This window comes from Lupinus angustifolius, chromosome LG06 (assembly GCF_001865875.1).
Source record: "Lupinus angustifolius cultivar Tanjil chromosome LG06, LupAngTanjil_v1.0, whole genome shotgun sequence".
Lineage (NCBI taxonomy): Eukaryota > Viridiplantae > Streptophyta > Magnoliopsida > Fabales > Fabaceae > Lupinus > Lupinus angustifolius.
Window position 1 is genome coordinate 7562846 of NC_032014.1, and position 144089 is coordinate 7706934.

Sequence of the window (144089 nt, forward strand, 5' to 3'; positions counted from 1 at the left end):
AAGGCTAGAAACTGTGAGGCTAGTCATAGCCTTAGCAAGTTGGAAAGGATGGGATCTATGGCAACTTGATGTCAAGTCTGCCTTTCTAAATGGACCATTAGAAGAGGAAGTCTACATTACTCAACCTCCTGGTTTTGAACTCAAAGAAAACAGAAACTCAAACAAAGTATTCAAACTCAAGAAAGCTCTATATGGTTTGAAACAATCACCTAGAGCTTGGAACAAAAGGATTGATGCCTTCCTAACTAAGATTGACTTCATCAAGTGCTCTGTTGAGTATGGTGTCTACATAAAGACATGTGATGATAATGATATGATAATCATATGCCTTTATGTAGATGATTTGCTCATCACTGGAAGCAACAAAGCTGAGATTGCAGCAGTAAAGAAAAGTCTAAGCAATGAGTTTGAAATGTCTGATCTTGGCAGACTAGCATACTTCTTAGGCATCGAATTTGTGCAACACATGAATGGCATTTTCATGCACTAGAAGAAGTACATATTGGAAGTTCTAGAGAGATTCAATCTTCTCAAATGTAATCCTGCAGATACACCAGTAGAGGCAAATCTAAAGCTGGGTGTTTGTGATGAAGAAGCAAAGGTTGATTGCACAATGTTCAGGCAATTGGTTGGGTGTTTGAGGTTTTTGTGTCACAGCAGGCCTGAAATCTCTTTTGGTGTAGGATTGGTAAGTGGTATCTTTATGCACCAGAAGAAGTACATACTGGAAGTGCTTGAGAGGTTCAATCTCCTTAAATGCAACTCTGCAGACACACCAGTTGAGGCAAACCTGAAGCTTGGAGCTTGTGATGAAGAAGCTAAGGTTGATGGCACGATTTTCAGGCAATTGGTTGGGTGTTTAAGGTTTTTGTGCCACAGCAGGCCTGAAATCTCTTTTGGTGTAGGATTGGTAAGCAGATACATGAGCTCACCTAGGCACTCTCATCTAATTGCAGCAAAGAGAATTCTCAGATACTTGAAGGGAACTCTTGATCATGGTGTTCTGTTCCCTTACAAGAAATCTGAGACAATGCAGAAAGCTATGCATCTAGAGGCTTACACAGATTCTGACTGGTGTGGGGATCAAGTGGATCGAAGGAGCACAATGGCTATATCTTCTTCTTAGGTAAAGCACCTATCTCTTGGTCATCTAAGAAGCAAGATGTAGTGGCACTATCAACATGTGAAGCAGAGTACATAGCAGCCTGCAGTGGAGCCTGTCAAGGTGTGTGGATTCAAGCATTGATGAAGGAATTAAGCCTGAGTAATGGTGAGGCAGTGGAGTTAAAAGTAGATAACCAATCTGCTATTAACCTTGCCAAAAATCCAGTGTTTCATGGCAGGTCTAAACACATTGAAACAAAATTTCACTATCTAAGAGATCAAGTTGCAAAAGGTAAAATCAAGCTACAACATTGTGCCACAGATTTGCAGATAGCTGATGTTCTAACCAAGCCACTCAAGACTGCACGGTTCAGAACATTAAGAGACAAGATGAATGTGAAGGCTTGGTGATAAAGAATTCAAGCCTTATGAAGTAGAAATTTAAAAGCTTGATTGTTGTGATTTTATGTAGTTGTAAAGGATGATTCATTCTTTCTTTGTTTCTGTTTTTGTTAACTTTTGGATTAAGGGAGGATGTTAAAATCATTGTAATTCAAAAGTTAGGTAATGTAGTTATAGAAGTTTCCATATTAGGAAAGTCAGTTAGTTGGTTAGTTGGACAGCTTGCTATATATAGTAAGTTTGGCATTTTGATTCATTTCAACTCAATATACAAGAAGCATATTCATTGTCATTCATTCTCTTCTTCTTTCTTCTTAATTCTTCCCCAACAGAAATCTCACTTACCACTAAATATTAATTTATCTATAAAAATATTCAGCAGCTCATATTTTTTATTGAAGAACATGGAGGATTAAGGGGAGAAAGGGCGAGGAAGAAAATAATTTTTGCATGATGAAACTATTGAGGAAGAAGAGTGGAGAAAAAACTCTTCATTTTGGTTGCTACGTTGAACAATTTCATTTCAATCACCAATTTTGCATGTGGGAACAATTTCTACAGTGAAACTAAGGATTAAATCATGTATTCACTCAACATCTTTTATTCATTTAACAAATCATATATGCACATTAGCTAATATAGCCAGAGCTCAAGTAACAAATTGACTAACATGGGTGATATAGTATACTTTTTGGGAATTTAAGTGGTAATAATTTAAATTTTTTAAGATTAAATGGTAAACACAAAAATATTGATGGACAAAAATGAATATTTGTGCAAAAAAAACTATGTAGGGTATGGTCATAATACATCATTATTTCAAAGTAACAGTGCACACTATTTATACTTAACAAATAATAAAATTGTTTTTTTATATATAAGTTTGTAAGAATTAGTTTACTTGGTACAGCCGTCGGATATATAGTGTTACACCTTAAATCTCCGAGCCGCATATTGTCTCATATACTCTCTTCCCATAAAAAACCTTGCTTATGAAAATTGTTATAAATAATGACACAATGATTTTTTTTATATGTGTTAATTTATTAAGTAGTGATTTTATACATTACTTATTTACTTTAACATTTAGAAAACTAACAAGAACACGTTCATTCCGTTTGTTTTAGATACAAATAGTTTGTATTTTTTTAATACAAAACCCATGCTTCTTCTATTCCATAAAGAACTATGCATCTTTACATCGTTATAGTTCGCAAACATTATTTATAAGGTGTAAAATCAAATATAGTCTTTTGTTTTTTTTATCTAATTATAAAGAGATTATGATTTTAAGATGTCGGTAATCAAAATTCAACCATCATTAATTAGTATTGTCAAGAATGTATAGGTGTGTAGTGTGTGAAGTATTTGCTAAAAAAAGATAATAATATACTATAATTAAAATATAAAATTAAAAACAGTGGTAGGTTGCATTACAATTCATAAGATTCCAAACCCAACTGTATTCTTTTGTTTCCTTACTCTTTCTCTTAATCATTCTCTCTCATTATCTTCTCAATTTTCAATCTCTCCGAGATTCTCGCTCCCCACTATTAACATTCTCTGTCCAATTAAATACTCAACTGAGAAAAAATATGGGATGTATGTGTATCAATTTTGTTGGTTGTTATTATACTATTTACTACTCATATTTTTATTATTAATTCTTCTAAAAAATATAATATAAATGAATAATTGATAATATAATGAATGTGTATAATTTTTATATTATGTATAGATATTATATTCTCTTTTTTTAACATTAAATACTTAAGTTAAAACTAATGCTAAAAAATATTGTATTTATTCCTTAAATATCGATATTTATGGTTATGAATAAATATTAAAATATAGTTAAATCATGCAAAAAGTTTGGAATGTTCAGACTAAAATACTTTTATATTATTTCACATTATTAACCACAACTATAATTTTATATTATTGCCAAACATGTTTTAAGAATATATAGGTAGTTGAACATACCTAATTTTTATATCTCAACTTTACCTTTATTACTTTTTTCTGATAAGCAAAATGTATTAAATCAAGCACAATGAATGTTAACCCAATATAAGAGAAGATCAATAAGCAATCTTTTTAGAGTATAAAGAAATACAATACTTAAGATCTATACACAAATTTGAGAATATTAATGATGTTGAACCAATTTTTGAGAGGAACCAAGTCCAAGACCTAGCTTGAATTAAATCTCAATGCATATAGTTGACATCCTTTTAGGAAAAGATTATATCATTTTTCATAACCCAAATAGACCATACCACTGTAAACCATGTCATCCTCCAAAGCTTTCCCCCTTCTACCAATGTCATCATGCAAGTTCAAAAAATCAAAAATTGTAGTAAGAATTGTATCAATAACTTGAAGCCAAAAATAGACACCTTTCCAAAACAGCAAAAGCAAACTCACAACTAAGGAAAAGATGCTCATAAGATTCATCATGAGTTTTACAAATGACACAGTTTATCTCCTCATCAGCAAAAAAATTTTTAGGTAATTGAACATGTATAATTTCATTTAGTTACATTTATATACTTAAATGATGGTAATTGAAAGACAATATAATCAATTTTGTAACACAATGAAAATAATTTTGTAATAATTCGATGCAAAAAGTGGTTCAAGAGGTTGTATGTTTTACTTTAGGTTATTCTTTTAATGAAGAACATATTATATTATGTCCTTTAAACACTAAAACAATTTAATATCTTTATACTTTATTCTCCATATATGAAGATTACTTCATGTTCCTCTTTGATCCAATTTTTTTCATATAAGGAAGTTCACACTTTTAATTAAAGGCTTATTCTTTCTTAGAAGACACTTCCTTTATAAAAAATTATATCATACATAGACGCTATACTCAATCTCAAATTATATAAAAAATTATAATATCATGTGTAATTAAACATTCAAACAAAATTACAATATTATGTATACTTAATACAAAAAAAATTATTATATTATTATCTAAAATGAAATATATAAAAATGAAATATTCAATATATAAAATAAAAATGTTAGTTGACAAACAAAATGTCTATTGTACACACTAGAATATTATACATCAAATGATTCAAACTTACATAAAAAAATTATTCGTGATAGTGTACTAAAATTCAAAATATGAAATACATTGAACCCCAGATTAACATTATGATCTATTCAATTAATGAGACATTAAAGAGTAAATTAATGATGATAAATACGATATGATAAATAAGGAAACGATTAGAAAAATGTTTAATTGATCATTGAGTTTCTAAAATATGAGTGAAAAATAATAAAATATAAATATTTAAGGATAGGAGGGAATAGTAAATTAAATAATTTCCATTTCAAATGAAATTTCATATATTATCATTACTATCATTTAGTTATTAATAGTTAACTTTTTCTAACATTAGCTCCATCTTTTTATTATCTATACTATTTATAAAGCCAAAATATAATGTAAGTCTATAACTATTATCATGATGTATTTTCTACTTTAATATTTTGCTTTTAACATTTTTAATTTATATAAAAAAAATCACATAATCATAGGTAATTATTACAAAAAATTAATTGCAAATTGAAACTATCACTCTCATTTTAAATTGGACATTTTAATACAAAAAATATAATTTAAAATATATCCAATAAAAATTTATAATATAAAAATTGACATTATAATTACTAGTGTGTACAGGCACTTCGTGCCTGCCGACGAATATTGTGTGATACTACATATTCAATTTTTATATATTTCATTTTTTTGAATTAAAATGTATTTGTTGTGTTCGGTGCACTTTATATTATATTTTTTGTGTTTATGATAATGCTTAATTTAATGTGAGATATGTGGTTAATTAATGTATTGGTGGTGGTTGCTTAGGTTTATATAGTTTTTTTTGTAAAAATTAAATAATGTGAAGGGCAAAATAGGAAATGAAAATTACACCATGAGGGAAGTTATTTCAAGTTTTGACTTTATATATAGTATAGAAGTATAGATACAAAATGATTATAAAAATATTTAGTTGTATAAAATAAAAATCTAAGTCAAGAGATATGAAGTATATGTTGATACACTAGTGTTGAATAAAGTACATTGTTATTTGTTAAAGAACAAAATTCACTTTGACCATAATAAGTCTAGAAAATGATTATAACATGTTTAGTAACACTATTAATAAGGTTTTATGTTTTTTTATTAATTAAATGTATTTATTCACATTATAAATAATAAACTAATTTTTTTTATGTGTAATTATCACTATAATTAAGTGGAATTCTCAAGAATCAAATAGTGACTTTTAACTTTATAACTATCTAAAAATTAAACAATATCTTATATCATTCAATAACCCTATTGTTAGTAATAAGCTTTTAACATAATTAATAAAGTGCTTGGTGTTCTTTTAATAAATGGTTTAAGTTCAATGTCACCAACTTATAAGTAAATAATATTATTTTATAACTTACTAAAAGTGTTTTAAGTTTATAAATTAGGGATTAATATCATTTATACACATTAGATAAACTAATTTTGATAATTTCATTCCATCAAATAATTTATAATAAATTTTCAGTATGTATATTTATATAATCATTATATTATCAATCATTTATTTATAATACATTTTCGAGTAGTGAATAATAATTATAAAAAAAAATAGTGAATAATATAATTTTTGTGTATAAATGTCTTATTTTATACTTGTTTCTCATTAATTAATAAAACTCAATCATTTGAAAAGCCCGTGAACGTGAAAGCAAAAATCTTAGAGCACTATTGCCACGTGTCACCATTCAATAAGTCTCATCACACACTTTATTAGACTCTCTCAGACTTTCCCACAACTCTCCCCAACACTTATCATTACCATTTCCATTACTAACCGCAAAACATGGCCGGCGAAGTCCCCGCCGGTAACCACTCGCCGGAGGAGATTCTTTCTCTCATTCACGACATAGCCGGAATGTGCTCCGGCGATTCATCCACTGCCGACGCCATTGCCGCCGATGTCATGTTCAGGAAAGACTGCACCGATCTGGTTCGCCGGATCTCACTCCTCACCTACTTGTTCGAGGAGATTAAAGAATTGCCGAAGGTTGTTGATTCTGCTGCTACTTCTTCTACTACTACTGGTGATTCTGATTCGTGGTCCTCTGATCTGGTTCTTGCTCTTCACTCTGCCAAACGCTTGCTTTCAATAGCTAAGAACTTTCGTTCCAATTGCTCTTCTGTGAGTATCTCTCGATCTAACATTTTTCTTGTTTTAGAATTCCAGCTTCAACTTTGTTAAAAGATGCGTTTGATGTTTATAATTGGGTTTCTCTATAATTTAGATCTGTAGTTTGTGAACTCCTATCTGAAATTGCTAAATTTTGATTTTGTTATTTTCATTATTTATTTTGGTAATTACGTTGCGGCGTTCAACAATTAGTGTTGATTTGTCTCATTATAAAATTCCAATTTTGCCATTAGATGTTCTTATTTATCTGTCATTACAGAGAAAACACCCAGATTGAAGCAACATAATAAGTGCGTTCATATGTATTAAATTACCGTGTTTTTAATTAACATACCCTTATTTCATTGTTTATCTCTCTAATTTAACATATCCTAATTGATGGTAAAAGTGAAAAATAGTAATTAAAATTTTAACTTCCATGTTGGAAAATAAATTGTTTAAAATAGTAATAAAAGTGGGTCGCGGCAATTAAAACCTCGCTTCCATATGTAACTCCAATTTGGACATGCCAAGATTTAATTTTGGGATAATGTTTTAGCTATTACTCGATTCGGAGGGGTTGCACTTTCAGGTTAAATCGTGTTTTTTAGCAACTAAAATTTTGTGCAGATGGGTATGATATGTGCAATCAAAATTACGAATATGATATCATGTTTTGTTTGGGGAATCAACATGTTCCATACATAGGTTACTCATGGCCTGCACATGTTCAATATATTGTTTCCTTGACGAAAGTTGTTCCTCTTTTTGGCATTTTCTATATTGTTCTTTGAATTATTTACTTCATTCAAGAAATATTCTTCAAATTGAGATTATTTAGACTTCATTAATTATTTAACTTGGAATCTTACCCATGCTAAATTTCTGTGGGCATGTATATCTTAAGACTGTAAGAGGATGTCTATATACATCTCTGAACTTTGATATATCTTGATTTAAGGATGGAGCTGCCAAGACCATTACCTATCAATTTCAGTGTGTGACATGGAAATTGGAAAAAGTATTAAGCAACTTACCGTATGGCAATTTGGATATCTCAGAGGAAGTCAGAGAACAGGTAGAACTTGGATAAATCTTAATTTTTTAGTTGTTTTTACATACAACTTCCTTGAGTGAACTTACTAATAGTATCTGCTTTTCTAGGTGGACTTGGTTAGAACACAATTGAGACGAGCCACAGATAAATATGGGTTTATGATTTCAAAAATGCCATTTCATGAATTATCCCAGCCCATGGATCAAGAGTTTGCTCAGGTTCTTGGCAAATCTGTGAACGGATTGCATAAACAGCACAGCTGTCCTGAAAAACTATCAGAATTGAACAGAATTCCTAAAAACATTGGTGGGAAAGGCTGCAGTACATTTCGGGCATTTTCTCTCTTGGAAAGATCAAGGAGCATCCCTGTTTGCACTGATGTTTCTTCATCAAATGTTACTGATCCTGAAAGTCAAGAAAAATCTGAGAGTAAAAGTCAATCCGGAGTTAAAAAACCAGAAGCAATTGTGATCCCTGAAGATTTTCTTTGCCCAATATCACTGGAACTAATGAGAGATCCTGTTATTGTGGCCACCGGGCAGGTATATTCATTTCCAATGTTGCATAAAACACAAGGCACTCCTGTGAATTTTTAGCTCACTCATATTACATGTTCTTTTTAATTCTGCAGACATATGAGAGATCTTACATACAGAGGTGGATAGATTGTGGAAATACAACGTGTCCAAAAACTCAGCAGAAGCTCCAACATTTGACCCTTACTCCAAATTATGTGTTAAGGAGCCTTATTAGTCAGTGGTGTATAGAGAACAACATTGAGCAGCCAACAGGACTAACGAATGGCAAAATGAAAAAGAGCGATGGATCGTTCAGAGATGTTACAGGTGACATAGAAGCAATCGAAGCTTTGGTCCGGAAGCTCTCGAGCCGGTCAATTGAGGAGCGTAGAGCAGCTGTTACTGAAATTCGATCACTGTCCAAACGAAGCACAGACAACAGGATACTAATTGCTGAAGCTGGAGCAATTCCGGTTCTAGTCAACCTTTTAACATCAGAAGATGTATTGACACAAGACAATGCAGTTACTTCCATCCTCAACCTTTCTATATATGAAAGTAACAAGGGACTTATAATGCTCGCTGGTGCCATTCCATCCATTGTCCAAGTCCTGAGAGCAGGAACCATGGAAGCGAGGGAAAATGCAGCTGCAACCCTCTTTAGCTTGTCACTTGCAGATGAGAACAAGATAATAATTGGTGCCTCAGGAGCTATTCCCGCATTGGTAGAATTGCTCCAAAATGGGAGCCCTAGAGGGAAGAAAGATGCAGCAACAGCATTGTTCAATTTATGCATTTATCAAGGTAACAAGGGCAGGGCCATAAGAGCAGGGATTATCACAGCATTGTTGAAGATGCTTACAGATTCAAGCCAATCAATGGTTGATGAAGCCCTTACAATAATGTCAGTTCTTGCAAGCCACCAAGAGGCAAAGGTTGCTATAGTAAAAGCCAGCATAATACCAGTTTTAATAGATCTTTTGAGGACAGGATTGCCTCGCAACAAAGAGAATGCAGTTGCCATTTTACTTGCCTTGTGCAAGAGGGACACCGACAATCTTGCTTGTTTAAGTAGGCTTGGTGCTGTCATACCTCTTTCTGACCTTGCTAGGAGTGGTACAGAGAGGGCCAAACGCAAGGCTACTTCATTATTGGAGCATCTTCATAAGTTACAGCAGATTTGAAGGGTGTTGTGGTGCAAAGCACTTTTAAGTTCAATATCTTTCTCTCTGATTCTTTGACATAATTTTCCACACCTTGTTTGGCAAACTGATCATAGAAGGGTGAAATAAGAAAGTCTGCCTCATTGGTTCAGTGTATTTTTTCCTTCTTTTCTTGGTTTGTTCTTTTTTTAACCCCTGTATGAGCGTGTAAAGTAATCAATTCATATATTGTTTTCCCTACGAAATTCTTACAGAAGTTTCTGTTTTCCTCTTCAATTTGTTTGCTCTGTTGAAAAGGTTGTCTGCATGATGAGCTTCTGGCTTTTCTGCCCCCTTACCAAAGAAATCACCATTTACAAAGAAACTAAGCAACAAAAGCAAACTGCAGTGTTGGTCTGTCAATATGTAATATATTTATCCAGTATCAACATCAATCTTTATTTATGCTCCAAATCAAATAATGAAAGTGGAATATGTGAAGAAAAAGACAAGGAAATCGATATGAACCAAGCAATTAGGTTTTTTGTTTTTTGGGTAATTAGGGAATATGCACAGTTCATTTGCTAAGGGTTGGGTTTTATTTACAAATGCCTAAGAGTACTTGGTGCGTAATTCACAACAATGAAGTTGTTGTTCCATGCTTGTGGCGGTTTAGTGTCTCATTGACTTTCACATAAGGAATATGTATAGTTCAAGTGGATATATAACTATGTTGTACAACTCCATTGGGAAATAATTCTTATTTTAAATTTCTGATAACATGGTTTCTCAATGATTGTTAATTTATATTTAACAAAATGATAGGAGATTTCCGTTTATTTCCCAATTCTCCCAACACAACTACTTGGAGCTTATCAAGTGCAGCACCCCAATTTGACTAACAAAAAAAAAACATATAGAACATATCCAAACACGTTAAGTCTTTCTCACAAAAAGGTATTGGGTATACTTATTGGTCACGTACTTGTGCGTTGGTAGAATAGTTGATTATGTGCAGGAGCAAGCAAAGATGGAATTTATAACATTCAAACTTGGAAGAAGAAGCACTACTGTACCAGACACTAGTTGATGATTAACCTGAGTTATAATCTTCGTTCATGTCTTCATTATATTTTCATTTGAGAGACTCAATTGTCAAGTCCAGGATACTCTCCAGGCTCATTTACAACGTTGCACCATTCACAACATGCCAACAACCTCTTCCCATTATATACAAATTCTCCTCACTCTTGAACCAATTCTCTAACACCCTTATCCATCTCAGCTCCATCCACGCTCAGATCATCAGGAACTGGGTTTTCGACGATCACTTTCTGGCTACAAAACTTGTCAAAGCTTATTCTGATTTGGGTTTTCTCACTGTTGCACGCCATGTGTTTGATCGGTGTTCTCACCCGGAAACTATTCTTTGTAATGCCATGATGGCTGGTTATGTAAGAAACCGGCATTATGCTGAAGTTCTCCATTTGTTCAAAATGATGAGGTCTTGTGATATGGAAATCAGTGGTTACACATGTAATTTTGCTCTCAAGGCTTGCACCGGTTTGTTGGATAACGAGATTGGCATGGAAATTGTTAGGATAGCTGTTGAGAATGGGTTCCATTTGCATCCGTATGTCGGAAGTTCGGTGATTAATTTTTTGGTGAAATCTGGTAATCTTGATGATGCGAGAGTGGTTTTTAATCGGATGCCTGAAAGAGATGTTGTCTGCTGGAATTCAATCATTGGGGGTTATGTGCATGAGGGCCACTTTAAGGAGGCAATTAAAATGTTCCTTGAGATGATTGGTTGTGGGATAAGGCCGAGTCATGTGACGATGGCAAGCATACTCAAAGCTTGTGGAGAAAGTGGACTCACAAAACTTGGAAGATGTATACATGGTTGTATCCTTGCATTAGACATGGGCGATGATGTATTTGTGCTCACTTCGTTAGTCGATATGTATAGTAATTTGGGTGACACTGGCAGTGCTACTTTGGTTTTCAATAGCATGTCTACTAGAAATTTAGTTTCATGGAATGCTATGATTTCAGGATATGTTCAAAATGGTATGATACCTGAATCTTTAGCTCTTTTTAATAGACTAGTCCAAAGTGGCATTGGGTTTGATTCAGGAACCTTGGTGAGCCTTATTCAGGGCTGTTCTCAAACATCTAACTTCAAAAATGGAAAAATCCTCCATGCTTGTGTCATTAGAAAAGGACTTGAATCTAATCTAGTTTTGTCCACTACAGTAGTTGACATGTATTTTAAATGTGGTGCCGCAAATCAGGCAAGTACTGCTTTCAGAAGGATGGAAAAAAGGAATGTAATAACGTGGACTTCTATGCTAGTCGGTTTATCGCAAAATGGCTATGCAGTGGATGCCCTAATGTTATTTTGTCAGATGCAAGAAGAAAATGTGGCTGCCAATAGTGTCACTCTTGTTAGTTTAGTGCATTGCTGTGCCAACCTAGGATCTCTCAAGAAAGGAAAGAGTGTCCATGCTCATTTGATCCGGCATTGTTATGCATATGATGTGGTTAATATGTCAGCTTTGATTGATATGTATGCCAAGTGTGGAAAAATTCACTTTGCTGAGAAGTTGTTTAATAATGGATTCTCTTTAAAAGATGTTATACTCTGTAACTCTATGATAATGGGTTATGGAATGCATGGTCATGGGCATCATGCTATTGGTGTCTATGATAGAATGATGGAGGAGGGGCTCAAGCCAAATCAAATTACATTTGTTTCTTTACTAACAGCTTGCAGTCACTCGGGCCTTGTTGAAAAGGGTAAGAGTTTGTTCTTAAGTATGGAAAAAGATCATAACATTAAGCCTAGTGACAAACACTATGCTTGTCTCGTCGATCTTCTGAGTCGAGCAGGGCATCTCGAGGAAGCAAATGCATTGGTGAAACAAATGCCCTTTGAACCCAGCAGTAGCGTGCTTGAAGCATTGCTAAGTGGTTGCAGAACCCATAAGAATATTAACATGGGGATAGAAATTGCAGATAAATTACTTTCTTTAGATTACTTGAACAGTGGAATTTATATCATGTTATCAAATATTTACGCCGAAGCAAGGCGATGGGATTCAGTGAATTACGTCCGAGGCCTCATGAGGATACGGGGTCTGAAGAAAACACCTGCTTATAGTTTAATTGAAGTAGGCAACCAAGTATACACATTTTTTGCTGGTGATGATTCACATCCTAAATGGGATGATATTAATCAATTATTAGAAAATATGAGGCTTGAGGTGGAGGCTTGTGGTTATGTTCCTGATACTAGTTGCATTCTTCGCAACGTAAATGAGCCAATGAAGGTTAAGTTGCTATGGGGACATAGCGAGAGATTAGCTATTGCATTTGGTCTTTTAAGCACACCATATGGTAGTTCGATTAAGATCACTAAAAATCTTCGTGTCTGTGTTGATTGTCACACTGTTACAAAATACATATCAAAGATAGTTAAGAGGGAAATTATTGTCAGGGATGCTAATCGTTTCCATCATTTTGTTAATGGGGAATGCTCCTGTAATGATTACTGGTAATAAGGGCATGCTTAGAAGCCATGTACAAGTGGTAATATCTACCTTGATGAGGAGATTGATTGATGTAGTTAATGTAACATTGGTAATTTGGTACACAGCTCTATGATCTGATAGAATTGTTGCAGGCTTACTAAAAGAGAAATGTTCTTATTTTATCATCAAACTTAACCTGTCACTATTAATGTTTGTGTTGATTATTGGATCCTATTTACCTATAATCAATCAGGAATATTTGCCACAGATTTGTACAACTGCACACAGTTTTATTTCTTTATTATTTTTAGGATCAATTGTATATTCTTTTCTTTTTTTTAGCTCTTTGTCTGAGGAGAATATCTCTCCTAACTTTCTGGGATAGATAAGTGAACTTTTACTGACCCAATTTTTCATATATATACCTTATTGTAATTGATTCAATATAGTGAAATAAAATCGCAGTTTGTTGTTGTTGTTTGTGGTGTGACATTTCAACTTTGGGAAAATCTGTCATTATTTTGTTCTAAAATGTTGGAATAACTTTTAAAAATTCCAGTACTTTGGTGGTTGTGTAGAGTAAGAAGAGATTTGGTGAACTTTGCAATCGTCTCCATAAATCTTGACCTGAGCACATTATCAGTAGGTAGGTTAGACTAACTCGCAAAACATTTGTTGATCTACGTACATACAAAGAAAGCAAATGTTGATCTAATAATAATTTTAAAAGAAAATGGAAATGAAAATGCATTGGTGCTCATGAAATTAGAAGGGTGTTACTCATTCAACGTTGTGAACGCACAATTCCTGCACTTCCAAGATTGAGTAACTTTTCTTCTAAATTAAATTTGGGACATTAAATTTGGAGCGGAAGTGATCATTGTGCAATGTTGACCATAAACATGTGATTGGTTAAATGACATATAATAAATAGAATAAAAGAAATATGGGAATTTGTTAACGATGTTCGACCAATTATGTCTATGTCCATGTGAGTGTTTCTATTTGATGCTTATATATGGTGCATATTATAACAAGGACATGAGTCCAATATATAACATTGATATTCAACTATATTCTAATGTTATGCAATGTAGGACTTCATATAATAACATATTTCAAACATCCCAACCATCTTCACCTTGGTTGGAATAGACAAATATTTTGTTCCTTAGGAAATTTACACAGGAATCTTCACCTTAGCTAATATATGATTCTACCTTGCTCAATACTTAATTCTCTTTAACTGCCCCTACAACATAGACCTTCTGAATATCATTGACGATGTTACCAAGAGCTTAGGTCTTCAAACTTGTAGTCCAGCTTCCTGTGTCGCCATATAATGGAACACGCTGCCTAGTCACCTATTGCTAGGAAGTCTTTCGATATATTGGAACCTCTACACAGAAAAGTTCATTAACAATTATCCTCTTCAATACTCACTCAAACTGAACCTTGGAGCTTCTTTGGAAAGCGTCAACCGCTACCACCATTGTCTATTCCGACAATTATAGTTCAAAAGAACTCTCATACTCCATCATAAGGAGTATACCACAACACACACCTTGCGTCAATGCTAACCAATGCATGTGTCACATCCTTGCATCCATGTCACACTCTGCATCTTTATTAATGCATGTGTTACACCTTGCATCAAAGTCAATGTCTATGTTACATCCTACGTCAAAGTCAGTCATCGCACATATGCTTTTGTGAATCTGCTAACAATTAATATATTCACTATGATGTCACAGACAAGCCATAGGATATTCCACTTCCCATCTCAAATGAGATCATTCTCTCCATATATGGAGAGAAACATTGCTAACACTTGTCTCAAGGTCAAACTCAACCCCTGAGTCTCTATCTCCACCTTGATCCTAATCCACTACATCAACCTTCTAAATTTCTGGATCAACATATATCGCCCCACCACAATTTCGTCATGTTTTCTTCTCCTTCAACTCATATACTTTATCCTTGTGCAGTACATTTGACACACCTTGTCTATAGCCATCACCATCTTTAACCATTATCTGACGCCTAGGTTAAGAGAGTCATCTACTAATTGGTGACTCTGGTACTAATTGTTGGTGCAACAGAAGTGATTGTTGCGCAACGTTGGTCACAAGCAATCAAATAAAGGACATATAATAAATAGAAGAGAAGAAATAATATAATTTGTTATCGGGGTTCGGCTGATTGTGCCTACGTTCCCGGGAGCGCCAGATATTATTAGAGAATAATGATTATAAATCTAGCACACTAATGAGCCCAAGTACCTATGATGTATTTCTATTTGGTGTACATTATAACAAAGTACTATCAAGGGTATTTCTCAGCTTTTTTGGTAAAGAACTAAACCTTTTTGAGTTCGTGATTGTCCATCTTAACAAGTGTTGCTCCCAAAAATTCAATATCCAACACGACCGGAGAAAGTCTTGTCTTGTCGGTACTTGGGACATTATTTGATGTGTCGTTGCTTTTCATTTATTTTTGAAGTGTAGATAAGAGAGTGAGATATTAAAATACACACGAAGTCAATATTCAAAACTTGAGTAAAGTTCTTTAAAATAAATAATGCTAGTTAGCACGAAAAGCAACTCCCAGATCGGTATAATTAGTTTCTATTGATTGGTTGAATTTAAGTTATTTTGACTTGAACTCTCCTTGATTTCCCCTCCATGTCTCTATTTCATTGGTCACCCCATTAACAGCATTGAAGTATGTTTTATCTCAGATAATTATGTCTTAACTAAAAATATTCATGAATAAGTTTAATTTTTCCCATATGTAAAACTCGAATGAATAGGTCTTCATTTAAGATAAAGTAGAGATATATACTAATCATGAACCAAAAGAATTAATATTGATTTTGTTTTTTTTGGATGGTACAAAAATTTAGTTTTATTAAATTAAATATAATGTTAGTTAAGTTTAGAAAAAAATTATAAGAATAAATACATAATTTGTTTTTGCATCCCATCTTTACGAAGATTTTGATAGAAGAATCTCTGACAGAACACTACAATTCGAAGGAGTTATGTTACAAGAATTCAATCTGAATTGGACTTGGATGCTTAGCAATCGATACATAGAGGGTGGTTGCCCAAGTTTCTCTACATGATATCCTACACCTAACGTTTATGATATCTAAATTCAATTGTGCCTGGGACACATAATAGTTAATCTCTAAAAAAGTTATTGTAAGTAAAGGAAATGTTAAATGAATTTTAAATATATTGTGACATAAAATGATCAAGATAATATGCAAATATTTGTTGTGTTTGAATCAGTTCACATTAAAGAACTTTAATTTTCTTCCATCTTCTTGAAAATCGATAAATAAAAAACTACTCCATCCCTATGTAATTATAAGTCACATATACCTATTACACATATGAAGAAATTTTGATAAAAGTAATTGTTACTCTAAAATTATGTAAACATTGCAAAATGACTTCTCTATTCGTTATTATGGAGTAAGTGAAAGGTATTCCAACATGGAAACCAAATTACATAGAATGTATTTATTAGAGGAATAATTAGTACGATTTATTATATGGATTATATATATCTAAAACAACTTATATTCATGGACAAAAAAAATCTAAAATGTGATTTATAAATAGAAACAAATGGAATAGTTACAAGTTATTTTTTGTTTCTACTTTGTTTAATAACCCTTTATTTCCATTTTAATTCTACTGATAGGTGTTTCACATATCTATTTCACTTTTCAATCAGAATTTTATTTTAGCCTGATTAAGTTTAGAATAGAAAGATTGTACAAAAAACATTTCTTTTAGTTTTTTGAATTTAACATTAAAAAATGACTTTTAACCTAACAAAGCTAACGAAAAGCAACATATATGACAAATTTAAAACTAAAAATAATTTAAAGTCAAATTAAAAGTACTTTTTGAAACAAATAAAAATTATAATGAGATTAACTTAAAAAAACGAGTAATTTTGTCTAAATTTAAAATAATAGAAATTAGTCAATTTACACCATTCAACATTTCACTTTAGTAACGGATATGAATAAAGATATAAGAAAACAATTTAATATGCTTTTACTCCTGTCGTCATGTTGAACAACAATGACGGTCAACCTGATAACAAGGTAACATGTCACAATTTGAAGGGCTTCTGGATGCATGGATTTGATCACCCACATTAATGGTTCTACCTACGTAAAATGAATATTTTACCATTGGTCTAATTAAATTTCATAAGGACAATTCCTTCCAATTTGATGTGCCAACTATTAATGTGGACATGGATTTTGGCCTTTACTTTTCAAATCTAAAATCCTTAGCATTAAATTTGGAGGAAAAAATGTATATACCGATAGTATAAGAGTTTTGTATGTTTTCATTATATTACTCCTCTTTGATTTTCCATCATCATTGACCATAAATTAAAAGTAATACAAATAATTGGTGGATGATACACTAGCTGTATATAAATATTTATCTTATAATGCATTGATATTATACTCTTAAATTTTTGTTGGGCAGCTTCAATTATTCATTTGACAAATGTACGTAACCGTAATAAAAAAGAATTTGTATTCCTAACTTAAAGGAACTTGAATATCAATTACTTGTATTTAACAACATTTCATTTGAACAGCAATCAATTTTCAATTATACTGTCGCCATTGATGATGAAATTAAGTGGTTGTTCCACATATCAGAACAACCCAAAGTCAAAATATATCTCACAATCACATGCAACATTTGCCATGCCTTTGAAATTCATGTATTATCGAGAGACCACGCCGCGAATACCGATAGTCAGGTCTTTGAAGATATCATAAATGCACAACAACTTATTAAAAAGATTAGAGAGACTTACTCGTACATTTTTTTTGAGTTTTAGTTGAATTACATAAATTACCCCTACATTTTTAAAACTTGTACGAATCACTTCTAGTTACATAGGTATATTATGCTGACTATATTGTAATAGATATAAGTGTAATTTTTTAAACAAAAATAGTGACGAGTGTAATTAAATCACACAAAATATGGTATATTGTGCAGACAAGTCCAAATAGTATAAATTTAATGTATTTTTGTTATTTTTTATTCGTTACAAACTGTATCAATAAGTCTATGGAGGTGTTTAAATTACTCTCATACTATATTATAACTAACGAAAATAAAGAATAAACATCGACTCTTATATTATTTGAATTTGTCTTCACAATATATCGTATTTTGTTTGACTTAATTACACTCATCATCATTTTTTATTTAAGAAATTGCACTTATATATCTTACAATGGTAGATAGTGTAATGTATATATAATTAGTGGTGGCTTATATAGGTTTTAAAAAGATCTACATGGTTTGCATAATATCAACTCATGAGATATCAGTGTAATTTACTCAAAAATTGTAGTTAGGACTTAGGACTTACAAGTTCAATACAAAAATTAGTCTATCGATACTAATTTGATGATAATAATTTCTCTTTTAATAACTTTATTATTTGATAATATACCTTAATCTAATTTATAGATTATTTTTATGACACAATTCTCAAAGAAAACTTGTTAGAACTAAGTATATAATCAAAGTTCAACCCAAAATATCAATCTATTAAACTGAAGTTTAAGTAACATATAATATTGAATTTGTCACGTTACTTTAATCATTTAAAATTTTGTCCTCTATTGAGGAATTTCACTAAACACGGTTGTTATAAAAATTAAATTCAGCAGACATGATCACGAGTAAAATAGACACACAGAGTCTTTGATTAAATGTATTTTTATCTCTTGAAAGGGAAAGGATAATAACTATAACGTTTTCTGTTATGGTGCTTCCTTAAAAAAATTGTCTTTTGTTTTTAATAGTTGCCTTCTTTTTTGACCAAGTACCCCAAAAATCTTCAACTATAAAACCATGTATTAGTCTTGCACCCCCACCATTTCACATGTGAGCTTTAGCCCTTTGGTGCTTTGTGAAGAATACCCAAAATAAAAGGTTGTTTCTTCATTTTCTCAACCTTGAAGGGCTATTATTATTATCATTTTGTATATACCCTTTAGTGCCTCAAACTAAAAACTAAAACCAAAGACAAATTATTTCTAGTTACTTGAGATACTATAGTATAATGGGTAATACCTTAGGTGCAAAGAAAACCACAAAGGTGATGCAAATAGATGGCAAAACATTCAAGCTTAAAACACCAGTGAAAGCTGGTGATATCCTTAAGGATCATCCAGGTCTTGTTTTGTTAGAATCTGAAGCAGTTAAGCATTATGGAACTAGAGCAAAGCCTTTAGAAGCACATAAAGAATTGGAGCCAAAAAGGCTTTATTTTCTTGTGGAGCTTCCAAAAGAGACAAACCCAAGGAGGGTTCGTTCTGGCATTAACATGAGTGCCAAAGATAGGCTTGAGAGCCTAATGTTGACTAGGAGGTCTGCTTCTGATCTTTCTAACATGAAACAGAGAAACATTGGTGGTGTCGGCGGCGGCGGCAATGATGATGGGCAAGGTAGTAAGGAGAATGATGGTGGGGTGAGGTTGAAAATGAGGCTTCCAAAGGCAGAGGTTGAGAAGTTAATTCAAGAATGCAAAGATGAGGATGAGGTAGCAGAGAGGATTATGAGTTTGTATATTGCTAATAGAGGCAGAGAAAGTGGGAGCACTTATATATCTTACAATGGTAGATAGTGTAATGTATATATAATTAGTGGTGGCTTATATAGGTTTTAAAAAGATCTACATGGTTTGCATAATATCAACTCATGAGATATCAGTGTAATTTACTCAAAAATTGTAGTTAGGACTTAGGACTTACAAGTTCAATACAAAAATTAGTCTATCGATACTAATTTGATGATAATAATTTCTCTTTTAATAACTTTATTATTTGATAATATACCTTAATCTAATTTATAGATTATTTTTATGACACAATTCTCAAAGAAAACTTGTTAGAACTAAGTATATAATCAAAGTTCAACCCAAAATATCAATCTATTAAACTGAAGTTTAAGTAACATATAATATTGAATTTGTCACGTTACTTTAATCATTTAAAATTTTGTCCTCTATTGAGGAATTTCACTAAACACGGTTGTTATAAAAATTAAATTCAGCAGACATGATCACGAGTAAAATAGACACACAGAGTCTTTGATTAAATGTATTTTTATCTCTTGAAAGGGAAAGGATAATAACTATAACGTTTTCTGTTATGGTGCTTCCTTAAAAAAATTGTCTTTTGTTTTTAATAGTTGCCTTCTTTTTTGACCAAGTACCCCAAAAATCTTCAACTATAAAACCATGTATTAGTCTTGCACCCCCACCATTTCACATGTGAGCTTTAGCCCTTTGGTGCTTTGTGAAGAATACCCAAAATAAAAGGTTGTTTCTTCATTTTCTCAACCTTGAAGGGCTATTATTATTATCATTTTGTATATACCCTTTAGTGCCTCAAACTAAAAACTAAAACCAAAGACAAATTATTTCTAGTTACTTGAGATACTATAGTATAATGGGTAATACCTTAGGTGCAAAGAAAACCACAAAGGTGATGCAAATAGATGGCAAAACATTCAAGCTTAAAACACCAGTGAAAGCTGGTGATATCCTTAAGGATCATCCAGGTCTTGTTTTGTTAGAATCTGAAGCAGTTAAGCATTATGGAACTAGAGCAAAGCCTTTAGAAGCACATAAAGAATTGGAGCCAAAAAGGCTTTATTTTCTTGTGGAGCTTCCAAAAGAGACAAACCCAAGGAGGGTTCGTTCTGGCATTAACATGAGTGCCAAAGATAGGCTTGAGAGCCTAATGTTGACTAGGAGGTCTGCTTCTGATCTTTCTAACATGAAACAGAGAAACATTGGTGGTGTCGGCGGCGGCGGCAATGATGATGGGCAAGGTAGTAAGGAGAATGATGGTGGGGTGAGGTTGAAAATGAGGCTTCCAAAGGCAGAGGTTGAGAAGTTAATTCAAGAATGCAAAGATGAGGATGAGGTAGCAGAGAGGATTATGAGTTTGTATATTGCTAATAGAGGCAGAGAAAGTGGGAGTGAAATTGAAGAAATTGGAGAAAAGAACACTGTGTTGGACCAACAAATGCATTCTAAGGGTAGCAGAGACAGGGTTGAGAATAGTCCAAAGCCACGTGAGGTATGTTTTCTAATCTTTGCTGATTAAATTGTACTATAAAGTGTAATGTGTATGAATTAAGATCAAATTTAGATGTTAATTAATTCATTTATTGAATATAATGATCCCAACCATATATCATATTCAACCTCAAATACCTTTTTTATACACCATCATTATATATCATAACACTATTTGTTGGCACTGATTTTTTTGTTTGGATTCAAAATACTTGCAGAAGAGGGTAAGTTTTATGCCAATCAGCAATGGAGGGATTCAAGTAGCTGTTGCTTCATGATCCCTTTTATATCACCATGGGAAGGAGCATTTTATGCTTAGTTAAATAAAAATCATGCTATTTATATACTATACATAGGATCACAAAGGTTACAATTATTTCAATTGTGTTTGTATGTTAATTTCATAGAATAGAAGAACCTTAAGTAAAATTAATTACTCTTTCGGTATACACACCTGTTGAGAGTTGTGACTAATTGTAAACCTATGTGTTGTTTATAAATAGCGTGATTACTAAAATGATATGTACATATATGGCCAGTGCAGATCTATATCCTCATTGATGTAATATAGAGCAGGCACGTTATGAAATATGAATAAGGGTTTATTTTCCAATGTTCTCTTGTGCTTCACCAAGATAATTATTTGCAATACCCTAATGCTTTTGGTTGCATTTCAATACTAATTGAATTTGACATGTAGTGAGAAAGCAAACCTGATACTAAAAAAACAAAAAAGAAACTCAATTTTACAAATATGTACCCAAACACATCCTAAAACAGGAAAACCTCATGCAAAAGGTTTCATTATCATGACTATAAATGTAAAGCAAAGTTAAACCAAAAAAACATATAGTGAATGAAGGTTGACACACTTAATAAAGATGTTCAACTCATAATTCATAAGGGTTTCAAATCCACTACTAATCGTGACAACTTTATTTAGTTATAAGCCCCGATAAATTGAATCTTCAACACTTAACTTGTCTAAATTAGGTGATAAAAATAATTAAAAAACTAAAGCATATAGAAATCCAAGCACGTTGGTCTACTTGTAAATTATCCACGTATCAGTTATCTAAAGTTAACCTTAAGAAATTTTCTACAAAATTAAAATTTCTTGTAGATACACAGTATTTTATGGCTAAGTGTGACTCACACATCCCATGTTTTTTCTTTATTATCTTTATTTATGTAATCATTTATATTGATTTTTCATGAGTAATGACTGCACCAAAACTAAGGTTTGGTACGCTTTATGTAGAAAAGAGGAAGAAGAATGTTGTCTATCACAGAAATTAATCAAGTGAAAGGAAATGATGAATTAGTCAATATTAACTGAAAAAAATAATCAACTGATAATAAACCCAAATCAACAGCAATATCAATGATATTTTTTCATTTGATTCCTAGTTAGTTCCTTTTTCTTCTAGAGTTCTTCATAAAGTTAAATTGGGTAATGGCTGCGGCTACATGGAAGAGTTGGTCTCATTCTTGCAGTAGACCCGACCTCAGGTCAACATTATCCTAATTGTCACAGTATTAATGTAATAAAAGTTGATTCTTCATCCAAAATATAAGTTGAATTATTTTCAAGTGAGATTTTTAAAAATTCTATTCTCATCTTTAAAGAACCAGAAGTTCAAAATTGAGTGATTCTTAACAATATGAAAGTGTGCACTTCCTTTAAATTAGTTAGTCAGTCAAACATCTCTATTTATTAAATTGCACATATTTATATATAAATACTATGATTTTATGTTTAGCCCCTTCATTTAAATTTTGTTTATTTTTATTGCTCATATTATAAATAGCCATGCAATTTGAAGTATTCATTTAGTTATAAAATAGTACATTATTATTGTTTCTATGACTATATATTGGGCTTTTGATCTGTGTTTTTATTGGTATTGACTTATTTCTTATTTCCTCCTCCAACAAAAAGATCACAAAAGGGTAGTCTAAATTCTAAAATGCACGCCTCATGTGCAAGTCAATTCTAGTAAGCTCTCAAAACGTGGCCAACATCTGCATATGTAGAAAAGTTGAAGACATCTGATGTAGTAAATATTTCCTCTCACTTTTCCATCCAAGCACGTGCAATATTATTAACTCATTCATTATAATATTCTCATCTGTATAAACATTAAAAAAAGTACAAAAAATACCAAATATAACCAATAATACCATCAATTTCTTCAGATTATTGTGAAGTGAACACACTTCAGTCAGTGTGTTAAGAATGCAATGATATGATACACTTCGCTTCAGGATGATGACCAGTGATCAGGTAAAGTGAGAAAGTAAGTAGTCATAGCCTTCCTAAACCTTTTCTTATATTGTTTAGGAGCAACAATAGTTGGTGCTGCTTTCTTCAGACCACCAAGTATCCCAGAGGCTTTTTTTACCCATGTTTCCAAATGTTTGTCCCATGTATACTGTCTCACGAAATCTATGATCCCTACAACCAGTTCCTTTCGGTCATCGTCCACCCCAACCAGCAATGAATAATCCATAACTTTAACAGACTGCATCAAAATGGAACATACTAGTGTCAGTAACATCAACCAATATGGGATGTTAAAACATGTGACAGATCTGGCCTTACAACAATAGGTAAAAGTATTGTTTATGTAGAAACTAGTGAAACTATATGTATATGGTATGAGAACTTATCCCTTGCCCCAAAATAAGTTATAAAGATCAGCGCATGTGTAATGGTTTGAGGCAAATATGTCAAGAAGTCATTTGCAAATATTTAAGAAAAAGTCATTTATGTAATGTAAGACAGAACTTTTATAATGGGAAGAAACATAACATATAAGTTCTATTTTACTATTGGTGCATTTTATTAATAGACAAAAACAGGATAATTTTAAGAAATCAGAGCCTAATACACACCAAGTGTGTTGGACACCTTATGAATGGGAGGGGAAGCATACACAAAATTAGCATGAATAGTACTTGGACAACAAGACTGTCACTGTTCACACCAATAAATAAATAAATAAAGTGCATACCAAATTTTATGTGGAAACCCCCCTTTGTGAATGAGGAAGGAAAAACCATAGGACAATCTCCAAAAATAATCCACTACATCAAAGGATAATTGCAATATTCTATCTACACTCTTTTATAAGACTACATATAGCTTATCCCAGTGAGACCCTCTCCTACTACAATAGTAGTATTATAGAGCACTAAAGAGTATACACATACTACACTCTAGGAATTTCCCACAACTCTCTATTTCTCTCATTGCAGGAAGCATTTAAATGCTTTGTTCTATGTTTTTTTGCCAATGCATTGGGTTCTATTTATAGACACTCATGCATTTATTGCACCACCAGCCAACTTCCATTTTCAAAGTTGCAAGTCAATCCACCAAAAGTTTTGCCTATAGTTGTTAAAATAAAAGTATGGGGTAGGAAAAAGTCTTCCTACAAGTATTGAAATAGAAGCCATGTCCTGACAGACACGTAGTTAAAAACCGAAACATTTTGGTTTCACTGAAAGGGATGGAAGTAAGGAACCAAACACAAAAGTACCACACCACTCTAATAATACCTTCTTCCTTTCTATTCCATTCTATTATGTTCTATTTTGTGCGCGTGTCAAATGCTACCTTGGGCATGAAATACCAATAAGAACCCCAATCCTAAATAACACAACTAAGAAAATGCAACATATAAACTTCAACCTTTACGTGATTTGAAATAAAAGTTAAAGATTACCGCCAAAAAGAATGTGTCATTCCACACAGCTCTCTCAAGTCTTCGCTTAGCCCTAATCCCAAGATATATGGGTTTTGTTCTCAAGGTTTCTAACAGATTCATGTCAAGCATTACTTTGTTTGCCCCAGATGTATCTGAATTGTACCTAGATCTTTCTGAGCCCTTTAGATCATATACCCTGGATATCTTTCGATTGAAAAAGAGATTCTCCATTACCATCAGATCTATTTTTGTTTCCTTGCCACCTTTAGGGTACATTACAATGACCTGCATCCAAACAAGATTATATTATAAACCATAAATTTTAACATTTATCAAATCAAGCATTGATAGAACTTGTGACCTAAGGCCAGATAATGAGTTCTCACCTGATAAATACCAAGAATTTTGGCAAGACATGTTGGGCATCCAGAGTTCATAGAATTCATCAGGTATTTGAAATACTGAGGCGCAAACTCTTCAAAGGAATCCAATTCTGTCTTCGTCACTTGCTTAATAATAAATCTTTCGTCCAATGACTTCGCAAAATACACATTACTTTTCCCTCATTGTGCAGTCCATCTCCGGCCACGGCTCAAGGATCGCACAAAATCAATATCATTAGGGCATCACTTCCTTCTAAACAATTCAAACTGCTTTGCAAAATAGCAAGTGACATAAAATTTCACTTTACCTCCGGCACCCAAAGAATCATCGCCAAAAGAAACTTGCAAGTGTAAATATTGTTTTGAGTCCTTGAGAAGTGAACCAATAGAATATGCAGCAGCTTCAGACCCATAATTACCATAATTGATATAATCCAAGTCCAGAGAGGCCCACGCAGAAAAGCTGGAAGTAGCTGAATCTTCTCTGTTTCTATCTCGAGCATCCCAATTCCCATAATGTACATCTGACTTATCAGAAACCCCATCTTCATATTCTTTGGAACTAAGGGCATGGGATATTATGCTAGAATAATCATTGTCATAAACAGCAATAACTCTATCACTATTATGAGTTTCAGGAATCAGCAACCGAGCACCGTCAGCTATGAGAGACATGGAGGAAATGAATGAGGGCTTTGAGCTCAGTATCAACTTTAACTTCTGTGTCTCCCATGGCAACATTTGAATGTTGGTTTCCACTACATTTGAGACAGGATCTTTAATCACATTCCTATAATCTCCGGTAGCATGAAAAGATCTAACTTGCAACAAATGTGATGAAGGGGCCCAGACTTTCCCCATTCTCTTCTGAACTCTTAATGCTGAATCAAAAGACTGAACTCTAACTGGCTGCTTCAACCTTCTAAAGGGCGGGTTATCATTTTGATTCAAACGCAAAACAGATCCAACTAGGACACTATTGGGTTGATATGTATGAAGTGGCTCAACCTTCGATAGGTGATGATCAGTTCCAATCCATGCAGAATCTATTTTCTCAGGAAGATTGGATTCGTCTGGTGGAAAACATGGGGATAATGTTTTGTTGCCAACAAATTCACCATGAAGATCATACGATGAAAAGGCATCCGAAACACATGGTTCAAGCGTGTCATCCTGCTCTCCAAGCATATGACTTTCATCAGACTCACACAATTTCAAAGGCTGGGGATTGTTTTGCTCAAGCCCACTGTCTGAACTCCTATCCTTGTGAAATGAGTCAACTCTTAATTCTTTAACCTCTGCACACAATTTACTTACTGTTTTAACCTTGGAAGTTAGACTTCTTTTAATAAGAGAGTCCAATGAGTTTAGCCGGTGATCCCAAACATGTGAACCAATTAGAAGGGAACGTCTCAAGCAATTTAGTTCCAGAATGTCCAAAACCACCTTCCCTGGTTGTGGAGTCTCTGGGGCTGATTGTAGCAAACTCTATGCATACACATGCACAAAAAAGGGAAAACAGAGTAATTAGAGATAAGTACATACTTCACAAAAATGTTGGAATAAGTACACACATGACACTTGCACTCTACAAAGTTCTATGCACATGTTTCCGGATATATATGATACATGTACATGGATACCCAAAAAAACTAGTTTGCTCACATGATAATCAGTCCTTTCTCTTTGAAGCATATCTTTCAGCTCCAGTACGTGGTTAAGAATGTCGAAGGTATCTGACAACTCATTCCCAGTACTAGGAGATGCGATCTTTGTTTCCAAGCGTTCAAGCACATCTGATATCTCCACATACAAGATTTCCACTCTACTAAAACGCTATACAGAAGAGGAAAAGAAAAAATATGAAGTTAAATTTTGACAGTCAATACTTGATATTGTTCAGCACCAACTTTTGAAATGGTAAAGCACTCAAGCAAATATTAAAAATAGTAATTCAATATCACCTCTCCTGCCTCTTTTCTGATCCACTCCTCTTGGATGTGACCAAATTCCAGCACAGATGGGGGTAGATGGACAGAAAGAACATCAACAGGAGAATATCGGAAGAAAGCAACCATTCTCCCAAACCTGTTACAACATCTTGTGTATCAACTTTCAAGTATCAATAACCAACAAAATTTTCATATATAAACAGAACCGATTAGTGTAATCCTTTATCTGGATGATTTACCCATAGAAACGGAGGCAGTCCCTCTGCAAAGAATGTCCACAGCTTGTAACTCGATTAGCAGTTGAATGGTTTGAAAAGCGAAGTTCCAAGAACTTCCCAAAGGACAATCCCCAGGCAGCATCTGACATAATGACTCTCGGAGTTTCTGGTGGAACTCCATCCACATGAGGACACCTTAAACACCGGTGCCACATCCAAATCTTTCCATCTCTTTCCCCTGGTAACTTCACAGAGGGGAGGCGCTGAACATTGATTGTAAGATTCCCTTGCCGGTGCATAAAACAAAGGACATGACCCTCTACTGGCTCTTTACAAGACTGACAGTAAGATGTCTGGAAAAAAGTAAAAAACTCATCAATTATCCACTTAAACTTCAGAATTAATAGGTATCAGTGAAACACGATAAACTAAACCTCACTTACTCCACCAAACAGATCATCACAAAGATATCTCCCAAGTGGCTTATCAAAAGAACCATAAAACTTAATGCGCATTAGCCTAGTGCGTTCACATATGGCTCCTTTTGACACACAATGACTTGAAAAGTACACCAATATGCTCTGATGGGCATCAGTGGCAGAAAAGTATTCACCAGAGAACCCATCCTCGTTCATCTTGTCTTTCATTCGCTCAGCAACTTCATAACCCCTCTCCTCTTGCACCACGGCTTCTTGCAACTCTGGTTGCAAAAGGTTTCTCACATTAGATATAGTGCCCCCCTCTGGTTCTACATCCAAATCAGAACTTAAAATATTATAGTGTGAATCAGAGAGTACATTCTCAACCCTACAAGTAGAACCAATCCTAGAGGGGCTCTCTGAAGAACGTGACCCCACAGAATTATAGTTATAAATGTTATGTCTAGCACTAACGCTATTTGAATCTATATCTGAATAATTGTCACAATATGTACGGGATGGACTGATAAAGTGCTTCCCAGAATCTCCTATCTCTTCACCACTCCTGCATTTATATACAGCACATCAATAATCAATAATACATGTAGAAAGAATTATTAAAGAGGAAGGGGGAAGGAATTAGATTGATCATGCAAGTCATTTGAGTTTCGAATAATTAAAAAAAAACAGATCATTTGTTCACCTAATCTTGAGAAACATACATTTGAAATCAAAAGGCTAACAAAACTTTACCCTTTCTTTAAACTTTGATGCAAGTGCAATAACCGGTGATACACAGCACACCATTTTTATGCAAATAGCCATAATTAATAATATGCCACAATCAATATTTAATATATTTTTAAATGAAGTTCCAAAAACATATAAAAAGAAACCTAGTAACCTGCAATGAAGATTGAATTATTATGATTACCTGAAGGTAGATGGATGAGTAGATACCGAAGATGGGTGAGTACCGTATGAGGTCATACTCCTATTGATCAGGGAATGAGGATAACACCCACAATCTTGGTATTGTAAATAGCTTTCGAAGTGAATTCCCTGACTTGACTCATTATTCAAAGGAGAATAACACCCACACTAAAGCATGGTGAAGGTGGCTCGGGACTTTGTCTTGGACTCTCTTGTGGAGAAGCTGAAGGGTGCACTTTTTCACTACTCTTCCTATTAGCACCATCTGAACAGGACTTGCAAGAACCAATTGTTTCCTTGATTCCAATGGTGTTATCAGACTCAACATTCGGAACAAGATCACAACGTCTTATACACTCTCCACAAAGCCAACGGCCGCAACTTTTGCAATTGTATTTGTGCTGAGTCGTAACTCACTCAAGTTCTTATTGCACTCACAACTTCTGTGAGTCATCAACACTTTAGCACTCATTTATAATGAAATTAGAAGTTATAAAATATGAAATAAACGTTTAGTAGTATAAGTATATATAAATATGAAAATATAACTTATACAATAAAATTAGAAGTTATAAAATATGAAATAGGAAAATCCAAAATAATTTCATGAAAGTTAGGTTAAGTTTTTCCTTTATTAAATAGTATAGATATGCAACTTATAGTTAATATATTTGAGGTGGTTATATAAGATTATATAATTTTTTAAAATTAAATATTTAAATGGCAAAATAGGAATATATAAATTATGTCATGGTAGTGGTTATGCCATATTTTGGCTTTATATATAGTATAGATTAAACTATTTGTATTAAATAAAGCTAGAGAAAACATATCTTGTTGCTTCATTTGTGTAAAGTTGCTTCATTTTTTTAATTTAATGCGATTATGAGTTTTTTAAAATAATATATTTTCTTTTGATGAAAATATATTTGATTATCACTTTGACTTACATTTTAAATTCACATATCACTGTCATACAAAATAAAAAATATATTAATTTGACCCTAAAATATATTAATTTGACCCTAAAATGGACTAATTTGACTCACATTTAAATTTTTGGAACTATTTTGGGTTTTAAATTTTTGAGTGACCAAATTGATAAGGTTGAAAAACATGAGACTGAAACAAATATTTGCTCTCAATTCTAAATAACATTAATTAACAACTAAAGATGTTAAAAAATATACATTTATTTAACGTGTCACTTTTCATACTTTTAAATACTTAAACTCGTCAATTATGGAATCAGTTGTAAAAATTTCAGTTATTTACTTTTTCAATATAAATCAATTTGTTTTCAGTAAAAAAAATTCATTTTAGTGAATGGTTGAATCAGTTATGTGTGTTGTCCAAAATTAATAAATTAGATTTTAATTTAAATACTCAAATAAAATAAATATATTAAAAAAAGTTGGCCAAAAAAATGTTACTTTATAAAAAAAATTCAAGGGGGCAGTTGCTCCCACCTATCCCTGAAAAGATCCGCCTCTGATATCAAACAACTAAAAAATCATCACATTTTCTAGCCATTTTCTTCTCTCAAGTTTTCCTTACTCAACTTTTTTTCCCTTCACTTTTCTTCTCTAAACTAAACACAATGTAAAGGTCTTAAGATAGAGCCGTAATGAAACTGAAAAGGGAAATGAACAACTGAAAAGAAAGAAAGAAAGAAAAGAATCAGGAATTAGGCCAAATACTGGATTAATTACCCTGATGAAGTCATAAGTAGACTGGATGGGATAACACTATCTTTTAATCATCACATAGACAAGTTTATCAATTTAGCTACTCATAAATATTGTCATAACTACTTCTGAAACAAACATCATCTAAGTAGAACTTAAAACCCAGTTCAAATTACCACAAAACTTAGTACAGTTCAATTCTTTCACCCCTCTTATCCAATTGTAAAATTAATGTTATGAAACAAAAATCAATTTCCCATTCAATAGAAGATTGTAAGCATGCATATCTTTTGTATATATCACAAATTATTTTTTCGTATACCACAAAAAATACACTTGTTGTCCTTTCAAAAAAATGCATGTGTATAATGTAAGTGTTGGCTTGCTGGAAAGCAAAAATATAAGATATTTGACCTAAGTTTTGTCTTTTAAATAACTGCTTTTCTTTCGCTTTTAAGCTCTAACATAAAATTGAGCTGGGCCTAGGTATTAGGTCAGTCATTGTTGGATTGGGACTGGTTCTGGCCAGTGGATATGTAATTTGTGAATTTTGTGACAATGCCATAATACAATTGACCGAAAAAAATACATATGTAATTTGTCTATGTGCACTTAAACAAAATTATGAATGTGTTAAAAATACAGATATAGACTTGCCTACAATTTATTTTTTGTAAAAGAACATTTACGCAAAAAAAACACAATGTAAGCAAGAGTACGAGTTAGATTTTGGTACTTAAACTTAGTATATTTTGGGGTCAAAATCTAAAATGATGTTAATGGTTACAACCTTTAAAGTTAGCTTTTTATCCTAAGGGTGCTTTTTAGGTTCAAGAGTGTGTACTTATGTCTATTGATTATTTAAATCAACAACAATTGTCTATATGTAACATAATATTATAATAATGGTAAATTACACCAATACCCCCTAAGTTTTAGTGAAATTACATAAATTACTCTCAATTTTTTAAAACTTACACAAATCACCCCTAACTATATATATATATACATTACACTAAACATCCCTATAAGAAAGATATGTGTAATTTCTCAAACAAAAATGTGACAAGTGTAATTAAGTCAAATAAAATATGATATACTGTAAAGATAAATCTAAATAGTATAAGTGTTAATGTATATTCATTATTTTTTATTCGTTACAAACTGCATCAATAATTCTAATAATGTGTTTAAATTAATATTGTAACTAACCAAAATAATGAATAGATATCAACTCTTATACTATTTGGATTTGTCTTTACAATATATCATATTTTGTTTGACTTAGTTACACTCATCACCATTTTTTGTTTAAGAAATTAAATTTATATCTCTTACAAGGTAATCAGTATAATGTATATGTATAATTAGAGATGATTTGTGTATGTTTTAAGAAGTTGTGATAACTTATGTAATTTTACTAAAACTCAGTGAATATCAGTGTAATTCACTCTATAATAATTTATCAATTCATCATCATACAAGATTTCACTTTAGGTCATTCAGTAAAGGATTGGGGAATTACGTAGTGAGTTGTATTTTGGAGGGTAGACAAAGATTTCTGTTCCAATTTTATATCACAATCCAATGTGAAAATGTTACTGAATTAAAAAGAAAATTTTAAAAATATAAATTAACATCTTTATATTACTTGATTGATCCGAGACATGCTTATTTTAGGATAGAAAATTCGGCTAGGGTCACAAATATTTTTATTTTATATAACTAACTTTATCTAGATGTAACAAATATTTTATTATTTTTATTCCTTTTTAAAACTTATTGTATTATTAATTATTATTATTCCATAGGTATAAGTTTGTTCAATAGTTTAAAGAAAATATATTTTACATTCTCGTGATTTTTTGAAACCTCTTTTGCTAAAAATTTATTATAAAAATATTTATATAATTAAATTATTTAATATACAATATGTTTATTTTATCATAATGTTTGAAGTTATTAGATTTGTGTCCACGTGTCATATAAAATATTTTTTACATGATTTTATCTACTAAAAAAATGAGAGAACTCATCTCACTAAAGTGTCCAATTCACCAATAAAAAATCATTATTGATTGGTTAAATATCTATTCTCAGATCTGACACAAGCACTTCCAAAATACAAATGTACACAACCATCAAAAATGGAAATATCTCCTGCTGCAATTTATTGAAGAACATTCCAGATTAAGCATGTGGCAATTCACCATCCAATCCAATAACAAAGATTCTTTGGTTTCAGATATTTTCGCCTTTTCAAAAGCTTCTAGTACAATCTTCTACCACCGCCTTTAACCTTCCATAAAAACCCCGCAATATCTTCCAACCCCCATCATGCACGTTCGTTATCCCAAGATTGATGCACAACAAAAAAATAATAAAAAAGAGAGCTTTAAATCTTGAAGAAGATTTGCATTTTTGGGTTGTTTGTGTAGTTGTAGATAATGATGGAACCTGAGACAAAAGGGTCGATGTCATCATATTACAATGTTCTTGGTGTTACTTCAAATTCTTCCATTGAAGAAATAAGACGTACTTATAGGAAGCTTGCAATGGTTAGTGCCTTTGTCTTGTGTGTTTTTCTCTTTCAAATTATGCCATTTTTGTTGTTTATGATAATTTATGTCTTTGAGGTGCTGAATCTTGATGTGGGTGTGTTGAATGCAGCAGTGGCATCCAGATAGGTGGACAAAAACGCCTTCTTTACTTGCTGAAGCCAACCGAAAATTTCAGCAAATTCAAGAAGCCTATTCAGGTATTTATGGTTATTAGAATATGTATATTTTGAAGTTCTAACTTCTTTTTTAAATTTTACTGTCTGGGACGGGATCAATGAACTCTGTTTCTCTATGTTTTTTTGTTGAGCAGTGTTATCAGACCCCAAGAAAAGAACTTTGTACGACGTAGGCTTGTATGATCCTCAAGAGGAAGAGAATGAGGTGAGTGCTTCACAAATTTTAGCTCTTGTTTTAATTTAGTTTAAAAGTTGCATCTTTTCTTTTTGTTTGTTGTATTATGATATTGAAAGACTTTTTGTGTGAATTTTCAGGGCTTCGCTGATTTTGTGGAAGAATTGGTGTCCCTTATGGCTCAAGTTAGGAGTGAGGTATGGTTCCTATGAAATCTACTCTGAAAAAACTCTTGGGCATTTTTAAACGATAACATAGTAGGGTTTTTTTTGGAGTATCCTCCTTGGTACTAATCTCGGATATATTAAGGCCTTTCAAGTGAGCATTTTTTTTTTCAATAGTGGTTGTTATATGTACGTAAATTTTGCAATTAAATATTAACCTCTAGGTAATCTAATCCCCAAATTTGAACTTGTCCATATTAGTTAGATAAGAGTGTGAGTAAATATTGATGTATATTGTATCATGTGAGTGTGTCAATTAGCCTTCAGAATAAAATTTTTAGGATATTGAAGTTAGAATTGTAAGTGGTTGCATAAAACATTGGGTGAAAAGAAGTAAGACTTGTGGAAATGTATGTATTTCAGGAAAAGGTTTATGGGTGGGAGGAGTTGCAGTCCATGTTCATGGAAATGGCTAAGGGATTCGAGTATCCTTCAATGTTTGGTGAGGGACCTTCGGTGGTTGATCAATCCGAGTGTTCAAAGAGGAAGCCTTTTGACACAAATGTGGCAGAAAATAAAGGGTCACCTTTTCAAGTTTCTACTTTAGACTTCTATGAAAGAAGAGGTTATTGCAATTAGGGGAGTTATTTCCGACAGTTGATTGGTCTAGTGGTCTAAGATCCTACTAGCTAAATTCCAAAAAGATCATGTGAATAATATTCGTTGGGATGAACAGTTATACGTACCTAAAAAGATTAATTTTTTACCTAAATAAGGGATACATTTAGTAGTCCCAAAAAAATTAAGGGTGTTGGTGCTTTTTTCATGATATCTTCCCTTAGGGAATTATTCTCACTTGATAAGGATCGAAGGATTGTTTTGGCTGTGTGAAAGAAGATATTGAGTGAGATGGATTATTCACTTAGGTTTTTCATTTTATTTTTTTGGCTTGACTTCATAAAGGTCCTTCTTGTAATCTTGTGTTCATGTACATATTAAACCCCTAATGGAAATGAGAGTTTCATTTTAGATTTTATCAACCAGGTTTACATTCTGGTTTTAATAATGACACGTCTGAAAAAATTATGGATTATATATAGGTTTTTTTAATCTTTTGTAATGATCAGTTGTGTCTTTAGTTTTTATTTTATAAAATGTTGTCTTATCGTGTAAGTTATTGATATTTCAGTAGTCCATCCAAGATAGTAAAATTAAAACTTGATTAATTATTATTGTTGTAGTAGTTGACCAGCTAGTAAGATTAAAAGGCTTCATTGTGTTTGTTTTGTTTTTGTGGTAATATGTTGTATAATCAAATATTGGTATAGTACTGTAATAATAAAATTAAACAAGTATACATAAAAAGTGTCACATTTTATATATCGTCATGTAAATTGACCAATTTAAAAAACTTTAGCACACTCATAATTAATTGTACACTAATAATTAAATGTTATAGTTAAATTACTGTGTATTAACACAAGTTTACTGGTTTACTTATGAAAGAAATATTGTAGTGATATCAATATTCACATTTGGGTGGGATTAGTTTTAATAACTTTTTTCATACCCAAAATTTAGATTTAGATTTTTACATAAGAAAAATAAACACGTCTAAACTAATCATTCATTGGTTTAATGATATTGTATCTTCAAGTTCAAACAACTATTTAAATTTATACCTAATTTTTTTAGAAGTAATTGGGTTGTGAATGAAGCTTACAGTTCGAAACATTTATCCCTCAATCTCGCAGCTAATATTTTCTTTGTTGGGCTTGCTCATGTCTATTTGCCTGTTATAGAAGTGTCAACTATAGGGAGGGATGGCGCGGGCGGACAGGCGCCGAAACCTGCGATATTTGTGGGTGCCCATGCAAGTAGCGAATATCGATAGGTACTAAATGAATTTTTAATTTTAATTATATATTTATATAATTTGTAATAATCAATATGTAAAAATAATTGTTACATGAATAATATGATAATCAAATATGTTTAATTTATTATAAAATAATAATAAAGTATATGATGTATAATCTTAAAATAATAATAAATATATATAAATTTAACTAAAAACTAAATATATAAATTGCAGGTACTTGTGAGGCGGGTATTACAAAACATACTCTCACCTATAAGCTATTATTGCGGGGATTTCTACGGGTACCTATAAGTTGAGTTTTTTTGTCATCCCTATCTATACGTGGTTTCTTTTCTATAAACTCATTTTCTGACAGGCCCTAACCTACAAAGCCCAGGACATTCCATGCATCAACTATCTCAGACCTTTTTCTCATCCGATCCTGATTTAACTCAAATCTCAAATGACAATGAGAATAGTAAACTGTTTACTCGGAGTTTACAACTTTATGTATATATTATACAAGCTTATGGCTACTGTTAGCCACCTAATATACTAACTCATATTCTGTAATCATCTAACAAGCTATGCTAGTGGTTATTGACAGAGTATTATAACATGCCCCCTTAAGCTCAGGTCAAAGAAGTTTGATTTTGTTAATGAGATATTTTATAACCGAGAGCAAGATAGAGCTTTAGCTTAGGTTAGGATGACTGATGAATTGATAATGAGATTGATATTATTTACCTGCCATATTGTTTTTTTCTCTGACAAAGAGGAGGTGCCAATACCTTATAGTAGGTACAGAAAATGGTTGGACAAGTAAGTGAAATCAGTAATTTCCGCGGTGTACTTGTGATGTCTGCCGCAATGTCTGCTGCAGCTTTAGCCAAGGAAATATCCTTGGGGTTTTAAGTGAAATCAGTATGGTTGTCATGCATGACAATTTTTTCTAGGCATATATATATATATATCTCATAGTATAAGGAGATCAGTTATCTCTTTCAGCTACTAAAATTAAGACATATATCTATATAAATATGCATCAAGAAGATGTGGATTGTGCTTTCCAAATAACATATCATTGAAGCGCATAATCACACAACTCTGGCTAGGTGGCTCCTAAAGAAAGTGTAAGGGATAGAATAATAGTCATCATTATATATATATTGGAAATGATTTACATAATAACAATTCACTATTATGATATATATACACGAAGTAGTTGTAGTGTGATGTGGATGACTCAAAAGCTAAAATGGTACAACATGATGACTTATGCAGCCCCTTGATTGGGCTAAGAAAATAGGACATGGAAAGGGATAAGTCCTAATATGAACCAAATAATGTGGATTTGGCATCCCCAATATTATAACTCATGCCTAGTCTTTATCTCTTGTTTACTCCACATGTTTATGCATTGTATTTGTGCCGACGTATAACATAAATTTCAAATACATGTCAAAGTGTGTCAATGAAAACATTAGTTTGAAAATGAGAGAATTCAAATTCTAAAATCAATAATTGACTACTTATTTTGGGTTGATCATATGTCACCATGTGCAGGATGCCCATTAGAGAAGGTTTCATCATGTGAATTAATCAAATGATTTACAAATTGAAAAAAAAGAAGCAGATTCTATTTTCATCAAGAAAAGGATTGGTTTCCTTCCTTCTCAGGATATAACTCCTCGCCTAACTTTTGGTGGCGACACTGCTACTACTGCTACGCTTTGATTAGACATGATTAAGTACTGTAAACTGGAGGATTCATTGATGTAAGCTAGATTTGACGATACGGATATAAATTGTGGTTGCATTTGTGAAATACTTTCTGTTGTAAATTTTGTTTTTGAAGTTAAAGCATTTCACTGAGGCTTTGATGTAGTCCCATATACTTGAGACTTTACAGCCACACCACTCTGATTCAAGGGTGCCACTAACTTGAGTTAGTTCACATCCAAGCGAACTATTGGATAACTGTTAGATGAAAATAGTGTTAATCTGAGTCGTTAAATTTGTGACTGGTTACCCATTCAATATAGTACAAAAGTCGGTATGGTACATGACGACTTCAATATAATATAGAAGTCGGTTCAGTTGGGGATGAATTCTGAAGTTGAAGTTGGTTGTGTCCAAAACAACTTCATGGTTAAAGTCATTATCAGAAAATACTACTTTACAAAAATACAAATTACATATCAGCCCAATTGATAAAAGACATTTTATGTTTTTAGGTGAATATATCAAAATATATTGCAACTCATTTGGGTTTGAGCTTTTTATCATTTAAAATACATATTTTTAATTTAGTAATAATAACTATGATTATAGAATAATTTTTTCAAAATGGAAAAAAATTAAAAATAAGTAAAACATGAAGGAGGAAATGCTTGAACCCACGTCCTTATAAACTAATGTTTACCACATTAGCTAATATATAGATTGTTCTAATTGACTTACTGTTTAGTAAAAGATATTAACGAAAATGGAAAATATGAAAAAGATGAAGAAGATGGGAGTTGAACCTATGTTCTTTGTTACTGAAAATGGCTTTTATCAAATGAGTTGTAATGGAAGTTTTTATTTATTAAAGTCGTGTTTTGTAATAACGACTTCAACCATGAAGTCGTTTTGGATGAAAACGACTTCAACTTTAGAATTCGTCCCCTTCTGAACTGACTTCTACGTTATATTGAAGTCGTCTTGTACCATACTGACTTCTATATGTAAGAGATAACCGGTGACAAATTTAACTACTTAAAATGTTATTTTCAACCAACGATTATCCAAGGAGTTCGCTTGGATACAAACTAACTTGCAGTTCACAACTTAATAGCACCCTTAATTCAAAGGTACACCATAATTGTCTGGTGATATGATTACCACAATAAATAAAACCACAATATTGTAATTACATCTAATCATGTTCAATAGTATTAGTTACATGTTCAATAGTATTAGTTATGTAGTCACAGTTTATGAATATATATGCGTGGTGGACCAGAGTTAGACAAGCCACATGATGTTGAGGTTGGCTTGTTCCAAAAGAAAGCGTATAAGAGCAACTAAGTATTCTAATTTACTCAATTTACTTTTCCATAAAACTAAAACACTAACCCAAAATATCATTTTACCTGTGTTTTATGAGTTAAACTCTTCCCCTGCAATAGAAACCGGTACTAAAATATGGGATGAGATTTTTTTGAAGAGTTTTTATTTATTTTTAATAAAAAATAATATGTAATTATAATTGTTAAAATAACTTTTTTGACACATATCTTAATCATACCTAGGAGAGGATGCCCACTAGTTTTTTATAGTTCCCATGCACCTATACTAACTTAAAAAAAAAACTTCACCTATTCCCTGCTTTTCTAACCACCTCATCTTCAAATCCATTAATCTTTCCTTCTCAAAAAAAGGATAATTCACACCCACATATCAAATACCTGAAGTGAAATAATCCTCATTCTCATCCCACCCAGCACCACCATGCTAATAAAAAAGTATCAAATTAAGGTACCAATGGTACTAAATTTGATACTTATGCTTGTTTATCTCATTGCTCCAGTTAACGGCATTGAATCAAGGAAGCTTGGTGAGAATGGTACTGATGAAAAGTGCACACCATGTGGTGGTTACAGCTCTCCACCACCACCCGCGAATCCACCGCCATCACCACCACCATCTCCTAAGAAACCACCCTCACAATATTGCCCACCACCACCATCCTTCATATACATAACCGGTCCTCCGGGAGGGAGTTTGTATCCAGTTGAGGAGAATTTCAACGGAGCCGGCCACTGCCGACACCGCAATTATGCCACCTTATTGGTGCCACTTTTTTTTGGCATGTTGAGCATGATTGCTTTTTGGTGATTGTATTTAAATTGTGGTGGTGGTTGTGGTTATATTAACTTTACCATAACCTGGTGATCAGATTGTGAAGGAGTTAACACGACCATTCAGATCATACTAAAGACAATAGAAGTATCTTGTAGTTTATGGTTATAGATTTATAGTTAAGAATATCATGATTTTACAGAAGGTAAGTGGCAGGATTATTTTCTACTAAGTAATTAGTGTTTGACATGCATGTTATGTATTCCCCTTTTATATGTAATCACAACTTGTTCAATAATAACAGTCTTCCTTCTGTAATTTTCTGCCAAATTTACAACAAGTTTTTTGGTTTTAATATTTCTCATAGGGATCATTACCTATTTTTTTTCTTAGAAAGTGCAAAGAAAAAGAAATTTGTGAGGTGATGAATCTTTGATAAACACCAACATTAAAGAAACGAGAAAAATAATAGGTGGTGCCGATCAAAATTGAGAGCTAGATCCTCAACTGGTAGGTAGGTATATAGCTTATTTTCTTAAGCATTGTGTGATCCTTGGATTCTTTCAGCTTTAGTAAAATAAATAATGTACCATAAATTGTTTTTGCGAGCTATACAATTAAATTACAATCAACGCATATGGTGGTATGGATCACCCACCAAGCCATGGATTTGTCCTAGTCGTGTCAATTCTGAGGAATAGTTCATTTTTTAGAGTTTCACCGTTTGTTGCTTCTAACTAGTATTGCCTATTACACGTTAGGTGTTGGTTAGAACAAAGATATCTTATATTAGATTTTAAGCTTTCATTATTATTATTGTCATTTGTTGTTTCATTATCATTGGCACGAGATAACTTACGGAACAGGATATGAGACAATAGATTTACATTGCATGTCCCATAAAAGACGTTAGCTGTTACTACATTTGCAAATTATGGATTAAGCTCAACCAACTTGTTAATTTTCCAGTTCGCTATAGTTTCAGTAATAGTATATGCAAGTGACAAATACATAAGATAAATTGGTATTTATTGGACCTTTACGTAGTTTTGTCTCAAATTATAATTTGCCTTATTAAGAGCAGAAACTGTAAGACAAGCAGAAAGGGCCATACTTACTATAAGAAAAGCTACGTGTTGGTGTGCAAATTCAATAATATTGAGTTTGATCCTGATGTCAGAGTTCAAATTATGTATGTACAATCGAAAGGGCTAGTGGTAAGTGATCTGAAACATCAATATTCGGTTACACCAAACATACACAGAGTGGGGACCCGAGTGATGTTTGGCAAGTTTAACCAACATCTTTTCACTGTTTGATCCCTATTTCCCCTTACAGAAAATTTCAGTGGGACACGCCTTCTACTTTCAGGTTCCATAAGTAGTACAATCACATGCCTTCGGTAATTTCCTTAATCTTGAGTTCTACTCAAAGTACTCCATTGAAAAATAGTGTTTGGTTATAATAAATAATTAAGAAGTGTTTGGTTTATAAATTATGAGCATAAAAGACACTACTCTACCCATACAGATAAAACGGGTCTTGAAATTTTATATTTTTGAAAAATGTTAGAGAAAACCTACCCAAATGTCATACGAGACATTCTTCTATAGACTATAGTGTATTATTGGTGGTGAATTTCTTACGTTGAAAAGACATGTTACCAAAAAACATAAAAACAAAATATAATTTTTTTTATATTAGTTAATAGAATTTGATTGGTTTAGAATATGGAGAGAAAAATATTTGGGTAAGGAGATCTTTTCCCTTATAGACATTGACAACAGGTATGGAGAAGAATAAAGCAGATATGGAATCAGAAGAGAAGCATAGGGAACAGTCCAAGGAGGAAAGAAAAAGAAGAAAAACACACTTCATTATCTGTCTCATTTTTCGTTACTAGTCTGATAAAAAAGTGACAATTCATTAAAAAAAAAATTTTAAAAACATAAAATAATATATTGTATTATTTGAAGAAATCTTATTGGCTTAGGACATGGAGACATTCTAATCTTCATTCTTCATTAAAAGTCTGAATGAATCATATAGGTCATATTTAAAAATTAATTGTAGACTAACTTCAAATCAATTAAGGAATTCATATCAGTATTAATATATCAATATCATCAAAAGTGAGATGTGTGGAGGGACCATAGAAACTCAATTAGGAGTGTAGACATCAAAATTAATAGAAGAAAAGGGAGATGAATTAAAATTATAGTTAAACTGGTTAGTAAAGATCAATAATTTATTAATAAACATAATTTATAGTAAATAATTATAATGTCGTTCAATATAGCTCATCCCTTCAATTAAGTTAAATACTTGATTATTGTTATATTGATACCACCAAAACCCACCAAAACTCCACAAAAATATGATTGAACAAAAATAATATTAGACTAAGTGACGTGAAAAGTCCTCGTTTTGACATTTCTTTTTAAAATGGTTTTGAGAATAAGGAATAAGGATGAAGCTCAATTGCTCAAATGATAGAAGATTACACTTTCCATGAGGGGATATGATACAAAACAAATATTTATTATCTCAAATTATATTTTCTGCAAATAAAAATATATTATATTAATTAAAAAAATTAAATATATTGAAACAACAAATCTTTATCATCATCACAACTCAATATTTTGTAATAAAAAAATTATCTGTCACTCTATGGATATACATAAATAATAACATCACATATATTTTTAAATGGCATGATATATTAATGAGATAGTAATGACTTTGGAGTGAGGTAATATTTTATAAACATAATCAAAATATATATATATATATATAGTTTACACCTAAGTTTCGTTTACACTAAATACATTTAATCTCAGACATTTTTCTCTTACCATTTATTGCATTTACCCATTTGGCCCCTTAGATTTTAGAAAATGAATGACTGAGATTGAGTGTAATTTAACTTGGATGTAAACGTATTTCTCCTCATATATCTTAGATGTAATAAGACAATGTGTTAGTCTATTGGAATAAGGTCTCACTAAATTTTCTTTTCAATTTCTAAAAACGACACTTGTTAAAAGGAGGAGTCATGCACCCAAAATAGACTAGTTTCTTAGTCCAAAAAAGATTGATGATACCCTTGATAGTATCAAAAAAGATTTAATAGTGGATTTTATGACAAAGGCATTGAAAAAATTATTAATTATATGAGATCTCTATTAAACTAAGGAAGTGGAATGGTCACCTTCTCCTCATTATCATTTTTATTTGTCAATCATTTTTTAACTATTTTTATTCATTTTAAAAAATTTATTGGGGTTAAAGGATGACTTATTTTTCCTATACGTTTTGAAAATTTAGTGTTGCGAATTTCCTTACATAGTTACACTTTAGGATTTAATCTGTTTGAGTGGAGTTGGAGTTACCTTATTCAAATTCATGAATCCACTATTGAGTGGAGTTACCTTATATTCCAAGTGAAATATTCTTTTTTGAGTTTTGGCCCACGTGTCTTAATCATTTCATTTTCATATATCCATTTTTCACCAGCTGTGTTTTCAATTTTCTTCTTGCGTATTTAATGGATTTTTTGTCGTTTTAATTAAACTGCTAAAGTCAGGAAGCTGGATATATTACTTGGAATCTTTTCCACACTTCTTTGGTTTAAAACTAAGTAACTACGAGTTTATCTAGACCAGTTCATGGTTATATGCAGTCATGATTTACTATATTATTTTATTTGAAAGTAATAATAATTAAAAATAGTTAGTATATACATTTTTTCCTCAATTTTAATTTAATCAAGAAAACATAGTTGTAAGTAGTTAAAAAACTAAATGCACAATATTGCATTTATAAACACTAGCATGTTGACATATACTATCATGCTTGTCAACCCGCTTTCCTATCGTTTGTATGTATAGTTTGTATTTTATAAATTCAAATATAATTTTTTGCGCTAAATTTACGGTTGAATTTATTCAATTAGTCTAATATTCAATTTTTTAAATGCACTTTTAAAATAAGAAGATAATAAGGGTAAAATAAGAAAATAATATTATATGATTTTTTGGTAGAAATAAAAAGATATTAAGGGCAAAATAGAAAAACACAATTACACCATGATGGATGGTTATTTTGTGTTTTCTCTTTATTAATAGTATAGATAGTATAAATAAAAACAATAATAATTCTCTGTTGGTCTGTTATGGTGAGAGTTAATGCAAAATATTATAGTTATACACATAGTCAATGTGCAGACACTAGAGTTCATTGGTGTTATAGGCATATCATGTGCAATCATTTTTATTCTGTGCCCACCAAAATAAAAGAATGTTTTTTTATACTTTGATTTTTAATTAAGAATAAAAATGTTTGCAATACTCGTGTAAAAGTTTTATACATAAACAATCTCATATACTATTTATTTTTAATTATTATTAACTCTTAAAAAATATAAATGAATGGTAGATGATATACTAATTATATATAAATCTTCGTAGTTACAATATATACACATATTACACTATTTAATTAATATCCCAAATGAATGTTTTAGGATGTCACCAACCTGTAGCCCATTCCATTGGTGAATACAACTAACAATTATTAACAATCTCATCTTTAGACCAAAATCAGATAAAGGGTGTTATTTTTCTTTTTTTTTTTTTTGGTACATTTGAAAAGACAAAGAGTTTTATGCTACAAAAGAAAATGCAAAGAAGTTTCGGAAATCCTTTGAAGTTTATTTTCCCATGTAGATAGGAATCATGCATTTCCCACTTCTTTTATATTTCAGAGAAGAGAATTCATGAATGCAGGAAGGCCCACCTAACCTTTGCGGTCCAATCAGGAATAGTTAAAATCATACACCCGTAATCCATTGCTTCTTTGAAAAAATCCTTTCAACTTAATAAAATTATATTATTTTTCATCCGTCCAGCTAAATGCAGTTAAAAAAGAAAAAAACATATGTAAGGTAAGAATTCTATATATTGTCAATTTATCATTTATTATTTATTTATAATTATCTTTAAAAAATAATACAAATAAATGGTAAATAATATCATAATATATAAATTTTTATATTAACAGTATATAAATAGAGTTTAAAATATGTGTACTGACAGTGTAAAGTTTTTATACTGTTAACATATCATCCACCATTGATTTGTATTACTTTTGTTTAAGAGTCAATAGTGATTAACGAATCAATGGTGGATGATTTACTGACAATATAAAACACTTATACTGTTAGTGTATACATATTAAATCCATATAAATATTAACACAATAGTTTTACCCGTTATATATATACACATAAGTAAATATCAAGGGATAGATAAGAGTATATGACCTGTAGATTTGAAAATTATTAATCTAAGGGGTCAAATCAAATTATATATAATCAATGTGTATTGGTAATTAATATGCCATTGGTTTGAATGGCAAGTATGTTCCTGAGTCTTGAGCCGGTGAGTTAGTCCCACAAAACATATATGATAATTTATACAAGTGTATTAATTACTATATGTCTCTTAGAGTTGTTGGAAAGTTGAGGGAAATAAAAGAAAATGAAAAGTTTAAAATTATTTAATAAATGTATTTTATGGCTCTGAAAATAGTTGAGTGTAATATCTATATATTATTTATGAAAATATTTATACACAATAAATATCATTCATTATTCATTTGTATTATTTTATTTAAAATTTAGATGATAATTAAACATAAATATTAAAAGATATAGTAACCATATAGAATATATTTTAGTTCACCTTATGAATCTGCTGCAATTAAAGTAAACCTAAGTTCATCTAATTAGTACCAGTCCTACTAATTTCTACTTGATCTTGAATCACAAGTTTGACTTGTAGTTGCTTCACTCACAAAGTTGCTTAAACTTTCTTTTCAACCCTTACCCTTCTCTTCATTACACTAGTATTAAGAAGAAATGACAAAACCCTCCTAGTAGCCATCAAATAAGGCCACGCAGACCAATATTTCTCACAACCCGCTTCTCTCTTTACCTTCATTCACACCCACTTGGTTTTTTTTCCACCCCTTAAATTCTTTTCCTTTGGATTCCCATCTTTTTTTTTTCCTTCCTCCCAAACATGTCAATCTTTCACTTAAACTCATCTCCTTCCACTTTCTTCTTGCTCGTATTTACAATACTCCTTTCTTTTCCGGGTACAATATCCGATGATCCATGCCCATATCCATGTTACCCTCCACCTATAGGTGGCACCACCACTCCTACAGGGACCACAGTACCACCACCACCACCACAATCAGGGTTACCATACCCACCACCTTCAGGGTATAATCCTTACAACCCATCACCACCTTTTGGTGGTGGTGGTGGTGGTGATGGTGGTGGCGGTGGTAGTGGTACTTTTGGCACTCCACCACCACCAGACCCGATTCTACCCTATTTTCCATTCTACTACAGAAAACCTCCTCATCAGCCAGAAGGTTATTCTTCAGCATCATCAACCACTATGAAGAAATGGACAAGGATGATTTCTAGTACTAGTACTCTATTGTATTTGCTTCTTCTTTTTGTGTAAGTTTTTTAGAATATTGATGTAGTCAAAATTGTTCTTTTAAATGAGAGTTAGTGGTTGGTATTAATTTAATAGTAATTTATTCCAATTGCTGTTATGTTTAGGAGAAATTTATAGGATTGTGCTTTTGGTTCTGCAGAGGAAAACAGAGGGGATGAAACAGATAATTGATTATCACAATCTTAAACTTGAATAGTTATATGGGTAATATGAGATTATTCACTATTTCTCTATATCAAGCTAATTAATAGTAATATTAGTTGATAAAAAAATTTATTAGCATAATTTTATTATTTGATATGATTTTATTGATCTAATATATAAAATTAGGAAAATAGTAGTATAAAAAGATATGCATTCGTATACCCACTTCATCACCTTCTCGGGATGGTTGTGTAGTGGATAGAGACCCCAAGTCCTTTTTTGGTACTATTTCATGGCTTTATTTCGTCCTATTTTCTTTCTTAATTTTACAAATGGCTCTACTTTTTAGATAGAAGTAAAAAGTCATAAAGTATGTTGCTTTTTGTCCCAATAATTTCTAAACAAAATTTCATTTTTTAGTTAATTTAAATTCAAAATAATAATAATGTTTTGCATAAAAACATAATGATTACAGAGACACGAGTTTGCTACACAAGTTACTATAAAGTACTCTGAACTAGACATGTTTCTATTGTTATATCAACAAGCATATTAATTGTGGAAAAGGAAAATTGATAGCTGGAACCAGGCATTGGGAAGTTACTGTGTCTATTAGTTTGAGCTGAATTATTGATCTGTAAATATCAACTTACCAAACTTAGGGTTTTCTCAAAGGACGCAAAGAGCTCAACTTATCGAAAAGAAAGACTTTCTATGCCTTTGGGGGGAAGAAAAAGTGCTTTCCCTCATATGACTCACTTATATACGTAGGGAAATCAACTCACTTACAAAAACAATCAACATATATTAACTCAAAGAAATTGAGATAATTTACATATTTTTATTTAACTCATTTTTTTTTGCCTCTAATTGAATTGTCAATTGCGTTTGATCTTTTTTCTTTTAATGCTGATTGTGGTTTAATCTTAAACGTCTAAACAACTTATTTCAGTGCAGTGGAGCATCATAGAATTCGAACTTGTGTGCTACATGGGAAGATAAAAGCAAGTAAAAGAAAGACTCACTCCTTAAAAATGCAATAGTTTTAAATTTTAATTAACTGAAGGATTTAGTCAAACATAATCATTCTATTTATTTGTCTCTTTTTCTCATATATGCTCTTTTAAGACTAGATCGTTTAATTATGCAGTATCCTTTTAAAAAGAAATAGAGAAATAAGATATGAAAAACTAAGCAACAAATAAGAAATTATTTATAAAATAAAGTATAAATATTTACTAAAATTTTAAAACATCGAAACATTTAGAATGAATGTAATGAGTATAAACATCCAAAAGGTACGAAGAATTCTCCTTTGAAAAAATATTATCATACGCGCAAAAGCGTGTATGGCTCACAGCTCAATGCTGAGCGTCCCAAGGATCACAAAAAACGAAGGCCGAAGAAAAGAAACAAACTTACAAACCGAAGCTAAATTGTCGTCTAAACTAGTAACAAAGGAAATGGAATTTATTCTGACGATTAGTTTATCATTCTGTGGACAATTTAAAAAGCTAAAAAGTACAAAGTTCTGAGTTGTCACAAACTTGAAAATAAAAAGCTGGTTACATCCTCGTTAATGAACGGTCACCTTATTTTTTATAAGCCCACCATCTTCTGAAAATAAGTGATTAGGAGAGTCTTTTGAAAAATTGTCACGAGAATATGACAGTACTCTTTTGAAAGTAAAATACTAATTATAAGTTGAGTACTTATTTTTTTATAAACACATAAATAAATTAAAAAAGGCGGATTAAAGTTTGATGTTTTTAAGTGGAAAATTTGTTTAGTTAAAGTAGCATACTTTTGAGGGGTTACTGTCTTATTTTACTAAACATTAGCCCCTAAATAAGTAAAATTTGTATCGAGAAACTAATATATTCATTGTGACATATTTTTCTTTCTATTTTTAAATATAAATTACTTTTTGGATTATTTAACCATCGACGTACAAAATGATATAAGAGTAAATATATATGGATGAAAGTATTCGAAAATACAAGTTTCACTTTAAAAACTAAAGTGCATCCTACTTAAATAATAATCACTTTAGATGATTTAATCAGAATACAGCCCCTGCACAAAGTTTTAGGGCACGAGCTTATTCCATAGTATTTTGAATTTCTATCATCTAATCAATGATGAAATGTGTCATTCCTCAGTTCAAAAATACTATCACTTTACACGGTTCAAAAAATCAATGTTTTTTTTTACCAACATTAGGTTTTTCCATTGATGGAAATTGTGTTTGGATCTCTGGATATCGTGCAATATTAAATATGAAAGTTCAGTCATCGAGAAGAATAGTTAAACATAAAAAGACATTTCTATCTCGTTGTAAATAAGGAATTAACATCTTTTAAGTTTTTGAGTGTTTTTTCTAATAAATGTCATTCACAAAAATCGAACTCTTAACGTTTTGATCATCCTAAAGATCTAAAAGAAAATATGAAAAAGACATTAGTTGCTTATGTAACTGAGTTGGAATAATTTGGTTTTTCTAGGTGTAATAAAAAATGCCATATCGGAATGACATATTTTGTCACTTCATGTATCATTACTTATGATTGGTCAGAAAAATACTTAACTATTAATTTTTTTTTAATTCAAATATATTTTCTAACTAATCAGATAGAGTAATATATTCTTTAGAACAGAAGATGCGCTTCTAAGGATGACAATGGATATCCGAATCCGTTGGTACCTGCAATGGGTTAGGTATTGGTCCGTATTTTTGGACCTGTGCATAATGAGACCCGAGATTTTAAGACTCACTATTGGATGAGTCTGAGTCCGGACAATGAATGTCATGTTATGTTATTAATTAACATGTGCAATATAATATTATGTGAATTGAACAATTTTTATTAAATCAATTTTACGTCATAATGTTGAAATAATCAATTTAAAATGTGTTTAAAACTTTAAATTATTTTTTATAATTTTTTCTCTTGTTGATCACCTAAATAACATATAAGATTGTAGTACACAAATACATAAAATATTAGAAATTATTTTTAATGTTTTTTAATTTGTGGGTACCTACAAATCCGATGGAATCCAAGGACCCGTGAGTAGAAAGCTCAACAGGTATCAGCATAAATCTGAAGTGAATCTATATCAAAAATGAAACAACAGGAGGGTCTAGATTATATAATGTCTGGACTCAACCAGACCTATTGCCATCCCTTATGTGCTCCCCAAATAATTCTCTTAAAACGTATTTTTTATAAGCACATTTTCATAAAAAAACCAGTCATAGGTTTTTGGGCTCTAGCCCACAAAAACCAAACAATTAACTGAAATGTTTTTATCGAAACTAGTTATATGTATATTCCATGGGTTAGCACATATGAAAAAATATTTTTAATTTGTATTATAATTTTCAAAATTTATCTTCTATCCAAAGTGTAAACCCCTAATCCTTGTGTTCCGTTGAACCCCACTTTTCCACCCATTTCTCACCGGAGCCGCCGTTCATCTCCGGATGCTTTAGCATCCATCTCACCAGGTTCACTGAGTCTGCCTCTCGCTGTTGTTAATTTGATGAAAGAACAAAGGTCCTTTTTTAATTCACATTTCTTTCCTTTTTTTCCATCTGTGAAAATGAGTTATTAATTTAATTCAAAACTCATTTAGTCTCTTTTCATTTGAGGGTTATTGATTTGGTTTGTTTAATGTGATACTTGCGTTGTTATTCAACACAGTAATGTCAACCTTTAGCTTCAATTTTAACCTGTTTTTTTTTATATATATATATATTGTTTTGCATTCATCTGAGCATATTTTAAAATCTTCATGCCAATTTGCTACTGCATATTTTATTCTGCATTTTTTGCTTCCTCAACATGTTAGTTTTATACATAGTTCATTGCTGACTTTGATTCTTGTTTAAAGAGACTATCATATATTCTCCTTTGCAACATTTTGTTTTCTGCAATTATCCCTTGATATTTTCAGTTAATCTAAAGATGCTGAAATTTGAAAATATTAACAAATTGAAACATTTTGAGATGGGTCCTAGTTAATATGAATGGACACCTCAGCTGTATATGCTCTCAGTGTGTGTTTTCATGTTGATGGGGCCCCAAACGTTTGCTTTTGAGCAACGTGTGTTAAAGGGGCAACAAATGCCATCCCAAATACAGTATTATCAGTAGCTCTTGAAATTGTGGTGTATTTTGTTTTTGGGTATGTAATGGATGTGTGTATGATGTGCCAAGATAGTGCATGTGATGGTTTTACACTTGATCTCTGAACTTCAGGTAAGTTCCTATGTTGACAAGTTCATTCACTGATGCTTTTTCTTTGTACTTAATTATTAATTTGGGATGCAGAGTTTAAAGGTTTAGGTAAATATATATTTTTTGGGTGTGTTGTAGTGCATATCATTGTGCAAAGACAGTGCATATGATGGTTTTACACTTGATCTCTGAACTTCAGGTAAGTTCATGTGTTGACAAGTTCATCCACTGATGCTCTTTCTTTGCACTTAATTATTTATTGTGATGGAAAGTTTAGGGTTTACTAATATATTTTTGGGCGTGTGATGGATGTGTATATAATGGTACAAAGATAGTGCATATGATGGTTTTAAACTTGATCTCTGAACTTCAGGTGAGTTCATGTGTTGACTTGTTCATTTACCGATGCTCTTTGCTTGCAGTTAATTATTAATTTGTGATGGAGGGTGGAAAATATAATGTTGAGGGACTTTATAATCTTTAAATGTAAATTTAAAGTTATGGCTTGATGTTGTGCTTATGTGTCATGTAAAGAAACCTATGTCCAAAGATGGTTGATTAAGTAGAGAAAAAAGTGTTCTTCATATTGGAATCCTTTGCCTTCAGTTTTATAAAGAGGAGGTCATTTTTCGTTGAGGAGTTTGATCATTGATGTTCATATAGTAAATAATATTTCCTAGGAGTGCGAACCATGATGCGTGTTTGATGTTGATTTAGAAGAGAATAAAATCAATATAATGCTGCTTTTAGGTGTTTGCCTTCCTTGTCATTCTAGATGGTAAGTAGGAAGAGCAACAACATAGGGAGGATGATGTACTTGCCACAAACCTGACCCAAATGAAATAAACTCTGTTTTTGTAATCAGGCTATTGTGATTTATTTCCTGTTTTCAAATTGCAATCTTTCCAGTTTCCACCCAGTCACTAGTTTCAACATTGTTAGAATATATTAAAGCATCTCATAATATCTTAAATTATCTTATAAAGATATAGAGGATACTTAAATATGGAGAGAATATCTCATTGTAATGATTAAATCATAAATTTGTTTAGAGTATCTTAGAAGGTCTTTTAGGATTTAGATTGCTTTATCTTATTTTATATGATTTGTTTCCTTATTCAATTAGGAGTCTAACATTAGTATAAACAGGGTTAGTATTATGTCTTTTGTATCAGATAGTCACATCATCATTCACAGTAGTATCTATACAATTTACTATTTTTAGCATTTTTTTTCCTCCTTCCCTATCTAAACCCTATAATATCAACAAGTATCAATAAATATGTAGACAATTTACTTCATGGAAGTTCTCCTCAGTCATTCAAATATATTGATCATTTTATCTGCAGGTTCTCAATACCAATGCAAGATCCATGTTCATAATTCTTACGTTGGAATAATGTACTGCACGGTGTCATTTCCCAATGTGCAAATTGTTCATCCGCAAAGAATTTCATGCAGATACGAAAATACCATTTTAGCAGCCCATTCAAACAGGAAAAGAAGGCCACCAAAGAACCATCGTTATCCAAGGCATGCTAAGCAGCCTCCAGAGTTTGGTGTTAATCTATTCTTGAAGAAGCCTATCCCCGCCTTGGAACCAACTCAGGAAGAGGAGGAGGAGGAGGAGGAGGAAACCACTGATGTGGTTTGGGAATCAGATGAGATTGAAGCCATTTCATCACTTTTTCAAGGTAGAATCCCGCAAAAACCTGGAAGTTTAGATCGGAAAAGGGCTCTTCCTCTTCCACTTCCTTACAAGCTTCGCCCTTTGGGACTGCCTACACCAAAAAGACTAGTAAAATTGACAGCTCCAGATGTAGTTTCTTCTCGTGCTTCTTTTGCTAAGAAAGTGTATAAAAGCCCTACTTTCCTTGTCGGGCTAGCAAGAGAGATCAGTAGACTTAATCCAGATGAAGATGCATCTATAGTTCTTGCAAAGTGGGTGCAGTTCCTGCGGAAGGGGTCTCTGTCGTTGACAATACGGGAGTTAGGTCATATGGGATGCCCTGAGAGAGCTTTGCAAACACTCTGTTGGGCACAAGACCAACCTCATCTCTTCCCTGATGATTGGATTCTAGCCTCAACTGTTGAGGTCTTGGCCAGGAACCATGATTTAAAATTTCCATTCAACATACAGAAGCTTACTAGTTTGGCAAATCGTGGTGTGTTAGAGGCAATGATTAAGGGTTTTATAAAAGGAGGAAATCTTAGACTTGCGTGGAGGGTTCTAGTAGTTGCCAAAAGGGATAAAAGATTGTTGGATCCCAGCATATATGCAAAAGTAATATTGGAACTCGGAAAGAACCCTGATAGACATATCCATGTGTTGCCCTTGCTAGATGAGCTTGGAGAGCGAGATGAATTGAATTTAAGCCAGCAAGATTGTACTGCTATAATGAATGTCTGCACTAAGATGGGGAAATTTGAAGTAGTTGAGAGCCTTTTTAATTGGCTGAAACAATCTGGCTCTCAGCCAAGTGTAGTTATGTTCACTTCTGTGATTCACAGCCGTTACACTGAGAAGAAATACAGGGAAGCATTGGCTTTAGTTTGGGAAATGGAGGAATCGAATTGTCTCTTCGACCTTCCTGCTTATCGTGTAGTAATAAAGCTGTTTGTTGCTTTAAATGATCTATCCAGAGCTACTAGATATTTTTCAAAACTTAAAGAAGCAGGATTTTCTCCCACTTATGGTATATATAAGGATCTGCTTGAAATTTACATGGCCTCCGGGAGGATTGCGAAGTGCAAAGAGATCTGCAAGGAGGCAGAAATAGCAGGTTTCAGGCTGGATAAACATCTAGAGTCATACTATTCGATAAATAGAAGACAGTAAATTTTAAGAATTTTGCAAGCATTTGTTGTCATTGTTCGTATAAATCCTGGTTCCCTGTTTTGTAATGTTGATGGATTCTATGCCATTTGTGCATCAAATGAGGTATTCTTTTGGTATGTAGGGTGATTGGTCTGAAATGTTTAGAATAATAACATGTACCTGCTCTTGGATAGTAAAGACATACACATGCAAACTAATGTGGAAGAGATACAAAAAAAGATGTAAAAGCCAGTAACATTCGAATGTAGAAGATTGGCAAAATTTAGGAAATAACATTTCTTTTGAATTGTACACGTAACATTGTTGTAGTTCCTGGTAATGGTTTCTCACATGGACAAAGATACATCCTAGGAGAATTTATTACTGGCCTCTCAATTTGTAAAATTTCTTTTGTAACATTTGTCACTATCTCTCCTTCACTATATCATAATACAAAATAGGTACATGAGAGCCTCACGTGGACATCCACAATCCAGCTTGTGGGTATATTAACTATGAATTGAATTTTCCATAAATCAATTTCTTTTCTGACATACAAATTAAAACACTCTAAAAAAGAGAAGAAATCCAGTAAGAGCAAGCTCATTATTTACGAAATGTAGTTTCTTACATGCTGCATACACAACAGTGCAACTGCTTCCAAACTTGCAAGTGGTATGAATATCATACTAAACATGCTGTTACTTCAATCTGCTTTCTGCAATGTGATTTAATTAGTATTTTATGGTGCTAACCTCTGCTACATTTTGAGCAGGAAGCTAAAATGCCTCAAGTTGGAAAGTGACGAGGCAATCTTCTTCACGAAGCAACACGTACAGCAACATTACCACTCCTAGAACTGTTTCTCAAACCAACATTTCTCACACCTTTCCTCATTGTTTGGTCACTTTGTTTTGTGGTTTCACTATTTTTGTTTCCTTGGCTGCTTTGCCGTTTTGCTCCTTCACTACTCTCTGATGCTCTATGTTTTTGCGAAGTAACCTTTGCTCGTTCTTTATTTTCAGAAGCATGATTAGAATGACAGCTCCGGTTCGTTGATGGAGCAGGAGAAATCATCAAACTAGCTTCAGATGCATTAGTTTCAGTTATCTCATGGATTGAAAGACTACATAGTTCGGTTGCTGGTACAGATTCATCAGCTGATTGATCGTTTCCCATCTTCAATTTTGAAGACGATGCTGCTTCTGCTTCACTCCTTGGACATTTTGGTTTATATTGTACACTCTTACTTCTGGTGCTATTTGATGCAGCCTGAGGTTGAGAGGGAAATCCGAGCATCAAGTAGTTTATTTCAAATAGAGAAAGAAAATGAAGAAAAAACCAAGAGTTTGACCCATTGCTAAATCTAAACGAAACCAGGTCAGTAAAGACAGAACCACTAGGAAGGTCTCATGAGTGTATATTTGCCAATTGCAATGAATCACAATGTATGTCATACACTAATTCACACAATAAAAAAACAAGCTGGGAAGAGTCATAAAGCATTTACCTTAGCCCCATGTGATTGTGAAGGTAAAGTCGCACGATAAAATGAAGGCATAGGTGTTGCTTTAAAGTTAAGGCTCTTCCTAAGTTTTTTAATTTCAGCTTCTTTCTTTTCCTGCATAAACAGATGTAAAATGTCATGAGTGTCTTCAAGCTCAATAAGAAATGCAAATAAGTGGAATCAAGTTCACGTAGTCAACACTATAACAGACCCTCTATAGATTATTTTCCCCATTCTGTATTGTTATCAACATCTTATACCGTCCGTCATTGATTCTTTTCGGAGGCCTTAGAATCCAAGGTAATTGAAAGACATAACAAATCCTAATTAATCTTTTTGGTGGAATTTGATCCTCAAATTTTTGACAAAAGGAGTATGACAAAGTCTGGACCAATCCTTGAAGGAAAAAAAAAGGTGGCCTAGTACACAAGGCTCCCACTTAGTGGGGTCTGGGAATAGTAGATGTATGCAGTTTTACCTGCAAACAGGTAGACTATTTCCAGGATTTGAACCTGTAAACTCATAGTCACTAAGCAACAACCTTATCCTTGCACCAATCCTTGAAGAAAATAGTTGAAAATAACAGAGGGGTGTAATGTACCAATTGAATAGCAAATGTAACAGTAAATAGTCAATTGAAAATTGAAACCACATTAACAACCTCCTTGGTAAGAATCATTTACAATCTTTTATAGAACCTTCAATCACAATATAATGGATTTCACACTTAGATCCCATGTATATTAAACTTCATGGCACAGCTTCTCAATGAGATCCAGATCTAGTGCTCAATGGCATATCTAAATAAATTAAATTAAGTTCTATTGCATGCGATGCAACCATCATACGTTGTCCTATTCACCCACACCAATGTGACCTTTTCCCTCTGACACAGAAGTTGACAGAAAGAAGTAGAAACACATTTGAAATCTATGTGATTTTTTTCAAGTTACATTGATTTGAAAATTGTATAACATGTGCTTATATTAAGATCCAGCAACCAGATATTATAATGTGCATGCCTTCACAGAAAACTGGAAGGTATTATTAGTTGACTTAGATATACTACCTGTGATATTGCTTGCATTTGATTAATCTCTGCTTCCTTTGCATGCATTTTTTCTTCCAACTTTAAGTAGAACTAATTTAACAGGATCAGAAAAATAAATTAACAATAATACAATCTAACAAAACAAGATTCTAAAACAATAGCATTTCACTTGCCTCTTTCCTTCTTTCTGCTCTTTCACTACATTTAAAGTTGAAAGATGCAGCCCTTGGCCTTACATCAGCCTTTGTTGAATCGAAAGCTCGGTACAGCCTATGGAACATTATTATATTAGTCTTATATTAGTCTCATATTAGAAAGAAGGAAAATGGAACTTTAATCTGTACATAATATGCTCAGAAACCTCTCTGATTCTTGAACTCCTTTGGAATCAGTTTTCAAGACAGAAGGTTGAGATTCTGCAGCCTTTTTCACTCTCAATACTTTTTCGCTATCAAAATTAAAAGTATGTTAGAGGTCTGAAAACGTGAAGCACATAACATTTTTAGCTAATAAACAACAAATACCTTTTGCTCTCGCGAATTAGTTTCTTGGCGCTTCTAGAAACCTGCATACAAAGGTCCATAAATTAAGAGAAATACACGACAACTCACAAGCCATTTATATATGAAGAGTAATCATTGATTGTCGAGAAAAAAAGACGAGAGTAATCGAATACCATAAAAATATAAGACAAACAAATCAACCAATTATCCTTCCAAATCTTTTGTTCCTGAAGTACACTGAAGTTATTCAAATTCTTACTTCTTTGGCATTTCTCCTCGAGGAACAGGTTGTTGGAACTGCAAGTTTTGGTAAACTCTTTTCCATATTCGTTCTCCTTTCAGGATTCTTAGGTGATCTAGACGAAGTGCTTTTCAGAACTCCAGCATTGTTGACTTCAGAATTTAACCCAGGCTCAGTCTTCATCAATAAAGTACACTTAAGTCACCCCAGAGTATAATAAGCAAGTTTATATAAGTGCAGAATATAAACCATACAGAAGTAAAAGATAATAATAGGAAAGGATAAGGCTCTGGTTCAACGAAAACATAAAGATCTAAGCCCAAAAATATATGCTGTTATTATTGTAATCTTAATGTGCTGCTTTATTGTGTTTTCACTATATCCTATTTCCATGGACAGAAGAAAGAATATTACTTCATGCTTGAGAATGTGTACCTTTGGAGAAGGATATGAATTATCATGCAAAATTGCTTTCTCAGCATCCGGAGCTGATTCATTTTCTGTCATACTCATGTTTCTTGATGTTTCATCAGTATTTTCGTTATCGTTGTCAACCTTTTTCACTTCTGTAACCACCTCATCATTTGTTGAGAGTAACTTGCCTCTTTCATTTTCAAAATTATGAGCTTCATCCAGAGTAATAGTTTTACTAGTAACTTTCTCTAAACCATTAGAAATGTTCATAGAAGATTCCGTGAGCGGACTTGAAAATGAAAGCATTGTGCACTCTGATATTGCATCTTCTCTTGCATATCCAATCACTCCATAGTCTCCATGATAATCTGAATCTGAACTAACAGGGATGTCACCAAATTGAACATAGTACCCATCATTTGGCTCAAATTCCTCTTGGGATCTTTGTTCAACATAATAGTCACTTTCATCTTGCACAAAACCCTCTTGGAACCTTTGTTCAAATTGAACATAATGGTCATCCACATTTTGCTCAAAACCATCTTCAAATCTTTTTTCGATTGGAACATAATGTCGATCTTCATTTGGCTCATACTCCTCTTTTGACCCTTGATCAAATTGAACATAACCATCATTTGACTCAAAATCGTCTTGGTTTCCAATTCTCTCCGAGCCATCATTTTCACTGGTTGATATATCTGATCTGTCATGACCTGCAGACGGAATAATACCACGAAGGCCCTTCTTCTTGAAATGAGCTTCAAAATATGCTTTTTTCTCAGTAACTGAACCTGGTTTTGAACACTTCTCAACCTCCTCCAAGTACCTATTGTGAGAGAAAGAGGACCTACGTTCCCAACATAAAGGTTCATTTTCAAATCTTCCAAAGGAGATAGAGCCAGAATGTATAGAATCTGCCTGCATTTTTGGCAAGGAAGAATCACAGCAGCAGCATCAGTCAGTGGAAAATGTCAACACTGTTGCACTTTTTTAGCATTACTATTAACAGTATCCAATTCAGTTAATTCTCATTATATTGTTCCTTCCTTTCAGATTTTTTCTTCCAATTATGCCGTTCACCTTGTATGGACATATCTTAATATGTATATTATATATTGTATCTTCTCCAAGTTTATAGGAAGAAAGCATCTGATAATATATAAATAATTACATACATGGAGATGATTTCTTTATGTGGTTTAATAAATCACACAGATATGAATTTTTCCATAAGATATAAATCTTGGAAATTAGTACTGAAGTAACTGAACAAAATGTATGCAAATTAGAACAACCCTCATGAAAATGATTTGGTATATTAAACTAAAGGGAACATCAAATACGGATAAACATTACACTATCCAACTCTAGCCTTCAATTAATTTTAGAAGTAATAATTCAGATCAATGATACCCCAATTTATCTGACAATAGCACGAGGGTAATTCCCACAAAACCAACCCATGTTCAATGAAAACTACCCTAACATAAAAGTATGTATTTTCCTTCCTCCATTCTTCTGCTAATTGGATTGAATGAAGTTTTGAAACAAAAATGCGATTTTAACAACTGATTTTGGACAGTTTCTTGTGACAACTAATATTGTAAGAACTACAGTGCAAAACATGTTGAGAGAAATAACACTGCTTGCGATAAAAATTGTTGTCCTAAACTAAACCAAACAAAACAAAACAACAGTATGCATGATTGAAGATCATAACTGGACTTGAAAGTGAAACAATAGATCCACGCTAAAATCAACAAAAAGATGAAAACAGTAACCTGAAAGTTAATGCTAAATGATTCTTCAACCTCCCCGGCCATAACTCTCACTTTTTAAATCACAAGCCAGAAGCAGAATCAACAACTGGGCCAAATGATCATTCTCATCCTATAAGAAAACAAAAAGGCACTCTTATTAGTGGAAAAAATCAGTATATCAAAAACCAGAAACAATTACACAAAAAATACTTTTATTATATAAGCTACAAATTCTACCTAAATATCAGACAAACAAGACATAGAAACTCATGAGAAAAGTGAGAAGCAAAAGTGTTAGAAACTTGGAATTTAAGCACAAAGAATGAGAACCTTGTATCCGCAGAGAATACAAAAAAATATTAGATGCAAGCAACAACCACCTTGAAATTCAAGAAAAACCCGTTTTAGAACTATTGAAATGAAACAGTGTCGGAATCTAACAATGCCCAAGAAGGAAGGATGTTAGGAAGCCAGAAAACACGTGACACAGCATAACCCAATAATGCTTCCTAGTTGCCTTTTAGATCCTAAGTTTGGTTCTCAAGTAGCGTGTCTGGTTTGGTTTCACACTTGAGTTTAGTCACTTCAAAAGTGTATTGTCAAATCTAATAATTCAGATACATAAACGAACGAAAAAAATAGGGTATAATAATATAAGCCATACTATAATCATGTGCTGGTTGTCTTATTTTGTCTTCTTTTGGTTGTACAATTGAACAAGCTGTTTCCCACGCTCCTGATCAGTGCCCCCATCAACGGATAACAAACCATTAGGCTCGAAATTATGTACTGTTAACAATATTCAAGATGATAGTCATGCGTTTATTAAATTAATTAAAATGATGTTTGTGAAAAGAAAAACCTGAGTTACCAATACGTCTCATTAATGAAACGTTTTTTAAAATGACCAAATTTTATATGAATACCAAACTAAATTTCTTATACTTTTAATACAGAGATTATTTTATATTTGCAAAGAGGGGTTAGGGCAGGTGGGGACTGCGCCTGAATTTTTATTTTCAAATTTAGTTCAATTTTTTTTTGTATCTTTTATTACAATATATTTTTTATACTTTGTGCAATTTGTATGATCTTTTTAAAAATCATAGATAATTGATCAAGTTTTTTATATGTATGTTGATATTGTTTATAATATCATGTTCATATAAGTTTACACTTTAAAGAGAGTTTGATGATCACATGTTATTTTTGTTAAAATTTGCTCCAAAAATCCTAAGATCCTATGAATTTTTATAAATTATTTAATATTGATAACATATATATTTTTATGCAAAAAAATCATACCCTATAAATTTCAACAAATAAGAGAGAATTAATTTGAAATTATAACATTTTATTGTTGATGTTGTTAGTTATTTATGCATGAAAAACTCTTAACCATATCTAAATTAAGTATAACTTTGACAATACGGAAAAAGTGAATGCATATTATTTACTTGTCTGAGTCATTCGTCTTATTTTAACTATTCTAAATTAGCTACTCCAATATTTTCAACAACAAAGAGAACCAAATAAAATTATGTAGTGAGATAGGAGATGAATTTTTTGTAGACAATATAGTGTTTTGTCTTGAAAAAAAAATAACTTAATTTTTTTTACTCATAATTCAATCATTGATGATTTTGATACTTTAAAAGAATGAATAACATCACTTTAAATGAATGCACATTTTTATTTAACATATTTAATTATTAATTATTAATTATTATTACTTATAATTAATATATTATTTTGAACCTTTAAAATAATTATGTATATTTCTTTATATTTTTTACTAAATTAATCTTAATTATAAAATATAATTAAATATTGTTGTCCCTCTTAAACTTTGCATCAAGATTCGCTATTATTTTGATTTAGAAAAATGTGTTTTGATGATTTGAGTTCTATATTTAAATACATTACCAATAAAAGTATATTTAGCTAAATAAATATTATTTGGATCGTGTTATTAAAATTAAATTGGTAATAATTTATTCGTTCATGTAACATATTTTTACTTTGTTTGATATATATATATATATGGTCAATTGAAAAAAGAAAAAAAAAACACAAACATAAAATAAAAACTATTGCAGCGGAGTCAGATCGATTTGGAGAATGAGCAGAGCTGCTATAGGAGGAGAATCCCAAATATTTAGACCCACAATGGATCTCATATAAAGTTTCGACATATTATCAACCAACATATTTCCTTCTCTATAGATGTGTTGAAAATTAACATCTCAATATCTCTCGAGTAAACCACTAATATTATGCAGCACATTAGCTTTAGAAAATCACTTTCCACAATAACATGCCGCTAACTCAACTGCCAAGTCAACTTGAGACCATGTTAATGGCTAGCAGCTCAGCTTGAATATGAGTACCATTTCCAAAATTAACACTGAATCCAGACAACTAAAGGTCGTCATTGTTATGAATGATGCCACCTCCTTTGATCGAGTGGTCATAAAGATTACAACTACCATTCACATTCAACTTGACTCTACCGAGCTCAGGACGACTCCAATAGACACTAGGAAAAACTACAGTAGTCGATATAATATCAATGGTGCACTAGTCTCTGAAGTCATGGTGCAAGTTTCGAGAGACAAAAGAGATATCTCATAGCGTATTGCCAAAAACAGACTGGTTCCGCCACCGCCAAGATTATAAGATGCTCACTAGGAATAGACGCCCGTTAGGAAGTCTAGCATGAGTCGCCATCCAAGAAGTGAAGGATTGATTATTCCAAAAAGTTTGGGTATTGAAGCCTAGACGATGCCAAAAAAGAACTAAGTCTCTGCAATCTCTGAAAGTGTGAAATAGATCTTCACTAGTGGCTGTCAAGTGTCTCCTGAAACGAAAATAATTAGTAGGTAAAGAATTATGAACAAAAAGCCAAAGGATAAACTTAACCTTTTCAGGACCTAAATTCTCCAAAGCCAATCCCAATGCCAAATGGAAGGGTTTTCAGCACTATTACAACATAACGGTGCTTGAAAACATAATGAATTTTTATATATATAATACAACACAATGATTTTTGTCATTTCTATTTATTGCTTTATTAGTGAGATATTGATATAGTAGTATAAGGTAATAATTACACCTTAAACTTTAATTTTGATAAAATTGGTTCCATCATAAAAATAATGTTAAATTACTAATATTAGAAAATTATCACGTATACATTTTATTCTAATCTCAACTATCATATTATTATTAATTAATTTTGTTAGTTTAGTATCAATATTATTGGATTGGCATTTTTAACTCTTGAATTGACTATCATCATCTTATCAATCAATTTGTACTTTTACAACAATTTTTTCTGACAAATAATGTTGACTAATATACTACTGTGTTGTTATTATTGTGAGTTTGATGACTAATACTTTCTTGTTAACTTATTAGTAATTTAATATTATTTTTATGTAAAAATAAGTTTCACAAACATATAAACATAAACTTAAGGTGTAATTAAAAGAAAACAAATAATTCTTAATGATTACTCATAATAAAATTCCTTATGCACTTTCCTAAGGTGTAATTGAAAAAAGAGCATGCTTGTAATTCCAGCATTATTATTCTTGAGAAGGGAAAGAAATGCATCCCTCCTTATTCCTGAATTGATTTATACCCTTTAAAAATATTTTAAACGTGTTTATGTGTTTAAGATAACGTGGAATTGGCTAAAATCGTTTTATTTTTTCGTCTTGCAATTGTAAGTGTTATACATTAATAAAACTTCTATTTCGGATTATTATTTAATAATTAATAACTGTTTGAATGAAAAACGTAGAAATGATGAGATGAAAAAAAAAAAAGGTTTTGAATGCTATCCACTTTTTGAAGGAATGATGAGACTTTGGACTGAACCAATGATGTTCCGCCCGTGGACTTGGGTCCATGCCTTTTCCAAGAAACAATAGTTTTTTTATTAAGCCATCAAGTGAGACTTTTAGTTTTGGCCCAAAAAATGATGATGCTGATAGAGACAAACAAGGGATCTGTCCATGGACCCTATGTGTCCCAAGTAGCATGCATAAAGCTTGTGTTTGTAGAAAAAACAAATAACACGTTTTTCTGTTCTCTTGTAAAAATATAGCTAAGGATTGCAAAAGTAAGGTATGACCATAGATTAGACGCTATCACATAAGAATGATATATCTCCTCTAAATCATGGTACACCCTAAAATAAATAATGTGTTTATTAATAATTAATTTACTAGTAATATATGTCACTTCCTTATGAATAAATTTTTTTAGTAAGAGAATATAATATTACTTTATAGAGAAAGATCATACTCATTCTTATTAAAAATATTCAAACTCAGACCAATCTAAAATATAAATCAAAATTCACTCAAAAATTCCGAAACTGCAAACACTAGTTCAGATGGTATTGGACTAATTTTTATAAAACCAATAGATTCAATTTTTTATTCCAATTTAAAGAAGATCTATTCAAATTGAACTAATACTTATTACATATATACAAGTAAAAAAGAGGATTTTAGTCATGATCTAATTATTATTGATATTTATATTTATTTATATGAATTTGATACTTTGAAAATGTAATGAACTTGTTATTTTGAAATATGTTTTTATGTGAATTAACAGTTTAAAAATATACTAGACTTATTATATTTATTTATTAAAAAGTTGAACCAAATAGAAATCATTAATAATTTTTGAATTGAATGACTTAATGTAAATCAACCTACTATTGATGGAAGAAGGATATTAAAATTATGCCCAATTTGCATAAACTTATACACAATATCTAAAGAAAAGAAAAATCTCATTCTATTATATTTTCTTTTAAAAACATTGCTTCTCTTCTCTTTCTTGTCCATTACCCTAACAAACATTACTATAATAATGGTATTGGTGGCATTGAGAAATCACCAGCAGCCTATATACTTAGGCAATCTGCATATGAAATGGATTAAAACAATGATAAAAAGGCTATCTCCGAAATGTATTAACTCTGGACATGCTTTTAAGGATAGTTGAGCTTGCACCAATTTCCCTGAGTGGTTTCTCAGTAAATCTAATTAGGTTGTAAGCTGAGGCACCTAGTATGGCCCCAAGAAAGGGTCCAACTATATAAAGCCAGAATCCATCGAAAATGTGCATCACCACTGCAGGTCCAAGGCTTCTGGCTGGGTTCATGGATGCTCCTGATACAGGCCTGCATGACATTATCACACTAGGTTAAAATGGTACTATGGACTTAATAGTTACTAAACCTTTCTTATGGCCTAAAAGAAATTGCTATATAATTATTTTTATATCTAACAATACATTAATAATATAATTTAGTGTTGAATTACCCTGCAATGAAGACATCTATTAAGACTGTCATACCAACAGCAATCCCTGCCAATTCTCCAATCTGTTAAAAAACAAAACCATATATATAAAAAGAACATTAGCTGTTTGGAATATTTTAATAATGAGGTATATATTTGGAATCTCCAAATAACAAATCACATTTTTGATAAATGATACATAATAGGTTGTCTCAAGCAAATGACCTAGGAATATCAATAATAGTCTAACTGGATAAACCACACAAGCGAACACAAGTATACGACATTACATTTTAAAATCATAAAGAAGTAGGTTTATGAATTCTTCTGCTTATGTGTTTCTTATTGTTTTGCCCATGTAAGACTTTCTTACACACTAAATTTTAAATAATTATTTCTTAAGTGTATCATCCACATGTGTGTGTATTATTCTGGAACATAAATTTTTCTCAGTATTTGACGATGTTATGAAGAATCCTACTAGCGCTCTCCATCTTACTAGCTTGTATCATTGTTGTCCATCATCTACAACATAGATCTTGTTAAAATTTGACGATCATGGGAAGCACATAGCAGAAGAAAAACATATATAATGGGCTAAGCAAATAAATCACACAATTTGATCAAACACCAACAAAAAACTATATAAAACCAGGTGCATAAGGTAATTCATTAACATGCTTTTCAATTTATCATATTTTATGTATGACTTAATTCACTCACCAGATTCCTATCTGTCTATATGTAACAAGTTAACAATGAAAAAATAAATGTAATAGTGTAGATATTTGTCCAATAGTCATCCACCATGTCATAGTATTGAGTTTATACAAAATAGAAATTAGGGTTAATTTATTGTCCTCATGTCCTAAGTCAATCATATCCCACCAAATCACATAAAAATATTATTTTTATTTTTTATAATTTTCTTTTTAAGTATGTGTCAAATTTTCATTGGATTGGTACACAATGAGACAAAAAAGTGGGACGTCTTATCCCATTTTAAAACCTAAAGCAAAAAAAGGTAAGAACCAGGATCCTGTATCCCAAAATTCTCCACAATCATATACTATCAAATAGTATAAAAATGTTATTGTATATTTTTTTATTTTTCCTTTCATGTAGGTGTCAACATTCAATTAGCTCGGGACATAATAAGACATAAAAAATGGGACAGTATTCATAAAGAGACCGAGTATACTAACCGCTCTATTATCTGTGGAAACCGCGGAGACAACAAACATCAAGAGAAATGAAGTGAGTATCTCTAAGATAAAAGATTTCAAGTGAGCTCCTACTGGTACCGTTCCGAAGTAACTATTCTCATCTAAATCATCATACAGAAGGTACAATGTCCCACTTGCAAGAATAGATCCTAGCACCTGTGCAATAAGATACAAAGGCACCTGCACCAATCGTTCATACAACTTCAGCACAAAACCAAATGCAACAAAACTTATTACATATTTTCAATACATAATTAATAAACCAAATGCAACTATGTGAGTAGTGAAGAAATAATAGCATGCCTGTTTCAAAGGGAAATGACGATAGATGGCAAAGCTAACGGTGACTGCGGGATTAAAATGAGCACCAGAAATGTGACCAAGAGCATAGACTAAGATCATCACCGTTAGACCCCATACTACACAAATTCCAGGAAATGTTATAGTCCCTTTACTCCCTTCCAATTTATTCAAAACCACCACGCTACACCCTGCAAATACTAAGAAGTATGTCCCAATCACCTCTGCAATTACCTGTATAGTACACACATATTTCTTTCTTTATTTTTCTCACGAGTAATATAACTACCAAATTCAATTCACTCTATGCATCTGCATATATGCGTATGTACCTTTTGTATGATTTGAACTACTTCAGGAGAACCGCAAAACCCTGACTCCCTAGATCCTCCTTCTTCCATCTTAGTGATCTCGTCGGTAGACATGTTCACATAAATTACATTACACTTATCGCTTCTTTTCCTTCTTTCTTTATTTGATTATGATAAGAAGATTTAGCTTTGTCTATAAGATGATTGAAGGTTTCGGCTAGTCATTAAAACTGACTTAATAATAAGAATCGATTTTGGATATTGGTGGTTTAGCTATTTTCAGGAGCAACCGATGGAGGTAAAAGCGTTCACACTCACCATCAAGCTTTTAACTGAAATAACTACCACAACTTCTCCTTAATTCAATGTTGTACACATGTATAGCTAATTCATTTTTAATGGTAATTTTAACTGTTGGATGTAGTGCACCCAAAGAGAATTGTTTTTTATCCTTATATATTCATGTTGGAGCTATCAGACTTAGTGCATGTTTGGTTGAGTTTAGATTATATAAATTTAACTCATTTTTATAAAAGTAAACTTCTTTTACTGCTTTAACTTGTTTGGACACCTAGATTAAATTAAAAAAAATACTTGTTTTTTAAACTAAATAAGCTCAAAAAACAATACAGTATAAGGAGCTGTTAGATTATTTTTCGGTGATTATGTTCCAACAATATAACACTTTTCTGGTCTTGCCTCTCCACAGACAACTCCATTCAATATTATGTATCAAGATCTTCCTAAATATGTTCAATTAAAATATATCATTTAATAAATAAATAAAATTAATATTTTTATATTATATGTAATTCTACAATATATAGGCAAGTATTTTTTTGGATCCTATTCAAATAATATTCCCTCTCTTCCACAGTGGAACTTGAATTCGGTTCACAGGCTTACCGGGACACATATTTACCGTTTGGGAATTGAATTTGGACCACCTTTGTCTAAATAATAGAACTTAAACATATTTTTAGTTCTGGTTAGTTTTAATTATTGATAACAATATTTATATTCTCAATTACTGTAATATTTAATATTTATTACGATTTGTCTTTATCACTAAAATAAATTAATATTTTATTTAGCATTTTGACATGTTTCCATAATCATGAAAATTTTATTACAAAATTTATTTTATTTTTAATAATAGACAAATAATTAATAATAAACATTAAAATTTGAAGCACATTATAAATGTTGATGATAAAGCACAAACCATTTTTTCGTATAAATTACTCATAGCTTTTAAGTAATTTACCATGTGTAAATGATTTATTTTAGATCATCCAAACAAAACAAATTAGATTAAAATTAACATACATAAAAATGGACACATTATTATTTGAATAGGTTATAGTCATAACAGAATATAATGATAGACAATTGTAATTGAAATTTTTTATGGCTATGCCAATTATAACCACAATCTATTTTTATGTATAGTTGTGACTTGTAAATTTATATTGCAAAATTTCTGTTTTATTCCTTCATTGTGTCTCAAATGTAAACAGTATTGAGATTAGTGATTAAGGTCATCCATAATATCAAGACATAGAAAAACCTACTAAGAACAAAAAAATGTTCCTTTCAACTCCCAAACTCCACTTCAATTTTTTGACATTTAGAAACTTAAATCGCCCAAAACAATTGGGTTTTTACAAAAAACACCATTGGGCTAGTAGTTTAGAATTTGATCGAAATCCAAATCCATAAGTTTATTCATCCTGTTTTTTCAACAAGAAACTCCTACGTTTAATTTATTGTCAATGCCCAATGTTTCATTCTGTTTTTCTAGAGCCCAACGTATAAAGTAAACTAAGCATATACCCCAGCCACTGAGATACACTTGATGATGAGGAATTGGATTTTTGAGGTTATGCCTGTAGCGTATCCTGTTGTGAACCTCCAACAAAAAGATTAAGATTAAACCTCCAAAATTGTGTTTTGTAGAAATTTAGCAGACAACATATTAGGTGCTAAGTCGCTAACAAATGATTTTTTGATATAGTCCCTAACAACCTTAAATATTTGTCAACCTGGAGGATTAATAATTAATGTGATCGGCACATTAATCACAAGAAGAACTATAATTAAATTGGGCGACATTTAAGTCTAAGGAACAACATGAAAGTTCTTGCTAATGACTAACGTGTGCCCGTCTCTAATTCTATCATGATGAATTTGAGGATTTACTACTTAAATATCACTATATTTTCATGATTGAATTAAATAATACTATTATGTTAAGGTTATTACAAAGGTTACTTTAAAACAAAAAGAATCTAAAATAGTAAACTTTAACATTTTAATGTATTAAATGTGGGGTTTCATTTATAACTTTTTATTTCGACTTCTTAATTAATGAAATCTATATTTATCAACAAAGTATTAATCTAATAGTATAAAGTTTATTAGATTCTTAGAATAACTAAAATGTTAAATGTTCAATTTTTGTGAGTAATACTTATTAAAAAGAATAATAATATAATACACCCGAAAATGATTAATTTCTTGACCAGTAAGTGAATACCTAGTAACAAAAAAATCCTCATTTTAACACGTCATTATATATCATCAGAAAGGTGGATCAGTCTGATTTAGAAAAATTTATGAGATACGTACTTATAAATTATTCAAAACCAGATTCAATCACCCAATAAGCTTTGGTTTGTACAGAATCTAAGGTTCTTCTTTCCATAATCAAAGTTTTTTTCCTTTTATTTTCCCTGTCCTTGTCGAACTTAACCCGCTAACCTTAATGGTCCCATGCACCATTAGTCCACATCAACCCATGCGGTTCATGTCCGTGGTTCACCCGACAAACACCATCACCTTTCTCCTTCTACTTTCATTGGTTTTTGTTTCCATTCATTTATTCTATTGTGAAGCACCACTTCGATATATATTTTTGGTCCAACCCTCTCCCCTTTCTCTTTCCTTCTTCCAACTTGTGCAGAATACTATTGGATATATATATATCCTACTCTTCAATCAATATCTTATCCAGAAAATGATGTCACTAGAAAAATATACACATTTCTTTTATTTTCACCTGAATAAATTCTGCACCAAAAATAAGTAAAGTTGGTTATAGACAGATTTAATGCTGAAAAGATTTTTGCATTTGGTTTCAAAATATATAGAATATTGTGCCATATACTTTCATTGGAGACCCCAAATGCACTGTTGTTAAAACTGTGTCAGTTATCAAACTGGTCAGGATACTGATATAGTGGTACATTAGTTCAATCTGCTGTTCACTAATTAAATTGTATATCATTTAAACCGGGCATATCTGCTTATATTTATAATATATATAAACCTATAACAAAAAAATTTCAAATAGGTAGATACTCAAATTTATAATCCATATTTATACTCTTCTTAAAATTCACATAAACAAACAACTTTAAGTCTTTAACAAATTCAAAGTTAAATTACAAAATATATATCAATCCAAAAGTATCACTTAACAACCACAAAATATAAAAAATATAAATAAATGACACAAGTTCACAACTCACTCTACAAAAAACAAATAAATTAGAAGTTTTAATATTTAACACAAAGAAGTCAAAGTTGTCTCCTATCGAGATTATATTTTTGCACCAAATCCTATCTTCAGACAATTTACACAAATGTCATTGAGATTACATACGAATGTTAATAACCAAAATGTGTAATTTAAGTATGTCTTGGAAGCATGTGCCTTAAAGTATTGAAGAAGAGGTGAAAAATGAGTCACATTATAATGAGTTTTTAAATTTTAAGATTTTTTAAAAAAAGAATATGTGTATAAACTGGTCGGTTCACCGGTTTTGACGAGTTTTAATAGTTGATGGAACGCCCAAATGTATGCTTCAATAACAAGCCACGCACACGAGTGTAGCGCCATATATTACTATATGTTTTTCCGTTTACACAATTACACCCCAACCATTTTCTTCCTAATTACCTCACTAGTACAATTGTATTTATGTCACATATAACCAACCGTTTTCACCACCACTATTTTTATTTTCGAACTTTTAGGTAGAAAGCTACATAATACGATTTGTTTCATTAAACTTTATATGATTTGATGTAGAAACGCTTTTTTTACATTCACATGAATGTAATTAGTTAAGCACCAACAATTCCATCTACAATGTTCTTTATATATTGTCAGACGTACACATGCGAAAATAGTTCATTTCATATATAGTTGTGAATATAAGCATTAATTGAGATATATAACATACGATGCAATGTAGGGACCAGTTTATCTACAGAAGAGTGATATTATTATTATTACCACCCTCACTTAGTCAAAGTGTCACACACATTTGGATGAACAGAAATTACTTATCCTGAACTATGTTTATTTTACTGTCCTGAACCAATTAAAATACTACTTTTATTTTAATTTTTTTATTCATATGTTAATATGTAATTAACCCAAAGTAGTAAATGAGACACAATTGATGACATATTATCCTTGTCCCATTTGGATAGGTATAAAACTTGAAACACAGCCCCTGACCAATTATGGTTGATGTGAAATTGGGGTCCCATTTGATTCCTTCTCTATTCAAAAGGAAGAAAAGCTCTAAATGAATAACCTAAAACTCAAAGCTCATACAGCCTGTGAATTCGCTCAACTTCATTCTTAGTAGTCCCTACCTTAGTTGTAACTCCATCTTCTCAAATCTCCAAGCTTTCTTATAATTTTATTCTGCTTTCACTATTTTCATTCCATGCAATAATACTCACCAACACTCAATGTTTGGCTTTCATCACTGTTAATTACACATATCTCTAGCATCCACATGAACTCGGTATGGGTATCCACATGTGCATGGACCACAAGGCATCGCTTTTGCAACGTGTGCAATTTATGTAAATGATTATTACATTTTACTACTTGTTATTGACCTCTTGTCTATATCAAAGAAATGACAACCAAATTTGGTCCATGCATATTAGTGGTTGATGTATATACTCATCGATTAATTTGTAAAATACAAAGAGTCCATATAGAAATGACAACAGGCGAATTTAGGGCAGTTTGAAAAACTTGGACCAGACCATTCATGTCATAAAATATATAATATTAGTGTCACTTTCGCAATCTCCTTAGTCCTTTTTTCACTTTGATAAAACGAGATCTAAGTAATCTCTTTTTTAAAATAAAACCTCTCTTAATTTCTTCATTCCCTAGGGGAAAAAGATTTTTCATCTTATTTTGAATAAAGAATTTCTTCTCCATCAAAACTTACTTGTCCAATAATGGGGTCACAATTGTTAAAGGACCGTGATATTACTATTGTCACAATCTCTATAATCAAATACTACACTTGAAATAAATACAAAATGATCATAATTGGATTGTAATTCAAAACCATGGAGTGACTCTAACCCAAAATTGCTAAGGTAAATCTTCACATAGATACATGGAGTAAGTCTAGCATGAAAAGAAGGAAACTAACAACATTTAAATCAGCCTTAGCTAAAATAATAAGATTACTTGTCCCAAAAAATCTATGTTTTCATGTCTTAAGCCAATCACATTCTACTAAGTAATATAAAAAAATTATTTTCTATTTTTTGATTTTTATTTTTTATTAAGTGACATTTTTTAGTTGGATTATGATACCATTGAGACACAAGAATAAGACAGGTAATATCTATTCTAACTAACAATCCATCGATTATGTCTTAAAATTGTGATGTTTAACTATTGGTGACTAAGTAAAGCAAATGTAAGTAAAGCCAGAAGATTGGAGGGACCACAGTGTTTTATTCAGAAGCATCCTAAGAAGTGCAATTAATGTAGCTAGGATTTATATGATATTGCTAGAAATATGAACTATATAATTAGAGTAGACAACAAGATAGAGACATAAATACCAAAAATGATATCTCTCCTTCGTTCTCTGATTCCAATCTAAAAGAAAAATGAAAATCAGAATACGTCACATGAAACACTGCACACCATTCATTTAGAACTATTGAAGTGTCTATTGAGTTGTACCTAATATTTATGTTTTTATGCCTTTGTCATCGTGGAAATGGATGGGATGGAAATTGTCCTTCAAGAATAATATTGATAATGACTTAGCTTGTTTTTGCACTAATTTGTACTTGTGCTGAGATTACATGAGTGATAGTGTGGTATCAACTTTGATATATCGTCATCATTGTCTGTTCTATTATCAGCCTCGTCGATATTAAGCATGCCAATACCCCTTTTATTCGTAAAATTCCCCACTTAACAAATGAAGATTATAATTGTTTATTCAATGAAAGATTAGGGTTATTCCACGCCACATTCATTCTTTCATTGAGTTAAACTTGATCTTTTTGAAAAATAAATAATTAGATGTACTTATTTAAAGTGGTTCCTTTTCTTTCTCTCTATTATTTTCCTTACATTTCACGTGAGGTGAAATGTGAAAATTTTCAATTTGAAGTATTCACCTCAAACTTATATATCAAAGAAAAAAATTAAAAGACGACATGAGACTTTTACTTAAGTAAGTTTCTTTCAACTCAATATCTGAATCAATTATATCTATAGTAACTTCTTAATATTGTGGTTGTGAGATCAAAATACAAACCTCAACATAAGCTAACCTACATGATACACCTATAAAATGTGTCTGAAACACTTTTTACGCAAGCCAATGAAAAATAAATCATTATCAACCACAGCTATCAAAGAAGGGTAATGCATTTTCTGTAAATTAGTGGACTGAAACCTATGTATATTATAAATGACTTATATTTATGGATACTAAAAATAGTGATTTGTAAATAGGTTAAGAGAAAGTATATATATAGTATCACTCAGATCAATGTGTTGGCCAATTTTGAAGGGAACGGATGGGTGTGAGATATTATTTTAAGCGTGTAATATGTATACATAGTCATAATATTATCTAATTTTATTTGAATTACTTTTTTTGAAGACTCAATGAATAATTGAAAATGAATGGTGAATAATATAATAACAGTGTAAAAAACTTTTATACAATCATGTATACATATTTTTCTCTTAGTTTAACAGGATATGAAAGTGTGGTAGCTAGAAGTTGAAGCACACGTAAACACGAAGAAGCAGACGCATGAAGTTGATGTCTAATAAAGAAACAGGGCCATGTGAAGGTGTAAATATTGCACTAAATACTAGCCAGCCAAAGCCACGGTGACTTTGGGTCTTGGACTCTGGTATAATAACGTACCAACACGGCAACACCACAATCGCTTTCTCGACCGAGCATGTTGGTCTTTGCGTGAAGTTGCCGTTTGTCTAATCTTGCATTCCTTCCTATGTATTACACAAACTACCAAGTGCCAAAAACTCGTTGTTTACTGGATCAGCACTTCAGCACACTTATTTCAAGTATGCATTTGGTGCTTGCATGGGTAGAATACAAGTTCCATTTGTTTTTATTGGCAAAAGTGATATTTCACAATGTTTAAAAAGGATAAATATGTTACTAGATTCATCTAAATATGGTTCTCCTGTAAATTCACCTTCAACAAAAAGAAAATAATATATATTACTTATGATCAATCATTCATAAACGAAAGATCACTTTGTGATACTTGTTTCTTTTCTTAGGGTTTATGAGAATTTTTTAAGAGAATATATCATTTTAAAAAAAAACATATTAATGAAAGTATAGTTTCTCTCTTATTTATTATTTTGAAGAATAATAAATGAACTTATATCATAACTTAATTTAAAATTTTAGACAACCTTGCCCAATTTCACCATACAGAATTTATTCCTCTTATAACAAATTAAATTATCCTTGTTGTCACTTACTTTTATCTTTTATTTTTTATGTGTATCTCAAAAGAAGTGGGGTCCGAGGAAGCAGGTTGGGCCTCAGATTGCAAGCGTTGGATTAACATTATGGGTAGTAAATGAGAAAGCCCAACTCGGATAAAGCTAGTTTTTTACATTTTTTTATTACAAACATGACTTACATATATTCAGATATAGAAATTAACACGCTGAAGAAATATGATAGATATTTTGTCTCAAAAAGTATGTCCCATCATAATATGTTACTTTTTCTAACTGGTTCGGAAATTACTTTATTATTAAATTTTAAACTTAAATATATATTTTCAAATCAATTAAAACAAATATTATATGAAGTGACACACTCTTTTAGTACAGCAAATGTTGACTCAAATTAACAAGAGGAGGATAAATCCTGTCATATTATTTTATTTCTATATTTCTAATAAATTAAATTTTATCAAGTAATATAAAAGTGTTAATTTTTAATTTTTATTAATTTTATTTTTAATTGAAAAAGACACAAACTCTCATATGAATATGGACAATACAAAGAAATTTTATGAGTGAGCAGAGTCATCATTTACTAATTTATCCTAAACTTCAATACATTTTTATCTCCTATGGTTTGTCATAAAATTTGTAAAAATGTGTTGGAAATTGAAGTCCATTACCTTTTAAAATACTAAATGTTAATTCTTTAATACATAAATATTGTTTTTAATCTTTTTTCCTCTGTCCTTACCCAAAGGACTGAGTTTGGGAAAAATCTTAATACAAAATATCAATGCTCTGATATAAAACAAACAAGTATACCATAATTATTTGACCTTCATTCGCTTTATTATTTGATCTTCATCATAGCAACCTCTAAGCATGAGGGCAGGATCTATGTTTTGGTCTTAAGACCTAGTAGAGGCCTAGTCTCCACTTTATGCACAATCTAAGGTTTGAGAATGAGATAACGATATTTTTTGTAGTTTTCCCTAACAACTGTCACCACATGAACATAATTGAAAGACCCTTTAGGGATGATTGAATAAGATGTGAGATGAGGGTTATGGTGCCATCATTTTCCTGGTAAAAAAGTTGAGCACTGACTAGGCTACTTCTTCTCCCACCCTACCTTACCTCTTCATAAAGGGTACTAGTGACTATGAGTTATTAGCTTGTTAGGGTCGTGGGCACATCAATATCCAAAAAGCTTAAGTAAGCTTTCTGCTTTCCCTGTTTTCTGTTTCCCCCTTTTTCCCGTTCCCTCACTCAATTTCAGAGGAAAAGTGGATAATCCCCCACCCATGGAAAAACAAAGTGTTTTGAAAATTCAACTCTCACTCTCATGGTCCCAACTCCCAACTATAATTCACAGTCTGCTTCCCGTTACACCAGAAAAATAACGAAGACAACTTTTTTTATATCCTCGAATACTTTCATCAAATTAAAAAAAAAATGAAAAGAATAAAAAAAAGGTTGTGTAAAAAATTTATAATCTTTTTATATATATTTTTTATTGTCAGGAATGTATTCTTCACCCATAAAATAAAATATTAATTCATTTCAAGATATTGCAATAATTTCTTTCATCAAGTGTTGTTATGAGGAATGACACATACCTAGTTCTATCTTTGTTGGACAGTTAACTTCCTTAGCATCTCTATTATTTCATTTATTTGTATGTAAGTAGTGAAATGTCAATGTCTCAAAGTAACTTTAAATGATTCTGATACACTAATAATATTATAAAAAAAGAGACCATCCTAAGGTAGTAGTCACTTAATAATCATCTAATACCTAATGAATTAAATTTTAAGTTATATGTCAAAATGTCAAATGATACCCGAAATATAAATAAATCATTACATGATTAACTCATAAAGAATCTAATAAAATTAGTTAAATAAAGAAAGACGACAAACGCAAATAATTGCCGGATCCGCGGACGATAAAAGACAGAACAGCAATATTAATACAGTTAATTGAAGTATAAAGTAAACAGAAGATTTAGATTTTAAAAGATAAAAAAAAAGTCATCCTTTAATATTCCAATTTAATATCTTCTAACCAATTGCTGAACCGTCTTTGTTACTTGATGACCCAACCATGACTATAATAAAATTTACAAGGAAGATACAGAGGGAACCATTTCTAGATATCATTGACTCTGCTTATGTTAGCTTTCCCCTGGTTTCCACTGACATGTCTTCTGCACACTGTATTTGTTCCTTTCTTTCTTGAAAATTGTATCACTTTGGACTTAAAATAGGGCCAATAGGTCAAATTTTGTTATGTTCCCAAAATTTTGGAAACATTGATAGGATACTAGTTTCTGATTCTCACCCAGAAAATGCTCATCCTTGTGAATAACAGAACAATCCAATGTGGTCTCCGTGCATGCATGTTAACTCCCAAATATTAAAGCTTGAAAAGGGTCATTCATTCTGTATAGTAGAAATTTTACAAGCCAAGTAGTATATAGTAGACTAGTGTGATTGGTAGTGCTATCAACATCCCAAATATAACCCTGCGATTAAATTAAATTCATACATCTCAGAAAATGAAACAGCTTATAAGTATTTTCTTAAGAGAATGAATGAATAAGAAAATAAATTAAAGATGTTTAATTGCTTACGCAGTGCTGAGAATGGCTGGATGCACATTGTACTCCTTTGCAAACACAAATGGAACAATTCCTTGTGGAAGTGCAGCCTAGTTTCAACAATAATTGCAGGTTTAGTGTGATAACTAAAATCACGCACACAAATATCATTGAAGTTATAAATAAAGAAATACTGCTATCATAAAATTATAGACCCACTGGGTTCCAAATCATTCAAAATCTCTAGAAATGTAGCATCAATGTATAAAACAGCTTAATTCCATTTTTTTACTTTGGTCAATTTTTGTAAACATATCGAATTGAATTTAAAATAATTTGTATCTCTAAAGATAGTTTTCCATACGCTTCACTTTAAGATGAACCAAACAAGCCACTAGTACACCTTTTTTGTAAACACAAACATGAATAGAAATTATGGTTAATTAGAATTACCTGAACAATGGCTATACGTAATAGGTTTCCACGAAGGCCAACAGCGATGGAAGCTGCCGCCATTACTGCTGGGCCGGTCAAGAATCGAACAGCCATGGCAAATGTAGCAACTGAGTTCCCACAAGCAATCATTTTTGGCTGAAGTGCCATAAACAGACCTACAAATATTAAAGCAAAAATGTAAATTAATCCTCATTTTTTAAGGCAAAATGATTTATATTAAAAAAATAAAACAAAACGAAAAGCATCCCCAATTTACATTATTCAAAGAATAATGGGAAAAGGTTTTTCAGCTTTCTCTGAAAAAATATATGTAGGTAGTAGATTGATTCGTCCAATTTAACCACCTTTGCCTAATCAGGGACCAAAAATAGTACAAGTCACTAGCACCGCTTCTGGACCGCAAAGCGACGTGGTTGAATACTAGACCCCACATGTCGGAGACATTGCTTTGTCACTATGCGATCCCCATATTATCGTCAAGTGAACAAGGTCATTTGATTATGCTATGTGGTATAACAAACTTCACTGGAATGGACGGCTATTACTTGCTTTCCCCCAAATCCATACTTTTCTTATATTCATACCCATGTTACCATCACATTCAATCAAGTGCTCTTGTACCCCCTCATATCATGCATATTTTCTATATCTATATTTGTTTTTAATTAAATTCAATCATTTAGGTAGGAATACTGAAATTCAATGTAAAAAATACATGCACATATGTGGGCAAAATTATCTGATTATCTAATTTACTTGAGACTGTTAATTATACTAAATTGAATAGCTGGAAGAAAAATTATTTGTCCAATAATATATAGGACTTTTGTCAGAAACTATGGATATCTAAACTAGAAATGGGAGTGACAATAATAATGTTGTCGATGTAAATGAGGAAAGGAATTGTAAATAGAGAGAATGAAACTATTGTAGGAGTAGGAATTTGGAGAAATAGTGACCACTCACCTAAGCTGAACATAGCCATTCCAAGACCTGCATCAGACAGTATGGCTATTGATTTCTCTATTAGTTTGGGCATATGCACATGCCACCTGCAATCAATTATAGATGACCATTACTATGTCAACACTATAATAATAGTTACTTTTACATAGAATTAATAAGAGCATTATTATATCCTTTTACTAAATATTCTTACTAATCCTTTTACCAACAAAAAGTGACACATGTAAGTTGTAATCCAATTATTAATAATTAAAGTATTTTATTGTGACATAATACTATCTTCTTATGGGTAGGAGAATTAGTATGATTATATATCATTTTCCTATTAACAAACAATTTGACTTTGATTTAATTTACCTAAAAGCAACAAGTGACCAAATGAGACCAATGAGGCTGGAATATGTGTTGGGGTTGCGGATAAGCTTCCTCCATACCATGATCAGTATGAGACGGGTCATAACACTGCCCGGAGGCATATGTTTCACCATTCCCGTCCCTGCGGCTGCGGCGGCTTTTGGATGTAGCTCCGCCGTTGAGCTTGAACCAAGCTTGTTTAGCCCATTGGGCCCCTCTTTCTCCTCCTCTAATTCCTCTGCGTGCTCTACTTCCTTCATCGGAAACTTCAAATCTTCTGGACCAAACTCTGCCTCCGTTATCACTTCATTTTTTAAGCAATCATCAGACAATCAAATCAATATCTTATAAGATCATGTTTCCTATGGAAAATAATTTTTTTGATAATTAACCCAGTACGGAATACCTTTGCTGGCTTCAGTTTGAGGATGTTCATCAGCTACTAACATCCTTATCTCCTTGGCACCCTGATCGGAGCGTCCAGATTGATCAGACGCTCCTAAATCAACACCATTGAGTACGTGAACGCCAGTGCTTTCTGAAACCGGCGATGCACTTGAGCTCCACACAAACATGTGGAGCTCTTTAGCATCATGGCTCGATTTAGTACTATTTTGTACTTGTTGTGATTGTGATTGTGGTTGTGGTTGTTGTAATTGTATTTGCGAGTTTTTAACACTTTTGCTCAAACTAGATGAGAATTCCGGGTTGGGAGCCGGGTATGCAGGGGGCACAGTCTGTGCAGGGTAAAACCCAAACCTGGGTGAGCTCATATTCTGACCCATTGTCGCACAGTTCTCTTCAAAATTCGACGGCCGAGGTGTGGGTCCACGAGACGCGGACTGAACAGAGTACGAATCCGCAGCACCAAAATTGGAATGCCTTGCCTGATACCCCATCATGGAGTAAAAATCAGCATGGTTGAAGTTAGAGCCACGTGGCGTATGGTTCCGTGAAGAACTCAGGCTGTAAATCTCAGCTCCGGTGAGGTTCGACGGCCGCGGCGTCATCATAAACGATCTCCGCGACGCGTTAGATTTTCTAACAGTGACGTGGAGTTTTCCATCATCTCCTACCTCAGCGTCTGTTTCTAAAAAATCCCTCCCATCAAGCGAAACGACATCGGAGTCCACCTTGAACGACACGATCGACGCTGCCGTTTCTGGAAACTGCTCCATAATGAGTAACTTTGCGCCTCGGTACTCAAAGAGGAATAAGAGGAGGGTGTACCATATGATACACTGGAGCACCACCACCTGAACCATGAGGCTGCCGGAATAATCGCCGTACATGGCTATTAAGAGAGGGATACCCATGACTAAGGTGTTGGGCAATGTGGACAGGGAGAAAATCGTAATCATCCACTCTAAGCTACCGTTGGCGGTGAATTTAGTCCAGATGGCAAGTGCGAACAGCATGATGATTTTCTGAAGAGTATCGGCGGCGATGAAGCGGAAGTTCATGGTATAAGGGTTGTTGGAGGAGATGAAGTGGAAGGAGAGGAGTGGGACGGCAAAGATCGCCACGAAACGGTTTATGCCGGAGCATTGGTCCGGTGAGAATATTTTCCACCATCGTACGGAACCGTAGGCTAAGATCATGGCCACGTAGAGTGGAACCACTGCCGTTAACACGTTGTATAGATCTTTCCAACTTATCATATTTTTGTTAATGGAAGAGGTGGTGGAAAATGAAATGGCAGGAGAGGGGAAATAAGGAAGTGAGGGAAGGGTAAAATGGGTAGAAGTGGAGGGAAAAGAGGTTAGTTAACTAACTGATAACTGATATGGGAAGAGGAAATATGTCACTGCTTGCAGAGGATTTTTGGCGACTACCCTGCTATGCTTCAGATTAGCTGCTGGCTCTACAAACAGAGTAAAGGGAAGAGAATTTACAAGGGCACAGGTGTAACTTCGTGACTATATATAGGCGAGAAGATAGAGAATTTGGTTATCCATTTATATATTATCAATCTATCCTCCATTATTTATTTATATTTAAAAAAGTAGTACATGAATATTATATTTAATTATCATTCAAAGTTCTTTAAAATTATAGATAATATATTGATTAATTGAATGTATATAAATATTTATTATAATAGAGTAATAATACATATATATTTCTAATAATGTAATATATATTAAAAAATATACACACTCAATATATTATCCATTATTCATTGTATTAATTTTTTGAAAAATCAATAATAATTAAATATAAACAGTGAATAATAAAATAATGTGTAAGAGTCATACATGATAAGTGCATACATTTTTCTCTATTCGTAAATAGTAATAATAAAAATAACAAAAATTAATAATTAAAAATTATGACCGCTTTCATTTAAAAATTAAATCATTATAGATTTAATTTCAAAATTATAGAATTAATTCATCAACTACAAATTTGAATAAATAAAAAAAGACTAATCAAATTGAATTAAAGATAACAAAATACAAAATAAATTCTGATTATTTTCTGCAATTTACATTTTCTTAAATAAAAAAGATTCTAAAACCAGTTCTATGAGTCATGAACTAAATAAATGGGGATAGCATTTTACGCCTTTTTAAAAAAGGCATGTTGAAAAATTATTGATAAAAAAAGGGTTTAATGTTCACTATTAGTGTGGCTGCTGACCCACATTTTTAGTTTTTGGTATCAAATATTTAAGTTTTATATATTTTATTTTGGTGAATTAGAATATTTTTTAAATTAATTGTACTTTATATTGTAATTTTTATTGGTTATATTTTATATTTTATCAGTCTTTATTTTAATAGTTAAATTAAGGTAAGAGAGTGATTAATATATTGGTAGTGGTTATATATGATTATATAGTTTTTGTAGAAATTAAAATTATTAAGGGCAAAATAGGAAAACAAAAATTATATCATGGTGAAAATTACATCATGTTTTCCCTTTATATATACTAGTGTGTACATGTACTTCATGTCAACCGGTTAATATTACATGACATTATATATTTAGTTTTTATAATTAAAATATATTTGTTATATTCAGTGTATTTTATATTATAATTTTGTATGTTTATGATAATGTATAGTTTAAGGTGAGATATATGATTAATTAATATCTTGGTGATAAATAATTATGATTATAAGGTTTTTTGTAAAAATTAAATAATATAAATGGCAAAATAGGAAATGAAAATTACATCATGGTGGAAGTTACACCATGTTTTGCCTTTATATATAACTAGCGTGTTGACATGCACTGTCGTGTCTGTCAACCCGCTTTCCTTTCGTTTGTAATGTATAGTTTGTATTTTATAAATTCAAATATAATTTTTTGCGCTAAATTTACGGTTGAATTTATTCAATTGATCTAATATTTAATTTTTTAAATACACTTTTAAAATAAGAAGATAATAAGGATAAAATAAAAAAATAATATTATATGGGTTTTTTGGTAGAAATAAAAAGATATTGAGGGCAAAATAGGAAAACACAAATTACATCATGATGAGTGGTTATTTTGTGTTTTCCCTTTATTAATAGTATAGATGAATAATACCATCATGTTTGCAATGTGTATTTTGTATGTTATAAATGTCAAATATAGTATTTTGTACAAAATATTGTAATCTGCAGTTGAGTTTATTCGATTTGTGTAATTATTAATTTTTTTAAATTGAACATTCAAATAATTGAGTGATTAGCAATTATTTTTGTAGGTGAAGTTTATGATTAAATAATGATTTTGAAAATAATTGAAGTTGGATTTTGAAGGTGAATAAATGGAAAGGAAAGACTTGGGAGCCATGAAATACATTTGCGTGATGATTCTCGAGCCTTTCATTTCCCTTCCTTCCCCTCCAAAATCTAACTCTCAAATTATTAACCCTTACGCCTTGTTTGGGAGTGGGATTTTGGAGGAGAAGGGAAGAAAAAAGATGGTTTTGGAAAGCCTTCCCCTTGTTTGGGAGTTAGATCAAGGAGATGAGAAGTTTTTGGAGAGTTTCTCAATCCCTCCAAAACCTCCATATGTCTATTTTTAAAGTTCCTCCAATTTGGGGTTTCTTTGAGATAAAATGTCATATATTTAGTAGTAATATATAATTATATATTGTTGTTAATTTCTCATTGTTAATTAAATTTTTCATGAAAAATAAAAAAATATTCTTACATTATTATTAGTTTGTCCTCTTTTATGTAAATTTTATACTCAGAAACAATAGAAAAGATTTCCTTCATTTACTCTTCTCTTCATCTCTCTTCCTAACCTTTTGATCTCTCTTTTTCCATTTCTCTCATAACTCCCAAACAAAGCCGTAGAGTAACTTTAGTTGAATATTTTTTGTATATCATATTCAAACGTGAATGCAAAAAAAAATGAATAATATTATTTTCTGTCTATATAAGACATTATCAATTCAAAACGATTAATAGGAGTGAAATTGAACTGTTTTTATGGCAGACTTTTATCCATAACATCATATATTGGCATTCTAGAATTGTCATTGTGAAAAGAACGTTAATTAAAGAACATCACATCTGAGAGTTAATTTCTCCCTTATGTTTAGCGAGATAACGATTAAAATTTCGGGAGTAATGTCATCATAATATGACTTTTTTTTCAATAAGCGTGGTTAAATCCCAAAAGAGAAATTACAGAGAGATATTACGAGGTTAATAAGATCTAGACAGATCATTGAACACGAGTCAAACAACATCTCAAGGTGATACACATAAATGATGAGAAATTGAGAACTAAAACCCTAAAGAATGCTCAGATTAACAAGCAGTTTGCACAGCAATTTCCTCCCTCAAACTGTGGCAAAAAAAAGAGTCCAATGTTTATTGATCCAAGCTCGAATTCAAGCCACTACCCTTTTGTTATAACTTTCTTAGAAGGCAAACAAACTTTTAAATTCGTCATTACTTTTTGTTTTCAATCTACTCATATAACTTTTTTCGTTTCCATTTGGTTCTATGATCATTTTCCCCATGATTCTTTCATTTTTCGATTAAAATTCACATTTTTGATATTATTAGATTTAAATTGAAAAGATCTACGAAACATATCCATTATTTTTTCTGAAACTGGCCATTAAAAATGAATTTTAAGATTAAGAAATATTAGAAAATAATTTATAGAACTCATTTGATAACATAAATAACTTGACCAATTTGAAAACATAAAATTAAACTAAAGACATATTTGAAACAAAGAGTTCCAGAATCAACTTGAAATCATAAAAAAATCATTCCAGTAGTTTTGCCTTTTGAGAAAGAATCCAAGCAATGAGAATAAAAAAACACATTTTATTGATATGCTCACAAAAAGCAAAATTAACTATGACCATATGTTGATGATATAATAGGTGCATGTGAAATTTCCTTTCTATCTGGTTGAAATTGAAAATGAGAATAACCTACTTTTATATTAATACTATTAGAGAAAATTGGGGGACCAGAGAGAGAAGCAGTGTGAACCTATGAAGTTGGGTTAGGGAGTGACCGCCTGATATGGTTAAGGTTACCCAACACGGGTTAAGTGTTTACATAAAGCTAAAACTCCTTAAAGTTGCAATGTACCATGTGGTAGGGAAGAAGTAGTATTAATTTCACTGATGTGGAAACCCTCGTTTCTTTCTTTTTCCAATTCCTTTTCTGAAAGTTGAAAAGATGTTCAGAAAACCAATCATATAACTATATAAGCAGTGGTAAGTAGCTGAATTTATAGCTTTTCTAAATATAGACTTTAACTCATTCTTGAAATATTTACCATAAAAAGAATTGTTAGTCAAGTGTTAACTCACTTTTCGATACATGAAATCAAGGTTTTAAATAATGGTTCTGGATCAAAAACTTTAAAACTTTGGATAGTTGTTGATATTTACATTCAATGATCATAATCGCAGTTGAGGGTTATCATAGTCAACAGCAAATTCTAATGTAGAATTTTCCTTAATCATGTTAAGCAGTAACTAAACACATTACCATAAAAGGCTGACCAAACAGTGTGGATAAAAAATAAAATAAAATTTATGATTAAATTATATTTTTAAGATTTTATTAACGTTTGTTGAATTGGTTGGACTCATAATCAAGGGAACTAATGCTAAATGGGAAAAGAAAACTCCAGTTCCATTTTTTTATTCACATATGCTTGTTGTTTATATATGCTAAATAAAAATGGTTATATATTGAAAATAAAGTAAAAAATAGTAATAATAACAAATGTTTAAAAAATTTAATTAATATATTTTTATTAGCACAAAATAATATATGATTTGAGACATCAATTATAAAAGTTGTTATGCACATCAATTTATTTTTTTATGGTTAAATATATTTTGAAAATTGACTGAGAGAATTAAAGTGACATTCCTTTTTATTTGATCGTGTCTACCTTTGTTCTAACTACTTGACTTTGCAATTGGCATCTAAGAATTAGATGTTACACTAGCTAAATTATGAATGAGTGTAAAATCTAAAATCTTATATATATTCACTGTTAATTTGTATTATTTTTAATTAATAATTATTAAAAATAAATAATAAATAATGTAATTACTCTTATGTTATTCATATTTTTCTCATTATCAATAACTTAAGTTTTCAACATCACTTCCTCCTCTCATTCTGACGTTTCCTAATTTTACTGTTTGCTATATGGTTTTTCAATTATTCCTGCTTCTTCCTTTGTATGTACCGGGCCAAATAAAAAGCTTCGTTTAATTTCAATGATAGCGACACAGTATACATGGAAAAGTGGGTGAGGCCATATAAAAAACGAGAGGGAACCCATAGATACTAAAAAGATTCGTAAGGAATGCAATCTCTGTCACGAACAATGAACAATGTGAACATAAGTTCATGCACCTATATATTTTTTTCTCCGAACAAAATCTTACTTTATTTATATACATGATACAGTTAAGACGACTAGTTACATTATTGCTAAAACGAACAATTTCAAGGTTAAGGGCTAAGACAGAATAGTACAACTTCATTCAACGAAAGTGATATTTATGTAGACCGAAGCAAGTACTGCACAAAAGTAATGAAAGTTGTTAGTTTCATAGAAGAAAATCCAGTTGTCTAAGTCTTCCCCACCTTTACAGTTCTCTTAGCATCTCAATCAAATTCTTTGAATTTTTTCTTTGATAAGTAAATTCTTTGACTTATTATAGTTCTCTTGTTTATTAGATCAATTAGTTAGGGAACTAATAATCACCATGCATCAGCATTAAGGCGTTCTATAAAAGAGGAAAGAAGGAGGACTAGAGATGAGATACGCAGTTGAAACTAGTTAAAAGTAACCTAAGGCCAACATAGTTGATAAATGATTGAGTTTCTTAAGTACAACATCAAAGATTTGATTCCTATTATAATAGGTAAAAAAATAGTTTTTGGTTGTAGGCTTCAGTCACTTTTACTGGGAAAACAAGTATCACACACAAGGTTATATGCTTAGGCTTAATGAACATAAGGAATACATAGTCATCATTTGGTATTCACATGAGTTAACAAATTCTAGCCTACCCTCACTCATATCAATCAAAAGGATAAAATTGATACTGAAGCTTCTTCTTTTTTTAACTGTTGAAGGTATCCTCACAGAAACTGGGGCTAGCTAGAGAGAAAGACCACAATAGTAATACATTAAACCCCAGAAGGGGTTGCAGCAAATATTGCTAATGATCTGGCAAATCAAAATAAGGAAATAAGAGATATGCGATAGTCAATTAAATTCTTAAATGTTACACATTGGTCATATTCATGCACCTTAAATTATCAGTGTGATTGGCCCCGGCATGATTTGAAAAGGCTATGTTTATATATGTCACAAAAAACAGAACCTTTTGAAATTGAAACTTGCCCTCCGTGGAATTGAACCAAGATAAATATTTGTTTTCTTGCTCTTCTTCTGATGTCTATCTATTTACTATACATTGCACAACGTAAATCTAAAAAGAGGTTAGGTTTATCAAACCATTCTCTCATATGATATATACATAAGATGGTTAACTTCTTTGATTATAGTTAGGCTCTTAAGCAATTTTCCAAACGGGTGAATCTTCAGATCTCAGGATTACTTGTTTAACAGACTAAATTCTCTTGCATTTAGCTCAACAAACATAAAGACAATAAAGTATACTCTGATATAATAAAATAAGTTATCTCCTCAAACCACTAAAATCATGACATGTGTCTATATAATTAATTTAAATATAATAGTACACATGACATTCTTTTATTGATTGGATGAGATGAATTATCTTCTGATATGAAGAAATATTTTATTTTCAAATATAAATTAATTAGTATAGTTATTTAATAGAATGCTAATGATTATATGTATTTAGGTTAGGTACCATAATAAGTGTGAAACAAAACTCACCACTAGATCTTAAAAGAATTTTATAACCTTGAATTCTCTATTGCTATATTACCTTTCTATCAGGCCCAAAAAATAATATTTTCATAAGGTTTGTTTTTAAATAAAAATGATAAACATTAATGTTTCAAGGGTACTTTATTCATATGAGTGATTTGGGAGAAGTTCAAAGCCAAAATTTATCCAATTAGAAGATTTATCATGTTTTTTCCTCAAAAACTATGTAATTACTAATTAGAATCTCTACCCACCACGGGGTGAGAACTAGATTGTGATAACACTGATTGACAAGCCTTCGGTTTATGTTGATCAAAACTAGAAAGAACATAGTTATTAATTTCGATGCCAATATTTGTCTGAGGATGATGCTGTAATACTCTTCCAGTAACAATTAAATGGTAACTTGGTAAGTGAATATATGAACTAGTTGCAATAGTGGTCATACTTTAGAAATTCAGTTGAAATTGTTTATAGTTTAATTTCATAAAACTTGTCTGCAAAAAGAGTGGATATTTTGTATATACTAAAAACCCATTTTTTTATAGTTGAAGTCTCTTGTACCATATTTTGTGTATATTTTGGTGTCAAAGTAAACCATTTCCGAATAGTTAAATGAGCATGACAAATCTCTGAATAATAAATACGTATGGATCAAAATCTTTGAACAGTAAATTAAATGACAAGTTATTGTATAAGTAGTACTGTATTAGGTATCACCAAAATAAGAAAGGGTTTTTCTAATAAGCTAGCATAATAAATTTAAATGAAATGCTTTGAACAGAAGAAAAAACTAGGAAATAAAAAGCCGGGGGATTATCTTGTTTAAGATTTGGAATGTCATTTTAATCAAGACACATAAACTGTAATGGTCTTCCTATAATGTCTCGATAATTCTAAAATGAATAACAAAATAGAAAAGGAACACTTGTGTAGATATATTGTGTATAGATGTAGAGGCACTATCAATAAGTTGCATAGAGACCCACAGATTGAGTCACCCATCTGGTTAGGTCAATTAGAGGGTCAAAGAAAGGGTCGAGAGACATGTGATTATGTGAAGGCAAAAAAGAAAGGGCTAAAGGTCTTTATATACAGAAAAATATATGGTCCCAAGTTAGGTTGAGTGGGACAAAGTGGTTCTCCTTTTCCCTTTTTCTTTTTGAAGGAAGCAAGTACTGCATAGTAACTGGAGTCCAGGCATGTGATCAACAAGTTTGTAGATTAATTTTATGTTAGCTTAATCAAAAATATTGAGTTGTGTTTTTGTCACTACAGTTGTAGTGGTCTACCATTAAAATACACATTTTGTTTTGTCAATTAATATAAATAAAAGTATTTATTACATTCATTTTTAATATTAAGGTGAGTATAACACTATATAATATATTCACATGACTTTGTGAAGGATACTTTAAAAAAAAAAGTCAGGGCATGTAAATGGCGAGGACCCAAAAGTCCCACCACCATATCCACCAAACTCATCACGCAGCTGGTTCCACCATTGCCTCCATCTACAATTTAGACTGCAAATGACATCAAATTAATCTCAGTTTGCCTTATATAATCTATATAACTAGCTAGGACAATTTGTTAATGCCTCAAGGGTGTAAACGTTATTGGGTGTATAGCAGAGAAATCAAATTCATTGTTGAAAGTGAAATACTTAATTACAAGGTTTTGTGCTGCTACAAGAGCCACGTAGAAAATAAAAATCAGAAACAACCTCAATTTTTGCAATTGCATCATGGATGACACATTATATTATTCTTGTAGGGATGAATGGCACATTATAACTATTATTATAAGTGGACATAAGGATTGAGGAGCCCCACTCACTCCTTTCACAATAAAATCGAAAGCCCTTTCCCTTCCTTCTTTTTTCTTGGTTCGTCTTTTTTAGAAGGATAAGGTTCACAAATTCAGAGATCCACTTTATGATTGTATTAAGAATGCTTTGGGAAACATCATTATTCAAGAATCTAGGACCATATAAGGCATAGGAAGTGATAGTGGTATCACTGGTATGAAAGGAAGGACAATAATTTTGGTAAGTTAGTCTCATCCAACAATGTTGTAGGGTTCATGAGTTTTGATTATTAATAATTTTGTTGTTGATAAAATCATGAGTTTTGAACATCATGCATTCATGCCTCTCTAAGAACAATTTGCAATCTTAGAAATGTCAAAAGAATCGAAGTTATAACTTAATCCAGAGTTGCAAGTGATGGACAGGTGTGGTCGAAATTTTGTCTAAAAAATACACTTTAATTAAAAAGGATGATAACTATATTGTTGGATATAAAGAACTTTAAGGTTGACCATATTTATGTTAGGTTCTATGTCTTGAAATTTGTAGTTCGTTGGGCATTCAAATGTTAAGTAGTAAATGCTCATATAAACATTTTAGGTTGAATAAATTGTTATAATCATGATTTCAGTTTGCGCATTAAATTAATTAAAAAATTTACTAGTAGATTAATACTATTTGATTTTTAAGCGTGAATTAATCCTTTTTATCTCTCATGCTTTGGGGCATGGATCCCTTTTCCCTGTGTATGTGTGCTGTTGATCAACGTGCAGAGCAAGGAATGCATCCCTCCTTTATTGGGCCCGTAGGATATTTTTGGATCAAGATAACATTGGTTGGTCCATTTTTCCTGAAATTGCCAATAACAATAACTATCTCAAAGACTCAAACAACAAGAGCAACAACGTTCGAGAAAAAAATCACATTTTGGGGGACATCTGTGCTCCAAAAGAGAACTGATATTAACCGTTTATCGGGGATGAATTATTACTTTAAATTTTTTGAATTGGATAGATTAACTATCTTTATTTATATAACTGTATAAATTATTAATAGATTATTATTACAGATACTTAATAATCTGTTATCATGATTAATTAGAGTTTAATGTGTATGAAGTTTTTATATTTTAGGAGTAAGTACATGCTAATTGCTATATCAATCTTACTTAAAAAGTCATTAACTGTTAGAGAAAAATACACTTTATCCCCTTGATGTTTAAGACAATGTATAAATTACCTCTAACGTTTAAAATGTTTATTTTACCCCTTCGGTAAACATTGCCGTTAAATATTAACAGCAATAGCGATGTGCAATGTATATCGGTAGTTTATTTGATTATTTCATAAGTGTCCCTCGGTCTCATCTTCCTTTATCGTATGTACCTCAAAGCCAAATCAATATTCATAGACATTTATCTCTTTTGTTGCACCCTGCATGACCCATTGCGAATTATAGATGAGTCATCCAAGAACTCGAAAACAATGAGTCAGAGCCAAATCTTTGGAACTACTAACAATAACCAAACTAATCGGGATTTTGACTTGTTGAATCTCTTAAGAATGACATTTTTAAAGTCTTCGAATTATTGATGATTATGAAATCTACTTAGAAACTTGAAGATATCATTTATAAGGGCACCTATTTTTCATCATACAGAAGTGAGAGAATTGGTTATATTTCCCAACATGATTAACATGTTCAGTTCTACAAATTTGGGCAACGGAACCATATTATCGGGAACTAGTTACAAATATATGGAACATAAACATAAGTGTTATTTTAAATTTATTATGGGAAATCCACCTTTTTAGCGAGATAGAGAATCAAATGCAAGAAGATAACATTCCATGCATTGGCATGATGGATTTATATAAGAGATTCTAATATACTAGGCAAAGCATACCATGGAATTGAAGACATATTGGAATATATTTTTATAAGCTATATGTTAGTTTTTTTGTTGTGGTCAGATTCGAATCTATAATCTCTTTCACTTCCTTCTTTAAATCTTTCACTCTAACTTCATATCATGACTCCAACATATTGGAAATTCTTGTAAGGCCATTACCTTAGAATTTTAATTGATAAGATCCTTAGAAAATTAAATCATCTAAAATGTAATCCCATAAAACAATCACATGCCACATCTATGAGATTGATGTCAAGTTTTCATGGTTGAGTTGGGCTTATGTCTTCATTTGCTATGTAACCGATTAATAGATTAGGACGTTGTTAAAAGAATAAAATTTGATTAAATTAATAAAAAATACAGTATATGTATTTTTGAGACAAGGTTTTTTTAAACACAATTCCAAATATTGTTTAAAACTCAAAATATCGATATATAAAAAAAAATTATTATTTGAAAGATTTTTTCATAAGAGAATTTTGTCTTCTCCTTTTGTTTTTTAAATGGAGTTTTGTCTTCTCCTTTTTTTAAAATATCGATATGTTTTTTAAATTGTTTTTTAAGTTTCATGCAACACAGCTTTTCCAACTGAACTGAATCTTTGCAAGCTAATATAGAAACTATTGTGAGTACTTTTATGCTAATGTATATGAAATGGAAGTATGGAACTTATACTCCATTGTGGTATTGGAACAATATTTGTTGTCTTATATCATGTTTTATATCAATGATAATGGAGTAAATAAACACAATAATAATACAAATTTAAAATTTATAATTGACATGACATATTTTTATCGGTATGAAATAACTTATGGAATATGATCTTTCACAACATGTATCTGTTTTGTGTTACTCACGTACGTACATCTCAATGTGCAAATTGTGTTAGGATGAAATTTGTTAATAGCCGTAGGTTTTCGAAGGGTTACCCAGAGGTGGTTTACTTGGTATACATATGAGACATAAAATCTAAGCATGTATAATTTCCCCTTACAAACTTTGTTAATAAAAAAATAGATTTTATTAGGGTTTAGGCTCTTTACTTGGGGGTTATGTAAACTATGTTTTAGGTCTCTAAGTGTAGTTTATTAACACCCAAAGACCAACCGTGGGAAGGAACATTGTTCAAACTTTAGAGGTTGTCCCTTATGGGCTCTCATTCCTCGTCCAATTCCATACTTGAAATTTTCCATTCCTTTAGCTTTTTGAATCATTCCTCTAAACTTCCTCCAAAACAAGTAGCAATTTCCAAAATAGAGCTAAGGTTTTGTTCCACCACGTCACTACCGCTTTCAAATTTGCTAGCTTACAGGTACTATCTTGTGAAATAGTAAAGGGATCAAATTTGGGGACATATTTAATGGGTCTCCTAGACATGTTTGGTATATGTTTGAAATCTTTGAAACAAAATTTTTAGAGAGTGCGTTATTTACAAATATACCGTTAGCCATTCATATGGAATAAAGCTCAAGAAGACGTGAACCCATGTGGTCTTGCTTAAGTGCCTTTAAGTGAATTTATTCTACTTGTTCGGTAGGGAGGTGTTTATATTATCTACCTCATTATATTTGTTATTGCTTGTATTGTTCCTCTTATTGCTTGCTTTTATTCTTAGTGATTATTCCACTCCCAAAAAGACATGGAGAAGAAGAAATGGAAGATCTAATTTCAATGCCTTTGAAACTGTTGCTTATAATAATTTTCTTATCATTGGACTTGGATTTTCAGAGGAAACTAATAGTGAAGGCTCCACCATTGACACATAAGGACACACAATTTGGTAAGTGTTGGCTGTAGACATGCAAGTCATTTGTCATATATATCAAACCTTAGGTATGTGCAATACTTTCAAAATACAACTTGTAAATGGAATGATCTTTTAGTCTTGCTTTTGGACTTACATACCTATGGTTCTGTTTTTTTAAATTATATCTCAAACTAATAAAAATATGTCCTGTCATTATACAAGAAAATGAATTATATTGATGAAGAAGAAAAACTCAAGTCGTTTTACAAGATGAATTCCTTATTTCTTATATTAATCCAAAAGGGAAAACGTTCCCTGACTATCCTAACTGAAAATGATAAAAGAGGAAACTAAACAAATAAGCAACTAAACCTAAGCAACTGGGTTATGGTAAACCAGAAGCCCAAAAGACAAAAGAAAGAAAAAAAGAAAGAAAAAAAGAGAGGATTGGGCCTCGAGAAGCAAACGGCCCATGATGGTTGTCTTCATAAGCAAAGAGCTTGGAGGTTGAAGACGATAGTGGAGAACCTTAGACAGCGAGTAACCCATAATTTAACACGCGACACTTTCAAATTTACAATCTTATTATTTGCCTAATTTTTTAAAATATTTCATCAAACTTAACAATCTCATTTTCCGAAGATTGTAGAGAATGTCAAAACATTATCTCATTGTTTTTACTCACAAGTTTTTGTTGCCCTCTCATCTTCATATTGGACTTAGCTTATGGATTAATAAAATATATGAGAGTTCAGATTTAAACCCTAAAATATAATAGTTTTGAAATTCAAACTTAGTTTTAAGAATAAAAATGTCATTGTGAATATAAGTATAATGATATAATTATTATTTTATTTTACTTTTTCCCTTGTTTTGTACAAGGCTTCCCTCTCTAGTATGAGTATAGCTCAAAGAACAGACATAACCTTGTCCATGTGCATTACAAATACGTTAAAAATGTGTTAAAAACATATATGTATTTTTGTCTACAAATGTGATCTTAGGAAAACGTATATAAATAAACAAGATTACGGATATGACTTTCCAACTTGTATTTTGGGTTTAAATCTAAACACATGTTTTATCTTACTTTGAGATTCATCACTCATATAGGTTTCGATTCTTTTCATTATTATGACCAAAACCAAACTCATGTAAACATGCTTAAGAAGTACATAAATCTAGCATAGACTAACTAATTTTAGACAGTTAGGCTTCAAGGACTAACTAATTTTCACTGCATTATAACTGTGGAAACAGGTCAGACCGTCTATCGAGTACCTATTACTTGACCTATAACAGGCTAGATTAGGTTAGACTTTTTTGTTTTGTTAACATGTCAGACTTAGACTTTCTAAAAAGCTTATTTAACTTAACATGTTAGGCTTTAGGCCACCTAAAAGATCTACTAAACCTAACAGACCGACCTATTTAATTATATTATATAAGAATGTTGAGATTATTATATTTTAATATAAGTAATATTATTATATATGTAATATTAATATAAAAATGTATAATAGAAATATAATTTAATTATTAGAATTAGATGTGTCTAACTAAAAGTAAGCTTATAAACCCATTAAAATATAAACATTGTAGCCTATTTCATGAACGTATAGTATAATATGCATTTAAACAAGCTAACAAGTCAGATTTTTAAACAGGTCAGACCTAGGCTTGAAAAAAAAAATTAAACATGTTAATAGGTCAGATCCAGACTTTTATATGCAATAAAGGTTGAGTCTGTTTAAGGCAAATCTTAGTCTGACCTATCCTGTTTCCACCCTTACCTTACCATAAATTAACGTTTGATTATTTATAAAATAATAATCGATCATCATTCTAAGAATAATTCCAATGAATATATTTGACATTAAACATTTCAAATGTCCATGATATACCAGCTAGTCAACTACCATAAGTTCTGATTATTTGATAAAAAAAGTAAAAAAAAAAAAAACCTTCCCAGTTCCCATACAAGGTGGGTACATACGAGTCAGATATTGCCAAGGGCCCAATCTTATTTAAAGTTGGCAAACAGATTCAAAATTCAATATTCGCCCCATGCAGAGATGGGTAAGGTGTTATGTTGTCTGGAATGGGATGCTCTGTTCCTATAAAGTTCAGTATTTGGTAACAACTCAAAAATAATACTTTATTTTATTAAAATAATATATTATATCTACATATATAGATCTAAGTAAAGTGAGACATGCATGGAGACACTTAGTTTGGATAGGTGATCCTTATCTATGTTATCTGCCCTAATTAGACTCCACAGTAAATTGATAAGATATTGATTACATTCCAGTGACTCAAATGTTTGAATCATCAATGCATCAAATTATTTGACATTAAAAATAATAAATTTTATGTAACAATTTTAAATATATGTAGAGAGAGAAGTATTTAAATATCAACAATTTCTTTTTCAAAATCTTATGATCACTACTATTGAAATTTTTTGACTAGAATTTAAACTGCTTTAAAATTTATAGTTATCTAAATTGAGATATAACTTAATAGATTTCACTAGGTTTGGTTGCTCAGTTGTATACATAAGATATACTATAAAGAAAAGTTCTATTTAAGCGTCTAATCAAAACTTGAGATTAATATCTCAACAACTATTAAAAAGATACTTGAGAAACCAATTAAGAGATGGAATTCAGTGTAATACTATAATAGAATCAGCTATCCCACATTTTGTTTTTGCGGTTTTTATTAGTTTCAATGGTATGTATGGATAACTTAATAGTAAATTGTATAAAAAAATAGTCAGACGTTTCTTCTTTCCATAACACCTGTACTACGAGACTAACGTGTCATTGTGTCAACATGCATACCAGCCCCAAATAATATAACGAATGTATGTAGCGGTAGCTTATTACATATGCATAATATTTACCCTTTATATGCATGCCATTATAGGTTAGTTTAATATTATCTAACCTATAAGGTAAAATGTTCTGTTCAAATAAAATAAATTTGGTTCTTTTAAAAAATAACAAGTAATTTTCCATACCAAGAACAAATACGCATTCATAATGGAAAAGTACACCTAAGTTCCCCCAAACTCCTATCTTTTAACCAAACGAAAACACCTCTTTGTAAAACTTATATAAACATTTTTTTCTAACAACCTTCACTTTTTTCATAGTTTTTTTAGTCATTTACGTGTAGTAGTGCAGGAGTAAAAGAAATAAACCGGCTCAACAAGCCGCAGAAGGTTGATGGGACTGAAGTGTAGGCGTGACTACTTTAGAAGACAAAGTGGTGGCAACATTGGTGGTGACACGCTCACATCGTGGACACATGGTTAGTGTTGATGCTGGTAATGGTTCACAACTATGAGGAGATATCACAGTTGGTGGACCCACTTTCATGGCCCTAAGTTCTTCTACCTCTCTATGAAGCCTCCTGTTCTGCTCTGTCAGTGTCCCAAACCACCTCTTCAGGTACTCACATTCCATCTCTGTCTGCTTCAACTTGCTCCTGTTATGTCCATTTCATTTATTTAATCAAACACATTCTTTAATCATTGTCTCTATCATCATAGATTATTAGTAGTGTTGCTGTTATAATGTCAATTATAAGAAAATATAATTAATATATGATGTTAATGTAATTAAAAATTTGAAGGTTCTAGGCATCTAATGTGTAATATGTAGTACAAATTAAAGTAGTAGTTTAGAATATTTTATAGTACGTTTTCTTTTTCTTACGAGAGAAGACGGCATAAGATATTCTTTCTATCTCATCACCTTACAATAAGAAACTATATTAAATAGAGGATGTGACAAATTGGAAAGTCATCATCACGCATGCAATCGGATAAATAAGATAACTATTACTATTTATTTATGGTATAAGGTTTTGTTAATGGGAATAATAACTGAATAATCTCTTTGCTGTTATGGATACGTGTTGATAACTTAATGTATGATGTTTAATTACACTAGTAATGATACACTATTTAAGTATAAAAGATCATGTACTTGGTGTATCAAACTAATAAAAAAGCTTCATTAGCTTTATTTATTTAAAAAGAAAAATTATAAAAACAAAAATTAATATTTTAATATTATTTTATGAAGTTTGATCGATCCGAAATAATAAAGAATAATGAAAATTATGAGAAATGTGATTATTACCCATGGTTGGTCTAAAAGACAAAAACAAGTAGTCAAAGGCGCACTTATTACAGTTATGATAAGAGTAGCACACGAGGACAAATAAAACTCAACGAATGCGGTCCTATCATTATCGACTTGTCTACTTTAATTCGGACAACTATGATTATGTTTTTTATCACACGCAGCTGAATTTATGGTTCCACTTTTCCAATTATAATAAACTAAACTATTTTTCTCTCTAAATTATTTATATTTAGTTATCAAAATAACATTTTTATTTTAAATACTTGATGATTGATTTCTCCTTTAACCCAACTATGATCTCCGGTTATTGCTCTGTCTCCCAGACCTAAGATCATGGAGATTATAATTATTATACATACTTTCGAATATAAGTTATTTTTTTAACTTCTAGTAAATAGGGACAATATATACTTCAATACTTCAATATAAGTTACACTATTAATTCTTCATGCATTTCATTTCAATACCCTAACAACACACCCTCATGTCTTTCTCAGTACCTATTAGTAACAGGGAATTATTGTAAAGAAGTTTAACTGCCAATGATCCCTTTCTAGATAGTACGAACAATTAACAAGGGGTATAGTATCAGATTCATATTCATGTATCTTAATTATCATTGTATCTGTACCCGCTGAAAATGCATTTTGGAGTCAAATCATACATAAATGAGAAAAACAAATGGCAGTTCAGGATTAGCCATATACCTGGCCCTACGGTTCTGAAACCACACCTCTACTTGCCTTGGTCGCAGCTTCAGCTGCGTTGCCAAACACTCTTTCTGCTTCTACACAACCAAGAAATCATAAACCATACATTAAATTCATCTTGAGAGAAAATAAAAATAAAGCGTGAGAGAGTGGAGGGTAGTTATTTACTGGGTTTAAAGTGTGGTTTTGTGTAAAGCTTTCTTCAAGAAGACGGGACTGTTCCTTTGTGAGGCGAAGTTTCTTGCGGGGAGTGTCTCCATTGCTGTGTTCTTCTTCGTCTTCCATGTTTGATACCACCCATTCTTCTTCTTCTGTGGGTACTTGGTTTATGTCCAACTCTTTCACTGCAATACATGGTTTAGTACATATGATCATGACTAAAATGATAATTAAAAAAAGTAAGAAAAAAAAGTTATAAATTATCCTATCTGGAACAACATAAAATTTAACAAAGGGGTTGTTTTATTTATGGTACGAACAATTCGAGAAGTTGATAAAATTAAGAGTTTTTGTTAAAATTAATTAAATGGCAAGAACACCAAAACGGAAGGAAAAAGAAAACGAACAGCGAGATCATAATTGCAAATTAAGGTGGAAAAAGATTCAGAAAAACAAGATTTGAAAGAAAGTTGTCTATGCTGCTTACCAGATGAAGAGTGAAGGAAAGTTGGTGAAGAACCAAAGCCTGGGATAGATATGGTCAATTCCAAGCTAGAGGGGCTTCTAGGTAAAACGGCCATAGATGGTGAACAGAAAAGAGAAGCGAATAATGAAGAGGCTAAAAAAGATGGTGATCAAGGTGTGGTAGTAGAAGAAGAAGATATCTAATAAAAAGTGGAGATGAAAAGGGTGAAGTTAAAGAAACAAACAAACATGTAAAGTAGAAAGAAGACAGAAGACAGAAACAGCAAAGGATCTGATGAATATTTTGGAGATAAAAGGTGAAGAGGATATATAGAAAGGTCAAATAAACAATTACGGAGATATTAATTAGTTGTACAAGTTTATTAATTAGTATTGCCCTTAGAAGGGGGTCGGAAATCAAAGGGAAATCTCAATGGTAAAGACCTATTTTCATACTCACACTATAAGTACTTAGATTAGCTTTAGTATTTTTAGATTGCATTGGCATTTGTACTTTTTGTATAATATAGTTTTATTCAAATCTTAATAGTTAATACTAACAATAATAATGCTTAACCTTTTTTTCCAATAAGTCATACAAACTATTAATCAGTAAAAAGATTATAAAAAAAAGTGAGAAAGGTTGATAATTGACTTTCATAGTTTAAATCCAAATGATACTTCATGATGTAATTACCTAAGTTCAACATTGCTGTATATGTAATTTTTATCTATAGGAGAAAATTTCTACTCAGGTACCCATTAAAAATTTTCTTTTCCCTATTGATTTTTATTTTATTTGCTACATATGAAAAAATTAAATGGAAAAAAGCTTAATTATACTTGCAAATTTTAAAAAAAATCAGATTTAGTACAACTACTTTTAATATATCCATCTAATAATTTATAATCATATTACATTTTAAATTAATTTTATTATTACGACTCGTAATAAATTTTATAATCTTTTTTTAATTTAAGCCTCTAAATTTTTATTTTTATAAAAATATTAATTTATAATTTAATTTACAAACCGATGGAGAAGAAAGTGGTACTCATAATAACATCAGTTTATAAAAATTTATAGCATTCAAATTTAACTATACACAAAACTTTAATTTTAGGTTTTTATTTTGTTTTAGACTTTTGTAGTTTTATATTTTAAGACTTGGCCAAAAAAAGTTTTTCAAATTTATCCCGGTTAGTAATTATACTTAGGTTATAATTAATTAAGTTTTTCTAATGTGTTTATATGAATTAATAATGTTAATTTGTAACATAGGCTTACTTTTTCTTAAATTGTGATACAGATTATAAAATCTCATTAAAGAATTAAGTCTCTATACTTTCATGAAAGTAACATTAGAAGTTTAGAACTTTAATTAAAAATAATTTTAAATAACAATCAAATTAATAACATTTAATATGCATGTCAATACTTTAAAATATAAAAGATAAGAAATTAAGGAAATAGTACTAATTTATATAAGACTCTATAAAGTTAGTTTATACTCCGATGTAAGTTTGTAAACAAAGAGGTAGGTTATGAGAGATGGAGATCACCTCTCTAAAATGATGTTTCATACTATATCCCAAGGTAATTAGAGTATTTCAATTTATTATTTTTTACTTTTAAAATTTTTAATTTATCCACGTGTTAATATATAGTTGGTGGTTCGAGATAAAAAATGTATATCTTTGAAAAAAGGTGATTCCCTCCCGTTCATGAGTGATGACTGTCGTCCTCCGAGTCAAAAGCTTTGTGGTAAAACGTGTGTGGAGAAATATGAGGGATCACCCGTCACCACCTAATATTACTCATTTAAGGACCCATTATAATCTTGAAAAAAATGCATTAGCCCCAATTTATTCAATGTAAAATCTTAAATCTATAATTTGTTAACCAATTTTTTAGGACAACATTCCACATTCTCTTTTGTTTCATGTTAATATACATAAATTAAAAAGAAATCATTAACAAGTATTATATTTAACTTAAAATACTCATATTCTTTAAGAGAAAAAAAAAATAGAAGTAATTAATGAAAAATGATAAGTATATTCTTTAAAGGGGGGATACAAATAATTTTTTGTCAATCTTTGAAATTCTAAAACAACCATACTTTTGAAATAACAAAAGCATTACAAAATTTAAAAAAAAAATGAACTGAAGAGAAATGAAAAGAGTAATATTATATGCTTCTACAAAAAAACATCTTTAAATGAAAAAGTAAAACTACCTTAGAAAATTGAGAGGATTTATATGGATGGGAGTATTTCAATGGGTCATTGGAAGCCTATTGTTCCTGGCAGAGGTAGTCCTAAGCTTTTGCACTTCTTTTTATTGATGACCTCATTCTCTTTGGAGAAGCTTCTCTTCAGGCCAAAAAGATCAAATGCCAACATTCTATGGTTGAGGTGGTGACCATTATTTCTTGGGTTAAAGCTCAACCAATTCCTCTCATTGCTGGAATGGGTATATAAAGTGTAGAGTATTGTTATCGATGGTATATGTTAAAGCATTGCCATCTCATTTGATTCTAGAAGTACATCTTCCTCCATATCTTTAGGTCTAGTGAAAAACCGTTTCATTGTTGTCATTTCTACTTAAGTCCCACGACATTAATGTTTGACTATATTCTAGATTTTGATAGATAACAAGCAATTGGTGATTGATCGAACTATGTGAGGTTTTCTAGTTTTTCTGGTCCAATGTATGGAAAATGATGCACAGGGAACATCAGATTCATTTAAGACATATTAAATTGCTCCATCTAATCAGCATCATAGTCTTGTGGAAAATATATTTATGTGAATAGAATACTCTTCAGCCTAACGAAACATCAAAGGATGCATTCCTCTAATAGCATTTGTCTAAAGAAGAGGCAAAAAAAAATACTATCTAAAGAGAAGCCAATTCTTGATCATACGATGAATCTATTGAGCAGCATCATCACATATAATGATGCATCGTCTACTCTTAACTATTAGACTTAAACATGTTTACTTTTTTAAAATGTTAAGAGAAAGGGTAGAGTTAGAGTGTTAATCCATTCTCAACTCCCAAACCCACTCCCAAACCACCTTAATATCAAAAAAATTAAAGCTAGGCTAAAAATATCCTACATTTTGGTAACCTTAAGAAAGTTGTGTTACTGAAAACCGAATATTAGAATTATATTAGAAAATGATATATTAAATGTTCTTATTTTATTTTGTATGATGGGGTGAATTTAGAAAGCTTGGGAAAAGGAGAAAGCTATGTCCTTATATCGGTTTAGAGGTCAGCTATGACATATGGAAATGATTGGAATATGTAGCTAATGGGACTTTTGACCCTTTTTTTCTCTTCCCTCTGGCTCTTAAAACAGACCAACCAATTTCATTGGCATTGCTCCTACCAACGAAACAAGACAAACACAAGTGGTTTTCACTTTTCAGTATTTGGTCTTCCTCATGATCGTCATCACACAGACCCGCAACTACTATTTTAATGCCATTAACTTTCACTCATCGTTTGACTTTTTCGCATGGTGAGTGGCAATTTCGGTTTGGGGAATGATTAAGAATTAAAAACATGTAAACTTTGTGAAAAAGAAAATAGAGATTTTGACTTAAATCAATGTAAAAACATATGAAGATATGTTAGACTTAGTTTTTAGTGTCAATTTCCTTGACTTTTAGTATGCATACTATTGCACACTCCAAGCTTATTTCACTGTTAATCTTCATTTCTGCACTAATTTCTGATTTATAGGAGTATAAATCAGAAAAAAATCAAGGAGAGTGTAGGAGGAAGAAGAAAAAATGTATTCTTGTGCTCCTACTTTGAATATTTTTTTTGAAATTGTTTTTATACTCCACGTCTATTAGTGGAGTTCTTGGCTCTAACTTGCTTATTGAGATTTTCTGTTAATTATTCGTCTTTTTATATTTTATATTTTATTTTAAAAGATTATTATAGATCAATTATCAGTGTAAATGAAAATTTCATTGTGTTTACATATCAAACAATAGACACAAAATTTGATATGTGTTGTTCCAACATCCAAGTTTGGATTTTCTTCGTTTCCTTAGGAATTTGAGAAGATCTCACGTGAGAGAAATGAGAAGAAAATATAGAGAGTCTTAACATGTATTTTTCCTTAGTTTCTTGGCAAATCAAAAGCACCCTTAAAAAATTTCTAATTATGAATGAACTCAGTGATAAAGGATCCACATTTGACAGAAGACCAGGATTCGTGGGCAAAAAAGTTGGTCAGGTCGGCATAAATGCTATTGCGTAATGCAAATTACAGTGATTGGTGTTTTAAAAGTGGAGGAATTAAATGCTTGTTGGCCTGTTTGTTTATTGGTATCAAATAAATATATATATATATATATATATATATGATAAAAACACAATTTTAAAATATAAAATATGACATAAATATGATTGGTAAATGTATACAAGTTTGTTTACCAATAAAATATTGATCTAATGATATAAGACATCATTAGATTTCAAGATAATCAAATGGTTAATAGTTCAATTATTAAGAATGACACTTGTTGAAAGAAGTAATCACTACCTTAAAAAAATTAGTTTCTCATTCAAAAGGTAGTACAAAAAAATACAAATTTGTTTATATTGAATAACTTTAGGGTTATATCTTATTAAGTTTTAGCAATATAGTTGTGATGTACTTCTTAAATTATAAAGTTATATTAATGAATGGGGAACTATGGGTAGATATTTAAAAGCATCAATTAATAGTCTCATTATAGATTATTAGTGATTTTAGGATTATGACTTCCAAAATCTATAATAGATCAACTTAAAGTTTTTGTCCTTGCATTTGCACTGAAAGTTGGATCTCGGATAAACATCCAAAAAAGTAATTATTAAAATTAATTTTAATGTTCATTATTTTGACCTTTAATAAAAATTATGATTTTTTAAACTAAGTATTTTTCACATGGGAAAAATTATTCAAGTTGGATGTAACTGCATTTTTAGAGGCTATGCAAATTGTACAACAATATGTAAGGATATTATGTATGGGATTATCTTATTCTCTGCTGGGGTTAATGTACGCATTCGATTATATCCCAAGTATGATTACTGGTTAGGGTTAATTGATTGAGAAATTTATGGCAAAAGCTTGAGAATGTGGGGCCCCACTCATGATTGGGTCAAGAACAATACATCAAAACTAGAAATCTCTGAGTGATTTAGCGGGGAGCCATGAGAAACCCACTTGTCTGATTGTCCTCTAATAACTTTGTTCTTCATTGGTTATTTATGAAAACCTCCATGTCTTGTAATCCTAGTGGATAACATGTAGGGCCCTTTTTCCATCATAACATTAAAAAATGGTGGGGAAGTTGGACTTTTGTCCTTATAGATGATGGAAAAATTAGAGTTAAACAATGTGTAATCTCAAATGATCATGCACGAGAATAGAGAGCAGATTGATTTTGTATTGTAACGTGTCCAACAACTAAACCGTGTTTTAGGTGAGTTCTATGCTATTTCTCCCTTTTCCAGTTTTATGCTAGCCTACTAGACTATGAAGTACGGATGCGTCAAATATCTTCATGTATTGGTGTTCGACACGTACTCGACACTGATACATTCGGATTTGTGAATGATATGTATTCATAGAGTATCTAAAAATTAAAAAAATAAAATAAAATAAATAAATATTAAGACACGTATCTGATTCGTTTTCAATAAAATATAGGATATATGAATTCGTTTTCAGTAAAGTATAGGATATATAGATTCGTTTACAATAAAACAGGATAAGATAGATGATTTTCCAATAAAACAGGGTAAGATAGATTTGTTTCCAATAAAACAGGATAAGATAGATACGTTTTCATTAAAACATGATAAGATATATTTGTTATGGAGTGCAATGATAAGATATATTTGTTATGGAGGGAAACAATTTTAAATTTCCATTATATTTTTTACTTTGGATATTTTAATTTACACATATAATTTTATCATATTTTATGTGTTTTTATTATTTTATACGCGTATCCCTGAACGTATCGTATCATGTATTTTAGAAAAAATGCGTGTCGACGTATCGGATACGTATCGTACCCGACACACGTATCAGTATTCATGCTTCATAGCTAATAGATACTGTATTTGTATTGTGAGATTAATCAGATTATTGAAACATTAATTACTTAATTATATTATTATTTATCCAGCAATACTTTATAAAAAAGAAAACGAATTGTTAAAAATTATGAATAAATAATTTAAAGTGTTAATAACCAGATCCGATATTGCACGAGCCAGTCACGTGCTAGTAGATTGAGTCTAGACTGTTATTGTAATTTTGGCTTGGTTTAACGTAATAACATGGCCATTGATTTTTTCAATGAGTAAACCTGTACGTCAATACACATCTGATGTATCTGGGAATGATAATGGGATGGTTTGTGATCTTACCCATCCGAATTCGAAATTCCAAACTCAAATACAAATTTAGTGGGATTGAAAATAATATTATCATCTCTGATTCCGTCATGTTTTAGTTAAAGTGGAATTCGAATAGGGCTCGTCCGAAACCTATATTATTCATGAATGTTCTATGTGAAATCATTTTTCATCTTCTTCTTTCTTTAGTTGGTAAACTAATTTCCTCAAAAGTGGAACTTCTACGTTATAAAATGTAAAAAGAAAATAGAATATGTGTCTAACTTTATATTATTGTGATTTTATATGGGTATGTTATATTATTTATTAATTTACGATATGCCAATAAGATTTGAGGCAAGTTCGGAATAAGATATTAGTTGTACTAAACCTAATGAGTTCGAAAATCAAACTCAGGTAAAATCTGAACTCGATCACAACAAGTTTTCCCGTTAGAAAGTATCTTATTTGTAAAGAGTGAGGAAAGAGAGAAATGTTTTGTATGTTCTCTACCGACATAGGCTCATTTTTATGGTTCCTTAAATTTGAGGTCTTTTAGACCAATATATTATAGTACCTAAATATTTTTAGGAAAATTTTATAATTATATTATATTCATTTGTCATTATTAATTTTTATGGTTCCTTACGTTATCATTACTTTAATCTCCTCACATTTAAATTTCCCCATCAAAGCAAGGGAGTGTTTCACTTGCTTATCTCTTAATTGTAACTTTATCCCAAATATAGTTGGGAGCACATCTACTGTACCACAAAGTGTGTCATACCATGTGTCACTGCTTGTGATTGGTTGAAAAAATATATTAAAATTAAAATTTTAATAGTTAATTATTTTTCTGACTAATCACAAACAATAACACATGAATGACATACTGTTTTAGGACAGCAGATATCCATCCAACATAGCCTTAACAACACCATAAAACATATGTACAAAAACATGTTTTTTTTTTCATACGAACAAAAATTATTCATAAATGTATCAACACATTAACAAAAATTATATATATATATATATATATATATATATATATATATATATATCCTATTAGTGGTTAAGTTGAAGCTTTCTATGACAATATAATGAGAATAAACCAAGCATACAAAGAATGCACACCATAGTGCAAGAATGAAAAACATAAAATGAAAATAGAGAGAGAATGAAGAAGATGATTCTGTATATTAAAAGAAATTGAATGATTACAAAAGTAAAAGGGGTTTATGTTTATACATCAACCAAAAATAAAATAAACTAACTGCCATAATTAATTCATAAAAATTACCTAATGAATTTATCACCAACATATTTTCACTTTATACACTAGTACAGAAGTATAGATATTAACTGGTCACTGTGGTTAACTCTTACTTCTAGCAGTTTAGAGTTGTCATAATAATGAGTGTTTGAGTAACTTTAATTAGATAAATCTAGACCACGTATGATGAATAATATTAAAAACCAATTATTGTTCGCATAAGCTTAAAGGAAATTAGTAACTTGGAGGTTGAAATTTATGAATCTTACTAGGTACTTTTGTTGTGTTGAACAGACAAGTAGCACAACCCTTTAAGGCTCTGACTTTATCTTGCAGTTGCATGTTACATAAACAGAAATGGACATTCTAATCAATCCCGGTTGTGTTGGTATCTTATCCTAATTAATTTGACCCATTCCAAGTTCTAAGAATGAATGATACTATTTACGTGTATTTTAAGGTTATTGCTGAATGAAAAATGAATGAAATGTAATATAAAATGAAATTATTATAACTCATATCATCTATCTATAATAGTACATGGTAGGTTTCATCTATGTGTACAAAAGATATGCACCTTATTTTTGAGTGTTATAAAACTGCATTATATTAAATTTGATTGGATCAGCTTATCTAATTTAGAGTGGACATCCAACTTGTTCGAGTTACTCATTTGATTGACTATGAACCAAAATTGGTATAGGTCAGTTCGACTTGACTATTTTGTGGATGAAACTGATTACTCGGTCTATTAAATCAGTCACATCGGCTGAAACAATCATTTTTTTATATAACATCAAAATTATGTGTTGCGAGGAAAACAAGCTTGTGCTTTCAATTTAATTGTGTTTATGCTTATCATTATTAGAATTTCGTTTGTCATTTTTTAGTTTATATTGTAACAAATACCTAATTTTTTTAATTAATATTTAAACTTATTTGTCCATTTTTATTACAATCAAGTTGTAAAAACTATGTTATTTGACAATATTTTTAACTTATTTTAGTGATTTTTTGTTGGTTGTTTAATTAGTATTTGTGTAATAGCAATATTTTTATATTGAAGTATAAAATTATTAAATAATGTTAGGTAGGATTATGAAACTTTAATATTTTTAAGGGATGTTGATTTAACTAGTGACTTATTAATTTCTTCATCTGCCTAATAATTGACCAAAATTGATGGTTGGTTCAAGTATAATAATAATAGTTAAGTGATATAAGATTTTATATAATAACCGAATGATATTGGTATAATTTGCAACAAATATTAAATATAAAAGTTTTATTGGGTAGAAATATTTGAGGGTTTGTATGTGCACACCATGGGACATGAATGCCACCATCCCTGGTGTGTAGTGTAATAGCTAGTTGTAACATCCTCAAAAGTATTATCACTTATTTAGATTTAGATTAGAGTGTTTAGATTTAGCTAGCTGGTTAAATTCTTATATCATTATAATAAAGTTAAGATCACTATGCAAGATACATAATATTCCTTATAAAAATAAGAAATTCTCCTGCAGATAAATTTAGTCCAAAGGAACTATATTAACATAAATAAGTTAGCCTTGTTGAATAATTTCTTGTAAACACTTGCTTTTGTTCTAAGTTAGATAATATAGATTCTTGGCTATACAATTCTAGGAAAAAAAAGTAATAAAGATTTAGAAAGACAAAATAGCATTATTGTAAGTAAGGGTGGAAACAAGCCAGATCGCTTATCAGGGGCTTATTACTTGACCTATAATAAGCTAGGTCAGGCCATACTTTTTTCGTTAACAATGCTTCATAGCTAATAGATACTGTATTTGTATTGTGAGATTAATCAGATTATTGAAACATTAATTACTTAATTATATTATTATTTATCCAGCAATACTTTATAAAAAAGAAAACGAATTGTTAAAAATTATGAATAAATAATTTAAAGTGTTAATAACCAGATCCGATATTGCACGAGCCAGTCACGTGCTAGTAGATTGAGTCTAGACTGTTATTGTAATTTTGGCTTGGTTTAACGTAATAACATGGCCATTGATTTTTTCAATGAGTAAACCTGTACGTCAATACACATCTGATGTATCTGGGAATGATAATGGGATGGTTTGTGATCTTACCCATCCGAATTCGAAATTCCAAACTCAAATACAAATTTAGTGGGATTGAAAATAATATTATCATCTCTGATTCCGTCATGTTTTAGTTAAAGTGGAATTCGAATAGGGCTCGTCCGAAACCTATATTATTCATGAATGTTCTATGTGAAATCATTTTTCATCTTCTTCTTTCTTTAGTTGGTAAACTAATTTCCTCAAAAGTGGAACTTCTACGTTATAAAATGTAAAAAGAAAATAGAATATGTGTCTAACTTTATATTATTGTGATTTTATATGGGTATGTTATATTATTTATTAATTTACGATATGCCAATAAGATTTGAGGCAAGTTCGGAATAAGATATTAGTTGTACTAAACCTAATGAGTTCGAAAATCAAACTCAGGTAAAATCTGAACTCGATCACAACAAGTTTTCCCGTTAGAAAGTATCTTATTTGTAAAGAGTGAGGAAAGAGAGAAATGTTTTGTATGTTCTCTACCGACATAGGCTCATTTTTATGGTTCCTTAAATTTGAGGTCTTTTAGACCAATATATTATAGTACCTAAATATTTTTAGGAAAATTTTATAATTATATTATATTCATTTGTCATTATTAATTTTTATGGTTCCTTACGTTATCATTACTTTAGACCGACATAGGCTCATTTGTCATTATTAATTTGTATGGTTCCTTACGTTATCATTACTTTAGACCGACATAGGCTCATTTGTCATTATTAATTTTTATGGTTCCTTACGTTATCATTACTTTAATCTCCTCACATTTAAATTTCCCCATCAAAGCAAGGGAGTGTTTCACTTGCTTATCTCTTAATTGTAACTTTATCCCAAATATAGTTGGGAGCACATCTACTGTACCACAAAGTGTGTCATACCATGTGTCACTGCTTGTGATTGGTTGAAAAAATATATTAAAATTAAAATTTTAATAGTTAATTATTTTTCTGACTAATCACAAACAATAACACATGAATGACATACTGTTTTAGGACAGCAGATATCCATCCAACATAGCCTTAACAACACCATAAAACATATGTACAAAAACATGTTTTTTTTTTCATACGAACAAAAATTATTCATAAATGTATCAACACATTAACAAAAATTATATATAAGAAGTATATATGAAATATGTTTCCTAATATACTTAAAATGATTAAGAAATATATTAACACTTTCATAATTAATATTTATATGATGAAAACAAGAAAATCAAAGAACATAATAAGCTGTATGTAGTTTCAATGAAGAAAAACATATATTAATCATCTAAAAGAGAGTGATATTTTAAGATTATAATAAGAAATGTAGGCAAGATTGTTTGTTGCCAAATGAGAAGTAAAATATGTACCCAAAAAAAAAGAAGTAAAATGGGGCCGAAAGAAACTCCCTTCCGAACATCATATCATTGGTTAAATTCACCTCAGGCTTTTAACGAACATGTGTTTGTGCCTATCAGGGCCCATGTTCAGAACCAGGCCCAGTAACGCTTTGTTGCACCCTCCAAAACAAGTTCAATATCCCTCCATTAACCCGACGAAACCAACCTCCGACCCCGAATCTCCGACGACCTGTGCCACCGCTGTCGGAGGAAAATTCTACGACATCTCCGAATGTCAGCTAAGTTTAATGTAACCTTTCCTCTTTTCCTTCTTTTAAGAAACCGTTATTTCAATTCACTCACTCTCGTTACTCTCTCTCACTTCTTACACCTTCGATTCATTCACTCCCATTGCCACACTTCTTCTTCTTCACCCTCTTCTGGGTCTTATTATCTTACTCAGTTTCTCCCTTTTGGGTCCTCAAATTTTAAACCTTTTAGCATAATCAACCCAAGGGAACGTAGAATAGTTGTTGTAGGATTATCCAACATCATGAAGAATGAACAGGGTTTTGTTTTAAAGGCCTTTTCGTTACGTTTTTGTCCTTATTTTCTGGTGAAGATTATGAAGTTATTAGAGTCCCGTGAAGCTGCATTTGCCTTTTTCAAGTTAGCATTAGGTGAAAACTATGATTCTGAGGAGATTGTTCATTTGTGTTGCACTGCAGCACATGTTTTGGCAGCACAGAAGCTTCAATTGCTTACCCAAGATTTGGTTTCTTGGGTTATTGGAAGGGTAGGAGCTAGTAGAAGCAAGGAACTTGTGGAGTTTATGTGGAAGAATCATGCTGCGTATGAGTCTGATTTCTCTGTCTTGAATACCCTTATGAGGGGTTTTTTGAATGTGGGAATGAGTTCTGAGGCATTGGATATTTTGCATAGGATGAGGGTTGTAGGAGTTAGGCCAGGCTTATCTGCAGTTACAATTCTTGTAAGGTTGTTGCTTAGAATTGGTGATTATGGTAGTATGTGGAAGGTGTTTAAAGATATGCTTTGTAAAGGGCCTCGCCCTTCGAATATCACATTTAATATGATGATTTGTGGGTTTTGTAGACAAAATGGGCTTGCCATTGCTGAAAATTTGCTGCATTTGATGCCAAAGTTTGGGTGCTATCCGGATGTTTATACACATAACATTCTTATTCACGCCTACTGCAATAGGGGGAAGACTTCGGTTGCAGTTGATAGGCTAAATTTGATGATAAAAAGCGGCTGTGAACCGAACATTTCCACGTTTAATACCATTGTGCATGCTCTTTGCAGGGAGGGAAATGTGATAGAGGCTCATAAGCTCTTTGATGGGATTCAAGAAATGGGCATCACTCCAAATACTGTGATGTACAATACGCTGATGGATGGATATGTCAAGGCAAGGGATATCGGTCGGGCTAGCATGCTTTATGACGAAATGAAGACAAAAGGCATTTCTCCTGATTGTGTGACTTTTAATATTATGGCTGGTGGGCAGTATAAATATGGACGAAAAGAGGATTGGAACAGGTTTTTAGAAAACTTGACTGTGTCAGGAGATTTTCAAGATTGTTCACTATATGATGTAACAATATCATGGCTGTGTTGGGCTGGCATACTTGATGAGGCCATGAAATTATTACAAGATGTGCTTGAGAAGGGACTAATTCTTAGTGTGGTTGCCTTTAACTCATTAATTGGAGCCTATAGCAGGGCAGGGTTGGAAGAGAAAGCTTTTGAATCCTACCGAATTATGGTTAAATGCGGTTTCACTCCTTCATCATCCACATGTAATTATTTGCTTATGGGTTTGTGTAGGAAAGAGAGGTTGCAAGAAGCCAGGGCACTTTTGTATAGGATGTCAGAGAAGGGATTTCCAATCAACAAAGTGGCTTACACTGTGCTGTTGGATGTATACTTCAAATTGAATGATCTGGATGGGGCACAAAATCTCTGGAATGAAATGAAAGAAAGAGGCATATATCCTGATGCTGTTGCCTTTACAGCCTTAATAGATGGACTTTCAAAAGCAGGTATGGTTGAGGAGGCATATGAAGTGTTCTTAGAAATGACAGCTATAGGTTTTCTTCCTAATAATTTTGCTTACAATTCTTTAATTGGGGGGTTTTGCAACTCTGGTATGATGACTGAAGCATTGAAGTTGGAGAAAGAGATGAGGCTAAAAGGTCTTCTTCCTGACATCTTCACCTATAATATCCTCATTGATGGATTTTGTAGACAGGGAAAAATGAAGTCTGCAGTTGATACATTTCTTGCAATGCACCGGATTGGTTTGATGCCAGATATCTTCACTTTTAACATATTAGTAGGAGGATACTGTAAGGCATTTGACATGGTTAGTGCAGATGAAGTTGTTAATAAAATGTATACATGTGGTTTTGACCCAGATATCACAACTTATAATACACGCATGCATGGTTACCTTGGTATTCGAAAAATGAACAGAGCAGTTATGATTTTGGACGAGCTTGTTTCTTTTGGTATTGTTCCGGACACAGTGACATACAACACTATGATGAGTGGCATTTGTAGTGATATACTGGACCGTGCTATGATTCTTACTGCAAAATTACTTAAGATGGGTTTTATTCCAAATGTGACTACAACCAATATATTGTTGTCTCACTTTTGCAAGCAGGGGATGCCAGAGAAGGCCTTACTATGGGGTCAAAAGTTAAGGGAGATCTGCTATGGTTTTGATGAAATCTCCTATAGAATACTGGACCAAGCTTACCATTTGATGCAGACTGATATTGAACTTGTGACTGTGAGAGCAACATATGAAAAGAGTATTTTTTTGGATTTCCTGATGTACATTACATTTGACTATGTTTCAAGAAATAAACCTCATAAAATAGAGAATGATAATAGTCTAAAGTTGATTGAAAGCCGGTTTGTTGCTTTGTGAACTTGGTATGTTTCAACCTTTTAGTCCGTGAAATCTACCAAGGTTGTCTAATCATGATTATGAAAACAACTAGTAGCAATCATTGGCTACTTGACCAGTACATGAAATAAGTTGCTACAGAAACATTATCGGTCTGTTGGAAAAGAAGGGAGGATTTATACCTTCTTTCTGTGGTGAATATCATTGTTCATTACTACAAATCTGGAGTTCATTTATGTGTATTTCTCCACGAAGGATAATAGCAGCTATCCTTTTAAAGGGCTGCATGGGAAGCATGGTTTGCTTCTGTGATTTTGAGGCTTCGAGGATATTATCAGTCTGAAATGTAATTGATTGTGAAGTGCAGGTACATATAAAAATTGTTGGTTTCAGTGATCTTGTTATTTGTGTTTGATAGGAAAATACTAGCATGAAACTTGATGTTCAGTCACTGTAAACGAAATAAGAAACTGTTAAGTTTGGATTGCCTCTTTTGGAGTAATTTAGCTGGGAAACTGAGTTCTGTCAGCCTGAAACTGCATCTTTTCTAGAATTATTAGCATGTTGAAAATTGGCTAGTGAGACAGGATAATATATCCTCAACAATTTTGTATTGTCTCAAAAAAGGTTTTTTCTACCCTTTACATTTGTCTCCTCTTAATTGATCTCAAATCCAAAATTGAATGTTGTGTATGCAAAAAGTGGAGTATCTTAATAGAAGTAAAAGATATGGATCATAATTATGTTTGGCTATGGCTTTCTGAATTTCAGAATTACGAAGACAAGGTGACTGAGCAAAATGGGGGCTGTTTGACAAGCTTGAATAAAAAATGAGTGGAAGAGGAGAAAACAGCAATGATGGAAACAAGATAAATAAGGATGTCAAAGTGGAAGAAATAACTAAAACAGGTAGTTTCTTAATCTTGTATGTGCACTGTTTGCCTTTTTATCCTCTGCATAAGAAATTACAGGGTATATGATTTTACATCTTCCAGTCTTGAAGTTTAAATCAGAGTAAAAAAAAACTGGCCTAGTACCGGATGAATTTGTCTTTTTATTTGAATTTATCTATAATCTATGTTTATCTTGTTAGTCATTTTTATGTTGTTATTATCTTATCGTTTGTATTGACTTTTGCTAATAAGTTATTTGAACTGACTCATACTTGAGTTTGGTCAATCTTTATCATTCCAAACTTCTACACCGATTAGATGCATAAGCTTGGTCCAAACAAGCAATAGTCCTGAAGGACTTATCTCAGTAATATTGAAGGAAGAAGAAAGAAAGAAAAGAAGGAAATATTAATTTACTTTTCTTTTTATTACAGATTTCATCTTCACAAAGTAAATAGAGGAAGCTAGCCATCTTTTGCAGTGAAGGGAAACAGTAAAATTATTTTTATAAAGTTTTGGAGTCAAGCAAGTATTGCTGAAAGTGGTGACCACAATTTGAATATGGTCACAGCATATCCTTTTCTTTAATCTCTTAAGGCTTAAAGAGACATATTTGACTCTTCCTTAATCTGTTTCTCAGTCTTTGTTCAGATACGGGAAGAGATGTGCTCCCTGATCACTGTAGTTATGTATTACTGTAAAATCCCATGCAACAGAAATATATTTTGCTAATTGAATTGAGCCAACTCAAATTTGTGCTGCGCATGCTGGGGCCTATTAAGTGTTCAAGTGTTATTTTATACATATCTTATAAATTCAAAGCGTATGAAAAGTTAACCCGATTTGTTTTAATTCAATAAATATAACATTTTAGTTTGATATTTTTATAAATAATAGTTATATAGGTCAAAATTTAAAATGATAAATGATATAAAATTATTGTGAGTGATGATGACAAATTTAGCTGTAGAGAGATAATAGCTTCAGGGTAGGTGCATAATAATTTTTAAGCAAAAACGCATTTTGTGTTCATTAACTTAATTGTTTGTTTCATTTTGGCCTCTTATTTTTATCTCATTTCAGTCTTATTATTGTCTTTTAAGTAAATTATATTAAGTTTTAATGAAATTATATAAATCATCTCTTCATTTTTTATACTTACAAAAAACTTCTGATTTTTATACATACATTATATTGATTATCCTCCAATGAAAAACAAGGGTGATTTTTTACCAAAAAAATGAGTGATAAGTGTAATTAAGTTAAATAAAATATGGTTTTTTGTAAAAATAAATATTAATAGTATACGAGTCAATACATTTCCTTATTTTTTATTCATTACAATATAGTACAAGATTGATTTAAACAATATCTCCTTAGAATTATTGATGCATTTTATAATGAACCAAAAATGATGAAAATATATTGATTGATATATTATTTGGATTTGTCTCCACTAAATATTATATTTTATTTAACTTAATTATAATTATTATATTTTTTGTTTCAAAAATCACATATATTTCTCATTCAAGGGTAGTTAGTATAATTATATATAAAAGTAAGGGTTTTTGTAAATGTAAAAAATGGAAGGGTGGTTTATATAATTTCATTAAAACATAGGGAGTGACAATATAATTTACTCTTATGTTTTTGTTAGTCCCTTTGACTAAAACTTTTGGTAGAAAAATATGTTATGGCATTTTTATTCTTTCTATTTGTTTGTTTTCACACAGGTATCATCATACTGAAAGTAATCATGTCCGAGTCAGGAATATCCACAAGTATATGGTATATGAGGTTAACTCTCCAAACGATTTATTCTTTCTATTTAAAATAAAATAAAAATTTTATCATTAAAAATAAAAAGTAAAAACAAGTACTCACCTAAAGATTGACAAAATGGCATCATTTCATCTACCCGTCCCTATCTCCTACCCAGCAATGATGACATCATTTTTGTACATTAAATGGGTGACATTACTAAAATATTTAATGGATTGAGCAACATGAATTTAATGAGACAATAATAAGGGCCAGAAAAAAAGACCAACAATTAAAAAATGGAGGGATTCATTTACTCCAAAAGGTTATCTATTAAATTTAATCGGTATAAATAATTAAACTTTCCGATTGTACTAAGTGATTTCATTTATAATTATTAACTTATTATTATTGTTTTATCATTATTAACTCAATATTATTGTATAACCACTATTAACTTTGAAATTTACTGACCATGTTTTGAATCAATATTATTTTTTGATGGTGATTTATTATATATCAATGTTGACTAACCTATATTATTGCTTATACTGAGACCAATTTCACCAATTAATAAAATTTAAGAGTAAGTGGGAAGAAAAAATATTCGTTATAATTAATTACAAAATAGATAAAGATTTGAGGGGCTTTCTACAATTTTAAGAACGTATGTGTGCACTAAGAGTAAGTTTAAAAAACTTACTTTACATCCTAATCATCAATTCTAAGAAAATCCAATGATTTTAATTAATAAGTAGATCTAAACCATTATATTTCTATAGAATTGATAGATAGGATGAGGAGTAAGTTTTAAAACTTACTTTTGGAATAAGTGGAACTCCACTCTTTTATATATATATATATATATATATATATGAAATCAAATAATAAATACCTAAATATACAAAACATTAAAATATTAAATTTAAAATTTAATAAAGAAAGAAAGTTTTAAACACAATTTAAAAAATCTTTAATGTAGACGTGTGCCAATACTTTCTCAAAAAAATTAAAATTTTTTGACTTAACTTAATATTAATGTATTATTCACTTTTAACTCCGAAATTTACTTATCATGTTCCGAATCAATTTTATATTTTAATGACGGTTTCTTCTAAATATCAACAAGTGCTAATCTACATTGTTACATTGCTAATATTATAAGTGTGATTGTAATGATTTTCTTGTTGGCTACTAACAATTTAATAATATATTTATATATTAATGAATTTTATCAATTAATAAAATTTAAGGGGTAATAATTAGAAATAAAAAATAATTCGTTGCCATTACATTCAAAATGCATAAAGTTTTGAATAGCTTTCTACATTTTCCCTATATCCAATAATAAATACCTAGATAAGCAAATCTCCAAAACATTAAATTTAAAATTTAATAATATATATACACAAAAATAATGCCGACTCACAATATATATTATATTAAAATATTAAACTTAAAATTTAATAATGAAATGAAAGTTTTTAAAACAATTAAAAAATGTTTAATATATGCTTTTGCCAACAGTTTCTCAAATGCTGACTCACAATATATATTATATTACTATATATAATATTTTCAATGAATATAGTTTATATTTAATACATGTAAAAATAATATGTGTTTTTAAAATATACATATATAATAAATTTTTGAATTTAATGCATTTACAAAATATTTCTTTTGTTTAATCTAAGCCCCTTCTCTCTTCTATATATAAGGTCCTCACCATCATGTTCCACAAAATACAAGAAACAAATAGAGCAATTAGAAACCTTTACTCCTAAGAACCAATTGAAAAGGAAAGCAACATGTTCAACCCTTTGGTTACATGTGCTATACTAGTGACCTTGACAACATATATGGTCATGGTCCCTGTCCAATGTGAACAAAATACTTTCCCTCAAACCACAACTGTGTCTGTTACAAATGATTTGGGTAATGGCATTATTCTCTTTCTCCATTGTAAATCAAGGGATGATGATCTTGGTGTCCATTCTGTAGCCAATGGACAAGCACAAACATGGTCTTTTAGATTAAATATTATTGGTAGTACTCTATTCTTTTGCAGGATTAATTGGAACAATGTGGAAAAGAGCGTTGAAATATATAATGCTGCACAAGATGATGCACAATGCTTATCACAGTGCCGGCGAAGTATTAGACAGGATGGAATCTACTATTATTGGCAGTTCAAAGATTATTGGTATAAGAAATATTCATGGTAAAATGCCAGACTAATTGGCTTCATCAGCATGTGAAAGATAAATAAATTAATAATAAGATGTAGTAGTATTTTATATATGAATAAGATTATCCTTTGTTTCATCACATATCGTTTTTTATTTTGCCATTTCCTTTGTTTACGTTCACCATTTATTATAATTATTTTATGTTTGTCCAAAGAGTAATGTTATATTTTCATATTAAATTTTCGTACTAATCTTCATATTTATAAGAAAGTGACATATGTCACATATAAAATAATCACTAATAAATAAAGTCACATATGAATCAATTAGTTCTTTGAAAGGTGCGATTGAGATCACATATCTTAATATTTGATATCAAATTGTATACCAGTCATACTAAAAAGTGCCAACTAATTAAAAAATAATCATAAAAATAGAAAATAATTTTTTTTGTTACTTATCATATGTGATCGCCTTGAAACATGTAGACGGATTTTTTTTAGATATATGATCATTGTTCACGCTTCATAATCAATTATTTTATTTAGGCGCATGCTTATTTTTTCAATAAATTTCTCGTCCTAGATAATAAATTCCACACCTTTATTTTACAAATATGATTCTATAAACAATGTGAGAAAAGAGAAGTGTGGGTTTTCCTCCGTTTTTCTCTGCATTCCTCCCAAAATGTGTAAAAGAAAAGGAAGCACATAAATAAATTATTCTTTGAAGCCCGAAAGTTTTATTCACTGCAATATGATATTTAGGTCTTAAGCTTCCATTTAAATGTGTCAAATATTTACCATTAAAAAAATTATCCTATTTAATTAATTTAAGAAAATCAAATTTAATAATATTAGACATGTGACACCTATCCTTTAAGAGTTTTATGTGAGTATTGGTAAATTTGAGATAAATATGAGGATTCATCACCATTAAGATAAAAGTATCATGTTTAATCCATCTAAAATGTTAATTCGATCAAATTTGAAATCATAGCTATTAACTTACATGTTGGGATTTAGAGTAATTTCTTCTAGTAAGGATGAGTCTTTTAGACCAAGCTGAATTATGCTCATAATAAATGATATAATTTTTTGGATATGTTTTTGAGTTAAATTTTAGAAGGAAATGAATGTTAAATGAAAGTTTTATAGTCTTCTTACAAATATTTTCATGACTCCCAAGTATTCTTATTATTTTTCTTCCATTTCAAAATTCAACTTGCAAACCTTTTATTTTAAATCACGTGACAGCGGACCAACCTCACTTGTTATGTTAAATCTTACTAATGCCCTTGTTATTGCATGTTATATATTTTGAGTCAAATCTTCACATGTTGTATTTATCTAATCTATTATCCGGCATGACTTTCTTCTTTTGTCATTGCGCCTATCAGTTTATTCTCAATTTTTAATTTTCCTTTGGTTTGATTCTCCTAGGAGAGGGTGAGTCTCGATGCAATTGTAAGGTTGATTCCTTGTGAACTGGAGATTATGAATTTCAAATTTTCATTATTATTGTTGTTTTTGCTTCATTACTATTGCAACGGGATAACACATAAGACATGATCAACAAATCTCTATTCTTATTTATATGCATCAATCCACAAGGTAGTCATGCATTGTGTTTTAATTCTTTTATTGCTATGTATGCGTGCTTTGCAAGGCTATTCCTATGAGCAAGTTACAATTTTTTTTACTGACTGAAGTGTCTCTTTACAGATGGGAAATCCTTGGGAAATTTTGAGAAATGATATCTCTTATCCAGTTATGTGCTACGGAGAAATTATTTTAGGGCCAAATGGAACTAAACAGTGGATTGGAGGAGAAAATATATCAGTTGTTGCTTATGATGTTCTAATACCTGGATACAAAACTTTTAAACATCAATACATTATTGAATTCAATTTTTGAAACAAATTTCTTAAATGAGTCTAGAATTTTAATTTCAACTCCAAAACTAATTTTAGAAAGTCTAAAAATTATGTTTATTTTTAAAGTATAATTAGACCAAACTTTTTGAGGAATATAATTTTTGGAAGTCAATTTTCGAATGAACTCTATAGTTATTCTAAACATTTTAAAAATTTATCTTATACTAATTTTATTAGTTTTCACTAAATAATTATGAAAAGCCATTAAAATTAACATATCATGGTATATCTAATTAATTTTCCAATTGATCGATCTTACCACATTTACATGTCAATCCTTTTCTTGGAAAGAAAAGAGTGTCAAAGTTTTCAACTTTCCAACGGCAAACTAGAAAGAAATCAACCTTTTATTATGATTATGAATTATACTAAAGTTTTAATAAATAATTCTCCATAATTATCACAAGGAGGATATTATTATTATTTAATCTTAAGTTATTAACTTTAACAGATTTTGTACACTTTTTACTAATATGATGTCATTTTAAAAAAAAATGCTTTTAATTGTTCTAACTATCATTTTAGGACATTCAGTTATATTATTTTATATTATTTCAAATGTAAGTGATTCGTCAAGTTTTCACCATTATATATACTAGCGTGTTGATATATGCTCTTGTGTCTGTCAACCTGCTTTCCTATTGCATATAATGTATAATTTATATGCTATAAATATCAAATATAATAATTTATGTTAGATATTATAATTTGGTGTTGAACATGTTTGATTGAGGTAATTATTCAATTCTATTATTTAAAAATTGAACATTCAAATAATTGAATCACTTATATTTATCTTTATATGTCATTTTCCTTTATGAAATTATACATTCACCTTAGATATATATATATATATATATATATATATATATATATATATATATATATATATATATATATATATATATATATAAATAGTGGAATTATATATTTATATTTGTATCTGATTGGTTATACCGGATATATGGTTTATTGAATGTGTTTAATAGAAATTGATTAAATATCTCTATTAAGCAATGATCTTATTGAATCTGTTTTATAATTTAGTATAGAATTATATGTTTTTTACGGTCCTAATCAATTAAGTATTGTATAGATAAATTAAAATATATCAATTAAAAATAAACATAAAAACAAATTAAAATTTTAAATCTCATTTCACTTAGAAAAGTTATTATATGAAACAAAATTAGTTGATCTAACTGATTATCATTCATTGATCATGCATTAATGAGATATTTAATCAATTTCCTCTTTACCCCATATCAATGGTACATATAAAAAGGAAGGGTTGGTAGTGATATTATTATTATTTAATCTTAAGTTATTAACTTTAACAGATTTTGTACACTTTTTACTAATATGATGTCATTTTAAAAAAAAATGCTTTTAATTGTTCTAACTATCATTTTAGGACATTCAGTTATATTATTTTATATTATTTCAAATGTAAGTGATTCGTCAAGTTTTCACCATTATATATACTAGCGTGTTGATATATGCTCTTGTGTCTGTCAACCTGCTTTCCTATTGCATATAATGTATAATTTATATGCTATAAATATCAAATATAATAATTTATATCATTCATTGATCATGCATTAATGAGATATTTAATCAATTTCCTCTTTACCCCATATCAATGGTACATATAAAAAGGAAGGGTTGGTAGTCTATAATAGTAACTCATAGTCTTTTAGTTTTCCAACCATATATATAATAATTAACAATCATGCACAATTTAAATTTCATTGAAACATAAAATAGTAATTAAAACATGAGATTTAAAAGGAGCTCATATTATTTCTCTTACAAATAATGGTTGTTTCCGTACCAACAAATATATACATAGTTTGACTTTATAACTTACTATATAGAATTATATATGCTTCATGATAGTAGTTATCTTTCAATTGATTATGTATATTTTTTAAATCCATCAAATATAGTAAAACATATGAATGAATAAATTGAGTAAATTGGGATGGTTTGATATGGAAACAACCATCTATAAAAACAATATTGAGTAAATTGTAAGAGATTAGTATACTTTTATCACATTTTTCATAACATGATCTTTTGGTGATAACTCATATTTCAAATAAGTTATGTACCCAAAAAATATTCCAAATAAGTTAAATTACCAATTATTTTTCCAAATCATATATGTTATTTGGTTACCACATACAAATATGATCATCTTTACTTTGCATAGAAGACGCAAAGATAAATAGCAAGCATGCAAGAGTTATATTAAAAACTAAAATAATAAATATCATTCGATAAGATGAAATTATAAAATTTACCACTCTTAAATGTAGATAAATTAATTAGCAATTAAGTTATTAAAGATTGCAAAGTTCTAATTAGCATCAATGTGTGTTAGTAAAGATTCCATTGGAACCAATTATAAAGAAGTCAGTTGACTCACCGGACTTGTGAACTTTTGAAGTGGCCCCCAACAACAACAAAACCAATTAAATATTTTCTTTGTTATACCACCAATTACAACACCAAAATGGAATACCAATGCATCATCCGTGTTGATTGAAACATCCTTCTCTTTTGATTCAAGGAGTATTATTCCAACAACTCCACTTCCTGGATGAACAACACATTTTAATAATTAACCAATGTAACAACATAACTTCATTAACATAAAGTACAGAATGAAAGAGAATGGTGAATATTTATTTATTGTATTCACTCATGTAATATATTGTATTACCATGAAATGTAGTTATTGTTAAGTTTCTTTTTTGAAAAAAAAAGAAATACCTGAAAATTAGAAGAGGAAGATAATGGAGAATAAAAATGGGAAATGATAGTAGTGGATAATATTATATTTTTGCAGCGCCTTTGGTGCATTGCTTTGTCTTTTTAGAAAATACCATCCTAAATTAATGTAGTGGAAAGAACAATAACTAAAGATGTGTTATACTTTCAAAATATATAATTTAGGCAACAATTTTTTTGAATGGGGTAGTTTTTGAAAGAGTAACTAACGTGTAGTTTTTTTTAAGTTAATTCAAATGAGAGGTTTTAAATGGTTCTAAAAAAATATAGTTAAAAAGTAATAAAAATGATAATTTTTGAAAACTAAGTAATAATGTTTTTTTTGTTTCCCACAGGTATCCTTGCACTGGAGGCAATCCTGTCCAAGCCGGGAACATCCACAAGTAAGTGGGGCTAACTCTCCCAACGAGCATTTTTTCCATCCACAAGACTCAAACCCGAGTTCTGTGGATGAAAAAAATGATCGTTAGGAGAGTTAGCTCCACTTACATGTGGATGTGAATGAAGGGAACATTGTTTATATAGTTTATTGGTAGAAAATAGAAAATAGTGAGGGTAAAATAGAGAACTATAAATTACACCATGAATAGTTAGATATTATGTTTTTGCTTTATAAGTAGTATAGATATATATAAATGTTTCACAAAAATTTGTAAGTATACAATTTGAGTAAATATAAGAATATGTAATATTTAGTCAAATTTATTTAAAAGAGACATAATGCATTATACTAAATCAACAACTCGATCCAGGTAGGTTGAGTTCATAACTTGATCATGCTCTTGAGCAAGCAATCTTTGATGATGACGAAGCCCTCGATCAATAAAAATGAGGATGATCACGATATAGTAAGCACATCAGAGATTAAAATATATCATGAAGTTTCAGCTGTTTCCAAAGTCAGAGATTAAAGTTAGTCTCAAAGCTCCTCCTTCACGGAGACAACAAAATGGTGGTGGAAACAATATTGAACAACCTACTTTGGATCAAATCTCCTATGCTTTAGTTGATCTAGTTATACTTCTAGGTGTAAGTGGTTGCATGGGAGGTACTAAGCTTGTACTATCAGGAGCATATCTTCTGTCCCAATATGTATATAATTTCGTGTTTTATTTCATTCTTATTGGTCAAAAATGTAAAATTAATATATATTTAATTCATTTTATTATTCTGACCAATGAGAAACAATGAGTGAATGAAGTAATACAAAGTTTGAAACATAAAAAGTAACCCCTTCACTATTAGAGCAGGCTATGGACTTTGACATAGAGAACTTAAGATTATATTTCCAAATCAAAAATAGAAGCTTACAATTCTCTCTCATTCTTAGGATGAATCATATATCAGATTTCTTATTTCTCTACCAGTATTATTTTCTATTTCAAGTGGCACTTGTTAAGTTTCTATTATTTTTCATTTCTTTAACTATTAAAATATTCCACTCATTTAATATTATTTATTAATTGCTTGCCTTGATAATAAAAAAATAGAGTAGTGAAAATATTAATAGGGGAAAATGATAAAAGTTTCAAAAAAAATTATTAAATATTTTTTAAAAAGAATTATCATTTAAAAAAATACTATCTTATTAAAAAATATTTTTAAAGTTGTATAAAAATTAAAGCATACGATAACCAAAAATAAATTAAAGCATATGAGGCGTTGGGCCAGGGCCCATGTTTCGCATGACCGTTACACACAAAACTCTATATATTGTTGTTGTACGTTGAAACACATACATGATACATTGTTGTTGTTGGAGAGAGTGAGAGACAGAGAGAGTGAGAGACAGAGACAGAGAGAGTTGAGAATTTGTGGCATTTCATCTCTCTCAATTTTATCTCTTCCTTCAGCAACAGAGGCAATTCAATTTCTTCGTTTCTTACTCTATTTTTCTATTTCTTCCATTTCCTCGTTTTTTGTTTGAACATTTCAATTCTTTTTACTATTTGATTTCACCAAAGTGTCAAGCAAATCAAAACCCTAAAATCTTGAAACAATTATTCAAGAATGTTTATTCTTGGTGGATTAAGAGTGTGAGTAAGCACTCTTGGTGGAACAGAGAGAGATAATACATTTTTCTTCTGGCTTGACAATTCAACAATGTTTATTCTTCGAAGACCAAGAATTTAGCCGATGATGATTCTTTATATTTCCTAGACACGTTAATATTGCGAGAGAAAGTTTGCACAAGATTGAGGACCTCAAATATAAATAAGTATCCATCAAAGTTTCACTCTCTGTTGTGCTTTTCTTGCTTTTTTGACCTTAAATTATATGGTTGAAATTTGAATTCATATAGAATGTGTAACTTGTAAGTGCTACATGTTTCTGAGTTCCCTTTCTTTCTAGATTTTCAATCTTATTGGATAGAGCTAACATTCTCAGTTATTCAAGAATTTCATTCTTGGTGGATTGAAAGAAATGCTGATAATTGGAAATGTGGCTGTGAGGTGTGCTCATTCAAAGAAATATTTTCTTTGTATATTTTCTCATGTTTTAACATCATCTGGAACTAAGTAACTTCTATTAGATGCATGCTAGACTTTCTCAAATATCAGATTCTGTGAACAGAATTATACAGAACATGACCAGCAATTTGATTAGCATAGTATTAATTTTGTTCATCACTTACTTGACATATATGTGGTTATTGTTGTGTATTTTCAGATGTCAATAAATTTGTATGAACATTTCTTTCAGAAATAACCTAACATCAAGAGAGACCATTTTGCTATATTAAAGTAATTGAACCTAACTCCATCTCAAAAGGCAAAAGCTACTAGCTGTTGGGGAAGACTGCTCCAAGGGCGGCAAAATAAATGATTCTTTACTTATATACATAACCAATAGGAGACATTAATACTTAGCATAATGTCAGATTTGAAGTCCCCCATTGGTTCAAATGAAGAAGAGTACATATATGAGAAGACCAATTGACTCATTGTTTTGAAGTTTTGGTTCATTATGTGGTAATGAATTACAAATATGTAGTTGTTTTATTCTTTTTTTTTTGACGTGAACATTTGTCTAATATAACAAACAATGTCTATGAAAATTGAACATTTATGCAAATTAGTTCTGGACTACCAATTTATGAGTCCTCGAAACTCTTTAGTGCTGCTATTTCAAACTCTCTATAGCTACTAGAGTTTTCAATGCATATACAATCCTTTATAGTCAGAAGTCAATACACTGTCTATTCCTATAACCTTGTTTGTGCCTGCTCATGAATTTTGACTTGGAAAATCATCTAAATTTGTGCTTTGTTTCATAACATCTGGAATATTCTTTCCCATTTGCATAGACTAAATAGTTTCATTTCTATTACTTGTAGTGAAGCTGAATCTCAAATTTGTTTTTGCAAAAGTTGCCCTGTAACTAAAACTTATTTAAATTCATGTAAGTTGCTTTTATTATAAATTGCAGATTATATCGTAGAGCGGTGAAAACTAATTGCTTGTTTTGTTACAGAATTTAAGTTTAAACATTGACACAACACAAATATTTTTGATGTTTTTGCATTTGTTGATATGTGATTGTGGTTACTAACCAATACGAATATGGTAGGAGTGCAATATTGTATCCATTTTATGTTAAATGGGTACACTGTGAGCACTGCCATTATATGGTAATTACTTTCCTTCCATGTAGATGCAGATGAAGATGTAAAAATAATCGCCTTCAGTTAATAATGCATCAAAATGTGGTTTGTTTGGCATGGTTCCTCCAGTTAATAATGCATCAAAAAGTGGGTTGTTTGGCAAGGTTTCCTCCTAAGTCCTAACTCTTATAAATGCATGGTATTACTTCATTGAATTTATTACTTGTAATTGGCTAGGTTTTTTCTTCTTGTACCATGCAAATTTCAGCATTGGACTGTTGCTGCTTTGCTAAAGCACAAACTTGATTGTGGTGATTCTGTCATGCTTGTGAAATGTTATTTGAATTTCGATTGCAAGATAATATAGGTGTACAAAATTTAGAAAATGGTGCGGAAACTGAAAAAAGACTTTTTATACCACACATGAAACTATTTTGTCTGTGGCTGTCCAAAAGCTTCTGAGTGGCACCAAATGTGGAATTGGCCTTATGCAGATATTTCCATAAATATCAGAGTGAAGCAACTTATACTTTAATCCCATTTTAATCCCTATTGAGATTAATATTTGGTTGTTGTTTGTATATAAATCATGCAGTCAAAATTGAGAATAATTTTCAAATTGTGAGTTGATAAAGATGTAATGTGTTCAATCTAAAGCATTTTTTGCCTATCTAAAAGTAAGTTTCTTTTTGCCTTCATAGCATCCTATTCCTTGACCCTCCTGATGATAAATGAATGTAAAAATTTGTGGATCAAACTTCCATTATGCTTTCACAATTTGCAGGCAAGGAGCAGATGCATCTGAGCCTGTTGCTCAGTCTGCCTAATTTAAGCTGATGCTATCCATTCATGGAGGAAACTTTCAGTAATTAATGTGAGACTAAGGCTAATAGGAAGAAGGTAAAAGTAAGCTGATTTATGATGACTCATTCTTTGTATCGTGTTCTTCTGACCATCTTGCTTGTACTATTTGCTGGCACATGCTCATGTTATTGGTATAAATAACTGTATGACTCACATTACCAGAAATATATGTCCAAAGTTTTCTTTAATCTGTCAATATTCCCAATATTTTGCATTTGCATGCTTGGAATTAATCAAGAAATTAATTGGATTTTAAACATTTCACATTCCACATTCATTAGCTGATTAAAGGAAATTTTATAATGGAATTATCAAATCTTAACTAGTCTTGGATTGAAAATCTTAGAAAGTACACTTTCAATAGGAAGAGGTTTTTTAAAGAGCACTGATACAATCATTATTTTTCATATCATCAGTTTTAAATAGAATGTGTTCTCTAGTTATGGAAAGATTCATTGTGATGTTGTGATCAAAGTAGAAATGTATGATCCAAATACTAATAACTACTGAATTTGAATAGTTTTTTGTATGCCATAAACACTCTTAGTGTGTAACATATATTAGCTGCCATTTTTTATTTTCCAAATACAGTTTTGTTACTTGATTTTTGTCTCAGGTAGACTGGACACCAGAGCTGCACAAAAATATTGTGAAGGCATTGGAACAACTTGGCATCGATCGAGAATATGTTATCTGCTATTCCTTCAAGAATATTGGAACTAATGAAAGTAGAAGGCTTGACAAGGCATAATGTAGCAAGCCACCTTCAGGTCATTATGCACCTTGGTGATTCTAGTTACTTTTAGTCCCAAAAATGGATGCTTATCATTAACTTGGTCCCTGTATGTAAGAAAAAAAATTCAATTTAGTCCCTATACATACATCATTTTCAATTTGCTCCTTGCTGTTTGTTGTTGTTAAAATACAGTCTGTTGGAGTTATGCTCACTTATTATTCCTAGTGGTTCATCAAATCATTGTTCATTGGTTCTTGACTTATGTAGGGATTTAATAGTTATTTTAATATTCCCCATGATTCATTGGAACACTATTGGCAAGTGACAATAATTTGGGAACAGTTTCAACATTATGGTAAAGTTGAGATTTGGATGCTTAAGTTCAAGGATGCTCTGGAGGTGATTAGTTTCTACTACCATAACTGCTTGCAGATCTTTGCTTTTATATTATTGTTAGAAATCTGTCTTGTTGGAAGATGATAGATATTATTGTTAAAACTTAAAACCACACTCAAGTCACTGAGATTTATGTGATTGATCGCAGGGATATGATGTCAAAACCACAATAACCCATTTTTGAGTATCAATCTTCATCAGCATTTTCCATCTGCATAATAAAAAGAGTATGCCATGATGTCAGACATGTGAATTTTCTGAAAATTGGTTGTTTGTATAACTTGTGGTTTATGCCACGAGTATGCCACGATGTCACACATGTGAATTTTGTGAAAATTGGTTGTTTGTATAACCTTGAATATGAACAGTTATTTCAGAAAGTTTCTTTTGTAAAGGGATGTTCTTCATGATTTAATAAGCAGATTGTAAGTCATTCTTTATATGTTTACATTTATCATTCTTTAAATGTTAAGTTTAATGAGATTTTATAATCTATCAACCTTCAATACTGAACTTTTCACTAAGCTATTTTCAATTGGATCTACTTAACTATCATTCTAATGCATGTTTCCTTTTATGAAATTGCAATACCAGCAGTGCAATGACTACTGAGCCACTTCAAATCTCATAATATATTTTTTCCTACCAGAAATGTGTATGTGAAAATCTGCTGTAATAGGCGACCAAAGTCCATGAATACTTTTTCCTCCCAGGAGAATTGGTTATGAAGCAAGGAGGTGTAGCTGGTAAGTTCTGTGGTAACCTATTGGTTTGTTAACGTGTGTTATTGCCGTTTTTTGCAGTTGATTAAATGTTATTACTCTTATATTAAACTGATGTATGAGCATCTTCAATGTTACTTTCTATTTAAGTGTAGGTCTAACTTCATCATAGAAGCTAGCTCATACGGGTAGGTAGGTTGTCCATCAAAAATGTTCTCTACTCTTATATTAAACCAATATGTGAGTGTTTTGCCTATTGAGTTCACTTCTTTGCATCTTATTTATAGGAAACAATTGACTCCTCTAGTGTCTACTATTTGGACATGGCATACAAGTTTCTCTGTAGGAAACAAATGACATTGGGTTAAGATTTAAGGCAACAAGTGAGAAATATGATCACTGACCTATATATATGTTCTGAGTGAACTATACCTCACTCAAAGCATTTTTTCATAGAAGATGAAGATTATGTAAGAAAATGCTATGTTGAAAAAAAGATAAGAAAACATGAACCAGGATTATTTCACTTCTAACTGTGATGCTTTTATATTTGAGGAATATGCATACATGTTCCTCTCTAGGTGCCATCAAAACACTATATCCCATATCTAAACATTTTTTTACTGTTTTTATTGTTGTCTACAGCAGAGATAATGCAGGAAGATGGTGATACAGAGGAGATAATTACATTGCGAACCTACAGTTTCTTTGGCGAGGTTTCCTTCCTTTGCAATATGCCTCAAACTTCAATGGTTCGAGCTCATGAGTTTTGCAAGGTTTTGCGTCTTGATAAGCTATTTTTTATAGACATACTGAAGCTATATTTTCTGTTTGTTTGTTCTTTACTTTCTTTTTGATTGGTTTTGTCCATAATTTTCACGTGCTTTCAATCTTCTGATCTTTGATTTGGTTTGCGATATTTTTTTTCCCGAGGTCGATCTTGTTCTTTAAGTTTAGACCGCTTCACATTAACATTGCTGAATCCTTCTTGTTCTTGTTTAAGTTTTAATTTTATGCCTCATAATATTAATTTTATCTTCCTTCCTTTATTTATTTATTTGTTGTAGTTCACATTTTGAATAGGATTTGCCTTAATCTGAGCCGAATTATTTTGTTAAATTTCCTTATTTTCCCAGTGAGGGTTTTCACTCCCCTTTTCCGGATTTGAACCGATGGTGACATGGAAAACCTCACCATGTTAAAGATTGAATCTTTTTCAGACCCCCACTTTAATTTAACAACAATGTCTGTATATTGTTTTGACTTTAATTCAGTGCACCAGTAGCACCTGAAAGAAGCTATTGTGTTGCTGAAGATTTGAAGATCTTGCATTTCTTATGTCTATATCTTAGATTGGTTTTGTTATTATAGTTTTGGAGGTTGGTATTTATGATATAACAATATTGGTGCTGAATTTTGGCCTTCCTTATCTTTTGTCTATCATTCCGAAGTTGAAAGGTCAGTTTCTGGTTAATGTGAATTCCATTGTAAGTTACTTGCTATCTGAAAACTAACTAATTTAAGTACGTACCTAGGATGTGAGGCTGACACATCAAAGTTTCTTTCCTTTTACTTCAAAGCAATTTATATGTACCTATGGATAAGAGATCCTCATCCTCCTTTAACCGGCCATATGCTTTATAAAAAGGAAACATGTCAGACAAGTAACTAGTGTAAGAAATACAAGCTGTTGGTTGATGTTTGACATGTATTTAAAATTCTTTATAATATTGTTTTGTTTGACTGTTCTATTTACTGAATAATGTTGATATTGCTTTTATGTTATCATAATAGTGAAGTAATTATTCCTACAAAATTGAAAATATTATTTATAGTGACAAAATTTAGCATGTTTTAATCTTTTAAATTCCATTTTAATAGTGCTTGGTCTTTTCTACACTCCATTTTTTCTCTGTAGATGCATCATGTCGGCTTTGTTGACGCTGAAAACATGAATCTCACATTTGGAAAAAGATTACTGGAGGTATCCAAAGGATGCAACTCTTAAGGATGTTAATCACTTTGCTTTGGTGAGTATCAATTTTGTCAACTATTAAATATTAAACTCTCAATTATCTATTTACCTTCTTTATTAGTCAAATACTGTATCATGAATCTCACATGATACAATATATATATTAAATATTGAACTCTCAATTATCTATATACCTTCTTTATTAGTCAACTATAATGCCTTTTAAAGAAAAAGTCAGAAATAAATCTTTAGAACATTTCTATGAGATGAAAAAAAGTTTTCTTATTATGTGTGTCTATGATATTGTCTAAGCTTCAAGTACCTAAACTCAAACTCAAACTATACCTAAACTCATTTTTATTTCCCAAGCCCAACAAAGCTTCAAGTACTTGATTTAACTTATTTAGTGTCTTAATACACCTGTATTTATCTATATCTATCTTTAATTTTATTTTCCTTCAAGTAAAATTCAATTTTAAATTAAAAGATGATTACTGTATACGATTGTATGTGAAGTTAATGCATACTCAATCTCTTTTTTTTCACCGAAAGTATTATGAGTGATATTTGATTACAAAATATTCATGAAACATTACTTAACATTTCTTGAGTCTAACAACATTAATTTCAAGGATAAATTTTTTGTAAAAACAACAAAAAGATGTATATGAAATTAATTTTTTGTAAAAACAACAAAAAGATGTATATGAAATTATGAGTGAAATTAATTTTTGTAAAGACATTGATCACTTTGTGCTTATATTGAGAGGCAGCCAGCTAGAAGTTGCATCCAATTACAAGGGTACAAATATAATATAGGTTCTCTCAATCTTTTCTTTTTACTTGGGAGTTCATATTCTGTATTTCTAATTTATATTTTGTTTAAAGTTACTAGTAATGAACAATTTAACATGTTATTTAAATATATCTTAATTTAAGCTGATGCTTCTTTAATTTTAAGAATTTGTGAAGCTTAACCTTTATATTTAAGAAAATAACTTATATATGTTCGTTTAAGTGAGAGGTTAGAAGAAAGTTAGTTACGCAGATAGTTATAAGAAAGTTATATATGGGTAGTTAAAACTTTTAGGAAAGAGGTGTTTATTTTCTCAACTCTCAGTTAACAACTATTTTGATTTTGTGTAATATTAGTCATCTTTTCTTGGATCTTGATTCCCAAGGGCTCATTCAAAGAAATACTTTCTTTGTATATTATCTCATGTTTTAACATCATCTAGAACTAAGTAACTTCTATTAGATGCATGCTAGACTTTCTCAAATATCAGATTCTGAAACAGAATTATACAGAACATGACCAGCAATTTGATTAGCATAGTCTTAATTTTGTTCATCACTTACCTGACATATATGTGGTTATTTATTGTTGTGTATTTTCAGATGTCAATAAATTTGTATGAACATTTCTTTCAGAAATAACCTATAATATGAAGAGAGATCATTGTGCTATATTAAAGTAATTGAACCTAACTCCTATTAGATGCATGCTAGACTTTCTCAAATATCAGATTCTGAAACAGAATTATACAGAACATGACCAGCAATTTGATTAGCATAGTCTTAATTTTGTTCATCACTTACCTGACATATATGTGGTTATTTATTGTTGTGTATTTTCAGATGTCAATAAATTTGTATGAACATTTCTTTCAGAAATAACCTATAACATGAAGAGAGATCATTGTGCTATATTAAAGTAATTGAACCTAACTCCATCCCAAAAGGCAAAAGCTATAGCTGATGGGGAAGACTGCCCGAATGGCAAAATAAATGGTTCTTTACTTATATACTCAAGCAATAGGAGACATTAATACTTAACATAATGTCGGAATTGAAGTCCCCCATTGGTTCAAATGAAGAAGAGTACATATATGAGAAGACCAATCGACTCATTGTTTTGAAGTTTTGGTTCATTATGTGGTAATGCATTACAAATATGTAGTTGAATATTCTTTTCTTTTTTTGACGTGAATGTTTGATAGGAAAGAAATTTGACATTGGGTTAAGATTTAAGGCAACAGGAGGAGCCTCTAATTTGAGTTCACTTCTTTGCACCTTATTTATTGAAGACAATTGACCCTAAGATAAGTAAGAATAGAGCAAAGAAGCTGCTGGGGCAACCTTCCAAGAATCAATTGTCCTTAGATAAGTAAGGTATGAGCAATGAGAATCATTAATGAGCAATGAGAATCATTAATGAGCAATGAGAATCATTTGTCCCTAAGAACTAATACAATCATTGCTATATGTATAGAAAAACATCTATTCTTAGTGAAGGCAAATGAAATCTTGATTAGAAATTTCAAATGATACCCTTGAAATTTGAGATTAGTTCAGTCCTGCACTAGTTTAGTTTTTAACTTCTTTCTTTGCAGTTTGAGGTAGAGAGGAGTTTGGACACCAAGATGTGTTGAAATTTGCACGGAAGCTTTCTACATTTAACACCCTTGAAGCATTAGGCCTAGAAATTCAATGATTTCTCAATGCAAGCTTCTTGCTCTGAGGTATATCAATTAGTATTAGAATCATGTTACTTCGTGCGATAATTTTCTTGCAAATGCATTGGCTGTAACAGAAAGGAGAAAGTACATTGGAGAAAGTAACAGAAATGTTGTGTTTCAAGCCATCTAGTTTGTGTTCCTTAAAAGGAGAGAGTGAGGTTAATATGAATCATCAAATGGCCAATATTGCTTCTCATATAGAAACTTGACCATAAGATTTACACCCAAGTAAGATTTTTTCTTCTTCTTTTGATTCTTATGCTAGTAACTTCCATTAAGATTAATTCACTCAAGTATAATATTGCCGTTATGTTATTTACTTAGTTAACAATTATTCTGGTCAAACCTTTCTCAGCTTCTATGTAGATTTATGCTGTAGTATGGGAAGGGAATAATTATATTTGGTGCATTTATTTCTTTATTTTTATTTCTTTTTGTGGTGCATTTATACATGGGTAAAATTGAAAGCACCATTAGTCTGAGACAAGTAGAAAAAAACTGTAAACTTATACTGTAGTAATTAAGTTTAAAAGGGTTGGTTACTAATGTAAACAGTTCTATAACTTACTTTGTATAACACAAATTACATGTACTTTAATTATTAAAACTATGTGTGTAGAAAAGTGTTAAGGGTAGATGTACATAATATTTGGATTGGATTAGATCGAATATTATGTAAAAAACCAAATCAGAGCGAACCGCAAATTAATTATTTGTTTAGATCTTATTGTTGTCCGGTTTTACTATTTTCAGAAATTCTGTCTTGTTGGAAGTTGATAGGCGTATGTGATAATCGATATTGATATTGATATTGATATTTGCATTGTTTATTATGATGTGGTTTCAGTTGTTCTATTCATTAGGTGTTACAGTTTTATAGATATGGTTTATTAGACATTTTTGGGACTAGGGTTTAGGATTCAGGCTCTGGCTCTTCTATACCTATTAAGGCTTTGCTAACTCTATTCCCTCTGATGTTGACTTAACAAATGGTCCAAGTACGACTTATTCAATTGTGCCTTTGACTTAAATTTTTTATTTACTTTTTATTTTATTTACATTTTGTTAGATTCTATATGTCTTCTAGACTAGAATACAGTACAAACTGCAAGTATTATGTTTTACCTATGAATCATTCCAACTTTTGTTGCGTGTTTGCCCAGCCTTGTATTCAGCAACATGGTAGTTCCAGCCTTGTATTCAGCAACTATGTTTTTGTATCCTATATCAACTAAATGCATGATTGGTTTTCTGGATCTGTACTCAAAATTGCTTTTCTGCCAAAACTTATATCTGCAATATTTCAAATATAATATATCCTAAACACTAGACAGGTTAAGTCAGACATGCATTATATAATATTTTGGGCTGTCTGGATTCTTGTTTTATTATCACGAGGATAAGTGTTGCTTTCTTAATTGAAACTAGCTATTTGGAGCACCCAAATGGAAAAGTAGCTCGAGCCTCCCATTCTTCGTTCGTGGCATTTATGTCTGGCGAAGGAATCTGAAAAGAATGATAGTGTCATTGAAGGAGCAACTTGTTTTCCATTCTATGCAAAGATCCTTTTAGTAGTATTTGGTTCTACTAATGATCATAATCCTTATTCTGAGACTTATATTTCGAATACATATTCATTCTTTTATGCAATTTAACTAGCGAGATATCCTGAAATTACTCCTTTTAAGGGTATGGCTCATAGGAATTGTCCAACATCTTCCTGCTGGAGGCCCTGCCACTTTTTATTGCAATCACAGAGTCTGGAAATGAATCCTCTCGAGTACTGGAGAGACAGGTTATTGTCTTTGCTTTGCATTCAAGGACAAAAGTATCATGTACTTCGATCCTGACTGTAATATTGTTTCTAAACTTCATTTTACAAGCCTCTTATTTACTTTTTAGGTCTTGCCCGTCATGATGAAACTGTTGGCACATATGATTACTATGTCGCCACAGTATGCACAAAACATGGTTCTTAATGAATGTTATATTCACTTCACAGGTGGGTGATTATGATGTTGCAGTCATTATCTTACCTTTGTAAAACGTCTACCCACCAAAATGGAGCCTCGAAAAAAAACTAAAACTAAAGATAATTTGACTTTACCCAGTATTGCAGACCCATTAAGCAGTGGTATACTAACTTCACTACTTCAAAAGATTCAAGTTCAGGATTTTTGTTTTTTTTTGGTGTACTATATCCAGTTTTCTCCTTTCTGGTGTCCTTAGCTAATGCACTTGTTACTGCATGTTATATATTTTGAGAAATTCTTCAATTGTTGCGTTTATCTCATCTACTATCTGGCATGACTTTCTTTTTTTGTCAATGTGATATCAGTCTGTTCTCAATTTTTTATTTTCCTTTAGTTTGATTCCCCAAGGAGAGGTGAGTCTTGATGCAATGATAAGGTTGATTCCTTGTGAGTCATGAATTCAAATCCCGAAAACTATATCTCCTCTTGCAGCTGCCTCATGTCTTGGGCTGCTTCTGATTCTCCATGAATATTTTCCTCCATGAGTATTTTCCTTCTTATTAAAGCAATGAAAACTACTTTGACTCACTTCCACTTTTTCCACTTTCAACTTCCTTTATTAGCATAAAGGGGAATGAAGATAGGCAAAAGGGAGAACATGTTTATGAAACCACATATTTAAAGTGCATTATACCCATTCCAGAAAGCAGCTAGGCTTACCTTTTTACCTGGAAGCTGAACTTCCAACACTTGGCATTGTTTCAGATTGGATAGTTTTGCACTTGTGCTATGTTCTGTACCAATGCCTATTTTAATTAATTATTTTGCTTTTCTGCACAGATTTCATGTGAATTTAGATTCTGATACATGTTGTACCAGAAAATGAAGCTAAAATTTAGCCTAGTAAAGCAATAATGTGAAGGTATGACACTATTTCATTTTTAGAAAAAATTAATTTTACTGTTGCGTACCTTTGTTGCTTATCCTTGATAGTGTCAAAAAAATACTCTTTTATGAAGTGCTAGTTGGAAGATAGAAAACATAAATTCTTAGTGAGAGAACGTTTTGGGCTTTTGGCAATCAATCTGACAGACCACAAGATCCAAAGCGATTCCACGTGTCCACATCTCACAGTTGGGTACCTGCTATATCTGGTGGACTCATAGGTCGGTCCGGTGGTGAAGGATGATTTATAAATAGCTGGGGAAGCAAACTAACACAATTTATATTTTCATTTTCTGAATGAAAAACAAGCGAAGTTTTCCTGCATGTATTAGAAATCTTGTTCTGTCGTGAAAGCTAGTGCTGTTATTTCACTTCGAATTCTCTGATCTTATGTTTGCCTGAATAAAAAACAATTTCGTTTCTTCTGCTTAGACGTTGTTTCTGAGGTTAGAATACTTTGTTTCACCAATGTGAGTGATTTTATCTTCTGTTTTTGACTTGTTAGTTTCCATTCTCTGTTTGTTTGTTCTTTACTTTCTTTTGTGATTTGTTTTGTCCTTAATTTTTACATGTTTTCAATCTTTTGATCTTTGATTTGGTTTGCGATATTTTTTTGAGGTCGATCTTCTTCTTTAAGTCTAGATCACATTAACATTTCTGAATTTTCTTGTTTCTTGTTGAAGTTTTAATTTAATGCCTCGTAATATTATTTTTATCTTCCTTCCTTTATTTATTTATTATAATTCACGTTTTGAATATGATTTGCCTTAATCTGAGCCGAATTATTCTGTTAAATTTCCTTATTTGCCTCTTTTGTTTTCAGATTTCAATATTAAGTGTGAGTTTTCTAGCTAACATGTTAAAGATTGAATCTTTTTTAATTTAACAACAATGCATGTTGTTCATAAAATGCATGTTGGATGTTAACTGTTTGGGCTTTGGCTCTTCCCTGATTTCGTTCGAATGCTTTAATGTGAGTGAAGATTACTTTGTCAACAAATGGGTTCTTGATTTCCCAAATATAACTGACAATTTGATTTGGTGGGCAACTGTCTAATGAATAATGTTCTTCATTTTCCAAATTTAACAACAATGCCAGTATATTGTTTTGACTTTGATTCAGTGCACCTGTAGCACCTGAAAGAAGCTACTGTGTTTATGTTGCTGAAGATTTGAAGATCTTGCATTTCTTATGTCTATATCTTAGAGTGGTTTTGTTATTATAGTATTGGAGGTTGCTACTGTGTTTTGTCTATCATTCTGAAGTTGAAAGGTCAAAGGTTAGTTTTGGCTTCATTTGTTTCTGGTTTGAGTATATACTTGTAGTTTTTTAGGATAGCTTGTTTTGTTATATTTAATTTCACCATATTTTGTTTTGACAAAATTATCTTATGGTGAGTTCTGGCTTATGCTCTTGAATATGGCGAGTTCTGGCTTCTATCTAGGCATCAGTCAACTGATCTTCTTGCCAAATCATTAGCCATTATCAAGCGAATGCCTTCGCTAACAAAAGACTCTGCCTTGGAAAAACACCGCATTACTACTTTTGGAGTTCAACAATTTAATCAAGACTACAGTGCCAGCTTTGATACCGGCCTTGGAACAAATCCCAGTTGATGTCTATGGGGCTATCATCACTGCTGCTGCAATTGTTACTCAGATTGATTCCCTAACCATTGGAAAGTAAGAGTTAATGAAAACTTTTACATATAACTAAGCTACAGGTTCAGTAACGGTTCAAATAATATTCTATAACTGTTTCATGATTTCAGGGACACGAGGCAAGAATTGGCTCCCCATTTGGTCAAACTATTAACATCATACTCAGCAAATTGAGAAAGCAGATATCTGCCATCAACAGATAGGTAAATTAGTTACCTAAAATAGATTAGCAACATCTTATGGGGACAGTAGATGTGATCCCAGTTTTTACTATTTCAAAAGCATTGAAATGCATTGTTTATATGCATCATGTTAAGGAAATTATTGTACTTCTCAGAGGAAGCAGAGTATGTATCTCAAATTGCTCAAGATATACTTTCAAACCCCTACTGAAATTAGTGTGGTGCTTAAGTTTCTCTTTTATGGCAAAAACACTCCAAAGATGGATATTTATGACGGTGAAACACAGGTTAGCCACACATTTTAATGAACAGTGCCGTAGCACGAATCTGATATTATTTTTTCTCAACTGCACAGTTCAGATAAGATCATGAAGTTTACCTTGTTATGTAGAATTGATGCTTCTTGGTCAAAAAGCAGCCATGATTCATCTTGACTTATGCACATAGTAGCAAGGGAATTTATATTAGTTTCAAGGAATTTTTATTAATGATATATTGAGGGTTTGAGCAGTCTTGTTGCATTTTTGAGCCATCAATTTGGTGCCAGACATGCAAAATATTATTGCTAAAAATATATCAGCAATATTTTTTTATAATTTTTAGCAGGCTATCTCACAATCATAAGTATAGCAGTGATATAACAATGGTTGAGATGGAGGTAAAACCAGGAGGCGCCTCCAACAGTAGTGGTGGTGGAAATGATGTGGAGCTGCTTTGCAAAACTCTTCAGGTGGAACACTAGCTTTTTTACTTCAATCTCAAGGAGAAAACTTGAGATTTCTGAGAAAACTTCCCTTACCCGCTCCACTGTCATTGTTCCATCATCCAGCATTGGTTTGTTGACCTGTTTAATTACTATGTTACCCGCTCCACTGTCATGGAATTGCAGCTTGACACCAAGGTTTTCAATTAAAATTTAATAATTGCTAATTAGTTAGATACCTTATATTGCATGCATATGTGAGAGAGGTGCCAATTTTAGTTGTATAATGAAGTTGTGTTTCTCTCATTCTTTGGTTAATTACTCACTTTTTTCAGATTTTCTACTTCGACATTGGGGAGAATAGGAGGTCCACAAAGATGATTTCTGTGACAATGAAGGTCCCCTCTCTGCCAATGTTTGAAGAGGGATACAAATGGGTGTTCGTCTATGTCTTATTTGTTCTTATTATAAGATCGCGATTGGATCCACATATGTTTGGTAAAAAGAATAATCTTCTCCTTTGCTTTGAGAATAATCTAAAAAGGAAAGTGTTCAATTGGAACATGAAAACGTGACTGAATTGGTCCTAGTTACTCTTCGGGTCGGGGTGGAAGAGAATGATGTTAATATTGGAAATTATGAACCCATCTTTTTGACCTTCATTTTTCTGTCATTTTATGTCCAGGCTTTTATTCTTCCATTTTGAAATTCAACATTTATTTTCAATCATGTTCTGACCAATTATAATATATCATGGTATAGGCACTAGAGCAGGTGCGTATGGAGAATTGCACAACAGTCTTTGATGTAAATTATATTCTGTTCATGCGTCTCAAATGTTATTTCAGGCAAGAAGTGAACAAACAAATAAGCCTGCTTATTTTATTGTTAACGGATTTATTTACTTCACATAGGCAAACATACGAATCTTATCTCCCTGTAACCATTCTTATACTTAAAATAAGAAGTGTTCGCATAGGTTTATTTAATGTAAAAATATCTTGTTTTTCCATCTTCTCACCCTCAAAATATTAGCCTATCATCTAGATTTACATGAGCGTAAGCAGAGCTGCCACTGGTGTGGAAGCTTCTAAACTCTTCCTTGCAGGTTATTGCTGTCATCATCATTTGATATGATGACCTTTTAATGTTCAAAAGTTGTTTTTTCATTTTTCCTACATTCCATGTGGATTTCATACTATTGAAAAGATTAATACATCTACATTGCTTTTAAAATTAACAGTACTTACCACACAAACTTCTCATGTATAGTTGTATACTTGTATTGTATTGTATTGTTTTGTGAACGTTCTTCTAATGTTCTTTTGCAGCTATTTCATTCATTTCTGCTCTTGATTTCTTGTTATACGGTGAAAGGTAAAATGTTGTCTTTCTGATGGCACCATTCTTGGTATGTCATCAAAGACTAGGTTGTTTATCCTGTTGAGACACTTCCCCATTGAATTCGGAGTTCGTCAAAAGAGGCTATATGAGGTTCTATCTGAGTATGAGTTGCTTTATGTTTTTGAACCATAGAAAAAAGTATATCCATATAATATAATGTTCAGGCAATGCTGCAAGAGTCAAGGAAAATATTATAGGAGGACTTTGTTGGTTAAAAAATTCTGCTAAAAATTATTGTTGACTAACTTTTGACCTTGGCAGGTTGGCTCAGTGACAAGTGTTTGCTGCACTGGTTTCTTGATAAGATGTGTTATGGTGAGTTGCTTCCAGTTTACAAACATTATATATATTTGACGCTGTTGTTTTCTGACAAGTACTTCATTAACACCTTTAATGTAGCTTGCACTTTTCGCATTTGATGAGAATGTAAATCTTGATGTCTTAGATCATCCTATTCTTAATCTAGTCTATTATATGGTAAGTTTCAATATAATACCAATTTCTCTTGGCCAGCCTCAGGTGGAATAGGACATCGTGTGACTGCACACTAAAAATGCACTTGACAGCTAGGACCCCCTTGTTTAGTGTATGAAAATATGATTGGATTTACTGGACAAACACTTGACACCTTTATAGTTTTGGGAAAAATTAAAATTTGCAGCCATCTTTCGTGGTCAGCCTGTGAATGTGTTTGTTGCCTTATTCCTGAAACCCATTCTTCTTTCTCCAATATTGTGGTGAGAATGTTCTTTTTGGGCAAGTTACGTAGCCCCTTTTAATGAAAACATCACACGTGTCACACTCTGTGCCACATCCTTTGCCGATGTGTGGGATTGATCAACAAAATTAAATTTAATGAATCTAATGAACTTCCAATTAAATTTGTTTTCTTTTAGACCAATCCCTACATTTTGGCCATGACACAGGGAGTGACACAAACTGTGGGACAGATGATGTGATCCCATATACATGTACATCCTCTTAACACCCCGTGCTTGCAACCATTATCAATCTTAGATATTTCTTTTATTCACGTTAGAACTTAGAACAAGACAAAACAAAATATGGTTCTTTTCTGTGTTTGGCGGAAGAGGAAAGACTGATAAGTAGAACATTTTGGTTCCACTATAAGGGGTGGAACTAATGAGAACAAAACAGTACAGTTGGTGCTGTCATGTTCCATCATATTCTGCCTGAGCACCATATGCTACCTTATTATTCCTAGTGGTTCATCATATAACTGGTCATTGGTTCATGAGTTATGTAGGGCTTTAATAGTTGTTTTAATATTCCCCATGATAGAAGAAATTCATTAAGACTAGGAGCCTTTGTCTATTTTAGTCCTATTTTCCTAACATTGGTATGTGGTATGCTTCTGGCAAGTGACACTAATTTGGGATGCTGAACATTTTCAACAATATGGTAAAGTTGAAAGGTGGCTAGAAGAGATTTGAATGTGGATTCTTAAGTTCAAGGATGCTGTTTTTGGGATTGCTCTGGAGGTAATTAGTTTCTTCTGCTTTTAATTCCTTTGCTATTGCCATAACTGCTTGTGGACCTTTGTGTGTATGTTACTGTTTTACTATTTTCAGCAATTCTGTCTTGTTGGAAGTTGATAGGCGTAGGCGACATGCGATATTGACATTGATATTTGCATAGTTTATTATGAAGCGGTTTTAGTTGTTCTATTCATTAGGTGTGACAGTTTAATAGATATGGTTTATTAGACAGTTTTGGGACTAGGGTTTATGATTCGGGTTGTGGCTCTTCTTTACATATTCAAGGCTTTGCGAACTCTATGCCCTCTTATGTTGATTTAACAAATGGTCCAGGTACGACTTATTCAATTGTGCCATGGACTTAAATTTTTGTTTTACTTTTTATTTTGTTTACATTTTGTTAGATTCTATATGTCTTCAGGACTAGAAAACTGAATACTCATGATCCAAGGATACAGTACAAACAGCTCGCATTTTGTTTTACCTATGAGTCATTCCAACTTTTGTTGAGTGTTTGCCCAGCTTTGTATTCAGCAACGTGGTAGTTCCAGCTATGTTTTTGTATCCTATATCAACTAAGTACATGAATGGTTTTCTGGATCCTTACACAAAATAGCCTTTCAGCCAAAACTTATCTCTGCAGCATTTTAAATATAATATATCCTAAACACTAAAACTAAAGATAATTTAACTTTAGCCAGTAGTGCAAACCCATTAAGCAGTGGTACACTATCTTCACTACTTCAAAAAGAGTCAAGTTCTGGATTTTTGTTTTTTTTGGTGTATATATCCAGTTTTCTACTTTACGGTGTCCTTAGTAAATTCACTTGTTATGTTAAATCTTAATAATGCACTTGTTACTGCATGTTATATGTTTTGAGTCAATTCTTCACTTGCTGCATTTATCTAATCTGTTATCTGGCATGACTTTCTTTTTTTGTCAATGCGCCTGTCAGTTTGTTCTCAATTATTAATTTTTGTTTAGTTTGATTCCCCAATGAGAGGGTGTGTCTCGATGCAATGGTAAGATTGATTCCTTGTGAACTGGAGGTCATGAATTCAAATCCCGAAAACTATATCTCCACTTGCAGTTGCGTCGTGAATATTTTCCTGCATGAATATTTTCTTTTTTATTAAAGCAATGAAAACTACATTGACTCACTTCCAGTTTTTCCACTTTCAACTTCCTTTATTAACATAAAGGGGAATGAAGATAGGCAAAAGGGAGAACATGTTTATGAAACCACATATTTAAAGTGCATTATACCCATTTCATAAAGCAGCTGTGCTTACTACCTTTTTACCTAGAAGCTGAACTTTCAATACTTGGCATTGTTTCAACATCACATAGTTCAGACAGGCATATTGATTTGCAAAGCAAGAGTGCCAGCACACTCTTCATTGAATTGTACACTTCCATGACTACTAACTTTTGTGGTAATAATTTTAATCTTCAAGGTTTTTTGCTGCCCCTTTTCTCAACTACTAAAACTTTTGCTCTAGTTCCTGGCCATCCTGAAAAAGCACGAACCTGATATTATTTTGTCTCAACTGCACAATTCAGATAAGATCATGAAGTTTACCTTGTTATGTAGAACTGATGCTTCTTGGTCAAAAAGCAGCCATGTTTCATCTTGACTTATCTGCACACAGTAGCAAGGGAATTTATATTAGTTACAGGATAAAATTATGCCTATGGCCTCTCAATGGATCTCTATTGATAATATTTTCAAGGAATTTATGTTAATGATATGTGGAGAGTTTGAGCAGCCTTGTTGCATTTTTGGTGCCGGACATGCAAAAGATTGCAGCAATATTTTGTTATAATTTTTAGTAGGCTATCTCACAAGCATAACTATAACAATGGCTGAGATGGAGGTAAAACCAGGAGGCTCGGAGGAGGCACCTCCAGCAGCGGAGGTGGTGGAAATGATGTGGAGCTGCTTTGCAAAACTCTTCAGGTGGAACACAAGCTTTTGTATTTCGATCTCAAGGAGAACCCTCATGGTCGTTACCTTGAGATTTCTGAGAAACCTTCCCCTACCTGCTCCACTGTCATTGTTCCATCATCCAACATTTCATGGTTTGTTGATCTGTTTAAATACTATGTCAATTCTGATGATCAACAGCTCTTCAGCTTGGAATTGCAGCTGGACACCAAGGTTTTCAATTAAAATTTAATAATTGCTACCTAGTTAGATGCCTTATATTGAATGCATATGTGAGAGAAGTGTCAATTTTAGTTATATAATGAAGTTGTGTTTTTCATTCTATGGTTGATTGCTCACTTTTTTCAGATTTTCTACTTTGACATTGGGGAGAATAGGAGGGGTTGTTTCTTAAAAGGTAACTGTTACCATTTTTATCTTTAACTTAGTTTATACTTCCCTGTTTATTTCTTTCAGCCTTTCTATTTCAATTTTCAGTTTACTTGATTGGATTTTTGTTGGTTATCATTGTTTGCCTAATTGGATTACTTCATTAAGTTGGGATGCCAATTGGTTTTTTATCATGCTTGCTTTCGCCTTTTTTCTCAATATTTATGGTAGAAAATGATTGATTACAGTATGTTAAATGTATCAAAATATCAATCAATTCCTTCATGGAATGCCTTACTTCTCTTGTCAATGAACTAGAATGGGGTGTATTTGGATCTCTGCTCAGTACCCACTCTTGAAGTTTAAATATGTTTTCTATGTTTGTATGGTTCGAACTTTAAAAATATTCTGTATATATAGAAGGAAATATTTTATTATGGCCAACCCTCAAGGATTCTGACAATATTTCATGAAACTTCTGATTGTAACTGCATATCCTTTTGCTGTGTTTTTGGGCTCATCTATTTTATGGTTATTAACATTTCTATCTTTTGAAAAAGCATTACATGTATATTTATTTTGTTTGAAGATTATGATTCTAATTTCTTTTGTGAAGGTGTCTGAAGCTTCTGTTAGCAAGAATCTTAGTGCTATCACTGTTCCTGCAGGAAGCTCTATGGTTGAAGGGTGGGCATCATTCAGGAATATTATGGCTGAGATTAATGAGTCGTCAAGGCTTTTCATTCTGCCCAATCAGGTTTCATTCTTTTGCATGCAGGCATTTCCCCCTGCTATGCCGGATGATGTTGGTGCTGGCTTTATTTCTGGCCAACCTGCCACCTCTTCTGAGTTTAGTGTGGATAAGTCTGTTGATTTTCTATCTCAGGATGAAATTGGGAACTTGGGGGTCTCAAAAGTGATCAGGGTTGTTCAACACAGATTCTTGTTTGATCTTAGGAGCAATAATGGGGGCCATTTGTTAAGAATATCTGAGGTCTGCTTCCATTATCTTTTTTATCATTTTCCTTTATTTTAATGAGGGAAGTTGGTTTTCTGCAGGGAATTCTTGTTATTACATTGCAGGTTCTCATCGATCCTCCATCATTCTTCCGCTCTCAGGACTCGAGTTGTTTAATGAGGTTGTTGGCCACTTTGTGGAAATCATAAAAGACCGAATCGAGGGAATGCCGGTTACTAATGTCCGCACAATTGTTCTTCCATTAATGATATCCAATGTGTGGGACAGATGACGTGATTCTGACCACATGTGTATAGACTTTACAATATTCGCAAAGAGGTGTTTATTTTGTCAACTCTCAGTTAACAACTATTTTGATGTGGTGTAATATTTCCTTAGATCTTGATTCCCAAGGGCTTATTCAAAGAAATATTTTCTTTGTATATTATCTCATGTTTTAACATCTAGAACTAAGTAACTTCTATTACATGCATGCTAGACTGTCTCAAATCTCAGATTCTGAAACAGAATTATGCGGAACATGACCAAAGAAAAGTCATATCAGCAATTTGATTGCCATAGTATTAATTTTGTTCATCACTTACATACATATATGCGGTTATTGTTTTGTATTTTTAGATTTTGATAAATTTGTATGAACAGTTATTTCAGAAAGTTTCTTTTTTCAAGGGATGTTCTTCACGATTTAATATGCAGATTGTAAGTCATGCTTTACATGTTTACATTTATCATTCTTTAAATGTTATGTTTTCATGAGATCTGATAATCTATCAACCTTCAATACTGAACTTTTCACTTAGTTATTCTCA

At 31.4% G+C, this 144089-nt stretch overlaps 14 protein-coding genes and 1 pseudogene across 27 annotated transcripts; 10 read left to right on the forward strand and 5 right to left on the reverse strand.

Annotated features, from left to right (window-relative positions):
- Nucleotides 6350-9757, forward strand: LOC109349462 (U-box domain-containing protein 11-like). Its single transcript, XM_019590269.1, has 4 exons — nucleotides 6350-6755; nucleotides 7705-7821; nucleotides 7908-8342; nucleotides 8432-9757. Exons 1-4 carry the CDS (start codon nucleotides 6417-6419, stop codon nucleotides 9500-9502), a joined length of 1962 nt encoding a protein of 653 aa, XP_019445814.1. The 5' UTR covers nucleotides 6350-6416; the 3' UTR covers nucleotides 9503-9757.
- Nucleotides 10495-13359, forward strand: LOC109349463 (pentatricopeptide repeat-containing protein At3g12770-like). The gene has a single exon (XM_019590270.1). It carries the CDS (start codon nucleotides 10579-10581, stop codon nucleotides 13018-13020), a length of 2442 nt encoding a protein of 813 aa, XP_019445815.1. The 5' UTR covers nucleotides 10495-10578; the 3' UTR covers nucleotides 13021-13359.
- On the forward strand, nucleotides 18902-21645 carry LOC109349464 (uncharacterized protein At1g66480-like). 3 transcript variants are annotated; one of them, XM_019590273.1, is made up of 3 exons: nucleotides 18902-19642; nucleotides 21033-21148; nucleotides 21366-21642. In XM_019590273.1, the coding sequence occupies exons 1-3, from the start codon at nucleotides 19123-19125 to the stop codon at nucleotides 21423-21425; spliced, it is 696 nt and encodes a 231-aa protein (XP_019445818.1). In that variant the 5' UTR covers nucleotides 18902-19122; the 3' UTR covers nucleotides 21426-21642. The 3 variants fall into 3 exon arrangements, with proteins under 3 accessions (XP_019445818.1, XP_019445819.1, XP_019445817.1); XM_019590274.1 differs by lacking the exon at nucleotides 18902-19642 and having other exon boundaries at nucleotides 20287-21085; nucleotides 21116-21148; nucleotides 21366-21645; XM_019590272.1 differs by lacking the exon at nucleotides 18902-19642 and having other exon boundaries at nucleotides 20297-21148; nucleotides 21366-21639.
- LOC109349465 lies at nucleotides 23033-29193 on the reverse strand (annotated as a pseudogene).
- Nucleotides 32683-53118, forward strand: LOC109349468 (pentatricopeptide repeat-containing protein At2g01860). Of its 4 annotated transcripts, none has more exons than XM_019590284.1 (2): nucleotides 32683-32691; nucleotides 51513-53118. In XM_019590284.1, the coding sequence occupies exon 2, from the start codon at nucleotides 51563-51565 to the stop codon at nucleotides 53000-53002; it is 1440 nt and encodes a 479-aa protein (XP_019445829.1). In that variant the 5' UTR covers nucleotides 32683-32691; nucleotides 51513-51562; the 3' UTR covers nucleotides 53003-53118. The 4 variants fall into 4 exon arrangements, with proteins under 4 accessions (XP_019445829.1, XP_019445826.1, XP_019445828.1 ...); XM_019590281.1 differs by lacking the exon at nucleotides 32683-32691 and adding an exon at nucleotides 49302-49487; XM_019590283.1 differs by lacking the exon at nucleotides 32683-32691 and adding an exon at nucleotides 49302-49479.
- On the forward strand, nucleotides 32698-34569 carry LOC109349469 (chaperone protein DnaJ-like). Of its 2 annotated transcripts, none has more exons than XM_019590285.1 (6): nucleotides 32698-33011; nucleotides 33124-33211; nucleotides 33325-33395; nucleotides 33506-33562; nucleotides 33953-34177; nucleotides 34339-34569. In XM_019590285.1, exons 1-5 carry the CDS (start codon nucleotides 32901-32903, stop codon nucleotides 34166-34168), a joined length of 543 nt encoding a protein of 180 aa, XP_019445830.1. In that variant the 5' UTR covers nucleotides 32698-32900; the 3' UTR covers nucleotides 34169-34177; nucleotides 34339-34569. The 2 variants fall into 2 exon arrangements, with proteins under 2 accessions (XP_019445830.1, XP_019445831.1); XM_019590286.1 differs by having other exon boundaries at nucleotides 33127-33211.
- LOC109349472 (extensin-like) lies at nucleotides 38705-39626 on the forward strand. Its single transcript, XM_019590288.1, has 2 exons — nucleotides 38705-38825; nucleotides 38881-39626. Exon 2 carries the CDS (start codon nucleotides 38886-38888, stop codon nucleotides 39270-39272), a length of 387 nt encoding a protein of 128 aa, XP_019445833.1. The 5' UTR covers nucleotides 38705-38825; nucleotides 38881-38885; the 3' UTR covers nucleotides 39273-39626.
- Nucleotides 45067-45896, forward strand: LOC109349470 (leucine-rich repeat extensin-like protein 5). The gene has a single exon (XM_019590287.1). The coding sequence runs from the start codon at nucleotides 45323-45325 to the stop codon at nucleotides 45776-45778; it is 456 nt and encodes a 151-aa protein (XP_019445832.1). The 5' UTR covers nucleotides 45067-45322; the 3' UTR covers nucleotides 45779-45896.
- On the reverse strand, nucleotides 53553-59071 carry LOC109349466 (protein WVD2-like 7). 6 transcript variants are annotated; one of them, XM_019590280.1, is made up of 11 exons: nucleotides 58838-59051; nucleotides 58479-58587; nucleotides 57212-57615; nucleotides 56719-57178; nucleotides 56302-56460; nucleotides 56064-56104; nucleotides 55901-55987; nucleotides 55713-55809; nucleotides 55558-55629; nucleotides 54492-54602; nucleotides 53553-54253 (listed from the first exon to the last, which is right to left on the reverse strand). In XM_019590280.1, the coding sequence occupies exons 2-11, from the start codon at nucleotides 58518-58520 to the stop codon at nucleotides 53801-53803; spliced, it is 1926 nt and encodes a 641-aa protein (XP_019445825.1). In that variant the 5' UTR covers nucleotides 58521-58587; nucleotides 58838-59051; the 3' UTR covers nucleotides 53553-53800. The 6 variants fall into 6 exon arrangements, with proteins under 6 accessions (XP_019445825.1, XP_019445824.1, XP_019445822.1 ...); XM_019590279.1 differs by having other exon boundaries at nucleotides 53553-54105; nucleotides 54136-54253; nucleotides 56719-57615; nucleotides 58838-59050; XM_019590277.1 differs by having other exon boundaries at nucleotides 56719-57615; nucleotides 58975-59071.
- Nucleotides 63254-65897, reverse strand: LOC109349841 (probable aquaporin NIP-type). Its single transcript, XM_019590854.1, has 5 exons — nucleotides 65643-65897; nucleotides 65314-65544; nucleotides 64990-65190; nucleotides 63806-63867; nucleotides 63254-63663 (listed from the first exon to the last, which is right to left on the reverse strand). The coding sequence occupies exons 1-5, from the start codon at nucleotides 65733-65735 to the stop codon at nucleotides 63438-63440; spliced, it is 813 nt and encodes a 270-aa protein (XP_019446399.1). The 5' UTR covers nucleotides 65736-65897; the 3' UTR covers nucleotides 63254-63437.
- Nucleotides 75343-79477, reverse strand: LOC109349475 (auxin efflux carrier component 3-like). The gene is given in 7 exon segments (XM_019590290.1): nucleotides 75343-75946; nucleotides 76055-76131; nucleotides 76475-76632; nucleotides 77444-77529; nucleotides 77801-78101; nucleotides 78204-79210; nucleotides 79212-79477. Coding segments are annotated over 7 exon segments (1857 nt in total). The 5' UTR covers nucleotides 79373-79477; the 3' UTR covers nucleotides 75343-75879.
- LOC109349476 (homeobox-leucine zipper protein HOX3-like) lies at nucleotides 94658-97402 on the reverse strand. 2 transcript variants are annotated; one of them, XM_019590292.1, is made up of 5 exons: nucleotides 97295-97399; nucleotides 97159-97255; nucleotides 96681-96856; nucleotides 96510-96589; nucleotides 94658-95137 (listed from the first exon to the last, which is right to left on the reverse strand). In XM_019590292.1, the coding sequence occupies exons 2-5, from the start codon at nucleotides 97250-97252 to the stop codon at nucleotides 94855-94857; spliced, it is 633 nt and encodes a 210-aa protein (XP_019445837.1). In that variant the 5' UTR covers nucleotides 97253-97255; nucleotides 97295-97399; the 3' UTR covers nucleotides 94658-94854. The 2 variants fall into 2 exon arrangements, with proteins under 2 accessions (XP_019445837.1, XP_019445836.1); XM_019590291.1 differs by having other exon boundaries at nucleotides 97159-97402.
- Nucleotides 108486-112039, forward strand: LOC109349477 (pentatricopeptide repeat-containing protein At1g63330-like). Its single transcript, XM_019590293.1, has 2 exons — nucleotides 108486-111585; nucleotides 111990-112039. Exon 1 carries the CDS (start codon nucleotides 108573-108575, stop codon nucleotides 111237-111239), a length of 2667 nt encoding a protein of 888 aa, XP_019445838.1. The 5' UTR covers nucleotides 108486-108572; the 3' UTR covers nucleotides 111240-111585; nucleotides 111990-112039.
- On the forward strand, nucleotides 135360-137267 carry LOC109349478. 2 transcript variants are annotated; one of them, XR_002107973.1, is made up of 4 exons: nucleotides 135360-136216; nucleotides 136306-136398; nucleotides 136533-136664; nucleotides 136981-137267. XR_002107973.1 is itself a non-coding variant. In XM_019590294.1 (2 exons), exons 1-2 carry the CDS (start codon nucleotides 136435-136437, stop codon nucleotides 137117-137119), a joined length of 366 nt encoding a protein of 121 aa, XP_019445839.1. In that variant the 5' UTR covers nucleotides 136418-136434; the 3' UTR covers nucleotides 137120-137267. The 2 variants fall into 2 exon arrangements, 1 of the variants encoding a protein (XP_019445839.1); XM_019590294.1 differs by lacking the exons at nucleotides 135360-136216; nucleotides 136306-136398 and having other exon boundaries at nucleotides 136418-136664; nucleotides 136984-137267.
- On the forward strand, nucleotides 138134-143337 carry LOC109350420 (transcription factor Pur-alpha 1-like). Its single transcript, XM_019591657.1, has 5 exons — nucleotides 138134-138188; nucleotides 138746-138799; nucleotides 141862-142145; nucleotides 142281-142323; nucleotides 142913-143337. Exons 1-5 carry the CDS (start codon nucleotides 138134-138136, stop codon nucleotides 143335-143337), a joined length of 861 nt encoding a protein of 286 aa, XP_019447202.1.

What these genes read in the sequence shown, in the direction of transcription:
- LOC109349462 (XM_019590269.1), top strand. Translation starts at nt 6,417, where the DNA reads ATGGCCGGCGAAGTCCCCGCCGGTAACCACTCGCCGGAGGAGATTCTT. An exon ending in TTCGTTCCAATTGCTCTTCT is followed by an intron (nt 6,756 to 7,704) that starts GTGAGTATCTCT and finishes TCTTGATTTAAG; the next exon opens with GATGGAGCTGCCAAGACCAT. An exon ending in CAGAGGAAGTCAGAGAACAG is followed by an intron (nt 7,822 to 7,907) that starts GTAGAACTTGGA and finishes CTGCTTTTCTAG; the next exon opens with GTGGACTTGGTTAGAACACA.
- LOC109349463 (XM_019590270.1), top strand. Translation starts at nt 10,579, where the DNA reads ATGTCTTCATTATATTTTCATTTGAGAGACTCAATTGTCAAGTCCAGG.
- LOC109349464 (XM_019590273.1), top strand. Translation starts at nt 19,123, where the DNA reads ATGGGTAATACCTTAGGTGCAAAGAAAACCACAAAGGTGATGCAAATA. An exon ending in TTTGTATATTGCTAATAGAG is followed by an intron (nt 19,643 to 21,032) that starts GCAGAGAAAGTG and finishes TTGCTAATAGAG; the next exon opens with GCAGAGAAAGTGGGAGTGAA. An exon ending in ATAGTCCAAAGCCACGTGAG is followed by an intron (nt 21,149 to 21,365) that starts GTATGTTTTCTA and finishes AAATACTTGCAG; the next exon opens with AAGAGGGTAAGTTTTATGCC.
- LOC109349469 (XM_019590285.1), top strand. Translation starts at nt 32,901, where the DNA reads ATGATGGAACCTGAGACAAAAGGGTCGATGTCATCATATTACAATGTT. An exon ending in AATTCAAGAAGCCTATTCAG is followed by an intron (nt 33,212 to 33,324) that starts GTATTTATGGTT and finishes TTTGTTGAGCAG; the next exon opens with TGTTATCAGACCCCAAGAAA. An exon ending in TGGCTCAAGTTAGGAGTGAG is followed by an intron (nt 33,563 to 33,952) that starts GTATGGTTCCTA and finishes TATGTATTTCAG; the next exon opens with GAAAAGGTTTATGGGTGGGA.
- LOC109349472 (XM_019590288.1), top strand. Translation starts at nt 38,886, where the DNA reads ATGCTAATAAAAAAGTATCAAATTAAGGTACCAATGGTACTAAATTTG.
- LOC109349470 (XM_019590287.1), top strand. Translation starts at nt 45,323, where the DNA reads ATGTCAATCTTTCACTTAAACTCATCTCCTTCCACTTTCTTCTTGCTC.
- LOC109349468 (XM_019590281.1), top strand. Translation starts at nt 49,466, where the DNA reads ATGAAAGAACAAAGGTCCTTTT. An exon ending in GAAAGAACAAAGGTCCTTTT is followed by an intron (nt 49,488 to 51,512) that starts TTAATTCACATT and finishes TTTTATCTGCAG; the next exon opens with GTTCTCAATACCAATGCAAG.
- LOC109349466 (XM_019590277.1), bottom strand. Translation starts at nt 58,520, where the DNA reads ATGGCCGGGGAGGTTGAAGAATCATTTAGCATTAACTTTCAG. An exon ending in GGAGTTCAAGAATCAGAGAG is followed by an intron (nt 55,810 to 55,900) that starts GTTTCTGAGCAT and finishes AATGTTCCATAG; the next exon opens with GCTGTACCGAGCTTTCGATT. An exon ending in AAATGCAAGCAATATCACAG is followed by an intron (nt 54,603 to 55,557) that starts GTAGTATATCTA and finishes CTGTTTATGCAG; the next exon opens with GAAAAGAAAGAAGCTGAAAT.
- LOC109349841 (XM_019590854.1), bottom strand. Translation starts at nt 65,735, where the DNA reads ATGTCTACCGACGAGATCACTAAGATGGAAGAAGGAGGATCTAGGGAG. An exon ending in TTTCCACAGATAATAGAGCG is followed by an intron (nt 63,868 to 64,989) that starts GTTAGTATACTC and finishes GTTTTTTAACAG; the next exon opens with ATTGGAGAATTGGCAGGGAT. An exon ending in ATAGATGTCTTCATTGCAGG is followed by an intron (nt 63,664 to 63,805) that starts GTAATTCAACAC and finishes AATGTCATGCAG; the next exon opens with GCCTGTATCAGGAGCATCCA.
- LOC109349476 (XM_019590291.1), bottom strand. Translation starts at nt 97,252, where the DNA reads ATGGCCGTTTTACCTAGAAGCCCCTCTAGCTTGGAATTGACCATATCT. An exon ending in AAAACCACACTTTAAACCCA is followed by an intron (nt 96,590 to 96,680) that starts GTAAATAACTAC and finishes TTGGTTGTGTAG; the next exon opens with AAGCAGAAAGAGTGTTTGGC. An exon ending in TTTCAGAACCGTAGGGCCAG is followed by an intron (nt 95,138 to 96,509) that starts GTATATGGCTAA and finishes TGGACATAACAG; the next exon opens with GAGCAAGTTGAAGCAGACAG.
- LOC109349477 (XM_019590293.1), top strand. Translation starts at nt 108,573, where the DNA reads ATGTCAGCTAAGTTTAATGTAACCTTTCCTCTTTTCCTTCTTTTAAGA.
- LOC109349478 (XM_019590294.1), top strand. Translation starts at nt 136,435, where the DNA reads ATGGGGACAGTAGATGTGATCCCAGTTTTTACTATTTCAAAAGCATTG. An exon ending in TTTATGACGGTGAAACACAG is followed by an intron (nt 136,665 to 136,983) that starts GTTAGCCACACA and finishes AATTTTTAGCAG; the next exon opens with GCTATCTCACAATCATAAGT.
- LOC109350420 (XM_019591657.1), top strand. Translation starts at nt 138,134, where the DNA reads ATGAGCGTAAGCAGAGCTGCCACTGGTGTGGAAGCTTCTAAACTCTTC. An exon ending in TTCTAAACTCTTCCTTGCAG is followed by an intron (nt 138,189 to 138,745) that starts GTTATTGCTGTC and finishes TGACCTTGGCAG; the next exon opens with GTTGGCTCAGTGACAAGTGT. An exon ending in GAATAGGAGGGGTTGTTTCT is followed by an intron (nt 142,324 to 142,912) that starts TAAAAGGTAACT and finishes TAATTTCTTTTG; the next exon opens with TGAAGGTGTCTGAAGCTTCT.